Source organism: Marmota monax, unplaced genomic scaffold (assembly GCF_021218885.2).
Source record: "Marmota monax isolate L192 unplaced genomic scaffold, Marmota_monax_Labrador192_F-V1.1 WCK01_AAM20220418_F8-fsc00046, whole genome shotgun sequence".
Classification (NCBI taxonomy): domain Eukaryota; kingdom Metazoa; phylum Chordata; class Mammalia; order Rodentia; family Sciuridae; genus Marmota; species Marmota monax.
The window spans coordinates 9,060,494-9,204,672 of NW_026692486.1; the positions used below are offsets into that span (position 1 = coordinate 9,060,494).

At 34.3% G+C, this 144,179-nt stretch overlaps 1 protein-coding gene across 7 annotated transcripts; it reads left to right on the plus strand.

The window, feature by feature from the left end:
* The first annotated feature begins 29,006 nt into the window (after positions 1-29,006).
* On the plus strand, positions 29,007-92,822 carry Prkacb (protein kinase cAMP-activated catalytic subunit beta). 7 transcript variants are annotated; one of them, XM_058578992.1, is made up of 12 exons: positions 40,451-45,115; positions 54,764-54,787; positions 56,516-56,539; positions 60,933-60,994; positions 62,675-62,803; positions 67,939-68,037; positions 68,972-69,054; positions 71,837-71,963; positions 73,440-73,535; positions 76,742-76,864; positions 85,204-85,368; positions 89,503-92,822. In XM_058578992.1, the coding sequence occupies exons 1-12, from the start codon at positions 45,106-45,108 to the stop codon at positions 89,626-89,628; spliced, it is 1,068 nt and encodes a 355-aa protein (XP_058434975.1). In that variant the 5' UTR covers positions 40,451-45,105; the 3' UTR covers positions 89,629-92,822. The 7 variants fall into 7 exon arrangements, with proteins under 7 accessions (XP_046299184.1, XP_046299186.1, XP_058434975.1 ...); XM_058578993.1 differs by lacking the exon at positions 40,451-45,115 and adding an exon at positions 45,146-45,708; XM_058578994.1 differs by lacking the exon at positions 54,764-54,787.
* The last annotated feature ends 51,357 nt before the right edge of the window (positions 92,823-144,179 follow it).

Below are 144,179 nucleotides of genomic sequence, written 5' to 3' on the forward strand. Positions count from 1 at the left end.
TAACCCTGAGTTCAACCCTGAGTACTTCTCCAAAAATAAATAAATAAAAAGAATGTCTTGGTGAGAAACTAATATTGCAAATGAGTTTTGTGAGTGCGACTCAGAAACACAAGATTAAACAGTGATTATTTTTGCAAAATTGAGAATATAGTGATGTAGCAATTGATATTCATTGGTGATATTGGCATCAGCATTTGAGGCATGTTTTCATCTCACAATGCATGATGATGATCTAAGTGGATTGCTTCTCAACTGTGTCTTGCCTCCTTTGGTTCCTAACCTAATCTGGTTTTCCAGTCTTTGTACTCATTTTGTATATACTCATCTAATAAATTTGTTTTCTGCTTAAACTAACTAGTGTCAGTTTTTGTTTTACTGTTTTGCAACTAACAACTCTAACTGATAAAGAGGTTAAAGAAAATCTTTATTCACATGTTCTCTCAGAAAAGGCATTAGGAGTCTTATTTGTATGCATATCTGGTAGTGTTCCCAGGAAACCAATGGAAAATACTCTTGGATGGATAAATTTTTAGGCAGAGGAATCAAGAAACCTATGACTTTGGTTGATAGTGCAGAGAAATGTTTTTGCATGGAAGAACTCTGAAAGATAGTGTTAATAATTCCTTAAGAAAGGATATTGGCAGGAAATGTTTTCATTGTATAAAATGAACAGAGGGTTAATATCCAGAAAAAAAGAATGTCTTATAAGTCAACAGAGACAAAGGAAAGAAAAAGAGTAAAAGATATAAATAGATAAATCACAAAATTTAGTTGATTAATTGATATATCTAAAGATAATGTAATGAATTTGTAATCAGTGAAATGTGACTTAAAAAGAGGTGCCATTTTTATTCATCAGATGAAAAAAAAATTACACAGAATCATGTATGACAAATATGTTAAGTGGAAATTGGGTTAGCCACTCTTGAGACAAAATGCTTAAATCAGTTAAAATTGAAAAGGGGTATAAAATGTGACCCAACATGCATTTTAGGCATCTTCTGAATATATACATGTACAAAAAGAAATATACATTAAAAGAAAAGGACACGTGCTGGTGAGAATAATAAGAAATTGGAACCTTCGTACATTGCTGGTGGAAATATGAAATGGCACAGCTACTTTGGAAATAAAAGTTTCTCAAAATGTGAAGCATCAAATGATCATATCCAGCAATTTTACTTTTAGGAATATATTCAAGAAAATAAAGACAATGTCCATACAAAACTTATAAATTAATGTTTATAGAAGCATCATTCATAATAGTAATAAAATAGAAACAATTCAACTGGTAAATAGGAAACAACGTGTGATATACCCAACATAATAGAAGACTGTTCAACAATAAAAAGGAGCAAAGTGTTCAAACATACTACAACATGGATAAGCCTCAAAAACGTGCTACATAAAAGAATTTAAGGAATTTAGATACAAAAGACTGTGTGGCTTTACTTACTTGAAAAGGAAAGGCAAATTTGTGCAGACAGAAAGTGCACTAGTGGTTGCTGAGGGAGTTGTTAATGGGGGAGCGCTACACATGGGCATGAGGTTTCTCTTTGGGGTGATGGGCAAAATGTTCTAATGTAGTGGTAACGATTGCACAGTTTTACAATTTACTAAAAATCACTGAATTATATACTTTAAACAGGTGCATTTTATGGTATATAAATTATAGCTTAATAAAACTCTTTGAAATGATAAATAGCTAGGGACTTTAAAAATATTTCTATAGCCTAGGATGATAGGACAACACTTGCATGAAAGACAGCTGGAAGAAATCATGGCTAGAGGTATACCTTGATATTAGGAGAAGTAATGAAAATGGAAACAGTGGGGGCGGGGAGGAGATACATTATCAAATTATATCAAATTATTTGTAATAATGGAAACTGGAAATAGTTAAAAGTTCATCAATAGATAAACAGATAGAATATGCTACCTTTGCAAAAAGTAATTTGAAAAATAGAGTATGATGCTATCCAGGTGTATATATTTATTTATTTTAAAAAATATTTATTTTTTAGTTTTAGGTGGACACAATATCTTTATTTTATTTTTATGTGGTGTTGAGGATCGAACCTGGTGCCCCACGCATGCCAAGCAAGTGTGCTACCGCTTGAGCCACATCCCCAGCCTCCAGGTGTATATTTTTAAAGAAACAGTAATATATGTACATATTTTCTGTGTAAACATGTATGTACAAGTATTTTTAAAAATTGAAGGCTACAAACAAATTCATTTAGAATAGTGGTTGCTTCTTGGGAGCCAATAAGAACAATCAGGATGAGGATAAGGAGGGCCTTTGGTGTTATTTATAATATTCTAATTTCCAAATAGATACTGTATTCAAAATTATATAATTTTTAAATGTATAAACAGATATGAACTGAAGCAAATATTCCAAAATTTCAATAATGGTATTTATGGCTAGGGGGAAATAAGGAGTGAGCAAAAAAACCCCAAAAATGACATTGATAACTTTGTGTGCTCAAAGCAGAGCTTGGAAAACAGCAAGAATGGAGAACAGCTGCCATCATGGTCACTGACTTTTTAAGATAGCATTTGTCACTAGAGTAGGAACACCTATGCTCTGCCTAGAGACAAAGCAGTCTTAGGAATCATTGTATTTCATTTGCAAAGGCTATAATGTTATTAGAAAACCTTATAGAGTATAATAATTTTGAATATTTTATAGCGACATGTGCCATACTTGCCATTCTCTACTTATTTGACAACTTTAATCTGCTTATAAAATTTGACTGTTTTTCAAATCACCTACACTTTTTCAGTCAAGGAAAGTGGAAATCACTTTTTTCATTACTTAGCAGCTCTTAAAAATAAGTTTATGTATAGAAAGTAGTTGATATATCTAAAAAAAAAGACTCTGAAAATTATTTTTGGTTTGGCATATGTGTTTATTGAGTTTCAGTTTCAATGGGCAGAAACCCAATCCAAACTGATCAAAATAGGAAGGTAAATAATTTTCTAAAGTAATTTGAAAATTCAAGTAGTGAAATGGACTTTAGGCATGGCAATATCAGGACCTTAAATCATGTCATTATTTATATCTCTTTCTTTGTCTCTCTGCTTTTGTCATCTCAAATTTTCTGTCATATGGTAGTGATACAATTTGATTGTTGAGAAGCTGGAGCTAGAAGGCGCTGGAATATCGTTTCTGGGAACTCTTATTTCCATGACCATGTTTACCATAACAAATCTATATTACAGATATCATAGGAGAACTTAATTTGCATCTAAAACTTTAGAAACAGGGTGCCCAGGAAACATAGCTTTCTAGCCTCTCCTACTATTGTAAAAAGAGAATGGGAGTAAGGGTTTTGAGTGAACCAATTTGTAGCGTCCAGCATGGTTCACTCTTTTTTTTTTTTTTTAATTTTTTTTTATTGGTTGTTCAAAACATTATAAAGCTCTTGACATATCATATTTCATACATTAGATTCAAGTTGGTTATGAACTCCCAATTTTACCCCAAATACAGCTTGCAGAATCACATCGGTTACACATCCACATTTTTACATAATGCCCTATTAGTAACTGTTGTATTCTGCTACCTTTCCTATCCTCTACCATCCCCCCTCCCTCTCCTCCCATCTTCTCTCTCTACCCCATCCACTGTAATTCATATCTCTCCTTATTTATTTTCCCATTCCCCTCACAACCTCTTATATGTAATTTTGTATAACAATGAGGGTCTCCCTCCATTACCATGCAATTTCCCTTTTCTCTCCCTTTCCATCCCACCTCATGTATCTGTTTAATGTTAATCTTTTCTTCCTGCTCTTCCTCCCTGCTCTGTTCTTAGTTGCTCTCATTATATCAAAGAAGACATTTGGTATTTGTTTTTTAGGGATTGGCTAGCTTCACTAAGCATAATCTGCTCTAGTGCCATCCATTTCCCTGCAAATTCTATGATTTTGTCATTCTTTAGTGCTGCGTAATACTCCATGGTGTATAAATGCCACATTTTTTTTATCCATTCATCTATTGAAGGGCATCTGGGTTGGTTCCACAGTCTAGCAAGTGTGAATTGTCCCATGGTTCACTCTTAAAGTCACTCCTCACCTGTTTATGCCTTTCTTCTGATGGTTCCAAGTGACAATAGTCATAATATGCTATACCTAAGTTAGCGCTATGGTCTTTCATATAAATAAAAACATGTCAAACTTTTAAGCAAAAAGGGAGCCCCCAAATTTCATCATTTCCTGTATCAATCTCTGGAAGAGATTCACTCATAACAGTATCACCTTGAGTTTTTGTAGCCCTGGTGCTAAATAATGTCCACAGTCATACCATCATACCTTATATAAAAATATTGGGAGAAACAGAGCGGAAAATTGATGTATGCATGTGTGTGTGTATAAATAACACATATATTGATGTGTTTATCTATATAGTATATATTGGGAGGCGGCCAGCGCCTCACCAGGGTAATTTTTCCTGTTCAGGAGGAGATAAGCCACCTGAGATAATCAGTCTGAAATAATTAGTAAAGAAATAAGACAAAGTCAGAATTATAGTTTTAAGAAGCATGGAGCACCTTCTAGATTCTTCGAGTCCTGCTAGGAGCTAGAACAAAACAATAAGAAAATGGCTCTGGTGGTTTTATTTAAGGGGATACATCAAAGGCAGGGATAAGGTTTCAGGTATGGAGTCTTGCTTCATGATGTCTTGCAGTCAACAGGTTGATTGGCATTTTGGCAAGCTACACCCATCTATGAGAGGCTGTGTGGCTACAGCAGGTCACCCCATCTCTGGTACTGTGTGGGACCTGGCAGAACTGAATAAATATTCACATGTATCTGGGAGGTCTTTATCAGTAGAATTTCCACTGGAAGTTCCCTAATACCAGATTTTCCTATTCACTGGCTATGATGCTGGTTTGGTCCACACATATCCATGGATGGCTCTCCATAGATATACACGTAAGCACACATATAGCGGAACAAGGTAATATTTATGGGTGGCTGATACAACCATTGTTCTGGAGTTGCTATTATATTTGTAACTTTATTGCTCACTCCATGTTCCCACACCAGCATATAACCTGAAAGGGATGCTTTTTCATGGTAGTAGTTCAGACCTTCATTCTTAAGTCTGTGAGACTTTGGTTAAATTTTCTATACAGATGTTGGTTGATTTATAATGGGGTTACATCCCAACAAAACCATTGTAAATTGAAAATGTTTTAAGTTCAAAATACATTTAACATACCTTATCTACGAAATGTTATAGCTTAGAAGCACAGTATACTGCATTGTTTTGTTTACTCTCATTATTATTATGTGACCAATTGGGACCTGAAGTTTACTGCCACTGCCCAGCATCTCCAAGAGAATGTACTACTGTGTATTGCTAGCCTGGGAATAGACAAAAATTCAAAATTTGAATTTCAGCTTCTGTTGAATGTGTATTGTTTTTACACCATTGTAAAGTTGAAAAATCATTAAGTTGAACTATGGTAAGTCAAGGACCATCTGTATTGAATTGCTGAAGTCATATATTTGTTTTAACCACTCAATATGGAAATTACAAGAAGGTATGTACAAAGTCTCTTGGGTTCCAGACTCATTCCTCCCTGCCTCAGTTTTATGATAGGAAGCTGTGTCTCACTAATACTTAGTATTAATCACACAAACAAAAGTAACTCCCATTTTTTGGCCTGTTATTTCACTGAAATGAGGAAGACCGTTCCAGTTCAAGGGATTTATTGTTACGTTGCCTTGATAGAAGCATCCTTTCCATGGGTATTAAGATTTCTAAACCATTAGAGTCCAAAGCTCTGAAATTTTTTCATTGGGTAATTAAATATGATACTATATTTAATTAATTCTCACATACATATTTTCAACCTCTAGTGTCTGATATGAGGATACTTGCTAAATTTAGAGGTATTTTTAGTTATGGTAAATCAGCCGTTCTTCATACATACTGTCATTGTTGCTTGCCCAAACATAGAAATGGATATCCATAGCTTGGAAGAAAATATAAAAGTATAGTAGAGCATTTCAAGGATACTTGGGTATTGAATGTCGTATTTCTGATATCATAAAAGATAATAATTATATGAACACCAAATAATGACTTTAGTTAAAAAATAATTTGGAAGAATTAGACTCGGAATGAGAAGGAGTTATAAGAGTTTCTTAACCATTTCTTTTTTCTTTTTTTCATTTTGTGTTTGTAAAAGGGTGACAAAAAAGTTATGTCTAAATCTAAAATGGTTGTCTTAAATTAAGAAAAATAAAAATTATAATCAAGAAAGCATATAGTTTAATTTCTGGACATTCCTTATTCTTTCTTGGTGGTGATTAGCTAATGATAATTCTTACAATTGATATTGTGACATTCAGTGAAATAGAGTAGTGAGATCTACCACTCATCATTCCACCCTCTGGTTCCCAGATATATTTTTGTATTTAAAGAAACAACATTATATACTGGTCCCTGGAAAGTTTCTTTCATATATGAAATATAACATTTCAGGGTCTTTCAAGTTTTCTACGCAGTAGCTATTCTTAAATAATGTTTAAATTAACAATATTTGTTAATCCTTTGTTTTTATTGTTCTCCTACTGGCCATTATGAGCTTTCTATATCTTTGTTGTTGTTTATATTATGTGTCAGTCAGCAAAAGGTTGAAAAATCTTCTTTTAGCATGTTTATATTGTCTTCATTAATTAGATTGTGAAACAAAGTGTCTATTATTTTTGAAATTTTTTGTTTTTATAATTTATTGCCTTTGGATGACGTATAAATGTTTTGTTATGATTCAGTTTTCTGTGTAAGATTATTTTCATTGATTCTATGGCTCATCTTTATAATCTGTCTAAATTTTTATTTTGATTTCTTAATGTGTAAATTGAGTGTTCCTAATACACATTGAAATGAGGAATCAGTAATTTTAAACTTTTTTATTGAAAAATTACAAAACTTTTCCCCAAAGACAGCCCAAATGACCTAATCTTATCCCAATTTCTACTTAACAGAATCTCTAAAAATACCTGCAGCCACTCCATTAGCACCTGATAGAGTGGAAAGTCTTGAGTGTGGGAACTTGGGGTGAAGAGTGAGAACAGTCTTAACAAATGCAATTAAAATATTGTACATTTGCAAAATTACAAAGTCTTAGGTCCTTGTGAACACAATATTAGAATCTCTTCCCGGAGTGTTAGAAGATTGCATTGCCACTTGAGGGGTCCTGAATCTTGTTTAGTTTTACAGTAACTCTTCTGTGGACCTCATATTCAGTTTCCTTTATGCGGGAACACCTTTCTTTTGGATGATCACACTTCCTTTTCTACAGTTCTTGAGACACTGATACATTTTCCCTGCTGTTGAAAGTGGAGCTTTCCTTGCCAATACAACTCTTTTTGTTTTGCCACTGGGGTGAGGTGGGGAGGTGGCTTTATCCTCCATTTAGTACCTTGACGTTTGAGTCCCTCCAAACAGCCTCTGTCTCCTAGGAACGCTGGAGGGTAGGGTATGTGTGAAGTCTCTGAGCAGGTGGTTCCCTTGAAGCTCCACAAAGATTGTGAGAGGAGGATGAAGCATCCTCCTCACAACAGTTTCTCTCCAGGACTCTTCAACCTCTCCTTCTGATGTAAATCGACTAATGTTGGCAAATATAATATCCTGGTTTGTCTCTCTAGATGACTTAGTCCTTATCAGTCCCTATCTGAGGGCAATTAAAACCTGTTGTTTTGGGGCAGGGGTTGTGGATCAGCGGTAGAGCATGTGAGGCCTTGGGTTCACCATGTACAAATAAATAAAATAAAGGTATTGTGTCCACCTACAACAACATGTGTGTGTATGTGTGTGTGTGTGTATATATATATATATATATATATATATATTTAAAAAAACCTATTGTTTGTCACTTGAGGGAAAAATAAAGAGAACTATTTTTTATTTTATTTTATTTTTTAATAGTTGTAGATGGACAGCATGCCTTTATTTAATTTATTTTTTTAATTTTTTATGTGGTGATGAGGATCGAACCCAGTGCCTTACACATGCTAAGCAAGTTCTCTGCCACTGGTCTTTAGCCCCAGCCCCAAAGAGAACTATTTTAATAAAGGTTACATTCTTAGGTATTTGCTTAATTGCTTTCAGTCTTCAGTTTTTTCCTTGAATCTTGTATTCATTTAAGAGGATTATTTTAGGGCTTATGCATTTTAGGTCCCATAATAGGTATCAGGACTGCAGAAGTAAACAGATCAATTGTAAATGGATCAAATGAAATGTGAAGAACAATATAATGAATCTGTCAGAAGAAATGTAGCCAAATCCTCTTAAATAATGTAAAAGCAACTTTTAAAAATAGTTTTATAGGATTTTGTGTGTGTGTGTGTGGTGCTAGGGATCCAACCTAGGGATCATGCCTTTTGCCTGAGAGGCAAGCACTCTACCAACTGAGCTATATCTCCAGCCCATAAAATTTTATTTATTTCATAAAATAAGGTTTATGAAACCTTATTAAAAAAATTTGCCCTTGTTGGTGGAATGAGATGGACATCATTACTCTAGGTACATGTATGGCTATACATATGGTGCAACACTACATAGTATACAACCAGATAAATGAAAAATTGTGCTTCAGTTGTGTACAATGAATCAAAATGCATTCTTCTATCATATATACCTAATTAAAATAAATAAATTAATAGAAAATTTACCTTGCTATTATATAGCAACTACTCTGGACCTTACCAAATTAAATACATTAAATTCAACATTTAATAAAATTAAATAAATTAAATGCAACATTTACTAGTAATTCTTCATTAAGTTGTTAGTGAAAATAAATACAATGTAGGAATGATTTGGAGGCCTTTATTTTTTCATAAAATTTTGTGAATTGATTTATGAGAGAGGAGGATGGGGATTAGTCTTCAGATATGATGATCTATGTGAGAATTTTATAGTTTGATTTGTATGCATGAAATAATGTTTTTGAGTATTTCCAGTATACCAAATTATTAGGATAAGCATCTAAAAATGTGTTTTATATACCCCAAACTAAGGTAAGAACAATAAAATATTTTTCTGGATCTGTATGTGAAGCTTGAATGGCCCTATTCTGCCACCTTCTGGCTAAGCCCATATTTTATACTGCTGGGAAGCCAAGTGTCACCTACTTTTTCCTGCTATCTTTGGCACCAGATCATTTATTTAGGAGTCCTAGAGATTTCCAGTGGGATCAGTTTAATCGATATCATAGTTGTAGTGGTATAATGTCATATTTATTTCCCAGGTCTAAAACGTGTTTATTGGAAAGGATATCACATGGTGATATGTGGGGCAGTTTCCCCTAGAGTATGTAGTTATGACTACTAACTTTTGACTTTTTCACAACACTAAAGAGTTTTCAACTATTACTTGATATTAAAATTGTATCAAAGAGGGCACAGTGGCTCATGCCTGTAATCCCAGCTACTCTGGAGGCTGAGACAGGAGGATCACAAGTTTGAGGCCAGCTTTAGGAACTTTTTTGCAAGGCTCTAAGCAATTTTTTTTTTTATTTTTTGTCTCAAAAAATAAAATGGGCTGCCTATTTTCCTCAGTGGTAAAGTGACCCTGGGTTTAGTCTCCAGTACCAAAACAAACAAACAACAACAACAACAACAACAACAAAAAAACTTAAAAAAAAAGACAGCAACAACAACAAAAAACTGCATCAAGTTTGTAAGCTATTTATCACAATTGCAACAGGAAAATTATTTGAAGAATGATATAAAAATGAAAGTTACTGAAATCACTGTCAAATTCTTATGGAGAAACTGTAACAGGGGTCCAATTCATAGTTTGAACCCCCTAGCTGCTCTGTCACTGAGACTTTTTTAAAAACAGACAAATTTTTTCTATTATCCAGCTCCCAGATTAGCTAGTGAATTAAGACAACACCCCACCATTTGCAATGTAATCTTTGAATCACCTCTTTAAAAACCCTTTGTTTCCTCTGGTGGGAAGAATCATTGCCTCTGGGACAGGAGTTCCCTGTTCCTCCTTTGCTAGCAAAGCAGTAAAATTTCTCTTTGCTTTTTCAAAACAGCCTCCTTTTTGTTGGATCAACATGGGGCAAGGACCAAGCTTTCCCTAACAAAACTAATGCTAGGTTCAGTAATCACTTACTGAATTCTAAAATAAAAGGATGACCCATATCATGTTAAACAAAACCTTAGTACTTTATATTTTGTGATGCTTCAATTTATTTCCACATTTTAAAAGTATTTCCAAGTTATTTATAAAATGATTTTGGAAAAGGCTTACAACTTTCAAAATGTAATTTATTTTGAATAAGTTTAATATACTTTATAAGGGAAGGTAGAGAGAAGGTATTAAAATAGAATACTTTGTGGAAATTTCAGTTTTGTGACTTTTTTTTTTTTTTTTTTTTACACTAGGGCATGAATGCAGGGGTGCTTAACCACTGAGCCACAGCCTCTTATTAATACTTTATTTAGAAACAAGGTCTCACTGAGTTGCTTAGGGTCTTGCTAAATTGCTGAGGCTGGCTTTGAACTCTTGTTCCTCCTGCTTCAGCCTCCTGAGCCACTAGGACTGTAGGCATGCACCCAGCTAGTTTTGTGACTTTTTGTAACATATTTAACCTTTGTGTTTCTAGAAAATGGAATAATGATTGTTAAATCACAATGCAAAGACAAGACCACCGACTCCAATTTTAAATCAAATTAAAACAAGGTTGTAATTCCAGCCGGGACTGTCTGTCCCGAAATCCTTGGGTTAGAGAACAGTACCCCAGCTCTCAAGGAGCTTAGTTTTATAGTACAAAAAGTTGCAAAAGGGAGGTGTCTTGAGAACTTACAGATAACAGGATTTTGACAAGCATAATACAAAGGCAAATAGTAGGTTAATGATCTAAATGGTTCAGCATTTCAAGTTAGGAAGTAAATTTAGATCCCAACACCAGAATTTATGAGGTGCCACTAAGGTTTCAGAGAGGCTTGTTATCTATTCAGGTAAAGCCAGGCATCGGTGAGTTCAAGGCACGGGCAGGCATTCCAAGCAAGTTTAGAAATCACAGTAATTTATAGTAAAACAGAAATTAACTTTTCATGACTTTGTGACGAGATGGCTCCCAGTCTTAAGATGGAATTAGGCTGGGTTCATCAGATACCTAAGCTAAAGGTAGGTTGTTATGAGGAATAAATTTGTTAACTACTTTGTGTAAAACACGTAGAATAAAGTCTGACATATAATAAGTTAGGATTATTATCATCCATATTTCAACTTTGAGAATGTATTAAATAGTCTAATATATTTGTGCAAATAGATTCCAGAATTTTTTACACCATGAATTTTATATTTTATTACTGTTGTATATCTCAAACTAAACTGAAATAGAAAATAGGGGAAATATATAGTTTCCTATAGTATAGAAATATATGTCAAATGCCGAGTCCTTTATTTCTGTCTGTGACTTTTTAAAAATTTTTATTGTTTGTAGTTGTAGATGGATAGCATGCCTTTATTTTATTTGCTTATTTTTATATGTGGTGGTGAGGATCGAACCCAGTACCTCACATATGCTAGGCAAGTGCTCTGCCACTGAGCCACAGCCTGAGCCCCTTGCCCCTGTCTGTGACTTAATTTTGATTTGAGATTCCTAAAACTCATATAGACGAGTTATGGTGTCTATGAAATTGATCAGTTCAAAAACTATTGAAGGCTTTGTGATTAGCATTGTATTCTAGGTCCCACAATAGGCACAAGGAATGCAGAGATAAACAAATCCATTGTAATGAAATGAAATGTGAAGAACAATATAATTAATATTATTTATATTCCAGAGGTAGAAAATTATGTGAAAAGTTCACAGAAGAGTTAGAAGTTAAAATGTAATTATTGTGAAGTGTGGTCAGTACTAAAATGTGGGTCTGACTACTGATTTATCTATACTTTCTCACATTTAATATTGGTACTACTACATAGATTTTCATATCCAGAATACTTTCCACATATCACCTGAAGGATGAAGTTTTCAAGTTAAATTTAGGAGGGAAGACCAAATTTTTATCATGCTAATTAAGAGAAAGTAAAATGTGTTTTTCTGGGTGGGCATTTGTAATATTGCTATGTGAGCCTATATATCCCTATCTTCACTGTCTATATTCTATAAGGTCGGACTAGCTGCACTAGTAGTGAAATACCTGAAGTCTGAAACTTACTCTTATGCACACCGTTGAGGGCTCTCCTGTGAGTTAAAGGAGTGGCTGTGTAGTGCCGTGCTTCATTTGTGTGTAGTGGGAATTGAAAGAAGTTTCATCTTTTTCACTTCTGTTTCAGGTGTTTAGAGAGCTCCTCCATGGTGATTTAAGTGGGCTGCCTGGTCATCATCTTGGCTATTATGTCAGTAGATTACTGGAAAAGTTGTCATTAATAGGAAGGACTTTAAGTGTTAGAGGAAGATAGTCCCTGCATCAAATATGATTAGGTATTCCTTATTTCCACATTTAATGTACATAATACTCTGGAAATAGAGTCTCCCTTCTCTACCCCTCGCATTTTATTACATTTAAGTCTTGTATTTGTTTTCTGTTGTTGCCATAAAAGTTACTATAAACTTAGTGGTTTAAAAAAATAATAAACCCGAAGGTTAGAATTTCAGGCACATATCTGGAATTTATGGGAATTAATCTACTTCCAATCATATATTTTTGACTGAATCTAGTTCCTTTTAGTTATAAGACTGAGATGTCTGTTCCTTTGCTGGTTATCATATGGAGAATGCCTTTAGCTTCTTAGAGGCCTTTCATTGATGCTTGTTCATGGACCTGACTAGCTCAGAGCCACCAAGATGCTTTGAATTTTTCTCATGCTTGGAATCTGATGACTTCTTGCCACGTCTTCCTTCTGCTTCCTGCTGGAGAAAGTGTTCCACTTTAAAGAGTGATGTGATTAGGTTGGGTCCACCCTGAGTAATCCAGCAGAATCTGTTTTAAGGCCATTAATTAGTAACCTTAATTACATCTGCAAAAGCCATGAATTAAAACATATTTACAGGTTCCAGGGAATACATAGAAATAATGGAAGAGGGCAGCCTTTGGCTTATCGGAAATGTGTTTAATTCCCAAGTATGGTTTTGAATCATAATGGGAGATTGTATGTGTGGTAGTTTGTACTTAAGCCCAGCGCAGGGATATACACCTATAATCACAGTGACTCAGAAGGCTGAGGCAGGACAATAGCAAGTTTGAGGGCAGCTCAACAACTTTGCAAGATCTTCTCTCAAAAGAAGGAAGAAGGAAGTCTGGGGATACTGGTCAGTGATAAAGAGCCCCTGGGTTCAATCCTCAGTATTCCCCTTCCCATCAAAAGAAGTATAGAGTTAGAGGGGACATGAAATGGCAGTTAGGTGATACTATTGCAAGTTATAAATGAATGAAATGGCACCTAGGTTGGTAAAAGTACTTGATTATTGTGCTAAAGGTTTAGATTTTGTAGACCATGAGACATCATTTGAGTTTGTTTTGCTTTGGAATGACGTAAGACTTAGCAAGATTATAAACTTTATAAGATCATTGAACTTTTGAGATTTATTACTATGTGTTATTTTAGGCATTATGGAGAATCCACAGATAAAAATATAGAGTGTGACTGTGAATATTTGTTTAGGTAATTGAAAAGACATCAGTTTTGCAATCATGAAACAGTCAATTCTATATTAATAACGGCATCTTCTTTGTTATTAGTAGTAATCATTTTATACAAAATTTATTAATAGTAATTATGTTATACAAAATATAGAAATCAATTTATACAAATATTAACTTTTTGTTACAGAAAATTTTGTGACAAAAGGACCGTAACTTGACTGTGATTTATTTAAAGGATTATATGTTAATTTCACATGATCAAGATGGAGCATATTGAATGAAAGTCAAGCTGCATCTTTTAAAATTTTTATTTCTAAATCTATTATTAAATTATTAAAAATCAGACATGATGGGATTGACTTCTAGATTCAATTAAAATGAAGGAAGTACATATTACCCTATCTCTTCCATTGATTATACCTATAATCCTTAAGCAGAATACGTAAAGTACTATAGAAAAACTTTAAAAAGTAAATAATAGGCAGATTGGGAAGTGAGATAAAAATTTTAAAAGAGATATTTATGGAAGTGAACTTCCTGGTTTAATAAAATTCCTCCCACGTCTCCCAGTTTAGACTCAAGGCAATCTGAATCCTAAAACTGCGCAGTGGATTCAGACAGCAAATTTTCCAGGAGAAACTGTCTCTTTTTGATGAGAGAATCTGGAAGGGAAGTCCCTACGGAAAGGAAAAGTAAAGGAAATTCCATTTGCTTAATTTTTTTCCTGATCCTTCCTCAAGGCAAGATATACTACTGCACTACACTCTTGAAATAGTGATGATAGCAGAGTAACTGCACAGGTGCCTAGATCTATGAGAGAGAATGGAGATGACACAGAAAGAAGTCAGTGAATAAGAATATAAGAAATTTTATAACATAAACAATGGAAAAACAATTGCTTCAAAAAAGGAAGTGTATTAAGAACCTGTGATTCAATATAGAAGTGTCTAACAGGCCATTGGTCAAAATAGGAGAAGAAACAACATCATCATCTTAAAGACTCTAATAGCTGAAAATTTCCCAAGTTTGGCAAAAGACATAAATTTTACAGATTTAAGAAGCTCAGTGAATGTAAAGACACATCATGTTCATATTTAAGAAAACCAAAGATAATTTATCACCAGTACTCTTGTTTTAAAAGAAATGCTAAATGAAGGAAGCTCTCAAGCAAGAAAGAAATGATTCTAGAGAGAGATGTGGAATTTCATGAAGGAAAGAAGATCAATAGAAATGATAAGTATTTGGTTAAATATTACTGTTTTTCTTCTCTTTGGTTCATTATGATAGGTTTACTAGTGGAAATAAAAATAACATTGTTTGCTGAGTTTCCAATTTTTTGTGCAGTTCACAGATTTCTCTTGAGGTGGTACAGTTTTGAGTCTAAATAGATTATAAAAGCAAAGTATACATATTAAAATATCTAGAATAACATCCAAAAAGAACAAAAACCAAATCTCTAGAAAACCAAAAAAGAAAATCAACCATGCAATCTGCAGTATTCAAGTAATCTAAAAGAAGAGAGGAATTAAAAATAGAGGGAAGATACTCAGGATTCTGCATTGATATATAAAGATCCCACAAATTATCTTTTCTTATAAGAAGAAAAAGCTAAATGCACTGAGAATTAGTGATTTTTCTGTACTTATCAGAATAATAAGATTGTAGGGCCACTATCAACCTGAATTGTGGAGCTATAGGAAAATCTAAAGGACCACAGATGAGATCTGCTTACCTAGAAGCCACTAGAGCCATAAATGGTGGGGACATTTAAATGATAATTATGACAAATTGTTGGAGGCTAAGTGTGAATTAGCATGAGAGAATGAAACTGTTAGTGCAGAAGTGTTAGGGAGGCCCCTATAATTTGATGGGTTTTGACTCCAGTAATTCCCATCACGCTTTTAAGATGAAGATCCTGGAAAAGGTCCCCTTGTGGATTTTGGAGAAGGAGGGAGTATAATTGTTGAACCCCAACGCAAAGACCACTGGCTCCAATTTTAAATCAAATTAAGGCAAACTTGTATTTTTGTACACCAAGAGAGCTGATCAGAGGCTGTTTCTCCCTAATGTGGCTAGAGACCAGCCCCCTAGCTTTCCAGGAACAAAGTTTTATAGCATAAAAAGTTGCAAAGGTGGTGTCTTGAGAACTTACAGCTAATAGGATTTTGACAAGCATAATACAAAGGCAGATAGTAGGTTAATGATCTGCATGGCATGATATTTCAAGGTAGGGAGTAAATTCAGATCCCACCATCAGAATTTATGAAGTGCCGCTGAGGTTTCAGAAAGGATTGTTATCTGGTCAGGGGGAGCCAGGCATGGGTAAGTTCAAGGCACGGGCAGGAATTCCAAACAAGTTTAGAAATCGCAGTAATTTATAGTAAAACAGAAATTAACTTTTCATGACTTTGTGACAAGATGGCTCCCAATCTTAAGATGGAATTAGGCTGGGTTCATCAATAATAATAATGAAATATGCTCATAGCATTCTCTAGCAATAGTCTACTCTGTAGAGGGAAAAATTTTTACCACATTCCTATCCCAATTTGGGGAGAGCATTCTTCCCATTCCAGCTCTCTCTAGTCTTCCACAATTGAATGGAGGGGAAATGATACATGACTAAAGAGATACCTGTAAATATCATGGCCCAGGAAAGGAGGCAAAGTTAAAAATTGATAATGAATCTGAAAATTGTTATTTTTCATCTCCCATACCTTACCACCATACTAACAGGGATTGAATATAATGATATTTTACAATGGAAAGAGCTGCAAGCATGGACTCTTCTCTAAGAAGGAGTACTGAGGGAAGCCCAAAGTCAGTAGGGGAGACAAAAATCCAGGATATCAATAGCAAACATCAAATGCAGCTTACCTTCTGGCCAGTTTACTAAATCTATATTATAAATTCTCATTTTTTTCTGTTCTTATTACAGCATGGTGAATTTTCAAAGAAAATTAGAAGGCATTCCCAAAGGAAAGAACAAATAATGTAAATAGAAAAAGCAAGCATCAGAATCACACTCAGATATTACTGATATTGTAATCATATCATTACTAATCTATAATGATCATCATGATTAATATGTTAAGAACTCTAATAAAAGGGATACAATGCATGCAAGAAGTCACTAACATAAAAAAAGACACTTTGAAAAAGAGTCGATATGAAAAAAACTATAAGAGAAATGAAGTGTGCTTTTTATAGGGCCATCATTAGAATGGATATGGATGAGGGAAGAATCAATGAAGTTGAATGTAGGTCAGTAGAAACTTCAAAAACTGAAATGCATCGAGGAGAAACCAATGAACAATGAATAAAAAATAGAAAATCCATGAACTGTGGGACAGTTTTTGTTGGTTTGTTTGTTTGTTTTGGGTGGTGCTGGGGATTGAACCCAGGGCCTTGTGCATGCTAGGCAAGCACTCTATCAACTGAACTATATCCCCAGCCCCAGGACAGTTTTAAAAATTATAAAATGAATAATTGGAATACCAAGAGGAGACAGATGAGAAAAGAATCGAGAGAAATGTTTGAAGGAATAAGTGCTGAGAATATAATGGAATCAATGACAGGCTTCAAAAGACATGTCTAGGAACTTCAGAAATCAGCAAGTAAAATGTGTACAAAATTAAGAACTTTAAGCATATTCTTAAATAAGTGGGGGAGAAAAAATTCTCCCCTATAGAGGAACAGAATAAGAATTATATTAGACTCTTTATTACTATGCAAACAAGAAGAGAGTGAAGTAAAATATTTAAGAAACTGAAATTTAAAAAAAATCCCATTTACCTAGAATTCTATATCCCTTAAAATTATCCTTCAGAAGTGAAGAAAAAATAGACTTTTTCAGACAAACAAAAACTAAGATTATTTATTGCCAGCAGATCTGTTCTGACAAATGTGATAAACAGTTTTTCAGAGAGAAGGAAAATGAAATAAGTTAAAAGAAACATTATCAGGAACCAAAGGATGGCAAAATATAATCTTTTATTTTTTTGTTTTTCATTGATCTAAAATATAACTATTTAATGTATTAATACTAACTTTGTATTGACAGTGTAATAATGGCAGACATACAAATTAAATTAGTGACATGAATCTCATAAGGGATAGGAGAAATAATTTGGGAATAATGTGTTTAAAAGTTCGTGCACTATAAGGAAGTAGTATAATGCTATTGGAAGGTGGAATTTTGCAATGTTTTACAGTAAAAAAATTTTCTTAAGAGGTAGAATTGATGTTAAGAGAGGAAACTAATCAGGATCATAAAATGTTCAGTCAAAATAAGAGGAGGTAGAAAAATAGGGGGAAAAGAGAAAAAAAATGTAGTAAGTAGAAATAGTTACAAACATGAGGTGTTCTCTGAAAGTTCATGTGTGAGACAATACAGGAATAATCAAAGGTGAAATGATTAAATCATGAGAGCCATAACCTCATCAGTAGTTTAATCCATTTGATGGATTAATAATTTGAATGGATTACTGGTTGGTAATCCAGCTTTGGGGGATTATATATCTTGTCCCTGGTATCTTGTGTTCTCTCTTTGCTTCCTGGCTACCAAGAGCTGGGCAGCTTTCCTCCACATGCCTTTTAACCATGATGATCTGTCTCACCTCATGCCCAGAACAGTGGAGTCGGCTGACCAAGGATTGAATCTCATATTGTGCGGCCCGAACAAAGTTTTCCTCCTCTAAATTGTTTTTATCAGGTATACTCATCACAGCAACAAAAAGCTGATTAACACAGTAGATTTGAATCTATGTAAATAGTCACTTTTAAGAATGATGTAAACATGCCAATTAAAAGAGATTTTCAGAGTACATAAAAGCAAGACTCATGAAAAAAAAAAACCCAAAACTAATATCCAGCTATGTGTTGTCTGTAAGAAGTCCACATTGAATATAAAGAATCAGATAGATAGAAAGAAAAAGGATGGAGAAAAATATACCATAATATCATTAACTGAAAGGAAACTGGAGTAGCTATATTATATGTATATTCAGAAAGATCAGACCTCAGAACAATGAGGATTATCAGGGAATAAAAAGGGTTATTTTATATGTATTTGGTAGTCAATTTTCAAAAAGACCTAATAATCCTGCACACATACACTCAAAATACATGAAGCAAAAGCTCATAGAATTGAAAGGAGAAATATATAAATCCACTCTTATAGTTGCAAACTACAACACTTTTCTTAATGATTGATTGATCAAGTATGTAGTTGACCTGAACAGTGCTATTAAGATCTAAATGACATTAGCATAATATTACATTAAACCCTAGCAAAATACAAATTTTTCTTTAGCTTATATGGGTCATTCACCAGGTTAAACCATATTTTAGACTGTAAAGTACACTTTAACAAATTTTTAAAAAGAGAAGTCATGGAAAGTATATTCTCATATCACAGTGGAATTAAACTAGAAATCAATGAAAAACAGCTGGATAATCCCTAAATATTTGGAAATTAATTAAAGAACTCATTTCTAAATAACACATGGGTCAAAAAAGAAGTCTTAAGAGGAATTTTAAAATATCTTAAGTGATAATTAAAATACACTTTATCAAAATGTTTGGGATTTAGCAAAAGTACTACTATAGCTATAGAGGGAAATTGATAACCATAAATACATATACTAAAAAGGAAGAAAATCTAAAATGAATATATAAAGTTCCCTTAGAAAATTAGAGAAGGAAAAGCAATTGAAGCCCAGTACAAATAAGAAAGGAAAGAGGAAGGGGAAAAGAAAAGAAGGAAGGAAAGAAAAAATGATAAAAATTAGAGCAGAAATCGTAATATTGTGTGATTTCAGTTATATTATATTCTGGAAAAGGCAAAACTCTGGCAATGGTTAACAAACTGAAAAAAGATCAGTTGTTAGAGTCTGTAAACAAGTCAGGATGGCGCCTGGTATTTTGCCAGGGGGAGTGGTTTGTGAGGTGGCGCCAGCAAGCCATTAAGTGTGAAGATTCCTTATTGGTTGACTGCTGTATCTATTTTATGTTAATTAAGATAAGCTGTGTGGAATGTATAAATACCTCTGTGTCCTACAATAAATGGCTCCCACTCCTGCTGTATCAATCTACACAAGTTGCTCGTCACACCCCCCCCACTCCCCCACCCCCCCACCCACCACCCCCTCACACCCCCTGGTTATTTTACTACAGCTGGACTGCGGCAGATGGTGGCCCCTTACAGGGAGTAAGTGACGGAAAAAAAAAAAAAAAGCTGCACGTCCATAGATAGGAGGGGAGCAAATCTGCTCGTCCCTAGGCAGATAGGGTGAGAGGAAAAATGGCCATTTTGAGAAAATGGAGAATATTGATACAGTATGTTTGTGTCTTGTTTTGTCTTGGTGTATTGTATTTATGATAAAAATATGGAAGGGGTGTTAAGTAAATTACTAAGGGAAGAAGGCACCCCAGTGGAACCAAGAGCAGTTAGGGCATGTGTTGATGGAAGCCCAGGAACTCTAGTCAGAAAGAAGAAAGTTCAGAGGAGGAAGGATTATCAGGAAAAAAGTTGCAGCAAAAGGCTATTACTGAATACTTTTCGTTACCGGAGGGTATATGAATCGGAGCAGCAGCTGCCACGTGCGCAAGCTGGTCATGGTGCAGCAAGGACTTTCCGAGCAATGGCAGCGGGCTCTTCCCCGCCCCCCGCCCGGGGAGTGGGACGCCATTGCCAAGAGCCCAAATCCAGACCTGACCCGGAGGCCCAGTCTTGAAAGCTTTTGCTCTTATACTTTCAATATTTTGATGTAAATTGTGAATCCTAATGGGACAAAATAATCTGTGACAAAATAATTTGTTATTAATATATGAAACAACCTCATTGAAGGGACTAGGGGGTAAAAGATACTGACCTAAGTAACCTGAAACAAGGGGCATCTGTAAGACTAGAAGCAAAATTAAAGCGTACATAGTATTATACTCTAGTTGATAAAGTTGTTTCTCTAATGGATGAAGTTGTTAACTTACCAGGTTAACAATTTTGAGATTGCTATCTGTTTGTATCAAAATTGAATATGTAAGTAAATGGATGATGGATTTTGGAACCCAGGTTTTTTACTATTAGTGCAGGGATTTACAGATAAGAAAGGGGAGGAAGCTAGATGAAATCATGCAGTAATGAATTAGAGTTGAGGATATCAGGATGAACTCATGTTTAGCTTATAAGCAGAGTTACATATAGAAATACTTAGAGGAATCTACATGTTAGTACACATATATATGTCCTTGTTCTCTCACCTTCAGTGGCACCCTTCAGTAATAATGAACAAACCTTGTTCCCAGATCTTGATTTCTAATACCATTCTCCAATAAATGAGAAAAAGGTTCCTTGGAGAAACTGCTGATTCTAGGACTGGGAGAGGAAATATACAACATGAGCACAGGACATCTCGTAGTGCTAGAAAGTAAAGAACTGCTCAAACTCTCATGTGTACATGTACAAACATACAACACACACAAAGATGGGGTATATCAAAGGGACACAGGAAGCAACTGAAAGAGCTTCCAATGTCAAAGCTTGAATAAATAATATAGTATTGGATTTTAGCCCAAAGTATAAAATAAATACTCACAAGTCCATACTGATACTGATATAGATAAATGATTGAATAAATAAACTGGGAAAGCAACACATTGCCCATGCAGAATTCTAGTCTGCCCACAGGAAGTGGATTATAACTCATTAAATGGGTGCTATGTATAGAGACTTCCTTCCAAAAATAGTATAGTATGCAAAGAGGGAAAAGGGTGTCTATAGTGGAGACAGCTGACAAAAGCCACCTCCCTCTGGCAATCAAAGTCACCATCCACAGTAAAATTTATGTTGATAGCATAAACCCTTGATATTAAGTGTCATTTTACCTCTGTGGTCTTTTTCTTAATAACCCATCACCCTAGGCTAAACATGAAAAAAACACTCATATTCCAATTGAAGGATGTTCTACAACATAGCTGACCAATACTCCCTAAATTTTTCAAGATCATCAAAAACAAGGAAAGTCTGAAAAACTATCATAGCTGAAAACTGAAGAAAAGACATGAGTACTAAATGTAATGTGGTATTATGGATGGGATCCTGGAACAGAAAAAGGACACCAGATAAAAATCAGAAAATCTGAATAAACTAATTATAGAATATCAATATAGATTCATGAATTCTAAAAAATATATCATAAAAAGTAAAATATTAATAATTGTAGAAACTGGGTATGAGTTATATGGCAAATGTCTGTACTTAAAATCTTTGCAATTTTTCTATAAATATAAAATTTTATGGTTTATATTGATACATTGTAATTGTACATAATAGTGAGATTCATTGTGATATTCATACATGCACAAAATGTAATTTGATCAATCTCATTCCCCAATAACTCCACTTTCCCTCCTTTCCTCCCTTTCCCTGATCTCTATCTTCTGCTTTACTGGTGTCCTTTCTATATTTTTAAAATAATTAGTTGTAAAATAAAATGTTTATTTTAACAAAAGTTCTATTTAGATAGAACTAGTCTAGAAAATGCAAATTATCTGTATTGTGTGGGGATATGGGATATGGCAGGAGGGAGAAATTACAAAGAAGCATGAGAAAACTTATAGGGATAATGGATATGTTCATTATCTTAATTGTGTTTATGATCTCACAGTTGTATAAACTGTAATGTATTAACTTAAAATATGTACAGTTTATAGTATTTCAGTTATTATTCATTATTTTAAAAACGGGGGGGGGGGTGTACAGACAGAAAAGAGATTGTAGACTTAAGTCCAGTTATACCAGTAGTTACATTAAACATAAGTGATCTGAACAAGACCCAGCTATGTGCTATGCTCTTATACTTTCAATATTTTGATGTAAATTGTTTAAAAACAAAAGAATGGGAGGGAAAGATACACAATACAACACTGTCAAATAAAACCTATGTCATTGACTGATTAATATCATACAAAGTAGAACCTCAGAACAAGAAAACAACAATGATTAAGACAGTCATTTATAATGATAAAAGAAAGTGTCAAGGATTAAGAAGATATAGCAATTCTAAATGTGTATGCATATAATAATTGAGTTTCAAAATACAGGAAGCAAAATTTGACATCTGAAGAGGAAGAAACAGAAAAATTTAATCTTCAAAATTGAAGACTTCTGGAATCATCTCTCAGTAATTTATTAAATAATTAAATAGAAAATGTGAAATACAGAAGACCTAAAAAACAACAATAACCAAATTAACCTAACATCTACAGTTATATTTATACTTAACAGCAGTGAAAAACACTTTTTACATTCACCATAAAAGATTTCTTAGAAAACTGGGAATGAAACCACCATTTGCCCCAGCTATCCCACTCCTCTGTCTATATCCAAAGGACTTAAAATCAGCATGCTATAGTAACACAGCTGCATCAATGTTTATAGCAGCTCAATTCACAGTAGCTAAATTGTAGAACCAACATAGATGTTCTCCAGAAGATGAATGGATAAAGAAATTGTGATATATATACACGTGGAATATTACTCAGCATTAAGAGATAATAAAATTATGGCATTTGCTGATGGAATTGGAGAATATGCTAAGTGAAGTAAACCAGTCCCTAAAAACAAAGGCCAAATGTTCTCTGGGATAAGTGGATGTTGATCCATAATGGGGTGGAGGGGCATGTGAAAAATAGAGGGAACCTTGATTGTGCAAAGGGCAGGTCGGGAGGGGAGCGGGCATGTGGGCAGGAAAGATAGTAGAATGAGATGGACATCATTACCCCAGGTACATGTATGACTGTAAATATGGTGTGATGTTACATCATGTACAGAGAAATGAAAGTTGTGCTGCAATTGTGTACAATGAATCAAAATGCATTCTGCTGTCCTATATACCTAATTAAAATGAATAAATAAACTTAAAATAAAAGACCATATGCTGGGTCATTAAAAAAAACCTTAACAATTTAAAAGAATTAAAAATCATACAAAAATATTTCCTGTGATGGAATTAATTTAAATTTCAGTAACAGAAAGATATTGGGAAGGACTGGGGATATAGCTCAGTTGGTAAAGTACCTGCCTTGCACACACAAGGCTCTGGGTTCAATCCTCAGCACCACCACCAGAAAAAAAAAAAAAGTGGGAAAATCCTCAAATACTTAAAAATCTAGCTGGGCAGGGTAGCATAAGCCTATAATCTGTGTGGCCGGGGAGGCTGAGGCAGGAGGATCTTGAATTCAAAGCCAGCTTCAGCAACAACAGCAAGTTGCTAAGCAACTCAGTGAGACCCTGTCAAAATAGCACTGGGGATGTGGCTCAGTGGTTGATTGCCTCTGAGTTCAATCCCTGGTACCAAAAAGAAAAAAAAGAAATTTAAATAACACACTTGTAAATAATCCATGGTCTTAAGGGAAATTAAAAAATATTTTGAACTAAATGAAAACAAAAGGATAATACATCAAAATTTGTCAGATGCACCCAAAGCATTTTTCGGAGGAATTGTATAGGATTAGAGTTTGTATATTAGAAAAGAAGAAAAGTCTTAATATAGTTATCTAAGCTTCCTTGTTAGGAAACTGGAAGGGGGTGAGGATGAGGGAATAACACTCAAGAAAATAGAGGAAGAAAGAAAGTTAAGAACAATAAAATACTCAAAAGGAGAAAACTGATGGAGAAAAATCAATGAAAACAAAACATAGATCTTTGCAAATATCAATAAAATTGGAATCATCTAGCCAAACTGACCAAGAAAAAAAAAAAGATACGAATTACCAATATCAAGAATGAAAGAGAGGGTATGTCGCGACCCCTTGCCCGCAAGGAAGACGCAACTCAGGAATCTTCTTTCAGCAGTTTATTCAGGCCCTTGATATTTCTTCTTCTTCCTCTCGGATGCCCCTCCCAGCCTTAATAAAGCATCCCAAGCCCCAATGCAAAGCTGCCGCGTGGAGCTTTCTCACAGGGTGGTGAAAAATTATGTGCCAACTTTCCCAGATAAGGAGTTGTTTGTCACAGACCACAGCGGAGCCAGCGTCATCTTGTAATGGCGACCATAGTCTGCAGAAACGGCAGAAGCGGCTCACCACAAGGGTAATCACAACAGATGCCACATACATTAAAGTTGTGATAAGGGGATGTTAGATATGACTCTATTCCCATACATTTGACTACTAAATGGAAATAGAATATTTCTTGAAAGACACAAACTAACATAATTACTCATTCAAGATTACAAATTCATCTCAATTATATTAAGAACTTTTAAAAATATTTGTAGTATTTTGAAAAAGAAAACTCTTGTCCCAAATAGTTTTTCTGGCAAATTATACCAAACATTTAAAGAAAAAATGATTACTATTCTCACAACCTTGTCTAGAAAATAGATGATGAAATAGTTCCCAACTTATTTTCTGATGTAAATCTTAACCTGCCACTAAAATGATGCAATATATGAAATACAATATATGAAATAAAACTATGAGACAATATATCTAGTAAACATAGACAAACAATCCTCAATAAAGTATTTACACATTGAATCCCAAAATATATAAAAATAATAGTATATCAAGAGCAAGAGATGTTTCTTCTGGGAATTCAAGGCAAATTTAGGATTTGGAAATTAATCAATATAATCCATCATATTAGCAAACTGAAAAAGTAAAACCATGTGTTCATATTAAAAGATGCTTAAAAAACATTAGATAAATTAAATATCCCTCCAATGTAAAACTCCCAGCTAACAAAGAATAGACAGAAAATTCATTATCTTAATAAGGAAGACCTACCAAAAAATGCCTAGCACTAAAATTATAGTTAATGAAAAAACAAAATAAAAACAAAAAACAGCAACTGAATGCTTTCTTCTTAAGACATGGAATATGCAGGGTTATTCACTCTTACCTTTTTATTCAACATTGTACTCAAAGTTTTATTTAATGTAATATGGCAACAAAAATAAATAAAGGCATTAGAATTAGTAAAATAACTAACAACAAAACAGTTTATTCAAAGATGACATTATTCTCTATGTTAAAAATCCCAGGAAACCTACAAAAAGAAAAAAGATTCTGAAAACATAAGTGATTTTAGCAAGGTAACAATATACAATATCAATATATAAAACAAGTCATATGTCTATATACTAACAATGAACAACTGTAAAACATATAATTTATATATATGATATGTATATATATAAAATTTAGTTGTAGATGAACACAATACCTTTTATTTGTTTTTTTATGTGGTGCTAAGGATTGAACCCAGTGCCTCACATGTGCTAATAAATAAGCAAGTGCTCTACCAGTGAGCCACAACTCCAGCCCAAAATATTTTTTAAAGTACCATTTACAATCACTCAATTTAAAATTGGGGTACTATACAATATTTCAGTATGTTTATAAATATATGTCATTTTGTGCTTTTATGTGTCAGTTAAAAATAAATTTAAACTAAAAAAAAATAAAATAAACCTAAGATCTGCGAGGTCTGCATGGTGAAAACAAATGAAAGATACTGATGAAAGAGAAACACTGATGAAAGAAATCAAAGACCCAAGTAAATGAAGATAATATAAGGGGATCATGGATTGGAAGACGCAGTACAGTAAAGATGGTACTTATCCCAATGAACAAAATCACTATAAAATCCCAACAAGATTATTTGTGTGAACAGGGCCAAGCTGACTTGGCCCTGGGTTCCATCCCCAGCACCCAAAATAAATAAATAAATAAAAGGAACTCTAGTAGCCAGAACAACTAGATAATGAAGGGGAAAATTTGGAATATTTACACTTTCAAATATTAGACTTAAAAGGTTCAGTAACCAAGACAGTATGGTAACGGTGAAAGAATTGACACATAAGTTAGTGTAACAGAATAGAGTCCAGAAATAGACCCACACAAATATGGTCAGTTGATTTTTTTTGTAAAATAATTTTTAGTTGTACATGGACACAATATCTTTATTTTGTTTATTCATTTTTATGTGGTCCTGAGGATTGAATCCAGTGCCTCACATGTATGAGGCAAGCGTTCTGCCCGTGAGCCACAATCCCAGCCCGATTTTTGTCAGGCTATATAATATAAATTTATTTGTGTGGGCATGCATAATCGTGGTAAATCTGTACAGTGGAATACTTATTCAACTATAAAAATAAGAGAAATGTTAGACTCATGACATGGAGAAATCTTAATTGCTATATTATGCTAAATGAAAGGAACTTAAAAAGATTAACAGTCTTAAAAGATTATATACTGTATGAATTGATTTATATAACATCTCAAAAAGATAAAGCTATTATTCTAAAACCTTTATTTGAATAACAGGGTCAATGTCATGCCAATTGCCCTACACATAAAGGAAATACATTGTTTACATATTAAATATGCTTCCACTTTTTTTTTCTTTAACCTTCAGACTTCTGGAGTACATGTTCTACTTGGCCCCAAAATGATTGTAAACATAAATGTGGGCAATGGAACTGAAAGGCTATAAGGTGACCATCTAAATGAAAACATTTTCACAAGAGATTCTCAGACCCTGGACAATATGCCCAAGAACAGCCCCACTTGCACTCTGTTTTCACCCCCCACTTCTCCTGAATGTTTGAAAAATACTGCACTTGTAAAAAAGGTTTGCTTCTTCATGGGAAATCAGGGTCATGCAGTCCAAGGAGCTCTGATCTGGGAGTTAGAAGGCATAGGTGACTTTGGGGAAAGTCACTTAATATTTGTTTGTTTTCTCATCTTAAAATAGAGATAATAGTATCTGTGCTACCTACTTCATTGGTAAGGACTTCATGAGCTTTACAATAATTTCAGAATGATCTTACAATGCACATTATTTTGTATGTTGAAAATTGCTTGGCAAATTTTTAATTACTATTACTAAATAAAAGAAATGCACTACTATTTTGTGGATTCTTATGACAGTTAAAGCAAGTTCTACTCTAAAAATTGCTCCTTATTCCTAAAAGTATTATAGAAAATGAGAAGAACTTTATAACCTGATATAATTGATTATTAAGTTTTAAATTTTTACATTATTTCATTACAAGTTATGCTGTTATGGCAAGTTTGGGGCATAAGGTTAGATGTTAAAGTACAAATTAAAATTCTGAAAATAACATCAGGAAGAATGACAATATGCTTCTTAAGATTAATTTGAATTACGGAAGGAATTCATCATAGTTTTTAATACTGTAGTTGTTTCTTTCTAGCAGTAGATGCCAGTAGAGTTCTTATTTTTAAAATAAAAATAAAATTGCCCAAGCAGTTCCATAGCAACAGCTCCTTGGTCACATTACCATATATAGAAACTTTGCTCTTAGAACTAAACAGTCTATTTTCTATAAGTGCTGTGTGATAAATGGCAACAGCTTAATTGAATAAAGACAGATTTTTAACTGTAGTTCTTTTCAAGATACTTGGTGAAATTTACTTTTTTCTATGGTGATTTTGTTTTAAAGTTTATGCATTGTTTTAAATAAATTAATCTCCGTGTTGTAGTTTGGAATCTGGGATTTCCATATTTAAGCAATGTTGAATGCAGATAAATATGGCTATACATGTATTAAAAATAAATAGGGTCAGGATGAAATGTTGGGATTATTTTGTGTCTTTGGCAAAGGAATACCATGAGTGTAATATTTTGGGGAGGCTAATATTTCAGAGAGCTGAAAGGTTAGCAGTGGTGACTGGAACAGGGAAAATAAGAGGTTATTATAGAAATTAATATTTGATGATTTTACTCAGACCTTTAAATTGGTAAAAGGAATAAATACTTCATTTGCCATATATTTACTGAATATGTAATAGCATACATTGCATTTCTGAATTCAAGTAACTCAGTTTATGTACACAAATTCATAAACAACCAATTTTTACATAAAATCATAAGTTCAGTGGATATAGGAAAGAGCAGTTTATTTTCCTGTAGGAGACCAAATAGGTAACATTTGTAGTGAGCCTTGAAGATTAATAGAATTTCTGTTAGGAGAACAAGTCAAAGGAATTTTATACACTTTTTATCATACTGAGTCAGTTCATGCTTTGTGGATATTTATTAAACACTACAGAAACTTATTCTATTAAACATTACAGACAGTTATTTAGTGTCTGTATTTTGTAAGGCACTACCAAAGGGTAATACATTTTCTGTTAATTACACACATAATATTAAAGATAAGCAATTTAAGAAGTTAGTCTTACAGATACTGTTGCCCATTTGTTTAGATTAATACTAATTTTATTACACAAAACAGAGTACACAAATGAGCTGTTACATGGCAAAATTCACTAGTCAGTGTTTCCTTAGTGAACTTTCGTGTCTTTGTGTTCATCGCCACAATTTGATAAGATTATTGTTTCTGTTGATTGTATTTGTCAAATGGTTGGCAGGAAATCTGGACTAAAATATTTTTTTTAGAAAGTTTTTAGGATCTTTTTCTTCTCCTTTCCTTCCTTTTTTTTTTCCTTCTCTCTTATTACTTAGAGTTTCCAAAGAGAAACACTGAAATTTTTCATCCTTTAATAAAAGGCAAAATTGGTGATAGAAAATTTTATTGGCATTTAATTGAAGGGGATACTAAATGAGATCACTAAAGCAGTGGGTCAAGTAAGCAGCAATCTTCTGTGTTAAGGTTTTGAAATTAACATGTCAAATTTTGGAGTGTTTTAAAATATAACTACCTGTAGGCAGACACATGTCAGTTGATAAGCTATGTTCTGTGGTTCCTGTATATATTAGACTTAAGTCAATGAGTTAGCAACATTAAATTCTTTTTTTAAATTGCTAGCTCAGATTCTTTTCTCAGTTATAACTTGCATATTATTTTGTAAGAGTCTTGTCATATCCATTCCATACTAATTTTTGATGAAAAATTAATTGCTTGTAAGGATTCATAAAATCTGTAATTGGCCTATTTCCTGAGAAAATACAGTCTGTCTTTTTAATATGTTATATTTGGGGGGTGATTCGTCCCTCAGTTGTTTTTATAGAGTTGTAATACATGTTTAACTAGTTTCCCTTTTTTAAAAAAAAAAATTCAGCTTACTATGTATATTTACATAACTTTTATATAATGCCTTCATTAACCTGAACATTAATATCAAAACATACATAGACCCTTTTAGGCAGATATTGCAAGCTGTTAAAATCCCCTCTGTAGTTGAGATGAAAAGAGTTTTGCTAAGAAAAGCTCAGTAATGTGCTGTTTTATATTAACAGGAAACAGAAGAGCAGTAGTGGTTTGAATACCCTGCAAACAGGAAGTTTGACACATGCATAGCTCTTAGCTTCTGTGTAAGAAGTTGTTGAGCTCCTTCTGGAAATATTTTTAGTTATTTTAAGTAAAGTGTAAATGCACATGAATGGCAGCTTATAGAGATCTATCCTGTAACCAGTGTACAGGTACATCTACTGCTCTTCAGAAACTGGAAGGTTTTGCTAGCCGATTATTTCATAGACACTCCAAAGGTACTGCACATGATCAGAAAACAGCTCTGGAAAATGACAGCTTTCATTTCTCTGAACATACTGCCTTATGGGACAGATCAAGTAAGTTTTTTTTTTTTAATTGATACATTACAACTAGTAGCTAAAGTACTAGAGTTTTAGAATCAAACATAAACAACCATGTTTTGTCTTTTTATGATTTGTACAAGGACATTTTGCAAGACAAAGTTGAAAGAATTCCACAAAAACTTGATTATAAGTTGAGTTGAATCATGTAGTTGTTTTGTTTTATATATAACTTCTTAAGTTAAATATCAATGAGAAAAATTTCTGCAATGTTCTTACATTATTCTATTATGTTACTCTGGTTTTTTTGTTGTTACATAAATATGAAAAACTTTAAAACAATGATCTGTTTTCTTTTTAAAATTTCTTGTATTTTTAAGCTTTAAAATTTGAAAGGCAAAAAGGCTTTTGGATTTATAATTAAATTTCTGTTATGTTTGCCATCTTTTATTTTAAATGTATATGTAAAAATTATTTTAGTTTTTATAAGCAAGACTTTCAAAAAGTAGAGTATAATTTTTTATATAAATTCTTAAACTTATAAAATTATGTATATCAAAAGCTTTTATAATTGTATTTTATATTATTTATAAATAGGGTTAAGGAGGGAAAGTTATTTATGCTTGCAATACATTCTTTCCAGGCATGTTAAAATGTTTGGACTTACTAGTATACTAAACCATTTTTGGTAGCTTGCACTTTAAAGAGTAAGTTTAACATATCAACAATACCAGTGCTTTTATTCCATATCTCACCTTGGACTCTCCCCAAGGTAATTTTTCACTTTGATTAAAAGAACAGTAGAATTACCCTTGGCAATATTGCCCTTTTTGGTGTGTGTGTTTGATCATCAAATAGCACTAGGGTTTACTTCTTTAGATTATAGATTCCCAAGCAGTTAAGTAAGAAAACTAAGTTGAAAAAAAAAAAGTTTACAAAATTTACTATGTGGTTTATATTGCACCTGGATATTTCTGTAGAAGCTTATTCGATTTATTCTTTTACTACATCAGAATTCTTCTAACCCTTTTTGAGCTATTTTTTGAAAAAAGTAAGGAACAACATTATTTGTGCAAATTTTTTTGATTATAGTTGGTCTTTACTACATAGCAGATTGACAGGTGAGAAATCTCATGAACTGTGAAGTAGTAAAATAATAATACATTATTAAAATTTTCTGTGTAATAAAACTTTTAATTCATTCTACTTATCCTTTTCTGTTAAATTACAGTATCAAAAGTCCTTTTCGAAATCATTTTTTATGCATTTAATTTTTTTTTTAATTAGATGAAGAACCAGGGTAGAATTGAATTAATTTCTGTTTCACCAATACTGGTTCCACATGGTGGGTGTTTAGTAAATGTATCTTTGATGAATTTCATGGGATTTTAATAATGTTTGAACTAAATTCTCACTGTTTTTTTTAAATATATGGACCCTATATATTTCTGAAACACATTTTACAGTCTAGAAATGGAAATTAATACCGTGAACCATGATTTCTTTTAGAAAAACAGACTGATAAAATGTTGTTAACATGATTCTTTATTGTGAAGTCAAAAAATAAGACAAATAAAGTTGGGAACAAATCTTGTATCCCTATAAGAATAATAGTGGTGACGTAAGAAATATTTAAAGAGCAACTGAATGTTCATCAACTAGCTATTCCTTCATTCTTTTCTCTTTTTCATATCCCAAAAATATAATGTACAAAATCATTTTATAAGTAAGGAAGAGTATGGTAAGAATGGAGGTCTAGTTTGTTCTTATGAAATGTATTGCAATGGAGGAGAAAACACTGATCCAACAGAAATAGAAATCCTGTCATTTCAAAATTCCAAATTTATTTTTTGTGGTGAAAACAAATTCCCTTGTTCTGTGAGTTAGGGAAGAAGTTTTGGGTATATGAAATTTTCATACAAAACACAATTGTTCAAGGCTACTTGAAGCAATTTACTTGTATGATTTGTTTGACAAGAAAAAAGCATGTAATATTTCCTGATGATACTCTGGATATACTTGTTTCAAAGTGCAATATAAGAAACGATTAAGTTTTTTAAAAAAGACAAAAAAGAAGTAACTAAGTGCAAAAACAGTTTGTAACTTTTAAAAAGTTAGTTTCATGTACTGAGTAAAGCTCAATTACTAATTTAGTCATGTATGAAATGTAACTAACTTTAATCCAAGGTTCTTTTCCAGTAACATTTATGGGAAGAAATACAGAACAAAGGTCACATTGGTTTCTAGGTGTTTCACCTTTTATTATTAAATAACAGAAATTCATATTTGATAACATAAATATGTAATGACTAATCTGATGCACATATAAGTGCATGAAGTTCAAAGGAAAAGCATAGAGAAATTCTGCTTTTCATTCTGACTCTAACGAAAGAATGACATTCTAGAAAATTTGTTATAGTTAGCTTGTGAATCTTCCTTTGATCGTAAGTAGTCTGGTAAGTTATATGATGTTGAAATTAATAGAAGTTTTTTGTGTTTTAAGTCTGATTTTATATACTTAATGAATGTCTAACTGCAACATTTTAAGAAGTAAATAGGTCAATACCACAAAGCACTTTATTTGTCCTTGTATGAGTTGACAGGCTATTTTTCTTATAGATACAAATCCGGATTAGTGACTCTTTGGTGTAAATACTATATTGAACAAATAAGCAACTTCAAATATGAATTTTCAGGTAGAATTAGATAGCTAAAGTGACTATGATAGACTGTCTTATCAATATGAACTTTCTGAAGTTTGTACATTCTTTTACACAATTTACTTTCTAATTGTTAGTCCAGTAAATCTGTATTACTGTAACTTCTAAATTAGAAGACTTTACATATTGTCTTTTTCATCTACTTTTTTCCATATGGAAGTTTATAAGCTTATCAATAGTAATTAATATCTATGCATTTGGTAAACCTTTTTTTGAGTATTTACTACTTCATAGTCTATGAACAAGGTTTGGAAGAAAATAAGATCCAGTTCTTACTCCCCAAAATAAAAGTAGGAAGAACAGACATAAACATAATATTCAAGGCATATTGATATTAATATTTCATGCAACATTCTAATAGAAAAGAGCCAATGCAGTTTTTGAAAGTGAGAAATAATATAATTCAACTTTAACTTGAAAAGTCTGCAGACTACAGGATAAGTTAACTTGCCTATTCTACTTTAGGGAAATGCACATAAGTATCATTTGTTTTCTTATTTATGCCAGGCCCTTATTTTTGACACTATAGTGAACATAGCAATGAATAGTCAGATAAGGAATTCCCTTTATAATAGTGCTTATGCAAGATACTTTTATCTGCAATTTCCTTTTCCTACTTCCACCAATAGTGAGATTTGCTCATAGTTAATGTTCCTCTCAAATATCACTAAGGAGTCCTACTCTTCTGTCCTTCATCCTTATTAGAACTCATGATCTCCTTCCTTTCTATGTTCTTATATCATCTTCAACTTACTTTTTTTAAAATATTTTTTTAGTTCAATGGACCTTTTTATTTATTTATATGTGGTGCTGAGAATTGAACTCAGTGCGTCACACATGCTAGGCAAGTGCTCTACCACTTGAGCCACAACCTCAGCCCTTCTACTTACTTTTAATACGACTTATTTTATAGTGCTAAAATTATTTTTACTATTAGTCTTTATGTTATCTCTCTTTCCTCTGATTTTGAACTCCATGAAGGCCTAGAACTTGTCAGTTTATTTTGGTATTGCCAGCACAGTTCTCAATAAATGTTGAGTTGTTGGTTAGATTAGCATGTAATACACAACAGACTTGTGCAGTTGCCTCTATTTTTTTCTATTATGATCTTTGCAATTTATTTATCTATGTATTTATTTATTTGGTGCCAGGAATTGAACCCAAGGGCCCTTAACCACTGAGCCATATCCTAACCCCTTTTTAAAAAAATTTGAGCAGGGTCAAAGTGCATACAGCCTTGCTAAATTGTTAAGGCTTGGGATCCCTGCCTCCTGAGTCACTGGAGGATCCTGGCCTGCAATTTATTTTAAAGGCCTATAGACATTAACCAAAAATAGCAAAATGCTGACCTGATCCTGGTAAATACCACATTCAATATACAGAAACTTCTGTGTTACCTGTGTACTTTTTACCATTTTTATAATTTATAACTGGAGCAATCAAAAGGCTTTATTGTAAAGGTTAATTGATTGGAATATTAAATGTTTTGAAATTAGAAAATGTTTCCACAGAGTCTGAAGCAATACAAGTAATATGTCAAATAACTAACATAATGAGATCCTCTTACCTCATCGTACTTTGTAAAAACAGCCATAGGACAATGCTAGAAAAGGCAGATTATTATATATGTACTCTAGATAGTGCCTCAAAGTATGGCCTTGACCTAGCATCATTAGTATCAGGGAAGAATTTGTTAAAATGCTTGTTTTTTGTGTATCTCTAATTATCCTGGAATACGGAGTCAGAATCTACATTTCAATAGGATTCCCCAGCTGATTCATATGTATATTAAAGTTTGAAAAGCACTTATTCCCTAATAACACTTAAATCTTATTTGTAAATATATCTGTAGGAAAAAATTAGGAAATAATATAGAAAAACAAAGACAACTAAAAAATCATACACAATCCTGCCAAAAGATAACTACTGTTAGTATTTTTGTGTTTTTAACTTTTTGCTATTATATTAAAAATGTTGTGATAAACAGCCTTATAACTAAATCTTTATGTATATTCCAGATTATGTTTATATTTTATGGGACAAATTTGAAGAATCTATTAATCTGTCAATGGATACTTAGGTTGATTACATATATTGGCTATTATGAATAATGCTGCAGTCAATGTGGGATATTTAATACGACTTATTCAGCATCTGACTTCCTTTCCTTTGACTCTATACCTTGAAGTAGGATTGTTGGATCATATGATAGTTCTATATTTAATTTTTTGAGGCGTCTCCATATCATTTTCCATAATGACTATATTAATTTACATTCTCACCAACAGCATACAAGAATTCCCCTTTTTCCCACATCTTCTCTAATACTTGTAATCTTTTGTCTTTTTGATAGTAGCCATTTTAACAGGTGTGAAGTGAGATCACCTTAGGGGTTTTAATTTGCATTTCCTTGATAATTAGTGATATTAAATCTTTTTTATATATTGGCATATCTTTTTTTGTGAAATTTCTCTTTAGGTCCTTTGCCCATTTTTTCATCAGATTACTTATTTTCTTGCTTGAGTTGTTTGAATTCCTTAAATGTTTTGAATACTAATCTCTTATCAGATGGTGTAGTTTGCAAACGTTTTCTCCCATACCATAGGTTGTTTCTTCACTGTATTGGTTGTTTCCTTTGTTGTATAGAAGCTTCTTACTTTGATGAAGTCCCATTTGTCTATTTTTATTTTCACTGCTTGTACTTTTGGGGTCATATCTAAAATTTATTGCTCAAACCAATACCAAGAAATTTTTTCTTATATTTTCTTCTAGTAGTTTCACAGTTTCTGGTCTTGCATATAAGGCTTTAATCCATTTTGAGTTGATTTTTATAAATAATATGCAGTAAGGTTCTGACTTAATCTTTTGTGTGTGAATATCCAGTTTTCCTAACACTATATTGAAGAGATGGCACTTTTCCTATTTCAATTGTGTTTGGCACCTTTATCAAAGATAATTGACAGTAAATATCTGAGTTTATTTCTGGACTCTCTGCTTTATGCCATTTGTCTACACACTTTTTTAAAAATGTAAGTACCATGCTGCTTTGATTACTCTAAGTTTGTAATATACTTTGAAATGTGGTAGTGTGATGGTTCTAGTTTTGTTCTTCTAGGATAATGTAGAAGAAATACAGAAATTCCTAGAAATATTTACCAATTTACCAAGACTGAATCATGCAGAAATAGAAAATCTGAACAGATCAATACAAGTAAGGAGATTGAATCAGTATTCAAAAAAATTCCTAATTAAAAAAAAAAATCCCAGCACTTCCTGGTTTCATTGGTGAATTCCAAACATTAAATAAGAATTAATGCCAATTCTCAAACTCTCCCGAGAAAACTAAAGAGGATGGAATATTTCCAAACTAATTTTATAAGCCCAGCAGTACTCTGATATTAAAGCCAGACAAGGACACTATGAGAAAAGGAAATCACAGGGTAGTATTTCTAATGAGCATAGATCTAAAAATCTTTAATGAAACACTAGCAACTAAATTCAACAGCATATTTACAGGATTATACATCACAATCAATGCAAGGTTGAAATGCAAGGTTGGTTCAACTTACGCAAATCAATAAATGTGATACAACACAAAATGAAGGATAAAAATTCTACAATCATTTCAGTAGATAGATAAAAAACATTTGAAAAATTTCAACATCATTTCATTAGATATGTATGTCAAACTTTGAAAATAAGATATTCTCTAGAAGGAGATAATAAAATGAACCTGGAAGAACATATGTTCTCTATAGAGTTTGAATATTACTTGCAAGTCCTAAAACAATGTCTGCTTTTAGCTCTGGGGTCCAGGAATGCTACTTAAAAAGTATGGCCCACTTAGGGGTTAGGGTTGTGGCTCAGTGGCAGAGCACTTGCCTGCACATGTGAGGCAAAGGATTTGATCCTCAGTAACACATAAAAAAATGAATTAACAAAGTAAATACATTGTGTCCATGTATAATTAAAAATATTTTTTTAAAAAAGTATGGCCCACTTGGAATACAAATTAGGTGCCATCTTTTAAATATTCAAATTAATCACTGACAAACCCATTTACTCAAACTAGCAGCATTTTAAAGTAGTTCTTTCTTTGGGGCCTTCTTTGAGTCCACTTCAGGTAAACTTCTGGGAGTTTGCTCATTCTGAGGAGACTAAGCTTTCCAGCTGTTAGGTGAAGAAAGAGATGGATAGTTGGATATCATTTGAGCTACTACTGATTTTGTCACTATTGCATGGTTTCATAGTTCAAAACTGGTCCCAACAAATTTGATGTATTCTTGCTCTTGTTGATGTGATGCCACTGACCTTAGTGAATCTGAATGAGAGGATGATGAACTCGTTTTTAGTATTGTGCTCATTCAAGGGCTGTATCACAGGGCTTTATTTCTTTAATTTATGTTCATATACCTAGTCATCCTGGCTTCCGTGCTAGGTTAGATGTGTGAGAAGGTCCTTTTAGCCCATTTCTACACTGTACCACAATCTACCCTCCTTTTTTTGATCTGGAATAGCAAACTAGTGGTCTGTGACCCAAATACAGCTAGCAGATATGTTTTGTTTAATGCTGTATATTATCACTAATTAGGCCATAATTAAGTTGTCCACTAAAGTGATTCTTCACACAGTAATGAAGACCAGCTTCAAGTAGGTTGTCTCTACCCAAGTAGAGAGACACTTTCTTTAAAAAATTGAGATATAATTTACATGTCATAAACACTCTCATTATAAGTGTAGAATTCGGTGTTGATTAGTAAATGTATAGGATTGTACAACCATTGCCACAATTGCTTTAGAAAATTTTCATCACTCCAAAACATTTCTTGGTACCCAGATGTAACCAATCCCCACCTCACCCAACCTCAGATAAACACTGGTCTACTTTTCTGTCTTTAAATTTCCTTTCTAGACTTTTTATAAAATTGGAAACGTATACTCTGTAATCTATTGTTTCTGACTTCTTTAATTTCAAATACTTTTGTGGTTCATCTATGTTGTAGAATTAGTTCCTCATTGAATTAGACCATGTTATATGGCTATAGCACATTTTCTTTATCCATTCTTCTTAAAAACAAGAGAATTGTTTTCCATTTTGTGCTATTGGGATGTTAGTATATACATTTAAAAACAAGTCTCTGTGAACATGTGTTTTTATTTCTCTTGAGTAGTTATCTAGAAGGGAAACTATTGGTTCATATAAGTTTATATTTACATTCTCAAGAAACTGCTAAACTGCTTTCCAAAGTGACTTACCATCTTACATTCCTATGGTAACGTAAGAAGGTTCCAGTTTCTTCATGTATTCATCAGTATTTGGTATCATCAGTCTTTTTTGTTACAGTCATTCTTCAGGTAGGAAATGGTATTTCACAATTATAATGTCAGTTTTTATTTCCTTAACAGCTGATGACATTGAGCGTATTTCATGCTTTTAGAAGCCATTTGTATATAATTTTTGTTTGTTTGTTTTGTTTTTATGGTGCTGGGGATTGAACTCAGAGCCTTGTGCATGTGAGGCAAGCACTCTACCAATTGAGCTATATCCAGCCCTTGTGTATAAATTTTGGAGGAATGTATTTTCAAATATTTTGTCCACTTTCAAAAATTGAGTTGTTTGTCTTCTTTTTATCAAGTCTCAAAACTTTAGACTGAATACAAGTTCAGAATATATAAATATGTGTATTCTGAAAGTATATATTTTCTCAATATATTGAGATATTCCTTTTCATTATTCCTTGTCTTGTTGTTTTATAAAATAATATTTTTGTAAAGTAAGTTAGTAATTTCACTGAAGTTCAGTTTATCTTTTTTCCCTTTGTGGATTGTTAAAGAACTTAAAAAATCTTTCTCTAACACAAAGGAATGAATATTTTTAATCTGTGCTTTCTCCTATAGTCCATTTTTTTGAGTTAAGTTTTGTATATGGTGTTAGATATGAATCAAAATTCTTATATTCATTTTCCAAAGGAATGAATATTTTTAATCTGTGCTTTCTCCTATAGTCCATTTTTTGAGTTAAGTTTTGTATATGGTGTTAGATATGAATCAAAATTCTTTTATATATATAAATTCATTTTCCAACAAATGAAGCAGTAAAAATTATATATATAATATATAATTTTTACTGCTTCATTTGTTGGAAAGACTTTCTTTTCTCCAAATCTTTGTCAAAAATCAATTTGCCATAAGTATATAGGTTCATTTCTGAATTCTCAATTATGTGCCAGCAAACTAAACCTATGTTTATGTTAATTCCACAGTGTCTTGATTACTCTATAAAATATGATTACTCTATAAAAACTTTATAAAAAAGAAGAACAAAGAGGACTTATGCCTTTTATAAAAAAGAATATATTTATATATATATATTCTTTTTTATATTCTTTTTTCCTATTCTAAATCTTGTATTTCTAAATCAATTTTAGGATTAGCTCATTGGTTTCTATGACATACTTCATAGATAGTATGTCAAATCTACAAATTGGTTTGTATGTAGAGAATTGCCATCTTAACAATATTGAGTCTTTCAATCCATGAATGTGAAATGTCTGTCCTTTTATGTTGATGCTATTAAATTATTTTTTAAAAAAATTTTTCAGTTGTAGTTGGACACAATACCTTTATTTTATTTATTTTTATGTGTTGCTGAGGATTGAACCCAGTGCCTCACACGCGCTAGGTGAGTGCTCTACCGCTGAGCCATGACCCCAGCCCTTAAATTATTTTCTAAGCATTTTATTTCTGTTGATATTATTGTGAATGGAGTTGTGCCTTAATTTCATTTTTGGATTGTTTATTATTGCTAGATAATTTTTTAGTTCTAGTAGTTCCTTTGTAGATTCCTTAGATTTTGAAAAGATAAAAATGACATTATCTTTACATAAAAAGTTTTATTTCTTATCAATCTGTATATCTTTAGTGCTTTTTTTTTTCCTTGCTATGTTGAACTAGCTAAAACCTTCAGTGCAAAGTAGCATACAAACGGGAGTGTCTCATACTCAGTCTTAAGAGGAACATATTCCATATTTTACCATTAAATATGTGAGCTACTGTAGTTTTTCACCCTCCTCATTTCTTTTATCTGTCTAGGGGAGTTCTTTCTAGTCTTAGTTTATCATGGCTTAATTTATGGAATGATGCTTCTGTATATATTCTCATGAATTTTTTTCAATTTCATTGACTCACAATTTTTTCTTTTTTGTTTTTTATTTGATTTGCTTGTCTGTGTTTTATTTTTTAAGGTGGCAACTTAAATTACTGACTTGAGAGATATCTTCCTTCTTATCTAAATGTTTAAAGCTATGAATTTCCCTCCAATTTTTCTTTTATCTGCATCCCATAAATGTTGATACATTGTAGGGTTTTCCATTAAGTTCAAAATATTTTCTATTTTCCCTTGAGATATCTTTGTGATTTAATATCCATGTATTTGGGGATTTCCAAATTTTTCTGTTGCTGATTCTTATTTTAATTATGCTTGATCACAGAATGTATTTTTGAAAGATTTAACAATCCTTTCAAATTAATTGCATCTTGTTATATTGTCAAGAATATAATTTTGGTGTGTACTTTAAAAGAATGTGCATTCTGTTGATGTCAGTCTGTATTTTATTATGTCAAAATTTTATGGTATTGTTCAAAATTTTATATATCCTTGTTAATTTTCTGCCTGGTTTCACTATCAGTTATTGAGAAGGAAGTATAAAATCTCCAACTTTTGTCATGTTCTGCATCACAAAGTTCCAGTGAATGATGGACAGCATATATAATGGTGAACCCATAAGATTATAGTGAGCTGAAAAATTCCTATCACCTATTGATATTGTAACCATCATATTTTCATTGTGCAATGCATTTTCACATCTTTGTGATAATGTTAGTGTAAATGAATCTGCTGCACTGCCAGTTATATAAAAATATAGTAAACACAATTATGTACAGTATATTATACTTGATAATAATAATAAACTACTAGGTTACTGGTTTATATATTTTCCTATATTATACTCTTTTTCATTAGTTTAGAATGTATCCCTTCTGCTTATATATTTAAAAAGTTTACTGTAAAACATGCCAGATTATACCAGCAGCAGTATCATACATATCATGTTTTGTGTTTACAGCATCTCTCTCTCTCTCTCTCTTTTTTTTCCCCCTTAGTACTGCGGGTTGAAACTAGGGGTACTATACCTCTAAGAGACTTCCTCACTCACCAACCCCCCCGCCCCAAACACTTTTTTTTTTTTGAGTCAGGGCCTTGTTAGTTTGCCCAGGCTGACCTTAGACTTGTGATCCTCCCACTTCAGCCTCCCAGTAGCTGGGATTACTCATGTACACCATGCACTCCCCTTACTGCATCCGTTGATTGCATAATTTTTTTGTGTGCTTGATTTAATTTCATGTTATTTTGTTCATCATGGCCCCTAAGCATGAAATCCATTGCTAATTTTGCCACTAAGGGACCAAGCCCTGACCTGGAAATGTAAAATTATTAGGGACTATATGTAAGTTGAAAATCAGTGATGGTTATTGCTCACTAGTCCCATCCCACCATAGCTGTGAGCTTGAAGAGCAAGAACAAAGTGCAAAGTGTTAAAGGATCTGCTTCATTGAAGTAAATGAAACTAACAAAAATTTAACAAAAACCTGTATTAATTATGGAGAAACTTCTAAAGCCCTCAATAGCACAGAAGGTATCCCTCTTAGCACCATAATGATCATGACCAAAGCAAAATGATTATATGCAAGCTTGAAAGAAAAGACTGGACTTAACTATGATGTTGAATTTACTGCTAGCTTTGGGTAGTTTAAAGGATTCCTGAATCATTATTCATTACATGTGAAAATGAATGGTGAATCTAAGTTCTGATGTGATGGCAGCTGAAGAATTTTTAGAAACTCTATATAAGCTCATTGTAGAGGAAAATTACTTGCCAGAGCAAATCTGACAAGAGCAATCTGGCAGAGTAATAGGCTAGGCCATATAGCCTAAGTGTATAGTAGTCTACATTATCTAAGTTTGTGTAACTATTCTATGTTTGTACAACAATGAAATTTCCTAATAATAGTAAGAGAAATATTATTAATGAATTATTTGTTTCTGCTTTCAGCATTATCTTAGTTGTTATTTCTCTGTGAGTGTTCTATTCCCATTTTGTTTTAGAGGATAGTTTTCCTGGCTAGAGAATTGCTGGTGGACACTTTTGTTTCTTTTTTCTTTTAGCACTTTGAGCATGTCATTTTGTTGCCTTCCCGTCTCTTTATTTCTAGCAAGAAGTCATCATTAATGATATTACTTTCCCCCTATACATGATTTTGCTTTTGCTGCTTTTCAGACTTTTTCCTTGCCTTGATCTTTCAACAACTTGGATATGATGTGTCTAGATATGTCTAGATATGGATCTCTTTGTATTTGTCCTAGTTGGCATTGGTTAAACAGCTTGGTTCTGTAGGATATTGTTTTCTCTCAAATTGGGACATTTTTAATCATTATATTCTTCAAGTGTTTTTTTTTTTCTTTACCCTTTGTCCCCTCCTCTCCTAATTCCTATTATATGTATGTTGATATCCTTGATATTCCAGAAATTTCTCAGATTCTGTTCCTTTTTCTCCCTTTTTCTTTGTGTCCTTCATATTGGATTATTTCTGTTGATCTATCCTCAAATGCACTGCTTTGATCATTTTGCTTTCTCAAATCTGCTACTGGGGGCTTATAATAAGTTTTAAATTTTTCATTATTGACTTTTCAAGTCATGTTTTTTAATAGTTTCTCTTTATAGATTGTATAATTGCCATTGTATTTTCCTTTAATTCTTTAAACATAATATCCTTTTAATTATTTGGCCCTATTTATAATAGATATTTTGAAATCTTTGCTAAATTCTACATCTGAGTTCATCCAGGAGCATTTTCTCTTGACTGCTTTTTCTCCTTATTAGGGATCACATAGTTTTTGTTAAAAAAAAAAATGTGTTTGTACCATCTTTGAATTCTGATTATTTTTTTCTTCTCTGTGGGTTACTTTTATATATCTTTTATTTCATTTTAATAACATCTTGGTCTTAATCTATGGAATCTGTATGCCCCAGATGTGTGACTGCTGATTTCTCTGTTCTATTTTTAGTCTTTTTTCCTCCACTTTAGAGTTTTATTTTTTTTTAACCTGGCTTCCTAAGGGTTTCTTGTGTCTCCAGAATTTAGTTGTATAATGTTCAATCAGAGGTTGTGTTCAAACACTTTCAGCTAGTCTGTGCTCATGGAACTGTGTATGGATTGGGAGCATATTTAATGTTCAGGCAATTTTTAGGTGTGTATCAGCTTTAGCTTTCCAATGGGCCCTCTTGGGTCTCCCTTGTTCATGTCACAGCTTCTTAATCAGCAAGTGACATGTGAATAGTTCCACCCTCTCTCATTTCCATTTTCCTTGTTAAATTGCTAGTCCACCAGTCTGCTGTTTACTTCTTGCAAGCCCATAACCTTAGAATAGTGAATCTGGGCATTTCTCCCATTAATTCTTTACAGTTTTTTTTTTTAATTGACAGTATTACTAATGTAGAGTTTGAGTCTTAAGTCCAAATCTCATAACTTCTCTGGTAGTGAAAATACTAGTTTTCATGACCAGCTCTACTCTGATAGAAGCATTGTACTGACTGAGCTGTGAAGAAATATGAGTAGCTATGGACAAGAACATCACAAACTCCCAGTATTCTCATGCAAAGTTCAGTATTATTTAATGAAATGCTTTCAGTTTGCTTGATTATCAAAACAATAAAACCATTGTTTTTGAAAATTTTGTCTAGCTTGACAGTTCATTTCTAGGGGGAAATTTTCTAAAGTACTATCTCCAGAATTTCAGAAGTCTTGCCTTACCAGGCAGCATTTTTTTTTAATGAATACATTTTGATCAACATAATAGTTTGGATTCATTGTTACATATTCCTACATACACATAATTCCCATAATTGTGTGTGTGTGTGTATATATATATACACACACACATATATTTTTTCTTCTCTCTAGCTTCCACATATGAGAGAAAACATAAGACCCTTGACTTTCTGAATTTGAATTATTTTGCTCAACATCATGCTCTCCTGTTCCATCCATTTTCCTGCAAATGTCATGATTTTGTTCTTATTTATGGCTGAGTAAAACACTATTGTGCATATATACCATATTTTCTTTATCCATTCATCTGTTGACAGGCATCTAGGCTGTTCCTTAACTGGCTATTGTAAATTCACTGCTATAAACTCGCTATAGTGTACTGACTTTAATTCTTTTGAAAAATGCCATGGAGTAGGATAGCCGGATTATATGGTGGCTCCATTCTTAGTCTTTTGAGGAACCTTCATACCCATTCCAAAGTGGTTGGACTAATTTACAGTCCTAACAACAGCCAATAAGCACAATCATTCCTTTTTCCCTACATCCTTATGAGATTTTATTATTACTGTATTCTTGTATGGATGCCATTGTAACTAGAGTGGGGTGAAATCAGTGTAGTATTGATTTGCTTGTCCCTGATTACTAAAAATGTTGAACATTTTTTCATATATTTATTGGCCAAACAAAGTTTTTCTTTTGAGAAATGTCTATATGGTTCATTTGACCTGGCAACTTTTAAATTTGGTAAATTTGGTTTCTCAAGTTCTACCTGACAAGGCACCATTCTCTAGGTCTTTGTACCATTTTTGTAAAAACTTGGGGTATCTGGGATTAGAACAACCTTTCACGATGCCATCCAGTCTGCCCATCTTGATGTACAACCTGTCATCTTATTCTTGTTTGATGTGAGGTATTTTATACTTAAACAATAACTGCCAGTAACTTTTTTCTATATTGTCTTTTTTTGAGTAGCATATGGATGGCATCTGATTCTGTTTGCAATGCTGAATTTAATGGAAGTTTATAAATAAATTATTCCTCCTTTATAAATGCATGTATATGTGTAAATATATGTATATATTGCATTATATTTTGTCTCTGCCATAATACAGAATGTTTAAATGGTTAACATTTGTGCTGCAGTATAGCTTTCTGGCTCATGAAAAATGAAAGCTATCAGCGATCTGGGCAATAAGATTCATCGCCAATAGTCACTAGCAACAGCACACAGCATTTTAATATCAGTGAGGTCCACAGCTAGCAGTAAGAGCTGGTGTAATTGAAAGACGTTTAGGTGCAATCATTCTGCTGTTTGTTCCTTGCCAGATTCAACATGGGATTGTGTGAGTATTTGAAGAAAACAGCGATTTTTCTATATCTTTGGAAGATGTAAAAAGGGTAGATCAGTGCTTAAATGTAAAGAATATGGTAATTTTAAAATCATGTAGCTCTAAAAGAGAAAGGTATTTTATTTGTTGTGGTTGATTAAAGCTTTAGAAATGCTACTCCTTGGTTACAAGTGAACCGATAATTCTGGTCTAATGTTGCCGTGGTAACAACTCATGCTGATATAATTGAGAACATCTTATACATCCTGGCTCGAACATTTTCTCCCTGCCATTTTGAGTTGTTCTGGAGGTATATGAAGGAGGCTAGGATAACTAGCTTGAAAGAAATTAAATCTAGTTATACACATTGTTGGCATTAATCTGATGTTTACTGGTGTTATCTCATGCTGGGCAGTTATGCTTTGCTTCTAGGGGTTTTTCTTTTTAAAACAAAAGAAAGCTCTTCTCATTTTCTGTGTGCTGCATGTTCCAGTGTATGTGTTTACACCATCGGTTCTTCTACCTCTAGAGATTAGCATAACTCCCTTTGCTGTTGGATTGTTGTTTTGAGCAATATGTTTTGGAAGGGTTGATTTTCATCATGAGTGGTAAGTATGCTCTCTGAGACTCTTCAGTTATATATGTATGTGTATATATATATTTTAAAATTAACTCTAAGAAGAAAAATATTTTTTAAAGAGACAGTTATAAAGTCAGGACTGCAATGAATTATTACATTTTGTGTTGATGCTTTTGCAATTAGGCATTATAGTATACTGCTTTTAAAAGCCACTGAGAACTGTGAAAAATTAATACCACTATTAGTAGTCTATTAATAATCAGTTTCAGTTTTCTTTATGGTTTGCTTTACTGTATTCATTAGGCATATTAATTGTTATACATTGAACAATAGAAGATTACCCATAATGAGAATTTGTTTTTAGTATCTGATCCTCAAGATAGTTTAACTTTCCTTTGATTAGCTTTGTCATCCTAATACTCATTTTTGTTAGCTTATTTTTTGACTATATTTTTTTAAAAAATACTCATCTTGAAAATAAAATGCTGTCAAAATGTTGTTGATTTTTCTTTTTTCTTGGATTGCTTTTAACTACAATTCATGGAGAAATTGGGATTTAATAATGAAATAGATGCATTTTGGTTTTGGAGGCTTTGTTACAATTTTTAAGAAATACTTCATTTGGGAAATAATTTATTGAAATAAGTACATTTGTGATGATTAGTCTTCTTTTCTTATCATAATATGATTTATTTTTTAAAATGTGTCCAAAAGTCTTTTCTTTTTTCTTTTGAAGAAAATATACTACAGTATATACTGCAGCTTATCTTAGGGCAAAAGCTGTTCCTTTCAAGCCAAACCTGCTGCTAAAAATAGATATCCTGTTGTTAGAGTGAGAAATGTTTGCTCAGAGCATAATTCATTAGCATCTTTTCACTTAACTAAAAATGAAGCTGTTTAGAAGTTAACCTCTGATTCAGATATCATTTTTAGAAGTAATATATGATTTCTCTGATAACATAATGGTTCTAAAATTTGTATTGAAAAGATTTGGAATTGGAATTTTGACCTAGGAGATTTGGGTTTTTGTTGTAAAATGATAAAATTCAAAGTCAAGGAACCTTTTCTTGGAGATCACCTCATTATCACCAATGCATTCTTTATCCTGCTGCAATACAACATAAACCACTTCAGTGCTATTATATATTTGTTTACAGAGTGATATCATATGCTAAAAGCACATTTTTTACATGTACAATATTAAGAATTGTCCACGTTATTATTTTTCAGTTTTCAATACAGACCTTCTAATCTAGTGTTTTAAGTCTGGACTAATATTATAAAATCAACATGTGAGCATAATTTCTATAATATGAAAACGAGGATACCTGGTCATGCTACTTGTCTTTGAATCAGTACAATGTGTGTTTTTTCTTTGAAAGTTGGGCATATAACCTAGAATCTTTAGGTAACCACTATGAGTTATGGAGGTTTTATAATATGATGTGTTGTTTTTGGCTGAAGAAAATTGTTGCTGCTTCTCTATTGCTTCATTTTAAAGCTATGGATTAGAGACAGTATTTTCTATCATGGCCTTTCCTTATAGTCTTTTTCTACCACAATAATGGTGATGATAAGAAATTGACATTCAATTTTTTCAAGATTAAATTCAGTTTCAACTAATTTTACTTCTGTTGCAAGTGGTTAAATGCCCTAGCCACTTCAAAATATGGAAAATTACAAGTGAGGTGTGGTTTTATTTGTAGAAATAAGCAAATGCTAGACCTTTTTTTCTAAGTCTACAACTATGCCTCTGGTGTTTATGTGTATGTGGTATTTTTTCTAGTTATAAAGCTATTCTTTTTTTTCTTTTTTCCTGATAATTAAAGGTTAGTTTTCTCTGGGAATCTAGCTTTGGCTTTCTTATAATGCTACGTTCTCTCTGAATGATCTCATCCATGGCTACATCTTCAATCATTACCTGAACATTCAGTTCAAAAGTGAATTTTGTCTCCCATCCCAAAATTTGTTGCTTTATCATTGATTTTAATTTCTGTTAATGATCTCATTGTCCATGAAAGAAGTAAAAACAGAAACCTTGTTTCTTACTCCCAGACACGCACTTAGTTATTAGTTCTATTGATTGTATATCAGAAATCATTCCATTTTTCTCCAGTCTACCTGACAATGAAAATGTTTCTAGATCAGACATTCTATATCTCTTCTCAACCCTATTGCAATAACTGTCTCACTCTTCTTCCAGCTTCCAGTTTATATCCCTCCAGATCATTTTTCACACTACAAATTTTAAATTGCTGATGTGCCATTTCTTAACCCAAATTGAAAATTTTCCAGTTACTTTATTTGCATCTGTTTCATAAATTTTAACCTAGCCATACATTACTATATGTAAATCCTTGCTACTTTTACATGTTTATATTATATTCTTTATCATAAAAATTCTGAGAATCACTATGCTTTGCAGTGCTTCCATTATTGATCATGTAGAATTAGGAGATTTCCCTATACTCTCAAAGTAGCTTTAAACTATAAAAATTATTATATTATATTGAATTATAAATTTACAATTTGGTGTCTGAGCTCTAAATTTTGAACTCCTTAAGTCAAGGCTAGTGCCTTGTTTATGTGTGTTTTCAGTGGCAACCCTGGTATTTCCTACATAATAAGGATCCCATAAATACTGTAGAATAAATGAATGACTAAATAGTAGTCACTTTTTATAAATAAGAATACTTCTCATGTTATCATTGAAAACTATCAGTTGTGTGTTTTGATTCAGAAAATACAGTAATCATAATGTTTACTTATCATTCCAGCATCATCGTTGTAGCATGAAGTCAGATAAAATGATTAATAAATATATAGTACCAATCAGAACTTTTATCTTTCTAGTACTTAAAATATGAGTTGTAAGTCTAAAAAGAGCTAAAAATTATTTTTTTTTTCTCACTAATACTCCTTTTTTGTGAATCTTTTGCTCCTACTAAGGAAACAAGTGTTGCCAAGAAATTTACAAAACCCTTTAAAAATCAGTTTAATTGTCTTAAGGCCATTTTGACTAGAAGAATTTATCAGTTACTCGACTAGACTAAAACAGACAAAAATGCAGATGTTATGAGACTGCAGAGTTATCTCATGCAGCTCAAAGGCATAAAGTAGAGTTGAGCTTTACCAGTTGGGATTTGGAAAGCTGCCTGGAATCAAAGCAGCACCTTTCTCGGTTTTTCTCTCAGAGATCACATGACTTCTTTATTTTCTCCTTGTATCTGCTTTATTATCTTCACAGTGTAGAACAGGTTTCTCTGCTGCTTGTACAAGATTGAGCTTAGTCATCTGACAGATTCAGAGTCCATGTGTGTTCCTGGCTTATCAACATAACTAGCATCACTATATCAAAACCTTAGGTGAGGAATAGCAGGGAGGAAGAGGTAGAGAAAGGGTGGTCAGTACTAAATTCCAGTTAGGAAAAATAAGTGCTGTGTTCTGTTGCACAATAGGGTATCTATAGAAAATGATAATGTATTAAATACTTTTTTAAAAAAGCAAGAGGAAGGAATTTTGAATGTTCTCACTGCAAAAAAAAAATAGTAAAAGTTTGAGGAGATAGATTTGCTTAGCCTGATTTGAACATTCTACAATGTATCCATGTATCAAAACATCACATGGTATCCTATAAAAATATCCTAGGTGAGAACTCTGGCCCAGCTATAATTGAGGTAAATCTCTGAAAAAGGCATTAATCTGCTATGAATCCCAGGAATGTTCCAGACTTGAGCACAAGCAGTTAATTTTGCCGTGTAGATATTGACTGAAAATATAAAATCACAAAACTGGGAAAACCACATCCTGGAATTAAAGTTTGTGGGGCAGGGAGCAGGCGGTGGATTTGCCCAGAAATGTAAGGATCACATGGATGATCAACTACTAAAGTCTAACTAACAGTTTTACTTTGAGTAGTTTGCCCTCATGGAAAAGAAAGAAATAACTGTTTTACTCTCACTAATTCAGAGAGATGAATCTTTAAAAAAAAAAAAAAGACTGTGGAAAAAGTGAGTAAAAGACCCAACACTGCTAATTGCTTTCACTCTTAAACAGTTATATTGGGACAATCAAGAATTTATTAGGTTATTTCAAGTTGAAAACATGATCTCACTTTTTCCAGCTATGACAGGGCTCCACCCTGATATGATGTGTATCACCACCAGCAAAGAAACCCTATAGTTCTGCTACCTTCACAGTGCTGAAGTTCACTGGATTATTCAGCTGACAATATAAATATGTAAAAACTGAAAGATTGGATGAATTGATTCTAAAAGTACCTAAATAGGAAGTGAAAGCATCCAAAGAAAAATAGGTACTTTATTTGGTTGAAGATTTTTTTATAGTACTGGGGATAGAATCCTAGGCCTCATGCATGCTAAGTAAGCACTCTACACTGAGCTACATCCCCAGCCCTCAACTACCTTATTTGGGAACATTTATAAAGGTTTGCAAAACTACTCAAGATTTGCAAAACTTATCATTCTTCATGAAAGAAAAAATGAGAAAAGCAACTATATGGAGCCTAAAAAAGAATTGTAGCCCATTAAAGGATAAAAATCACAGCCTACAAAAGGAAGGGAATAAACTTATTGTTTTAAAAATGTTTGTATGGAAGGGTCTAAACATACAAAATTACAGAGAGCATCTGGATATCAAGCAAACATGGAATCTGTAAATTAACACATGATAGAAAGGATAAAACAAGACCAGGATGAGAAGAGCTGAGAATCAGGCAGGAATGGAAAAGAAGCATAATAATGTGAAAGGCTTACTGTGGTGCCAGTAAACCTGCCATAAATGGAATGTAAATCTGCAGTAAAGACAATAAAGAGCACAATAGTCACTGTAGGAAAGTAAATTAATTATGTAAAGAACTATCCTGATCAGCATTCCAGAATATAGGGGAAATGGACAAAATAAAAATTATGAGTTGAAAAGTGTATTAGATAAACATAGGACATTCTACGAAATGAATAACATTCTCATAAAACAGATGTGAATTATTCTGTTATTCTCAGAATATAAAAAACACAGAAATAAAAAATATGACTTTAGCCAGGTGTGGTGGCACATTGTAATACCAGTGACTTGGAAGGCTAAGGCAGGAGGATCACAAGTTCAGAGCCAACCTCAGCAACTTAGGCCCTAAGCAACCCAGTGAGATCGTGTCTCTAAATAAAATATTTTAGAAAGGGGTGGGGATATGGCTCAGTGGTTGAGAACTCTGATTTCAATCCCAAGTACCAAAAAAGCAACAACAACAACAACAACAAAAAGGACTTTACCTGGAAGCTCAGGAAACTGAGGCAGGGGGATCACACAGTTAGTTGAAGCCAGCCTCAGCAATTCAGTGAGACCCTAAGTAACTGAGTGAGACCCTGCCTCAAAACATTAAAAAAACAAAATGCTGGGGATGTAGCTCAGTGGTAAAGCATCCCTGGATTCAATTCCTAGTACCAAAACAAAAACAAAACAACATAATGACTTCAGAAAACATTTTGTGTGTGTGTGTGTGCTGAGAATGAACCCACAGCCTTGAACTTATCTGTACACCCAAAGCAGGAAAACTTCCTAAAAGAGAAAAAAACTGAAGCTGTAGATTAAAAACACTCATTGTGTTTCAACAAAATTACCAAAGACCCCAGCACTTAAGCATATCCTGGAGAAATTTTTGGTTTTCAAGAATATTAAATGAATTCCACAAACATGTAGTTCTTTGTATCTTACAGCTTAACACGAAACTTGTCCTATAAAGAAAAAAAATACAAGATTGGAGACAAGATCTTTCTAGGGGAAAAAAATTACTGAAATGCAACAGCACCTCAACATGCTGAATAAGCTATAACAAGCATCTCTTTAAATGAATTCCTGAATTTAAAGAAGTCCCAGTGCAAAAAAGGAAGTGGTAAATGAAAACCCACAGCTATAAGAGGAGCATACTTTGCCGTCAGATTTTCATCCCTTGTTGACCAAAGGACTTTCATTTTAAATGATCTCATAAAGATAAAAAACAAGTTCTTTGGATGATGCAATTTGGGATTTCTTTGACTGCTTTATAAAGCCGGTGTCCTGCAAGGATCATAACTTCAGTGAAATTACATATTAGAAAATACAACCTCTGCAAACACAGGGCAAAAGGGAAGCCTGTATTTCTTAGCTTGGGTTCCTGGAGGCAGGAGAGGAATGTGTACATGTAGATGTGGAATGTCTCTCCTGAGTATTCATAATCATCTGCTTCCCCTCAAGTGGGTTTCAGGTTTTAATCTGTATTAATAGTGTGGTCAAGGAAGCACCAATAAAAATACATCATCAAAACAGTTCTAGGTTAGTAATATATACAGAAGCTAGTACAAAATCCTGTACTGGAATAAATCCTCAGTCAAGCCCTTCAGGTTTTTCCACAGATAAAGCTCCACTAAACTTTAAGTTCACAGTCCAGAAATAAAACAAACACACATATACATTGACTACGTATGATATTCATACACAGTATTAGACTCTTAGAAGAATGTAAGATAGTAGAATTGTCACAGGTGGACAGACTACCATTTAAAATTAATAACATAAAAAGAAAAAATGTTGTATACATCTGTAATAAAGCCTCAAAATATATAAAATAAAACAGACCCACTTAAAAGGAGAAATTACAAAATATAAGATTTACAGATATATAGATGTATATAGAAAGAATTTTTACCCAAGCAATTGGAGAGTATTTACAAAGTTGATTATATAACCAAATATTCAACAAATTGCAAAGAATTGAATACAGGTCACAGTCTCTGACCACAAGGCAATTAACTGCACTCAATAATCAAAAACTAATTAAACTAATAAGCATACAATTGCATATGTGAAGACTTAAAAATTCAAATAATTTGAGTCAAATGTTAACTCAATAGAAATTTAAATCCAAAACTATGGAGTATAGAGATGAATTTTTAAATGTATAACTTCATAAAAGAGAGACTTTCATGATGTAAGAATTCAGGTAAACAAGTTAGGAAAAGCACAGGATGGTTAATCAAAGGAAGAAAAACTGATAAAAAGACCTGATAAAAGACTGAGCAAAGATCAGTGGAATAGCAAACAAAGGTACATAAGAGCCAAAGGTTAATTCATGGAAAGTGCTTTTAAAAGAACTGATTAGAACCATGCCTGTTTAAAAAATTGAGTCAGTTAAAGTTTTATTTAAAACATAACAAAATTAGGATCAGACAGTGCTATAGTAAAGTCCTAAGAAATAATAAGGGAACAAAAAATTCAGTATTGTGCATTCTTCCAGAGAATTGAAAAAGAGGTATTCTCTAATTCATTTATTGAGTCTGGTAAAGTATTACAAGCACAGTACAGGTAAAGCAACTTAGTTTAAAAAATTTTCTCTGAAGTGAGAAATAGGAAAAAGAGGCCTACTGTCATTGTTTCTACATCATTTAACTGTTAGTCAGATCCTGCACAGTAAGACAAGAAAAAGATGGAGAGAGCAGAATTGTCATTATCATAGATACTGTGTGATTGTCTACACAGAAAATTCAGGAGAAACTTCCAGTGTGATTTTAGCACTGATAAGAGTCTTGACAAGACTGCCAGGTAAAAGATCAGTGTGTAAACACATTTGTGTTCTCTACGTCAGCAACAAACAGAAAAGGTAATTAAAAAAAAAAGAAAGAAAGAAATTTCCCTTTTACGATAGCAACCAAAACCCTAAAGAACCTAGGAATAAATTAATAAAAAAGTAACAAGTCCTTTACAGAAAAAATTATATATTTTTTCCTGAGATATTTATTTAGTGTTACAAGATTTGTCATTATACCCATTAGATTAGCAAATATTGAAAAGTCTGACATTAACATGTTTTGTTGAGGATATGAAACCTTAAAGATGTGGGAATATAAATTAACCTAACAATTTATTGAGCCATTTGTTACTATGTTGATAATGAGCATTCCCTATCCTCTAGAGGTACAATCCTACTTCTACACTGTTGGGCAACAAAAAAGAATATTTGAATTCAGAACTGTCTGGAAAATCTTCAGCATATAATTGTGGTAGATATATTTCCATGAGAAAAATTTCAGTAAACAAGGAATGAAACTGCATTTCAAAGATTGCCTGGGTCATTAGTTTTATGGCTAAGTATAAACTTTCATGACAAAATCCTACAGGAAGTTCCTTATATATCTTAGATGGCCTAAATGGATGCATCCCCAGGAAGAGAGCAGGTTGGGAGAGAAAGCACATACATATGCTAAGTTGTGAATGACTACACTGCAGATTTAGTGTATTCATCTGTTATTATAAATGTTAACCAAATAAGTTAATATAGTTTTCTAGGATTTATTTATAATCAGATATATTTAATGTGTATTCAAATATATGTCTCATAAAGGTTTTATATTTTTCCATATAAAAACTATAAACAAAGGGCTTCCATGGCTTAGGCTTAGTGAGTCAGTCGGTTATATTGTTCACTTGTAACCAAGGCTTGATAAAGAATCAGCTAATAGGAAAGCAAAAGAGTGAAATAGACATTAGCATAGGAAATACAATTTTTATTTCTTACTAAATTTCCAAATACTCAACTTTTATTTCTTACTAAATTTCCAAATGCTTTACTTTAATCTTTATAGAAAGACTGATATCTTAGAAATCAAAAGTAGGCATGGTGCTATCCAATACACTGCACAAATATAATTACAGCATTAAAATTGCTTTTATACCCACTATGGTTTTTAAGATTTAGTGAATTTGCTTTGAATGATCATGGTTGAATATGGTGAAACAAACAAAGCACCCCTCAGCAAAGTGAATACAATTATCCTTCAGATTTAATGGACATAATGTTATAATTTGTTAACAAGTTTCCAGAGTAGTGTTTTTGTTGGTTAATATACATCTCTCCAAAGAATTTCTTGTAATCCTTATATAAAACATTTTTGATATCTGTGCTCAAGTATTTTTATATTTTATTTCTTCGTGTAATATACCAGCAAACATATGGATGGGTAATGTATTGTGAGTATGTTATTTTATATGTTATTTATTTAATCTTAAATTTATTTATATTCTTTTTGATCAAGCACGCAAATCATCAGATGCATCTGGTAGGAAACCACTTTTTTACAGAATAATCCTATTACTTTGATTTGATAAGTTCCATTTTTATGAAGTACTTTGCGGCCATCAGAATATTTTATATTTAGTTTTTTTATGAGTTCTGTTTGTCAAATGATTTATAGTACACTGTGTACATGTGGGGAGGAGACAGTATTCTCAGAAATATACCAAGTAGAGAACTCTAAAGAGTTTAATATTTGAAGGATGGGTGGCAGAGGACACACTAATATATTCTATTAGATTACACTTTCCAGAGGGTTTGGAAGAGATTGTCCTCTTCTGTTATTTGTTAATAGAATTTGGTATTTTCATAGGTAACTTACTTGAGTTTCCATCCTGTTTTTGCTTTCTGGCATATACTAAATAACTCTTAAATAGAATAGTGCTTTTAATAAGATGAAGCAGGGAGATGATGATTTAATTGCAAAGAGAATAGGGGACACATGTATTATAATCTGTTTAGTAATAAATTTTTAAACACTTACTATAAAAAAAGATACCAGTAAAAACACACAGTAATAGTTTATAGTACTTGCTCTTTTCCTAATAGGAAGTTTTAGAGGAATGGTCCTTTCCCTTACTCCCTGCATTAGCAATAAAAGTTTAAAATATTTAGACCCTAGGCTGGTGTAGCTCATTGGAAGAGGGCTTTCAAGTGTGAGGCCCTGGGTTCAATGCCCAGCACTACAAAAATAAAATATTTAGGCAGAGCTGTTCCCCCATCATTCCTACGTTACTCCATCTGGCTCCTCTTTCCCTTAGCAAGTGTTCATACCTTCTATATCCCAGAAGAAATGAGTCTAGTAACTGTGAACAAACAGGTTACTCCCCTTCCTTCCCACACACTGAAAACCATCACCATGACACACAAGTATGTCCATGATTGGGCACCTGCTGGCACTTCACCTCCCACTGCTGTTGTGCACTCATAACCTATGCCCCATCTGTCACAAGTCAGTTGCCATTTCCTAGTTAAGCCATGCTCTCCTCCATGTGTTTTACACAGATCACCTCATTTAGAATGTCTTCTTTTGTAACTTTATATGCCAGAGGGACCCTTTATTTTTCAAGTTTGCATGTGAATGTTATATACTCTGTTATGCTTATGTTACTATGGAAGAATTTCTTCTTGCAAACAGTCTTGTAATTGCCTTCCATTTTAGTAGTTGCCACATTGCTTTATTATGTCTCCCCACTTTAGTTTCTCATCTCCTTAATGGAAGTTATATTTATTCTTTGGAGTATTCAGAGTCTCCATCAATATCAGACAGTACTAACAGATGCTCGATAAACCAGCACGAAACATGTGGAATACCTTGAAAGATGTGTCTTTCAAAAGGGTATAACAAATTTCTTTCCTGTAGTAGAGTTTGACTGATTAACAGAAGTCCAGAGATGGTTTTACAATAGTTACAGGATATGTATTTTAATATTTGCTTCTTCATATTGTTAGCTCTATTGCAATGAGGAGTTAAATTTGTTTTCAAGGAAAATTGGTATGATATTGACTCTGATACAAAACAATAGTTGTTAGTTTTATTTACCATTTAATTTTTAAATGTCCTACTTGAAAACATGCAATTAACTGAGTTTCTACCTTAACATTTTATTTATGCAAATATTATTTTGGGAAAATGTGTATCACTGACTTAATGCTAATATGTCATTTTTATGAGTGTAATTTAATCATTGTTTAATTTATTTTCTGGACACAGCTTCCTCCTCTTCAGAAATATCTGGTAGGCAACTACTTTTTAATAAAACAAATGTTACCTTTAAAACTTTTAATTTGGTTGTTTGCAAGTTTTTATTCTCTTCTTTTAGTATTTTTATTTAGCATATTGTTAATAAAGTACTTTGGTTGGTGAAGGAAATGCTTTGTTTAATGTTGGATTTTATATATTTATGCAGATATTGTAGTTTTTTTATGTGATGATGTTTTATAAATGATAAGTACAGTACCATGAAGCAGAGGAAGTTGTACCAAGTAGCAGAAGGTAGATTATTACACACCACTTACCTAGTGAGATTATCCAAACTAATGAATGTTTTCTTTTTTTTAAAAAAAAAAAAAGTCCATATACTATTATAAATTTTGAGTGAAATAGCTGACATTTTATTTGGGGTTTGCTTTAAGAAGTTTTTATTATATTTTTTTTTCTATTTTCAGTTTGTTTCCTTTCTATTTTTCTGACATATGTTGAATAAAAGTTGAATAGTGTTGTGCTTTTACTATAAAAAGGCCATAAAGAGGGAAGTAAAATTTATCACATTACTAAGAGACCAGAGTCTTCAACATCTAGAGTAGTTGTCATCTGCATAGTAATACACTTATAAATTCTTCATATATAAAAGATAACCTCTTTTAAAAGTTAAATAATGGCACACTATAACTCACTACATATTCTTGTTTTGATAAGAAGTTATCTAGCATATTTCACACAATGTTGCAAAATGCTAATAAATTTGCTGAGTGTTATTAAACATTCATTGTAGAATTATCTGAATAAAAGATAAAGTTGTACCACACTTGAATTTTTAGTCAATTTTCTTAATGTTTAAAATGAACTTTGTAAGCCAGGCTCAATGACAACTGTAATCCCAAGGCCTCAGGAGCCTGAGGCAGGAGGATTTCAAATTCAGTCAATTTACAATCTCAGCAACTTAGTGAGACCCTATCTCAAAATAGAAATAAAAAGGACTGGGGATGAAGCTTAGTTGTAAAGCACCCCTGGGTCCAATCCCCAGTTTAAAAAAAATAGAATGAATTTTGTAATCTGATTTTTAACTATGACCTGTGTGTAAACATACAAAAATATTGCGAAAAGCAAGGAGAGTAAGAATTAAGTTGTGGATTTTGGACTTGTGGAAATGCATATAAATAGTTGTTTCTTCTTCCTTCACCTCATGAATATGGGTGAATATTCTTACAAGCACAGGAACATTCACCTGGGTGAACATATAGGTTCCTTTGCAAGCTTATCACTTTCAGAATGCAATGATGCAAACTGAAGAGAAAATTAATTTATTTGGAAAACAATTATAATTGTAAATGCAAAATAATGAATTGAGTTAATTTTTGGTGTGTTCGTACTTTTGTAATACCTAGTTTTCCCCATTATTAACCAATACAGAATAAAATATGTTTTCAGAAAAATCTTTGAGGTACTTTTTCCTAAGGAGAAGTATTAATTACTGTAAGATGCTTTTGTTGGTAGGTACCCATGAACACACATAAATATTAGAACCAATATTCTATCTATGTCTCCAAAAACTGTGGCTGTTTCAGGCTATCACAGTGGTTTAAGTGATTAACTATAGATAAGGCTTATATATTAGAACATAAGCAAACTAAAAAATTGAGAACCTCAAAACATATGCTTTTAAAGGAACTCTGGATTAATTGTGATATAGTACAGTGTTTGAGTCTAGCTGTCGCTCTCACCTCTTGTTTTATTAACTGATAACATCTTGTATCCTTGGATTGAAATTTTAAAAATAACCAAAGAAAATCATTTAGAAATTAAATCCACCAATGTCTAAAAATAATAAAATTTACAGTAAATCATGTGGTTCTTGATGTGCTTTTGTTTTAGGATTATTCATAATTCAGTGTATTGTGAAAAATATTACTTTTTATGTTTGTTTTCTTCTGTTTATTAGGTGTATGTTTTTATCTTTATTTTTACAAAGAGTTGATTATATTTATCTTTGCTTCTAAATAGAGTATATATATTAGAGATTTCATATTTGTATATATATTTATAAGACAAAAACATTTCTCAGGAACACTTTTTTTAATGGAATTATTTAATGACTTAATTAATGGCCATCCTTACTCTAAAAAAGGAATTGCCTTATATGTTGAATAAATTCACAAAATTTAATATCTTTGATTAATACACATTTTAAGTAATTTTCTACATGAAACCTTTATGAGATCTATTGTTTTCTTTCTACAGTGCTACTTGACAGTAAAAGTCAGAATATTGATGAGTACCAAGAGTATTCCAAAGAATTTCCCAAATATCATCTTAGTAAATAAAATTAAGAAACCCCAGAAATTTTTCTTATAGCTCATCACCAGACTTGGAAAGGAAAATTTTGTTTTTTCCTACTTACTATCTTTGGTAAAGACTGCCATTCCTTTCTTTGATCAGTTATTTTTTCTTAACTCTAAATCCACTTTGCATAAAATGACAGGAGAAGCTGAAATAAGATGTTAGACATTTTTCTTTGATTCTCTTCCTTGTCTTCAAATTCTCATGCAGGCATCTGGAGAATTTATATTTCAACTTGTTGTGCAAGTTCTATATATAAAACTAAAAATATTTTTCAAAAGAAATTTGAGGTATATTTTTTGAGGTTCACAAGTTGTGATTTCTTAAAAGACCATTACATTTTGTAATTAATTATGTTTTGATTTATTTTATAGCTGCCATTTCCAAATCAAGGCCATGTGCAGATATGTCTGTTCCAGGCAAAAACAAACAAACAAACAAAAAAAAACTCACAAAACCCAAACATACAAACAACCATAAACCCAACTTACTTATAAAACCACTCTTCTTCAATTGTAAATAGTACATTAGCTTTTAGATTTAAGATAACTTGAATCACCCTTTATGTAAGAATTTTCCACCCTGGGAGGAATTAGATCATATTTGGTTAATTATATGCAACTATTTGATTCATTATTTTGGTGCATGAGATTTTTTATACAATGAAAAGATTCTAATTTTAAAAATTAATTTTCTTAAAATAGTTTTGAAAATATTTTATATCAATGCTAGTTTATAGAAAGTAGTAAAATAATGTCTTCAGAAATGCATACCTAGTGTTACTTAAAAACTAATGTCTGCTTCTGATGCCTGTCAACATCATTTAAATTGCAAAATATTTTAGAATGCCAACAGCTTTTTTGGTTAGTTACAGTGATACAGTAAGATCTTTTCCAAAGATATTACATTGAGGATAAAGAAGGCAATAACAATGTGCATCTCAGAATGGCTCAATTTAAAACCGTTTCATAATTAGGGATCTTAAAGAATTTGTGAGTCTTCACTTCCTCTTTTAATGCTGTCTTCACCATCGTGATCATCAATCAGTATTTCTGAAATAAATGCCAATGTGCCCATCCAATTTTACTTTGTCTTCAACTTTTTACTATTTCAACACTACTTAAATCCTGTTTTTATCATTTTCTTCTTTATAGATTGAGATAGAGAAATATTGGGAAATTTCTGAACAACAAATTAAAATAATTATTTCTTGTATAATCAGGTTTTATTCTCATTCCTAACTACAAGAACATGAACACATCTTGACGATGACATTTTATCTATGGGAAGACAGATAAGCAGAGAATACTTTTAAATGATTGGTCATTTAATTAACAAATTTAAAACTTTAAACCACAGCTCTATAAAATATGTGGTTATTATTGATCAATATATAAGCATCTGGTTTTGAATTGCTTTAGTGCAAGTTTTAAAGTAGGCATTCAAATATTTAGAATGAGATTTTAAAGTGGTTTAGATTTTTTTGTTTATGTTTTGTTCTGTTTTGTTTTCAAGCCACTGTGGATATCCTTTACATGTTGTTAGTCTCTGGTTTCTCCTTTTCTCTCCTTTAGTAGTGAGAATGCAAATCTAATAACACAAATTCTCATAACCTGAAAACAGTCCTTTTTTTAAAACCAATTATTCTTGTTACTCCACAGATCAAAAGATTGATGTTCTTCAGATATTTTCAGTTCATGTGTCTTAAGTCTCTATTACTATCACTGCTGGCATATTTATTTAAGCCAGTATTTTTTCCTAGATTGATTTCTAATTTTTACATTACTTTCAGATATGTTTTTAGAAGCATTATTGTTGTTATTAGATTTGAAATTATCAAAGCAATCTCCATATAGAAAAATATTGGAGATTCTTAGAAATCTGAGAAAGTGTTTGCTTCTTGTTTAGAGACACTAACTACTTCTCTAGTGTACCACAATGGTGAATGCACATTTTCTGCTTTTTAAAGGAAGAATATTTATATGTAATTTAAATATATATAATATAAATATTCTTATGTAATGTAAATATTCCTACAAGACAAAAATCTTTTTTTCATATATGTTTTCAGTGAAGGAATTTCTAGCCAAAGCCAAAGAAGACTTTCTGAAAAAATGGGAGAATCCACCCCCGGTAAGAAATATTTAAATTTTTCTACAATTAAAATTTTTGTGTTAAGTAAAATCATGATTCTTGCCTAAGTAATTACCACTCCAGATATTCTAAGTTTCAAGTGGTATTAGTAAGCATAAATTTAAAATGGGAATTATACCACAATGTTATGTTTTAATTAATTAATTAATAACTTTATATACATCTAAATTGAAGAAGGAATAATTTCTCATATAATACTCAAAATAGGTTTTGACACTAGCACGTTTTGGTGTTTTCTAATCTCATATTAATGTTGAATGATGTCCTTGTTGGCACACACCAAAGGTGGACTTTGTGATTATAAAATGGTAAACACTATATAACATGAAACATGAAGGGAGGTGAGGAAGATGGCATATATTTCATCATATAAAGAAAAGCTATGACTAGTGTAAACAGATGTTCTGTTGTGTATTAATGGACTTTGTTTCCATTATTTAATTGGGATTATATTAAACATTTCAGTCCATTTTATCAGTAAAATAAAAAATTAACTACTAACCCATGAAATTAATTCAGTTGAAATTTTAAGGACTATTTTCTGCATTGATAAAGAATCTCATTAAGTATGAAATTAAAATGATAAAAAAGCAAATTTCTTAAGTAAAACATGGTTGATTTCCTGCTCTGTAATAATTCAACATGATGTTGCTTAACAAGCTGAGTTTTGTTTGTAATAAATTCAACAACACTGAACTCTAGTTGCTATCCAGATTCATCACATATACAAGAATAATGTTGCACCATATTTTTCTCAAGCTAAAAGCTCTACAGACTAAGCCTTGGAAATATTTTCCATGATTTTCATGGATATCTTTGTGATTAAAATTATTAAACAATTGGGTCTGCAATTACTACTTGTTGCTATTTAGCACATAATTTGTTCCTAGTAATTTTCATTTTGTTGTGGCAGCAACAAATTCAATAGATTGATGCCTCTAATTCTTTGCTTCTATGCTGTAGTCAAAGCCAAACAAAGATGTTTGCTTGTAACAAAACATCTATTCAAGGAGAAAAAGAGTCTGATTATTGTTCTGAGACTCTAGCTTTTGGTTCTTTGTGGAATGAGGAACTCTTCTTTCCTTATTGTTACTGTTTTAGGTAATACTGGGTTATTATAACATCAGAGAGAGAGAGAGAGCGCGAGAGCGCCTAGTGGCTTTTTCTCATGCTGTTCTTTAGCTCCGTAAGCTTGAATAAAGATCCAAATGAAGTTTGATAGTGTTTCTTCATAGGTAAATCTAATGAAAAGACTGATCTCTCAGGTTATCCATTTTATTACAATATTTACTAGTGCACTAAGATTATATGGCTTACATGACTCCTCTTTGGTATACTTCTGATCAGTTTGTAATTATTAAAATACAGAGATGACTTATTAGAAATCTAGTACTAGAAATTATATTAGAAAATGACCATTACTGATTCAGCTGCTCTATGTTGCAATATAATTCTCTCCTCTGTTATTGGATCCTTTCTTATTCAATAGAGAAAGTAGTACCAATAACTTGAAACCTGAATAGTATTTTTGTATTTTTTTCTACATGAATAGTTGTAACCCATATTATCATTCTGGTTATGTACTACAGTGATTGTAATTATCATAGTTGTATGAAAATTTTAAGTTTTAAATTTGTTTTATTTTTCATGCATTTGTAGAATAATGCTGGACTCGAGGATTTTGAAAGGAAAAAAACCCTTGGAACAGGTTCATTTGGAAGAGTCATGCTGGTGAAACATAAAGCCACTGAACAGTATTATGCCATGAAGATCTTAGATAAGCAGAAGGTTAGTGCTTCTTATTATTTACCTACAGGTTAACCTTCAGTTTTATTAGCATTAGCATTAACATTAGTTGACATCTTAAGATAATTTTATTGTTTCATTCAATTTTTATTCTTAAATTGTGACTATATGATTCAGTTAAAAATTTTAGCATATGAGGATACATTATTATTTCAGTAGTTATACATAATACATATATGTTTAACAATAAAATATATAATGTCAACATGTAAAAACAGAATTTCTACTAGATATTGGCTTATGGAAAAATACAGGAAACAATTACCTAATCCTTAAATTGGCATAACAGAAATTTAGAAATTTAGTTTTTTGATATTTTAATTTATGGTAGAAGCTCTCTTATTTAACATGATTGTATTTGGTAAATTTAAAATGTCAGTCATAGCAGTCAAATTTTAAGATCTACTTACTATAAAAAACAACTTTTAATTATTTATCACCATTTGGTATAGCTAACAAATGAAGATATCTGAAGTATTTATGCTTTAAATATTAAGCTTCCATTTTCCTAATAATTAACAGTTAAGGGAAGGAAAAAGAATAATACGAAATTGTGATATATTACCTTAGAGTTATATTTCCAAGAATGACTTTTTGGCTTATTGGTATATTGGAAGGAAAGGGAAGAAGCAGTAATAGACTAGAAATTCACAGCAGCTCAACTGATGCTATCGAATAGATATGTAATGTGAGCCATGCATATCTTGTAAAATTTTCCAATAACCACATTTAAAAAGTTGAAATTAATTTTAATAATACATTTTATTTAATAGCTCAAATGACTTCTAACATAAGAGGTAACGACTAAAGTCGCTCTAAAATTTATATATATCCATATACACATTTAATTGTACATATTTGTTTACTGCCTTCATTTACATATCTTTTCTAACCATGCTTCTTGAAAAAAATAGTTTAATCACTTTATCCACTAACTCACTTCTTATTATTCTTCAGTGTACACACAACAGCTTACTTGCCTCCTCATTCACGTCCTGCATCTTGCTACTCTACTAAAATAGCCCTGCCAAGTGTCACCGATCCAGTGACTGAGTCAAGTCCAGTGGACTTTTTGCTCATCTTATTTGACATTTTTAGAACATGTGACTGTGCTGAACACTCCCTTGAAACTCTCTTGTTCTGATTTCTAGAATGTCATGCTCTCCCGATCATGCCTTCACCTCTCTGGGTTCTTCCTTTTTTGTCACTTTTCCTGTTCCTGTTTTTTGTTTGTTTCTTTTCCTCTGTCTTAGCTAGGTGCAATGGCTCACGCCTGAAATCCCAGTGACTCAGGAGGCTGTGACAGGAGTATCACAAGTTCAAGACCAGCATAAGCAACTTAATGAGAACCCTGTATCAAAATGAAAAGGGTGGGGTGTAGGTCACTGGTAAATTACTGCTGGTTTCAATCCAAAAAAAAAATCATTTTTCTCTCTATTCTTTTCTTTAAAGGTTGCTAATAAATCCCTAAGTTCTGGACTATTCCCCTTGCCTTCTGCTTATTTTCTACTCTTTTCCTATCTATTCTCCAACAGGCTCAACTCTTATGTTCTCTGATCTTGCTTAGTACAGTCTGAGCCTGGATCTCCCAGAGATCTTTTAGCTCCTGCCCTCCTTTTCTAGATGAGGTTATTGGGTCTCAAAGAGGGTGAGTGACTTGTATACTTTTGTTGGTAGCACAACAAGAAGATGCTTTAGATTTATCTTTCTTTATTAAATACATCAGCAAAATGCTATTATCTGGGTAGCCTCTTGTATATTATTATAATTCTTAAGGAATTTATAAAATGTGCTTTACTAACAAAATATTAAGAGGATAACAAACTATATCATCTATGCTTTTAAGTATTTAGAGAAAACATTTTTAATTCCTCCTTTTGCTAAGGCAGCAACTTATTGGATAAATTACTGAGCCAGTTACCTTATGGATAAATTATGGCCAAGTATTTCCTAGAAGAATAATTGCTATTTTATATCATTTCTATTATTTCCATGTTCTAAGTCCATGCATAATTAGGACAAAAGCCTTTATATTCTGAAATTTGTCCAGTTTATTTAATTTACTAAAGCTGAGTGTTAAAATGACACTCCATGATTAACCCCTTCTTTTGTAAATGAAATCACACAAATATTCCAATTAAACCAGTCTGGCTTCTCTATCTTAGAGTATATGGGAGTGAACGGAAAAAATAAAAAAATCAGGCAGGAATTAAGGAAATCTCATTTCTTCACTCCATGCTATGTGTCAAGCATTGCTAACCACTTTTTGAATGTATTGTATCAATGAAGACACATAGCTTTGTGTGGCATTAATCTCCCTTTTATGCCAATAACCTCGCTACTTAACGAAATAATCTTTTCAAACAGGTAGTAAATTGAAGCAAGAATCTGTTCTACATTTTTCTGATTTCTATACCTTTTTCTCCTTGTTACTTTTTCCTTTAAAATGTATTTGTTATCTCTGAGATCCTTTTTACCAACACCTAGTCTGATCCCTAATTAACTTCAACTGGTATTTTATAATAATATCATAATTTCCACAACCCCAGACTTTTCACCTTTAATTCATCCTCCTCACTGTCAACAAAGTTTTCTTAAACCATATCATATTATTTCCCTCATCCATCAAAAAGTTTCATGATGTTCATTAAAAGAAGTCCAAACTCAGGCTACCTAGCAAGGGGCTACTTTCAAACCCTTAGTAGTCTCTTGTTCTATTCTCTACTCGAACTCTATGCTCTACTTCCCTGACTTGAAACTTGACCTTGTAATGCTGTTCTGGGTGGGGCAGGGGGTGATAGCCTATCTTCCTTATTAATAATTCCTCAAGCACTTGGCTTAAAAAAATCAGCTGGTGACAATCATTTTTTAAATTTATGTTAAATATATAAACTAACAGAAATGTTAAGAAGTAAACATAAACTTTATATTAATTTTGAACATAAAACTACATCTCCAAGGACACTTGTTAATTTTCCTTTGCCATTTAAGAACATTTTGCTGTGAAATTTTGAGAAACACTGTCCTAAGCTATAGCCAAATGGAACTACCATTCAAGACTTACTGTTGTATGTTTTCCCCGCTCAGGTATTGGTTCTGGATACTAACCCTGACTGAACTTTCTTCTGTCTTGCCCTTATCTTTATTATCCATCCATCTTAAAAGACTCAGCTCAACCCCTGCCTTTTAAAATAGATTATAATAAGAAGTGACACGTATTGAGCTTTTACTGTGTGCCAGGTACTATATTAATAACTTGAGATGCATTATGCCACATAGCCACTCTTAAAGTAGGTCTTATTATAGCATTTAATAGGTGAAGAATCTAGGACTCAGAAAGATTATGTACTTGGCCTTAAATAAATGTTTTCTCTTTTGACAACTTATTATAACTCTAATTTGGCAATTATTCATATATTGCTATTAACATATTCATACATCATAGTTTCAAGTGAGTTTTATGCAGTAAGAATGCGATTTCTCCTGCCCCTATCTCTGTAACATCCATTATACTTTATATGTAGTAGATACATACATTTAAAAGTAAAATAAATTAATTATAAATGGTGAATTTTTAAGTAGTTAATTTTCAAACTAGCTAAACATATATACTTTGGCAGTTTATATGCCTGGAATTCATTTGTATTTTAATTGTATTATGTCCCACATATACATAGTTGGCTTAGGGCTCTAATACAGAAAGCCTCTTTTGTACTTTTCATTATTTATTTCACAAGCCCACACATTGTTCATGGCCTAATTTAAAACCTGCTATATCATAAAAACAAAAGTAAACACAAAGCAACAGTCATTCTCCAGCTGGTGTTATATAATTTATTGTGATATTTATGGACTAATTGGTTCTATAACTTGTTAAAATGTAGACAGTAGTGACCCAACCACTTCATGTCACAGATTTTAAAAATTGAGGTTCAAAGACTTGAAATAACATCTCCAATTTATAAAGTGGACTGAATAAAAGGCCTAGGTTAGAACACAGATCTTCTGGCAATCATTCTTTGCTCAGTATTATTTGTGTACTCCTAATTTTACATAGTGTACCAATAACCGGCTGATATCTTTAAGTACCTTTCTTATTCATGTTCAATTGGGTGATTTCTATGAGTATCCCCATATTAATATAAGCCTCTAGCAAGAAAGAATGCCACTTTCTAATGATTTACACAAATATAAGACACTTATTTATGCTTTCCTAAGGTCACCTTTTCCTAAATTCCAAGTAGAATAGAACACAGTCTTCATGAAGTCAGGATAAATTGCTTTCCCTTTCTATTGAGTAGACAATCCAGAGAAAGCTTGATTAATCCTAAGTGACCTCTTTTTCATGAAGACATAGTATTTTCTTGCTAATATTTTCTGTGTCCTCTTCTGTGATTGTGTAAATTGAATTTTTAGAATTTGTACCTGTATTTATTCAGGTATTATAAAATGAACAGATTATTTTTACCTAATATTTTTAAATGTTTCCTTAGTCTTTAATTTTCTTACTGATCTTCTGAAGTATTTAAAATCAGTATCTACTTACTGAAGTGATATGGTGATTTAACTGTAAGTCATTTGGAACCAAGACTTTTTCCAAATTAATTTTTAGTATTTTTTATGGGTCTGTCCTTATTCCCACTTAGTCCTTACTTTTTAATTTCATAGTTTGTTTGTTTATTTATTTATTTATTTGGTACCAGGGATTGAACTCAGGGGCACTTGCCCACTGAGCCACATTCCAAGCCTTATTTGGTATTTTATTTAGAGACAGGGTCTCACTGAATTGCTTAAGGGTCTCACTTTTGCTGAGGCTGGCTTTGAAATTGTGATACTTCTGCCTCAGTCTCCCAAGGTACTGGGATTACAAGGGTGCGCCACCATGCCCAGTCCATAGTCTACCTTCTTAAGACCAAGATTGAAATCCTCTATTAGGTTCTTTTCGTTTGAATCTCATGAGCCCAGTTTGTAATTATTATTGCTTCTTATTAAAGTCCAGCAATTTTGCTTATTCAAGTTTTTTATTGTATGGAAAACACTTTTTTTTTCTTTTAAAATGATAGTATCTTTTAAATTTTGTTTAAGTATACTAAAGTATATTTATTTCTCAATTGCAGGTTGTTAAACTGAAGCAAATCGAGCATACTTTGAATGAGAAAAGAATATTACAGGCAGTGAATTTTCCTTTTCTTGTTCGACTGGAGTATTCTTTCAAGGTAAATTTTAATAACATCTAAATAAGATATTTTCAACCTCATGTATTTTTAAAAATGTAAAGCTATGATAGAATTCTAAACCAGATGATACAACTAGAGAACATGAGTAAACAAAGGAAATATTTTTAGATTTTGTGTAATACAATCCTATTGTGCTTATAAACTTGGGTAATGAAAAAGTTTTAGCTCTCTCAGGGCAACTTTTCAAAGTGACATACATAATTTTTCATTGGAAGGCATTGCAAAATTTAAAATTTTAGTGATCTAGAAACAGTATGCCTCCTGCAAATGAATCCACTTCTCAAACACTTTAGACCATCATCTCACCATTATTTCTTACTTAATAATTTGTATTCTACTCTTTTCACTTGCATAAACCAACACAGTTTTCCTCCCCTGTTCAAGTGTCTGATAAAGTACAAAGGGTTTATTCTTTAAATTGGCAGTTTTCCAGCTCTTTGGAATGATACTTGGCGTTTCTCTACTCTATTGAATCTATTAAACATTGCAACTTTTTTACCCCTTTGTTCTTTAAATAAAACGAAAACCTATGTATTCATGATATTAAAATCATTAATCTCTCAGACATAATATATAAATATTATTCACTTTTTAAAATTGTTTTTTAACTTTGTTATTCCTTTGTCTATGCTGTAGCATTATTATTATTGCCTCCGTGTTAAATGTTGTCTGCAAGAACAGGAAGAGCAAAAAGTTCCAGACTAATTTGTGGCAAGAATGCCAGGAGGAAAAAAGGGAAAAACAAGATGAGTGCCTCAGTATAGGAAAGATACAGGAGTTCCATTTATTCTCATTTTTCTCAGTTTTATTAACCTGTCAGATGATTTTCTTTTTCTAATTGAAAATGATATAATCTTAAAATACTTTTACCTATATTTTCCATTTTAATTTATTTCTTTTTATTTGTTGATAGGATAATTCTAATTTATACATGGTTATGGAATATGTCCCTGGGGGTGAAATGTTTTCACATCTAAGAAGAATTGGAAGGTTCAGGTAACTAATGCCTTTTCCTTCCTTGCATCTTTATCATGCTTGTGTTTATTTTAAATAGATTCTTAAGTTAATACCAATGTCAAGAATTTATTTAATTTAATTAAACAATGGTTTAGCTATATGAAGCATTAGGTGAAAATTCTAACAAGAAACATACCAAACATGATTTTTAAAATTCAAATAAAAGCAATATGAAACCAATTTAATATTCTGTTGGTAGATATTGTGAGATTATTTGAAGAGTTTCCAGAAAATACAAAAGTTAAATTTTAAAATACCAATATTTATCGAACAAATATTTGAGATTATGTAATGACATAGTACATAACATATTGTAATAATAATTAATATTTAATGATGACCATATTTGAAACAGGTTTGCATAAGGATGATGATGAGAAAAGACTAAAGAAATGATAATAGTGATATCATGATAAGATTATAAAAGTGCTGTTCACAAATTTAATTCTTAAAGTTTTTGCTATGTTGAATTTTTGAAATATATACATAGTTTAAGAGAAATTTATAGTTTCTTATGAGGTTATTACTAATATGATCTCAGTTGTGAAAATTGGTTTTAGATACTGATAATTTTATCCGTGTATAATAGCTCATAAGCTACTAGTGATAATTAGCAATCTAAAATAAAATGAGGCTAAAACTGAGAGCAGGTCCAGCTTCTCTCAGGATATAAGAATTAAGTTAAACATTAGTATGAGCTCAAACAGGGCTGATGATGGTAATTTGATTCATAAAGAGATAATGATAGACTTGGACTATCATGAGATGATATCAGATAATAGGCAAGCATTAGTTATTTGCATTAACTGGGGACTAAGTCATATTTTTATTTATTGACCAGTAATATGTAAGTCACATAATGTGTCAGGGACTTTCACTTCCTTTTCACGTCCCTGCCAACCTCTTGTCCAAGCAGGCTTAGAATTGTCACGTTGCCCTATAATTATTCAATGTTTTCACTGAAGTTCCACACCTAAACCTGTTTTCTGCCCATTTTCTATAACTGCTCATTTCTTTGCTCTGTAACTCCTCACACTCAGCTTTTAATATTTGACTTGGTACTACAAGGAAAGCAAGTTGACTGAAATAATTCACTCAGAGATACTATCTTTTCTGAGCTTTCACACATAAGACACATACACTCTAAATAATTCTTATTCTCACCTTAGGAACTTTGAGGCAACAAGAATTTGAGATATGGTTTAGCGTGTCTTTGATCAGAAGCAGTTAAGTCAACTGATTCTCTACTTAAACAGAGGATGTCAAGACTTAAAAGTTGCCACAGCTTTAAACCTTCCTGATATCTTCCTGCAATTCCTTAAATATTTAGTAGAAATATCCAATAACAAATGGCATTTAGAATTTTTTTGCTATCACTTTTGAACAATTCAATTGTTGTCTGTATTCCTTTAGGCAAGCATTAGTGTGTAGTGATAAATAATTACGTGAAATATAGTGTATATTTACAAATACACAGAGAAAATATAAGGGAGACCTCTCAGGTCACATGTTTCCAAGTTTAAGGATACTTGTTGCAATAACTGGGAATGAGTCCTCCAATTTCTTCTTATGATTTTCCCTTCATCCTTCATCCTTTATCATAGGATATAGATTGTTACAATGTTGGGATAGGGCTGAAACTGAAAGAGTATTATGAAATGTTATCCCAAAACTGTTCTTCTTTTCATATTCATTCATTTAACAAAGATTTAAGGGCCATCTGATGTAAATCAGGCTGAATTGGGAATTTCAGTAACAAGCATTTCTGATGCTACCAGATCAAATTCATGCCATCCATCTTTTGGGAAATCCTACTAATAGTTTAAACTGTTTATTAAAGATATATAAAAAAAGAAAGTCATTGGAACGACTTTGGAATTTATCAGGTAATTTGATTCATCAATGAACATACTAGAAAATTAATTATAAATTTAATTTAGAAAATTGGTACATCCTTTTGTAATAATACTCAAGTGGCATCAAAAATATATTGATTTGTTAAAATTACAATGACATATAGATGTAATCTATGCATACAAGAACTGAGCATGTTTACACAAACATACAGATTATATATGTCAGTGTATCGTATACATCCATAGTAAAAAATTAATTTGCTAAGATTGCATATTTTGTTGGATAGGATAGGATTTGATAGGATTACGGTTGTTTATTCTTCGACTATATTTTGTGATTTCTGTAATGAGGATATCTTATTTTTGTAATAGAAACTACTACAAAATGGCTAAAATGGCATTAATCTTCACATTAATGAAGTTAAAGAGCTTGTATACAATGAAATTCTTTAAGCACTTGAAATTTGTGAAAAAAGTAGATAGAACCTAATTAATTGGAGATAGATAGTCCAATTAGCACATTAACTTTTCAATCATTCTCAAGTTCAGACATAATTATAAAGACATTATTGTCTTTATAATATGGGAAATAATAATTCAAAATAATATAATTGTTTTAAGGTTATGCTTTTCTTCAACATAAATAAGATGATGAGTGTGCCTTACATAACAGGTGCATAGAGAAAAACATGTTCCCTAAATGTATCAAAACATTATTTGAAGACAATTTGGAAATTTACTAAATATTTGAAAACACAAAATTCTTTATATACATTTAAAAGAAAAAAATGCATTTATCTCCTTAAATACCTCCATTCTGTGTTATAGTAATTTTTATGTATAATCTATTAATTCATGATTGTTATCCATTTTACAGAAAATCAATGTTTTGGGTTTTTTTGCAGTGAGCCCCATGCGCGGTTCTATGCAGCTCAGATAGTGCTAACATTTGAGTACCTCCATTCATTAGACCTCATCTACAGAGATCTAAAACCTGAAAATCTCTTAATTGACCATCAAGGTTATATCCAGGTATGACTTGAACATATCTTATATAACATATTTGAGAAAATACTAAGTAAGAAATCTATGTCAACTATCAATGTTGGACTTTTTCTTTTTTGAGAGAGAGACAATCACTGTTTCCTGATAGCTCAAATTGAGTTTTTAGTTCTGCTGTTATTACAGAGAAGCAAGAAATCACATCAAGGATGGAACTGTTCTAATCTCCTATAACAATTGTGAACTGAATATAGACTCCTGCATAAGCAAATGATAATAGCTAACTTTGTGAGTACTTATTAGTGCCAGGCATATTCCAAGTGTTTTACATGTACAGGATGGAGTATCCCTAATATGAAACTTTTTGAGTATCAGTGTAAAACCACAAGTAGAAAATAGCACATGTAATTTCCTATGAAGGACACAGGCAAATTACAGATACACTAGAAATATTATATAGTTAGCTTTAGGTTATGACAATAAGGTGCATATGAAACAAATGAATTTCATATTAGACTTGGAACACATCATCAATATCTCACTTGTATATATAGATATTTCAAAATTCAGAAACATCCAAAATCTGAAACACTTTAGGTCCCAAGCACTTTGGATAAGGGATACTTCACTTGTGTTATTTCTTTTAATCCCGACAACTCCATGAAGTGTAAATACGATTCTTATGCTCATTTTAAGTTAACATACATAAGAGATAGCAAGATGACAGAGCCACTAAATAGTAGAGTCAAAATTTGTACGCAGGTAGTCTGATCTTGGAGTCTATGCTTTTTATCATTACAGCAGCCCAATTACCGAAACTGAACTGGTGACAATGTTTCGTTTCCATTTCTTCTATTAACAGAGTGATACATTCCTTTCTACAAATTTGTCTGTACGTTCTCCCAATAATGCTTTCATGCTTTGTTGATGTAATTAATGACTGAGGACACATTGACTATAAAGAATACTTACAGCATTGTTCCATTTTTTAAAAATTATTTTTACCTTTTATTTATTTATTTATATTCCTTGAGTCTAGAATCTTATGATAACAACTACAAAGCATTTATTGTTGTTTTTCATCTGTTTCTTTGTTTTGAGAGGGAGAAGGGGTTTCCAATTTGAGTTGTTTTAATAACCTTTATTCACTAAATAATCACTTCAGGAATTAGTCTCAGTTATATTGACCTAATTCCACGATTTTCATTTTAATCCTGGATTTCTACCCCCGCCAACACACACTGATACTAAGGCTTGAACCCAGAGAGTTTCTACTCTATTACTGAGCTATATCCCCAGCCCTTTTTTATTTTATTTAAGACAGTATCTCCCTAAGTTTCTGAGGCTGGTCTTGAACTCATAATTCTCCTTCCTCCTGAGTCACTGATATTACAGGTGTGCACTGCCACATCTTACCCTGAATTTTTAACTTTCAATTTGGGTACCATAAATAACATTTATCATGAAGTGATAAATTTTAACAAGCATTTTTTTTTTCTTTTATAGGTCACAGACTTTGGGTTTGCCAAAAGAGTTAAAGGCAGAACTTGGACATTATGTGGTACTCCAGAGTATTTGGCTCCAGAAATAATCCTCAGCAAGGTATATTTATAATGTCAGTTTGTAAGAAGTAGCAACATGAGGCATGCATCACTGTGGATTTTTGTGTAAACAATTATGGGTCTAATTTTACATTTTTTATTTGATCTAAGTTATGAATTTAAATCTATTTGTGCATGATTACTCAGGAATAACTATTTAGAGTTAGCATTAATCCCCTAAATTATATCAGTTTTGACTATGGATATTAGAGAAATAGAGTGGAAAAAAATCTAACCTCTAGCTCCATATTTGAAGCCAAATATATAGTCTTTCATAATTATTCCCAGTAACAGGAGAACCAGTAAGCCTTGCCAAGAGGCAAATCTAGTGGTGAAATATACAGTTATCAATTCTTCCTTTGTTTCAAATTTATCAATTTAATGAAAGGAATGTGTGAAAATTATTTTTAATTTTAGCTTAGTAGTGATATTACAGCAATTGAATAATTTGTCTATTGAAAGCAGTCCTACTTTTCAAACAGTGAACTGTGGGAGGAGAAACTACAACCATATTTAAAAGAATGGTTTAACTTTTCTTTTCTTTTCCTCACTGTTCCTTGATGGAGAAAGCTAGAAGAGAGAAATTAACAAAAACTGACCATAAATAGGAGCAAGGAAAGTGAAAGAAACCAGACATGGGTCTTATTGTGTCACAAACTGACTAACTGAAATTTGGTTAACCTATGGAATGTTAAAGTAAAAATTTTCTTATAGCTTTTCTTCTATTATCTTTCATAATTTAAATCACATATAACTTTTTAGTCTTTTATAATCTAAATATCATGCTATTAACACATTTCTTCTTTATAAAATGCACTCAGCAAATAATGTAACCACAAAATAAGCACCAAAACTGTACAAGTGTGTATATGTTATAAAAGTAATAGACGCGTATTGCAGAAAACTTGGAAAATGCAGAAAAATATAAAGAAACAATCCTAAAACCTACAATCCCACCACCCAGAGGCAGCCTTTTGACATTTTTTTTTTATGCATGATATCCTAGTTGAGATCATAGTGAATGTATAGTTTTGTGGCTAGCTTTTTTCACTTGCATGTTAACAAGCATGCAAACCTCATTCTTTTTTTTTTTTTTTTTTGTCTTTGTGGTGTTAATGCTTGTATGCAAATGTACCATAAAGTATTTAGCCATTCTTCTATTGAATATTTAGATTTTTTTTCAATTGTTGTTTTCAGAAGTTTTTGTTGTTGTTCATTTGGGTTTTTTTTTTTTGTTGTTGTTGTTTGTTTTTTGCTATTATATACAATTGTGATAAACATCTTTGTGCATAAAGCTTTTTCTGTATTTCACATTATTTCCTTAGGATAGATTCCCAGAAGTGGAATTACTGGGTCAAAGGGTATGAACATTTTTAAGGCTCTTGATACATATTATCAAATTGCTTTCCAAAAGGTTGTACCAGTTTATACTCCTACCAGTAGTCTTTTGAGAGTACCTATTCTACCACACCCTTTCCAACACTGGTATTCTCATTTTTTTTTAAATTTACTAATTTAATAGGCAATAACTAATGTGTCATTGTTTTAATTCTCATGTCTTTGATTGTCAGATTTCTTTCAAATGCTTAATAACCATTTGGTATTTCTTTGGGTGTGTGTATAAATTATTAGTTCATGTCCTTTGCCTATTATCTATTGCAATTTAGTGAGTTTCTTACTGATTTGTTTTAATTTTCTATGCGGAGGCTGTTCTTGTACCTGGCCTATTTACTTGTAAACAGAAAAAAATGAAAGCATATAAATCAGAGAGTTGAGCAACAGTGATGCCCATTTCCATCAGCAAAATCAAGTGCTGTTCCCATTATGTCACTCCCTCCTTTTAAAAAACACGTAGAATCAGGAAAAAGAAAAAAACTCCGCTGTATTATGACACCATATTTTAGCTAATAATTTGAAAACTAAATTATTTATAAAGCTAATGTTTTGATAAAGGGTGGAGTGTGGCGAGGAATGATAGCAATTAGAGGGTATATTAAAAGGCAGAATAAAAAGTCTGAGAAGAACTCAGCTTATTTCTGTCCATGATCAAGTGGTGGTGGTTTTTTATTCCCATACTATTGTGCCAACTGACACAGATCAAAGTTTATTCAAAAACTTTGATGTAAAAAAAACCTTCATGTAAACATGTTAGTATAAACATGTTATAAATATTTGTTTTCTTATAAATACTTATAGATCTTAATTTTAGTAAGCTTAATATAAAAAAGCCAAACCTAATTAAACAAATTTTTGAATTGTATATTTGGTTTCTAAAGCACTTTTTATTCAAATTATTCCCTTTATTTTGATACATTACTCACAAAACCAGCTGGGCTTGGTGGCATATGCCTGTAATCCCAGTGCCTCGGGTGCAAGGGGGCGGGGGGGCTGAGGCAGGAGAATCATGAGTTCAAAGCCAACTTCAGCAGCTTACCAAGGCCCTAAAGAATTCAGTGAGACCCTGTCTCTAAATAAAATACAAAAAGGGGCTGGGGATGTGGCTCAGTGGTTAAGTGCCCATGGGTGAAATCCCCAGTACCAAACAACAAAAAAACAACCCTCGTGAACTAGTTTAACTAGTTTTCTTCTCTTTATACCTTTTAGAGATGAGAAGCAAAACAATAGACAATTACAAAAGTAAAATATACTTAAAATATTAGTATTAATTGAATTTCACATTAAACTTTTAGCATTCATGAGATACTGTGAAATGGATATGATTATCCATAGAATATTAACCCTCCTAACTCCAAGAATGTATTATACTTTTCAATCAACTTCACTATTTACCACTTTAGTACGCCTATTTTGTTTCAGAAGTTTGGACCTGTCTAGGTCAAAACCCAATTCATACAATTGTGGACCTAGAATGGGCTTTGGAGGTAATTTGGTCTGACTCCCTTTCTACTATTGAGCAACTAAATTATCCCAGTGAAACAGGGGACATTTCATTGTCAATAATATTCTTAATGATTCTAGGAAGATGATTTACTAATCCTTCCTAAATCTTATTCCAATATCTGGAAATTCTCCCCTTTGTTTAACTTAAATTTGACCTGATACATTTTGTTCCTTTTTCCAGAATAGCTGTTTAGCAACTGCTTACAAAATGTTTCATAGCTTCCAGGTCATTTTGAATTTACCTATGATTTCATTTTCCTCTGAGCAAATTAAGTGATCATTGACATTGGTGTTGGTTTACCTCAGGGATACAATAAGGCAGTGGATTGGTGGGCATTGGGAGTGCTAATCTATGAAATGGCTGCTGGCTACCCACCATTCTTTGCTGATCAACCAATTCAGATTTATGAAAAGATTGTTTCTGGGAAAGTAAGTAAAAAATTTTCTTATTTTTATTCATTATTTCTAAATATGAATTTTAAGGTTTAAAAATAGAACCATATTATGTTTTCATCCTAACTTGGGATGTATTTTACTACATTTTATGTTATGTCAGTATTTATAAATAAGGGAACTACTGAAGAACTTATACCCTAACTGTGTATAGAACTTATACCCTAACTTATACCCTAACTGTGCAAATAGAAAAATGCCTCTTACAGATGAATAAACTGAGTTAGGTATTGAAAGATTTACAGTGATAAAGGCAATACAGCAAGACAGAATGGAGAAATTACATTAAATAATTATCACTGCTGTTCTTGTCACATTTGTAGATTTCTAAGCTTCAGATCTCTTATCTTTGTATATAATTGTTTTTCTCTTGTAGGATATAAGTCATAATAAAAGAAATTTTGATATTAACAAAATAAAAATGCTGAGAAAAAGTAACAGGGAAGTTAATGATTTATTTATTTAAGAATTTGAGCAGTAAATTTTTAAATTTAAGGGAGAATAAGGGCCAATGGTCATATGAGAGAACTAAAATATATTAAAATACAAATGAGAGAAGAGAATTTTATTAATACAAAGTCTAAGAATATAGAAAATATACTAATATTTTCAAATTATTGAATCTTAATCATTTAATTGAATCCTTACTATATTCCTTTTTTTTACTTGACTTCATAAAGATATCAGATTCTTTGAAAAGGAACTTATACCTCAAAGTAGAACAGTTGTCAAACTGAGGCCATTTCACATTTATAAAAATACACTTATTTTATTGAAAGCAATTTTTCTAAGTAAATGTCATTTTAGTTATAAGTTTTTTAGCTATTTATGAAAAGGTTTTTATTTCATATCAAACTTTCAATATTTTGTATCCAATCTTCTGCATATGTTCTAAAATAATAATAGTTAAAGCAGGTGCCGTGGCAACTTGTGAGGCTGAGGCAGAAGGATTGGAAATTTGAAGCCAGCCTCAGCAACTTAGCCAAACCCTATCTCAAAATAAATTACAAAGGGCTGGAGTTGTAGTTCAGTGCTAGAGTACTCCTGAGTTCAATCCCCAGGACCACAAAAAAAGGATAAATAAAATTAAAACTAATTAAATAAATAAATTATAACAGTTTAAATTCTAGTCTTTTAGAAGACTAACAGTATAAAACTTTACCATATCATGATATGAATATTTTCCCTTTATTTATTTAGAAATATGACAGGGTGTTTGGTGTACTTTTATTTTTAACTAAAGGTTCCAGATTATCTCCCTATATTGTGTATGTTTGATTCTATCCTTTGCTCCCTTTATTCATGGAGGTAGAATAGTGCCATTAAGTGATCTCTGGTATCTGTATTATGTGAAACACAGACCATATTCACCTTTTCCCAGTAAAACTGTTCTAATACCCAAACTACACTGTACCCACCTTGCAAAGCTATTGTTACCTCTCGAGATACTAACTAAAAGCCAAATTGGAAACTAGTTTTTAAATTTTTTAATGTTCAAATCATTAAAAAAACCAATTTTCATCTCATTTGTGGAGTCTCTATTTGCATTTACATTTTTAATGGTTTTAATGATGTGCAGTATCATGTAAGAATATTTTTTATTCAGAACTGCTTTTTCTGATTTTAAAAGAATATTATTTAGTGCATCATATTATTGATTATATTTTCCACTCTGAAACCATGCTAAAAAAATTATAAGTATACATGACTTATCAAAGGTAAAATAAAATGATTAATTGAATCGATAAAACACTTATATTTGAATGTTAGATTATTAAGTTCTTTCTCTGTTACAATATTTTAACTCAAGCTGGTATTTTCAAATGCACAGAAAGATGATCAATCAGCTTGTTAGGTTCTCTCCTACACATATTTTGTGTTTAAAAAAACAGAGGAGGTGGTATTTAAATGTCAAATTAGTCATGCAATATTAAGGTTCAGGTTTAGAAATGCATAGTTAACAGAAAAGATTTATAATTCTTTTCTCACTATGCCTTGTCCTAGAGATATATGCTGAGTTTCTGTATAATCCTTAAATTTCATGCCTCAGTGCCATCCACCCTATGACAAGAATCAGTTGTGGTTTCCACAACAACTCTATCTGGCTGCATTACCCATGGAAATACAAAAGTTAATATCTTGTTCAAAAATGATACTTGCAAATAAAGTAATCAAGTGACAGCTGTTATGGAAACCATAATTGTAGAATCTGTGACCTTTACAATTAAAAAAATTTCTTAGCTTCATTATATATAATGTAAATATTAATATAAATATTGTTCCTTGTAATGAGCACCATGAATGCACAAGGAGACACTATACACAATATAAACATTAATATATACTGAATGATCAAGAGTTGGTTTAGTTTAATATATACTAAAAGGTAATTGATTAGTAGCCATATGGTAATTTTCCTCTGTGTCAGAGTTTCCAAAGTCCAGGTTTGGTGATTAACTGGGAGGACTCACAGAACTCAGCCTATGTTGGTAGTCACAGTTAAGACTTATTACAGTGGTAGAATACAAAGCAAAATCAGCAAAGCATTTTAAAGATAGTCCAGATAAAGTCCAGAGAAAGTAGTCACAAGCTTTCAAAAGTCCTCCCCAGGTGAGCCACAAGAGATGCACGTGACTCTTCTAGCAACAAATTGTGAAACACATGAAATGTTAGGTACCAGCAAAGCTCATGAGACTCAAGTGTCATGTTTTTTTGGAGAGCTAGTCTTATATGCATTCTCTACCTAACATACACCAAACTTTCAGAATCCCAGAATGAAATAGATGTTTAGCATAGACCATATTCTTTATACAAATAGACTAGACACAGTGAGCTACTCTTGTCATTAAGAGATATTTTCTTTTTTTTTTTTTTATTGGTTGTTCAAAACATTACACAGCTCATGACATATCATCTTCCATACATTTGATTCAAGTGGGTTATGAACTCCCATTTTTTACCCCAAATACAAGTTGCAGAATCACATCGGTTACACATCCACATTTTTACATAATACCATATTAGTGACTGTTGTATTCTGCTACCTTTCCTATCCCCTACTATCCCCCCTCCCCTTCCCTCTCATCTTCCCTCTCTACCCCATCTGCTGTTGTTTAATTCTCTCCCTTGTTTTTTTTTTCCCCTTTCCCCTCACAAACTCTTATATGTAATTTTGTGTAACAATGAGGGTCTCCTTCCATTTCCATAGTTTCCCTTCTCTCTCCCTTTCTCTCCCCCCACTCGTCTCTGTTTAATGTTAATCTTTTCCTCATGCTCTTCTTCCCTGTTCTGATCTTAGTTGCTCTCTTTATATCAAAGAAGACATTTGGCATTTGTTTTTTAAGGATTGGCTAGCTTCACTTAGCATAATCTGCTCTAATGCCATCCATTTCCCTGCAAAATCCATGATTTTGTCATTTTTTAGTGCTGTGTAATACTCCATTGTGTATAAATGCCACAGTTTTTTAATCCATTCATCTATTGAAGGGCATCTGGGTTGATTCCAAAGTCTAGCTATTGTGAATTGTGCTGCCATGATCATTGATGTGGCAGTATCGCTATAGTATGCTCTTTTAAGGTCCTCAGGGAATAGACCGAGAAGGGCGATAGCTGGGTCAAATGGTGGTTCCATTCCCAGCTTTCCTAGGAATCTCCATACTGCTTTCCATATTGGCCGCACCAGTTTGCAGTTCCACCAGCAATGTACAAGTGTACCCTTTTCCCCACATCCTCGCCAGCACTTATTGTTGCTTGACTTCATAATGGCTGCCAATCTTACTGGAGTGAGATGGTATCTTAGGGTGGTTTTGATTTGCATTTCTCTGACTGCTAGAGATGGTGAGCATTTTTTCATGTACTTATTGATAGATTGTATGTCCTCCTCTGAGAAGTGTCTGTTCAGGTCCTTCGCCCATTTGTTGATAGGGTTGTTTGTTATCTTGTTGTTTAATTTTTTGAGTTCTTTGTATATTCTGGATATTAGGGCTCTATCTGAAGTGTGAGGAGTAAAGATTTGTTCCCAGGATGTAGGTTCCCTATTTACCTCTCTTATTGTTTCTCTTGCTGAGAAAAAACTTTTTAGTTTGAGTAAGTCCCATTTGTTGATTCTAGTTATTAACTTTTGTGCTATGGGCGTCCTATTAAGGAATTTGGAGCCCGACCCCACAATGTGTAGACTGAAGCCAACTTTTTATTCTATCAGGTGCAGAGTCTCTGATTTGATATCTAGGTCCTTGATCCATTTTGAATTTACTTTTGTGCATGGCGAGAGAAAGGGGTTCAGCTTCATTTTGTTGCATATGGATTTCCAGTTTTCCCAGCACCATTTGTTGAAGATGCTATCCTTTCTCCATTGCATGCTTTTAGTGCCTTTATCAAATATAAGAAAGTTGTAATTTTGTGGATTGGTCTCTGTGTCCTCTATTCTGTACCATTGATCCACCTGCCTGTTTTGGTACCAGTACCATGCTGTTTTTGTTACTATTGCTCTGTAGTACAGTTTGAAATCTGGTATCGCTATACCTCCCGATTCACACTTCCTGCTTAGAATTGCTTTTGCTATTCTGGGTCTTTTGTTTTTCCATATGAAGTTCATGATAGCTTTATCTATTTCTACCAGAAATGCCGTTGGGATTTTGATTGGCATTGCGTTGAACCTGTAGAGAACTTTGGGTAATATCGCCATTTTGATGATGTTGGTTCTGCCTATCCATGAACAGGGTACATTTTTCCATCTTCTAAGATCTTCTTCTATCTCTCTATTAAGAGATATTTTCATCCAGTCTAAGGAACGAGTGCTATTCAAGTTCCCAAATACCTGCCAACTGTCAAACTTGCAAGCAGTCCTCTCTAAGGATGGCAAATCAGTCCTCTACATTAACTTGTCTGTGCACGTTCTATTTTCTAAATAGCATACACATGCACATATACAACTACACTTTCTAAGATGCCATCATTAATACTTTTTTGGGAAATTTAGATGCCATTTTCTGTTTGGCTATGGCTATAGTTAGAGACATAAAAGTACTCAGAAGTCATCTTCATAAAATGCAAAAGCAGTTCTAATATTTGCATAAAGGACTATTTTTTTTAACAATTTGCTGTGATCATTTAAAATTCTCCTTAATACTTTGAGACAGCCCTTTATTCTGGTAGTCCAAGGGGCAAATGATTGCAACACTGATTCACTGGGAGTGAGGATCGGGTGGGTAGTAGCTCTCTGCAGCCATCTAGATTTGTTATATCTTCTGTTGTTCATGCATAGGTAAGGGAACAAATTAGAGAGCATACAGGCACAGTACCAATATTATAAATATTTTCAGTGTCTTGGTGCGTTTTATTTATAGAATCCTTGCTGATTAAAGTTGCTGTGGGTTCTATTAGGCAGTGTGATGCTTAGCAACATGTCTATAGAAAGCCTTCTATGTGAAAAGCTGTTCTGTCTTTAGAAAAATTGACTGATATATATGATCATTTTTGTTTAATAAATCCTTTACAGGGATTGCTGATGGTTTAGAACTTACTGTACCTAGTTTAGGGAAGTAATTTCTTAAAATTTTTTCCAACATGCTTGTGAACAGAAGCTAATAGGTTATTGGTTATTGCTTGTTAGCCGTGTGCAAATCCTTTTGAGGCATTTAAGCCAATTTTATCCCAATCATTAAAGATAACATTACTAAACAGTCCTTTCCCCTGCCAATAATTGCAGAATGTCAGGAAGATCTTTCCCTTCTATCAGCCAAAGATCAACTTTATAATTTATGTAATTAAACATAGACAAATATGATTTGATTTGATTCTAAAGAAAAAAAAAGTCAGTAAAACCAGTTAGTGAATTTAAGTCATGAATACCATAATGACATGAACTGATTTGTTTTTTGGAAGTAACTTCCTCTTATATTTGTAGAAAATAATAGTCATTCCTAACACTGAAATGTACATGACTCTATAATTGGTGCTGAAAGCAGAACAAATATTGAATTTGCTCAATTCAGAATGAGATTCATAGTTTAACATATTGTGTAATGTAATTTGATAAAGTAGTTTAAGATATCAGCTATGTTCACAATCTTATAAAACAAGGTTATAGTCATCCATTTTCTCCTTACTCTGTCAAATTTAAGACTTTAAGAAAAGGTGGAAGTGTTCATTCAATAAATAAACAGGTGGAAGATGAGCCAGAAAGATGAGAGAAACTTCCTACATATTCCAGATAACTTTCCTAACAAAACCGTCCTTGTGTAACCTGGAAACATAAACATCGATTATAGACTTGTTGTTTCCATGTTCAAAAATTCAACTTCAGATCATTAAAACAGTTCTAATGGGAAGGTTGAAAACCTAAAAAAAAAATGTATTGAATAACTGCCTATAAGATGTTAGTGATTATAATGCAAGACAGTTTCATAATTTATTTTTATACCAACCAGATGAAAGTATAATCTCATCATTTTATAGATGAGGAAATTGAAACTCAAAAGGTTAAAGGGTTTGTCCCGCATGTATGTAACTAGAGTTGAGATTGGCACCCAGGAATTCTTTCTAATAAAGAAATAGCTTGGCTGCATGGAGTGGTGCACACCTGTAATTCCAGCTGCTAGAGACCTGAGGCAGGAGAATCACCTAGGAGTCTGAGGCTAGCCTGGACAACATAGCAAGACCTGTCTCCTAGGGCTGGGGGAGGGAATCTAAAAAAGAAACAGCTTGGTAGAATTTTTTTGGTGGTGAAGATAATTGAATTTATTTTTTGAAATGTTCCCAAGTGAAGCTGATATCAGCCATCACAAGCCACCACCATTCCCCATTTGAGAATCCTTGTTCTGAAGATGAAGCAAACACATACACACACACACACACACACACACTTTTCAGACCATGATTTTATCTGCATTACAAAATAAAGAAGAACTTAATAAAGATACTTATATTCTTAATGCATTGCATTGCACATGACCTGAATTTAGAACATAATTTATGTATAGTACATTACTTTCTACAATTCTGAACATCATGAAGGGGCTAACTGGCACATTATGATTGAATAATTCATGTAAATTCTATTCTAAGCAAAGACAGATCTACTTCAAATATGTTTTTTTCTTTGGAATTGCAATAAAGTTTAGATATACCACAAGAAAAGCCTAAGCTAATATAACCACTGGAAAAATATGTTATTTTTACAGTAAATAGTGTGCCTTTTACTATTGCTTATTCTCTACTTATTACTCCAACTAGGATAAATGAGGAGAAATGCAGAAAAATATATTAAGATGAAAAATTCAGTATTTTAGAAGGTTTCTGATAGTGACTATTTTCAGTTTTTTGAATCATGGAAGCAATACAGAATAACTAGAAGTCTATACTCTGGAGTCATAGTACCTGTTTGGAATTACAGCTCTACCACTTATTAGCTCTATAATCCTGGGCAAATTATTTAATCATTGTAGTTCTCAGTAGCTTCACTCACTCTATAATGTAGGCACAATAATCACACCTCAGCCCCAGAAATCTTCATTTTTTACCATGTTTGTCTCTGAGTTTATTCCATTCACTTTAAAAAAAAATTTTTTTAGTTGTAGATGGACAATATACCTTTATTTTATTTATTTATTTTTATGTGGTGCTGAGGATAGAACCCAGTGCCTCACACCTGCTAAGTAAGCACTCTACCACTGAGCCACAACCCCAGCTCTTCCATTCACTTTTGTACTGTAGCATAATAGCAGAACTATGCCTAAAAATCAACTACTAATAAATGAAAAATAGTTTTCTGTGTTGTGAAAGGCAGTGTGGGTTTATTTACTTATTCTAATTTGTTATACATGACAGCAGAATGTGTTTTGATTCATAGCACACAAATGGAGCACAATTTTTTATTTCTCTGGTTGTACACATAGACTTACTTTTTTTTATAGATCTTTGAAAATGTACATACTGATTTTTTTCCATATGCAGTTTGTTCTGTTTATATTGTACATCTCTGAGACAGAGGTTTGTAATGTAAAATACAAGAGGATCTCTTGAAGATGGATGATGTTTCTGATATTGTTGGAAAAGTTTGTATGTATGCACATTTAGTTTCTGGAGACTGGTCTACACTCAGCCCATAACTAAAATAAGACCAGAAGAGAACAGTGTTTTAGTTTATTAACCTAAATCATTCTTCAAGACTACTACAGGGACTGTAATGTGGAGTTAAAAGGTCTTTGAAGATCATCGCTAAATTTTTTTGTATACCTGTCACCTTAACAAAAAATTTATGAAATCAAAACATGAATATTGGAATGTGTGTTTTCCCACATACTGTATTTGTGCAGGTTCGATTCCCATCCCACTTCAGTTCTGATCTCAAGGACCTTCTAAGGAACCTGCTCCAGGTGGATCTGACAAAGCGATTTGGAAATTTAAAAAACGGTGTGAGTGATATAAAAACTCACAAGTGGTTTGCCACAACAGATTGGATTGCTATTTACCAGAGGAAGGTAAGATTCTACTTTCTTTTTAATATAATAAATTGAGAAATTCAAGAAAAGATTTTGCTATGATGAATTACCTTTATCTCCCCCTTTCCTTCTTAAGTGCCAAGTTAAAAATAATTTCATGAATAGTATTTTCATCCTGCTGAATTTTTTTCATCGTATTTTTCATAAAACCAAAATTTGTCATGGTTTAGAGATTTGCCATCTTCTATAATATTGTGCAGCCACATGAATGGATTTCCTTAGGGGAAAATATTTAATGCTCTAATTAAATATTAAAAGCACAGTTTTTCTAATTCATGAATTTTTGAAAAGATTATAAAATCAGAGGAACAAAAGAATTTAAATGCAACAAATAGAAAATACACAAAGCAAAAAAAGCATTAGGGCAACAAAGCCTCCATATCTCAGGAAAGAGGGCCCAAAACCATCTAGTTCATGAAACATAGCTGTTAATATCATTGTCTCCAATAGGTGTGTTATGTAGTCAAGAATAAACTCTATAGTGATTAAAAACATTTTAGATCTCAAAAAAAAAAATCGTATTTTCATAGTTTTAAGCAACTCTCTGTAACTTCTCATTTTAGTCTTTGAAATAATCCTGTGAAACAGGCAGTGGTATTTTCCCCGTTTTACTAGTAAGGAAATCAGCTCAGATAGGTTAACTTAAATGTAATCTTACAGCTGCTAAATAATGCCTGTATTTGATTCCAAGTTCTTTAGATTCCCAATTCCAGTATCACATTACCCCTTTTTAAAGTCCTTTTAACATGAATTAAGGTGAAGCTCCAAAGTACTGAACAATGAATTGTTTTATAAAATCTTCATAGATATTTCATATCTTCATGAACTTTTATGTAACTTTTATGCTTTGAGAGGGGAGGCAAACTGTCTCAAAAGGCAGCAAAGAGGGGCTGGGACTGTAGCTCAGTGGTAGAGCGCTTGCCTAGCATGTGTGAGGCACTGGGTTCAATCCTTAGCACCACATAAAAATAAATAAAGTCAAGTCATCATGTCCATATACAACTAAAAAATGTTTTTAAAAAAAGAAAGGCAGCAAAGAAAGAACTTGAATTCTGGGGTTAGATAGATATCTAAATGCCAAATCAACCACCCATTTTAATGATCTTGAATGAATTATAAAGCATCAGTTTTATCATTCTTAAAATTTTGGATTAAGGTAGAGAATACAGAATAAGAAGTTATACTCCATTTATGTATGATGTATCAAAATTCATTCTACTATCATGTATAACTAGTTAGAAAAAAATTAAAAAAAATTTTTAAAGTCAGAGACTACAAAGGGAAGAGTTTCATAGAGGGAAAGATGAGATACATTAGTCCAGGCTCCATGTTTGTTTCATATATTTACAATCAGGAAATTTATTAAGTAAATGAATTTTAAATCATCAAAACCCCACTATCCAGATAGGACCTCTTAACATTTTTCATATGTTTTTCACATTTTTTTCCCTATTCTCCATCACGGCAGTCCATTCCATGACTTCAGTGACCACCTCAGATCTACTTCCTCCCTGAGCTTTCCTTCCAACCCTGAACTTTCCCCTCTACTCCAGTCCTTTATATCAAAATTGCTACTTACTACACAGTTCCATTCAGGATTATCCAATCATTCTTAAATAGTCTGTTCCACTCTTAGTGTGTTATTTAACCTGTATGTTCTCCTAATGCTTTTTGAAATCTAACTTTTTATTGTTGTATAATCAATTATCCAAACTGTCCCCTCAGTATTCGAGTTCTTTTTTGTCGATTCTTGTATTCTACACCATTTTATGTAACTTTAATAATGTGCTTTAATATTAAAAGATCTAGTTTTTCTATTCCTCTTCCAAATTTCCCATTCTCTTAATGTATTAGTAAATATTTATAAATATAAAGAAATATAATATTATATTTCCTAGAAAATCATACTTACCTCATATATTTCCCTTTCTTTTTTTAAAAATTAGATTTGCCAGTTAATTGTCTGTTTTATTGGTCTTTGTAAAGATTTATGTTTTATTTAGGGATTTCAATTAGTGTTAAAGTTGCATATTAATAAGAAAAAACCTTAACCTTGAGAATTTACCATAATAAACATACTATACTTCTGCAGTTACTGTTATTTTTCTGATATTCTCCTCCCTCAAACAGTTCGTATTTATTTATGTCTTAAAATTATTCCCAAAATTTATATTTTTGTTGGTATTGTGAAAGTTTGCTTTCCCATTATAGTAGCATATGAGGGAAGCATATGGTTTCTATGTTTATATACTATCATTAATCACCTTACTAAATCTGTTATGGATTCACATAGGCTTTTCCATAATTCCTTTGAATTTTTGTTAATATTCATGGAGGAGCAGGGGTATCATTTTGCCTTTTCTTTTTCAATATTTATATCTCTTATTTCCATTTTGTTTTATTATATATGCTAAAATATCTAGAACAATATGTTAAAACAATAGACTATTGTGCTTTCTTGTGTTATTCCTACTTTGAATGGAAATTCCTTTCATCTTTTACTAACAAATCTGAAACCAACTATTTTGCTAAGACTGATATTCTATATCAGATTAAGGAAATAACCTTTATTCTTCAAATATTTTCTTTGATATATTAGTGTGATGAATTATCATTGTTCTATCTTCACATCCTTGAATACCATTTAATCATGGGGTATTTTTATTATTTTAATATTCTTCTGCAAACAGTTTGTAAAACTGTTTGATTTAGGATTTTTATTTCCATAATCATAGGTTTTATTGATCTGTATTTTTTGCTTTTTTGAAGTTGAGATTAGGCAGGAGTCATAAAATGAGTTTGGTTATTTTCCATGTTTTTTAATTCAGACAATTCAGGAACACAGAATTATCTTATTCCTTATAAATTTTAACAAAAAATATCCTGAGTCTTCTTACATAAGATTTAGAAATTTATATTTTCCTCTAAAATAACTACATTCATTTATACTTATTACTGTTTCTTATCTTTATTGTTAAACTTATTGTTAATTAATGCTATATTTAGGTATATTTTTAGATGTTTGTGGTTTATGTATATATAATTTTTCTGATATATATATATATACATATATATATATATCAGAAATCTGATTCTTGATATATATATGTATATATGATGAAATTTTTATATATATATATCAGAAAGAAAAACAGAAGTGGCTTAGACAACTCAAATTGTATATTCATTCTCTAGAGATGGTTGGTTGCCCACAGGTTTGATTCTAATTGCTGTCTGGCTAAAAATGAGGCAACTGTCTGCTTAACTCATTCTTCTCTAGTGTATGACAGCAGTCCCAAAGCAAGGCATGCAAGACAACCATGTGGCAAGTGAAGAGATAATATTAGGATTTCCATTCCAACTTATTTTTACCTCATTCTTTTAAAATGTCTGTGTATATATCTTATATTAGTATAGTCATGCATGTAAATGTGAATTGCAATATTATTTTTCAGCTCTTAGAATCTTTTCCTCACGCATATTCAATACCCTATGTAATCTTCATAAAATACCATATCTAAAACTGGGTCAAAGAAGAAAAATGTATAAAAATTTGACAATTCTATAATTCTAAAAATGCTATATTTCTTTCCAACTTCCCAGAAAGTTTTGATGGCTAGATATTTTACACAAAATTAATTTGGGAACTAAAAAAGAAAGGAGATTAAAAGTAGGTCCAAGATTTATTTGTTAACCTCAGGAGAAAGGAGTTTTTAAAATAGAGGAAAGAAAAAAATAAAGATTTTGGAACTAAGAAACTGATTTAAAAAAAAAAAAGTAGAGTTCTGTAATCTTAATCTTAGCATTAAGATTAATCTTAATCTTAGCATTGGATGCCAGCAGTTAATTATCCTAGAAATTTCTTAAGTATTCTGTTGACCTGCACTATTCCTTGGGTGAAAATGTTGAGATTATTGGCTCACCTACTATTTGTTTTTTCCTCTAATGGTATTTTATTTGAGGGACTTAAGGATGCCAGCATGTAGTAATAATGGGAATTTATTTTCCTTAGTGTTTGAAAATTCTCAGGAATTTGTTTTTCCATGTTTGTTCTCGTTCTCTCTCTCTCTCTCTCTCTCTCTCTCTCTCTCTCTTTCTATTTCTCATTTATAGGTTGAAGCTCCATTCATACCAAAGTTTAGAGGCTCTGGAGATACCAGCAACTTTGACGACTATGAAGAAGAAGATATCCGTGTCTCTATAACAGAAAAATGTGCAAAGGAATTTAGTGAATTTTAGAGAGGAACAAGAAACCGCCAGAGCTTACACTCAGTCTTTGCGCTCTGTTGAGATATAAGGTGGAGCTGAGACCGTCCTTGTTGAAGCAGTTACCTATTCCTTCATTCCAGCGACTGAGTGAGGTCTTTATTGCCATCACCCCTGTGTGCTCTCTGCATCCACCTCTGTAATAAGGCACCGCTAAGCAAGCATTGTCTGTGCCATGACACAGTAGAGACCACTTCCCTACTCTTTGGGTTGTCTTTCTCTCCCTCCTACATCCATTTCTTCCTTTTCCTTAGTTTTTCTGTAAACAGTGCTCCATTTTATTTTGGTGGTATCTTAGATGGGCAGTGTTATGGTCATGTGATATTTGGAAGAAAGGATAAGTGTTGCTTTTAGTGGATTTTGCCAATATTTTATTGGTCAGTGGCTTCAAGACAAACTTTTTAATAATTATTTTTACTTTTAGTAACTTAGACTCAGTTTTGCCAAAACTCCTAACTTTTTTGAGGATTGAATGCGTTATCACCAAAGGAAATAGCACAAATTGAGACAAAAGATTCTTGGAATTCAAAAATGAATTTAGAATAGCTTGACATAGCAATTTAGATTCCTGGATTCCTATAGAACTTCCTATAACCTGAGGTTCTTTTTCCCTTCACTTTCTCTCCTTAAGAAATTAAATAACAGTCTGTATAGCATGAAAGATGTGTCTCATTCCACAAGAAAAAAATAAAAGAGATGGATCATGGCCCAGACTTTCTTACTTGGTACCAACATTTCTGTAGGTATTAGAGAAGAGTTCTAAGGTTTCTAAACCTTAACTTTCCCATAAGGGTTAAAGCCAGTATTTTAACAGAATGTGATTAATATAGGTGGCAAATTTAAATTTTCAGTCTTCACTATAAACCTTTTAAAGGAAAAGAAGCAAACTAAAAAAGTATTGGTTTGGATGAATACTTTGCTAAGTCAAACAAATGGCTTAATTCTTGAAAACAATATATATTCCTATTTAAGTGAGTTTTTTTTTCTTTGTTTTGCTTTATATTAAGAACAAAAGAAATTGTTATCTGCTTATTGTTCTGGTGTACTGTATTTTTAAGCCTAAGGTAGGGGCACTGTTGCAACTTCTGCTTTCATCCCATGCCTCAGCAATGAGGAAAGGGGACAAAATTCATAAAATTGCCACATTTGTATTTTAATTTTGGGGTGTGATATTTTTAGATGTTGTAATTTCTAACCTTTTCTCTTGGTAAAGAGATTATATGACCATGCAGATACAATTTAAGTATTTGAGTTTAGTTATTTTTTATACTTTTTTGCCAACTGACTTAATGTTGCTGTCATATGGAAATTTCAAGCACTTTTGCACATTTAGTTCAGTGTTTGTTGAGAATCCATGGCTTAACTCAATTTTTTTTTTTACTATATTTCTTCTTTCCTTTTAATTTTCCCTATCTGGTTTTTATCTCTGTGTCTCAGTGACCTATCTTAAAACAACACACCAAAATAGCTTAAACTGTGTTCATTTTTTTAATGATCAATTTATGTGCATAAAGATGAACTGTTTATAGTGCAACTGATCTTCTTGTATATTACTGTTCTATTTGCTTCCTTATTGGTGCAAGTAGGTCACTGACACCACATCTCATCTATACTGCCCTTTACAAAACCTTTGAAGACAGTGAATAATACTGTCTGAAATGTTCTGTCCACCAATCTGTATGTCCTTTCAGTGTCAAGTGTTTCTGCATGGTAATGTCACATAAGGCTGATGCTGATTTCAGTTGGTTCACCTATATTTAAATGTGCAAGTAAAATTTGAAACACTTTGCCATAGCAAGTTTTATGTAACAAAGATATATCATCATGTTAATAGATTTAAAACATCATTTGTATAAAATATTTTAATTAATTTTTTTTGTATTTCATTTAGAACCAAGAACATGCTGATCATTGCATTCTATATATATGCTACAAATTCTATGGTAGCTTTATTGTATATTATTGTAAAATTATTTCAATAAATCATGGGGATGATGCTTTGATTATTACAATTTAGTTTTCAGTAATCGAAAAATTTCTATAAATTCAAAAAATATTTTTTTCTATGAAATTACTAGTGTCCAACTATAGAATCTACCCAAGTAGACGACCCCTAGGTGTACATTGGTTTCTGAGGGCTATTCTGCCATTCCATTTTACTATTTGAAAAATATGAGCAAACTGTCAAATGTCATGGGAGTCTATTTCTGACCAATCAAGTACACTAAATTAAAATATTTTTAAAGTATATGAAGTTCTCAGTTTCAGCCACAGTATAGCCAAGAACAAGATTAAAAACTTGAATTTTAAAAAGTGGCAAAAAATAGTAATAATCTCAAATTACATTATGTGAAACAGTTATATTTTTGCCCAGTAAATAATTGAGATAGCATTGTATGGGAAGGAGTCCTATACTGAAGGTCAAGACATCTGAGTTTAAGGCCAGAAAACTATCAGAATGACCCTGGCTTCCATTCTCCTACCTGTAGAATAGAAGGATTAGATTAGGCACTTTCTGAGGTCCCTTCTAACTTTCCTGTGTTATGACAAGATTTTCCCTCTTCTCTTCTCTTCTCTTCTCTTCTCTTCTCTTCTCTCTTCTCTCTATATCTCTTATTTTGTGATATTTTGAAGGGATATCATGCTTTCAAATAAGTCTCAGTCATGTGATGTACTTTTGGGCATCTTTCTTCTTATCTCTGACAGTGTTCTTACAATTATTTGAATATCATGAGAACCTTGTGTATGTCCTGATTCCTTACTCATTCACTGATGCTAAATACACAGTTGCTATCAAACTGTCAACCTACCAAAAAAAAAAAAATACTGTGGCTTTTGGGTATCGCTGTCTTGTTCTTGGTATGTTCTTGTACTGACTGCCCACTGGCCTGGAAATATTCATTTTAGGCCTGGAAAAAAAATCATTTTTCTTTCCCACTAATTGTTTTTTCTGCTTGTGTAAGAATCAAATGAAATAATGTGTGTGAAAGCACCTTGTAAACTGTAAGCTATCAATGTAAAATGTAAAAGTGTATTGTTACTTCATTAATTACTTCTTTGTTTAGAATGGAATTTCCTGTCACTACCATAGCTAGGAAATGCTGAAAACAACCGTGTTTTTTAATTAATCAATAACTGCAAAATTAAAGTATCTTCAAAGGATAAAACTGTTGAGTCTTGTATTCTATTTGATACCCTTATCTTCTGATTTATGTTCTGCTGCTATTACAAATGCCCAAAAATTCCTATATCATCTCATATTGGGATTGATACTTTGTAGTGAGAGCAGAGCATTAGGAGGAGGAATATCCACCAATCTATTCAAACTAGATATTTGCTAGAAATTGCTAGACTCTGGGCTGGGTGGTGGCTCACTGGTAGAGAGCTTACCTAGCATGTGGGAGACGCTGGGTACGATCCTCAGCAGCACATAAAAATAAATAAAATAATGGTATTGTCCAATCACAACAAAAAAAAAAGAAAGAAAGAAAGAAAGAAAAGAAAAAAGAACTTGCTAGACTCATTCCACAGTTTCTAAAAAGTGTTTCTATTTCTTCCTCCTTTTCTCATGTTGGTCCAAATTACTCCTAACACAATGTTGGAAATGTTCATATTTCTATGATTGATACTGCATGAGCCCTCATCCTCGTATTTAAACAATGAACCATAAATGCATACTTTTTTTTTTTAGGAGTGCTTTAGAGCTTCACACTACCTCCTCCCAGTTTACTCAGGTTTATTAGTATGCATTTCTCCAGTTGTTCTCTATTGCAAGAAATAATTATTTTTAGATAATTATTTTAATGGTTTATCATTTGTTGGATTATTATTGCAAACATTTATAGACATTGACCTTTTGTAGCATGGTACTTACTATTTTTATACTATTATCAGGGCTTAATATAAATTCCAGTTTTCTCATTTCCTTATAAAACTAATTATAAAAATCTAAGGATGTCTTTACTCCAGAACTATCATCCTTTGAAATCCATTTAGTTTTATCTTTATGCACAAATATTGGATGTGAAGTTAATTATTTTTGTGTTAGTTTTTCTGACAAATTTTTTTATGTTTATTCAATAGCCTTTGAGCCCACTATTAGGGACTGAAATGTAACTTTTGTAGTGAACGAAATTCAAATGTTGCAGTGTGGTCACAAGTACCTGCCATCTTGTTCCTATTCTGTCCTAGAATACAAGCAGAAAACACTATATATTAGCTACTGAGATACTGAGAGTAGGAGAAAGCTTGGGTAACTCAAACTGCTACTAACTCCTGGACAGATTGACCCTCATCACCAAGTTGTCCTCTCGAAGTAGTGCTAATGCAACATAAAACTGAACACCAAGTTCATTGAGTTTAGAGTCTCTACCATCTGTTAATGGTGATACTAACAATGAAATAACCAAAGAGAAGTGGGAATAGGAATAAAAGGTCAACAAGGAAACCCTAGTTAGATCACCATCTCCTGATTTTTTGGTGGTTAGTAATGCTCACAGTAAATGATTACCTTTTCTATTGCTGCTCTAACAAATCTCCACAAACTAAATGGCTTAAGCCAATAAATTTATTATCACAACTCTGGGGTCTATAACAAGTCTCACTGGATTAAGATCTCAAGGGCTGCATTCCCTTCTGGAGGCTCAGAGCAGAATCTGGTTCATTGCTTTTCCCAGCTTTCAGGGTCACCAACTTCAAAGCCAGTAATGTTGGGCCAGGTCCTCATGCTGCATCAATCTTAGCTCCTCTTCTGCTTCTCTGTCTCACTTAAAGACCCTTGTGATTACATTAGGCACACCTAGATAATCCAGGCAAATGTCCCTATTTTAAAATCTGCTGATGAGCAATTTTAATTCTATCTGCTACTTGAATTCTCCTTTCCAATATATCCTAACATATTCATGGGTTCTACATTAGGACATGGACATCTTAGGAGAAGGAAGGAGGCATTATTCTACTACCACACTTAATATCATTTTAGGTAGAAAATGCAATTATTTGAAAGATGGAAATAGAGACAGTCTTTCACAATTCAAAGAAAAAAAAAAGGCTTAAACTGAGATTTTCCTGAAGTGTAATGCTTAGCATACTGTGAATATTCAAGAATATTTTATAGAACTTAATGAGTAACAATGTCAGTTCCTAGTGCCATGAAAATGTTCGACATCACTATTCATCAGTGCAGGAAGTGTTTCCAGGTGGCATTGGACTGACCCATTTCTCCCTACCCCTTCCCTTTTCCTGCATTCAGATCTCAGAATAAATACAGAATAACCTGAGAATGCAAAAATCTTGATTTAAGTTTGAACCATATGAAATACTCAGACCTTATTCCTGTTCCTTTTAGGAAATGTAACATCTCAAGTTAAGGAGATATTGCCAGGACATCCCAGGCCTTGGTCCTCCCAGCAGTGGAAGCAGGATGTCCTTCAGAGCTTTGGCAGTGAGTCATGTTGCCCCTGAGGTATATAACCCAGGGTGCGATACTTTTCAGGGTCTCTCAGCTACCGCACAAGTGTGGTATGCTCAGTGGAGACTTCACCTGTCCTAAGCAACTTTCTCTAGCCATGGGGGACTGGCTTACAATGGATCCAAGACTTCCATCGGCTGCCTATTTATAGATAATCAACCTGCTTCATGTAACTGGCACATATGAGCGTGTTCAGTCTCACTGTTTTCAGGCAATTGGTAAAACTGTAGCCTAAGATGCAGTGGGCAGTGTTTAGATGCCTGATCCTGCCGACTGGCATAGTAATGCTGTTTGCTATCCTCAGTGCAGCAGGAATCCTCCCTTGGGATTGGTTATTAGCAAACCTTTTCTACAGTCACTAAAATGCAAATTCAAACCATAATTAAATGCCACTGTAGACCCAATGGAAAGGCTAAAACTAAAGACTGTCAATACCACGCGTTGGTGAGGATGTAGACCAAGTAGAATGCCATGCATTTCTAAAGGGAATGCACTTTGGAATAGTTTGGTGGTTTGTCATAAAGTTAAACATTTACTTACCATATGTCCAGCCATTCTACTTTTAGTTATTTACCCAAGGTAATGAAACCATACATCTACACAAATATATGAATGTTCATAGCAGCTTTAAAACAACCCCACTCTGAAAAAAATCCAAGTGACTAGCAATCAGTGAATAGATCAACAAATGGAAGCACATCAGCAATGGGATACTGCTCACCAAGGAAAAAGAACAAAGCACTGAAACAAGTCACAAGATGAAGACATCTGAAAAGCATCTTTAGTTGTCTATATTTGTCAGAATTCATTGTACACTTAAAATTAGTACATCCTACCTCAGGAGGAATGATTAAAAGAAACAATTATGAAAAGGAAATAAATTTTAGAATAGATATGCATATACTAGAAGGTTAGTAATCTAGAGGGTATAGACTACAAAATCTCTCAGAATGAGTATCCAAAAGATAGAAAAATATGAGAGAAAAGTTAAAAAACATGGGAGTTTCACTTTGAGAGACAAAAAAAAAAAAAACTGTCCAATAGTTCTAAGAGGAGGAATTAGACAAAATGAAGAGGAAGTACAGAATATCCCTGGGATGAAGAAAGACTCAAGTCTTCTAATCACATGGCCCATATATTGCCAAGCAGGATTAAAAAACATACATTCTCATATAAACACATCTACATGTATCCCTCTTAAAATTTCTGCAACAAAGTCATAATTAGCTTTCAGGGGAAGGGGAAGCATTATTTTCAAAAGAATCATTTCTTATTTATAGGAAACATCAGAAGTTAAAAACAAACAAAAAAACTAATGTATTCAAAGTTCTGGATGTTACTTAGCATCATTTTCTTAGACAGCTTTTGTTCCATTGCCAAGTTAAAAGTTAAAAGAGAATTCTGGACAGGTTGATACATCAGAGAAACACAAGCCCACCTTCTCTTTTTCCACTCTCTCTAAACACATAGCATGATAAAGTGTGTTTTTATATATCTTTAACTACTTACATTGCACTGAAAACAAGATAAACATCTCCCCAGACCAGATACAGAATGGAAATACAAAGTGATAAATGAAGGCTGAAGCCACAGACTTACTGACATAGAAGATTTTTATTACAGTGAGAACATTACAATGCAGAAGAAAAAATGAGGTTAAAGAAAATTTTAGAGATGTTAATGGATATTGAGAACAAAGATGATCGACATTCCTGAATTAAGAAACTAATGAATGAAATAGAGGAAGACTTCAAACGTGTCATACAGAAACATTCCCCTAAACTGAAGGAAGAACTGAATTTACATGTTGAAAGAACACTGTTTCACAGGAGAAATTGACATAGAGCTTTCAACACTAAGCCATATCCTGAAGGTTTTGAATTCCAACAACTAAATTTTTGTGCAAAAAAAGTCAAGTCTCCCCTAAGTAAGGAGGAGGGAGGAGGAAATCTGGCAGAGACCCTCCACAACAATATTCAATGCCAGAAGATGATTAGAAAATGACTCTAGAAAGGTCTAGGGAAAAGAAAGCATGGGCCAAAAGTATTACACCCAGACAAGTTGCATTGAATTTAAAGGCACAAGACAGATCCCTTTTAATAACTAAAGAACAGAACAGAAAATGTATGAGCTCTTCACATTCAGCTGGACCTGAATCAAAATAAATAACTTAGTAATGGAGAAACAGTGACACAAAGCCCGTGGTAAACACTGAATCTGTCTAAATGAAGCACTAATTATAAACAACTGTGGTAATTACAATTATAGAAGCAAATGCAAATGTTTTAAACCTTGGCAACTTAGAGTAATATAACTAACAAAATTAGAAGGTAGGGAAAGAAGGAAGTGAGAGAAGATAGAAGTCTTCTAATTTCCTTACTTACTATGGCAGGAAGTCAACTAATAAAGTCTAAAATTAGCGCATGTGGTTAAGATAATGACTCTAACCTCTCTTTTTTATTTTTTTTGGTAACTCTCTGTGGGGAAGGAAACCTTATCAGCAATTTTCATTTTCACTTCCACTTTTTTTTCTTGTGTTAAATTCAATTACATTTATTTTCATTTCAGTTTCTTCTGGTAAATTGGAATTTATAGTATCATTAAATTAAATACATTCTGCTAAAACATACAATATCATTTTTGGAAAATTAGTGCTATCTTGTTGTGTCCCTTTCTATCTGTCCCTACCCTCCTATCTCTATCTGTACACAGTGGAGACTGCCATAATGTTACTGATGGTATGGGATTTGAGGCTATTTCATAATTTCTCCTCCATACTTTGCTGAATCCTTCATGTTCTTTATAATTGTTGCCATACGAAGGGAATCTGGCTTTTGTACTTTTGGAATTGATAGAATTCAAGAGGGTCTTTCTAGCCAGGGATGACCATATACCTGGTCTCGGCAAGAAAAGGAAAGGAAAGCAGTCAACTCACATTACCAGGAAGAGTGAGGGAAGGCTTCTGTCAAAATGAGATATAAAAGATCAAACTACTTCATGAGCACCTTGTCTCTCCTATGCCCAGGACAGGCAGGGGACTCCATTGCAACTGAATCTGTCTTCCATGGACATTCTCCCTGGGCAGAAAGTAAAACCACCAGCGACTCCAGGCTCACACTTTCAAAAGAGTTAAGGGTTCCAGACAAAGGAGAAGGAGGTGTCTATACTCTATCACCCACAAAGGAGCTCAAATTGCCCAGCCTGGGTCAGGGTCCCCTTCTATGCATGGGCAAGGAAATATGTGTTTGATGGCCTCAAAAGAACTATGTGGGTTGAGAGAAAAGTATTCTCCAGAAAAAGATGTGCCAGCCAGACAGGAAGATAGCTGCTGTTCACTAAAATCTCTACTGTGTCGTTAAAAACAAAAACCCTATAATTTTGTGTAGAAGAATACAATAAAAATTACTTTCCATTATTCCATAAAAGATGTATGGATTTACCTGAATGATAGATGTCAAACTTCACTAATACTCTACTATTTCGAAATTAGCCTAATAAACAACATCATGGACAAGAGGGGCAAATGATTGCCCAATCCTCCAAAATTCTTTGTTCAAGATTTGAGGTTTTCCCTCTCTCACAATGTAATTGTTCTTCTGCTCAAGGAAAATAATCAGACTCAGAGATTCATTTCTCCCAATAGATAATTTATAATTAATATTCTCAAAATAATCCACTTCATTACAAAGGATTTAAAAATTATGAGGTAAAGTATTTACTTTGTCATTTTCATCACTACTTTTTATTATTCAGTCAATTTCTTGGAGACATTTTTAAAAACAAAATGTGAAATTTAACAAAAATATGTAACTAATGTAAACTATCATTCAAAACAAATCACTCAGTTAACGGAATATTACGTTAAGGAAAATGAACAAATAGCCCTTGTGGGATGTTATGGCAGTCCTAAACCTGTGTACAAACTCTTTTGACATTCCTCCCATTGAGAAATAAGGTCTCCCTTTCCTTAAACATGTGCTTACTATAGTGATTTGCTTCTAACTGACAGAGTACAGGATAAATGTCAGTGTGTAACTCCAACCTTAGATCATAAAAGAACAACACAGATTCTACTTTGTTTACTGAGACTTTCTAACTTAGAAACCCGGGGAACCATATAAGTTCAAGTAACTAACCTGCAGTGCCACACTGCAGGTAGATGTGTGCATTAGCAATCTTTGGTCTGAGCCAATCGCCAACATCATTCACCAGATATGAAAAGAATCCCCTGGATGATATCAGTCCCCTTCATTTACTCCCAGACATTTAGTGTTCCTAGGTGAGACCTCAGACATTAGGAGTAGAGATAAAACATTTCTGCTCTTACCTATTTGAATTCAAGATCCACGAAGCTCAGAATAAACTTATTGTTTTCAAAGGACAAATTTTGGGGTAATTTTTTATGCAGCATTAGATAAATAAAACAGGTGTGCCCAACTGTTAAAAATATAATGAATAAAATCAAAATAAGGTTATTTTGCTTATACATCAACTGGGCAAAACTCAACAGCCTAATGATATAATTATGGCAAAGATGTGGAGCAGTTGAAGTTCTTGAACACTAGCATTGGACATGTAAATTGGTCAACCATTTTAGAAGACAAATCTGGGAAAATCTAGTAAAATATCAATGTACATGAACTGTGACCATCAGTTTCACTTGGAGGAATATAACCTAGAGACATTTGTTTTTCCATTGGGAGACATTGTATAAAAATAAAGTTTGTTGGGGCTGGGGCTGTAACTCAGTGGTAGAGCACTTGCCTTGCACGTGTGAGGCACTGGGTTCAATCCTCAGCATCACATAAAAATACATAAATAAAATAAAATAATGTTTGTTGCAAAATTACTTGTTATAAGAAAAATCTGGAACCCATCTAAGTATCCATCTGCTCTGGTTTGGATGTAGCTTATCCTTCAAATATTCATGTATGGGAAGCTTTATCCCCTGTTTGGCAGTGTTGATGGGAAGAACAGGTGGGGCCTAGTGGAAGGTAATTAAGTCATAGAGTATTCATGCTCTCACCATGTAGATGGTGGCTCTGAAGAGTGAGTCTCTGTAATGAGTTATTATAAAGCAAAGTATTATAAAGTTATTATAAAGCAAGGCTATCCCACATATTAGCCCTAGCCTGGAACTCACATGTATATAGGATCAAATGTGTCATATGAGACATCAAACAGAGAAAATGACATAAAATCTTGTCTGAGACTAAACTCCTATGTTAGCTGTTACTGTAAAAAATATGATGGCAACACTTCCACAACTCAGTAATTTTCCCCGATAAAACTTCTAAAAGTAATATGAAAAAATTATTATCAGGGGGAAGAGGTGTGGGGATAGTAAGGATAGTTGAATGAATCAGACATTATTACCCTAGGTACATACATATACATAACTACACAACTGGTGGGATTCTACATCATGTATAACCAGAAGAATAAGAAATTACACTCCATCTATATATGATGTATCAAATGCATAACTAATTAGGACAAATACAAAATAAATTTAAAAAATTATAATCATATAAATAAATTGACTGCTCTGAGGGAGTTTTAGCAAATCAAATAAAATAGAAAAATCAGCACTCCTAGAATTTGGGTAATCAAACAAAATGCAGTAAAAATGTCCTCAAATTTTAAGAGGATAGGAAGATCAGGAAAAGAACTAAATGGAACTTTAAAAAAAAAATATGTAGCCATTGGGAGGTTAAACAGAAGACCGTTGCAAATTAAGCTATAAACAGGCAAAATGAGAAACTGGAAATTGGAAAGGAGAACTGAATAGACAACTTGAAATGCAGCAAAGAGAAATGAAAAATGTGGAAAATAGTTTGAGACTTATAGGGTAAAATGCTTTCTGAGCCAGCTGCTGTTTCCACTTGGGATTTGTTCCCACCATTTCTTCCCACACCATTCATATATATTTGTGTGTGTGTGTGTGTGTATAAATATATATATATATATATCTCCCCCCAATCACCAAAGCAAAAAATTAGTACTTTTACAGTGTTTCATCCTTTTGTATTCACATACATTTCCTTGTGTCTGATTCCTAATTGATTGAACTTTTTTTAAAATTTGCAATTTAGATTTTTCTTTTTTTTTAGTTGTAGATGTATGTACACACACCTTCATTTTATTTATTTATTTATTTTTATGTGGTGCTGGGGATTGAACCCAGTGCCTCACATGTGGGAGGCAAGCTCTCTGCCACTGAATCACAACCCCAGCTAGATTTTTTTTCTATGAAATGTAGAGGTTATTTTATCTAATTTGTATTTGGGTTGTTTTTTGCTAGAGTTATTATTATGTATAGTGAAAATTAATCTAGTATACATAAAATTGTATACCTATTCTAATATATATTACAATAATTGTGATACTAATTATTATGCTAATTGTGATATTTATTACAAGACTTTCTTCCAGAATATTATTCATTTTAAATTTTTATTGATGAAACGATTTGATTCATAAATTTTAAGGTTATGTTTAAGGCAGGTTAAATGGTGATAAAATCCCTCAGCTTTTGTTTATCCAGAGAAATCTTATTCTGAACAGTTTTGCTAGGTAAAGTATTTGGGGGTGACAGTTTTTTTCCTTTAGCACTTTGACTATATCATTCAACCCTCTTCTGGCCTGCCAGGTTTTTGCTAAGAATTCTGCTGATCACTGTGTTTGAGCTCTCCTGTATGTGATATGATTTTTTCTTGTTGCTTGCTTTTGCTTTTCTTCTTCTTTCTTTCTTTTTTTGTATTTGCTTTTTGATAGTTTGGTTATAATTTGCCTTGATGAACTGTTCTTTGATTTGAGTTGATAATGTATAAGAAGGAGAATCCTTCTGTCTTTCTCAGTACTAGGAACATTTTATTTTCTCTGGGAGGCAGAATAATGGCTCCTCAAAGATGCCCATGCCCTAATCCTTGAACCTGAGAATTAATATAGTATCTTACACTGCAAAATAGAATATGCAAATGTGATTAAAGTTATAAAATTTGAGATGAACATTTCCTGGATTTTCCAAGTAGCCTAATTGAGTCACATGAGTCCTTAATAACAGAATCTTTCCAATCTATGGCCAGAGAAAGATATGATGGGAGAAGAGTCAGAGAAATGCAATGCTTTTTGTTTTGAGGATGGAAGAAGGGGATCATGAGACAAGAAATTCAGGTGAGTTTTAGTAGCTGAAAAAGGCAAGCAAACAAATTCTCTCTTAGAGACACCAGAAGGAATTAGACCTGCTAACTCCTTGTGTTTCAGTCAGCTTTTTCACTGCTGTCACTAAAATATCTAACCAGAACAAAATATGGAAGAAAAAGTTTATTTGGGGGCTCATGGTTTCAAAGGTCTCAGTCCATGGACACAAGGCTCCATTCCTCAGGGCTTGAGTTAAGGCTGAACATCATGGTGGAGTGTGTGGCAGAGGGAAGCAGCTCATATGATGATCAGAGAGCAGAGAGAGAGATTCCACTCCCCGGATATAAAATATATACTCCATAGCCACACCCTCAATGAACCACTTTCTCCAGCCACACTCCACCTGCCTCCAGTTACCACTCAAGTTAATCCCATTAGGGATTAAGCTACTGATTAAGTCAAGGCTCTTATAACCCAATCATTTCTCCTCTGAACCTTTTTGCATTGTCTCACATGTAAGCTTTTGGGGGACACTTCACATTCAAGCCATAATACTTTGATTTTAGCCCAATGAACCCCATAGCAGAATAATGACTCCCAGAACTAAAGCAGAGTTGTGCAATTTGAAGGCACTAAGTCTGTAGTCATTTGTTACAGCAGCAGCTGTAAACCAAGAGAAGCAGGAGTCATGTTATTGACATGTGGCTCTGCCATGAAAAACATTTCCACACTATTAAATAGCATGAATTTATTTTGGGTTCTCAACTTTTTAGAGTCAACCTACATATAATGTAAAATAAAACTAAATATTATTATAGAACAGAAGATAAACATTAACACAGAAGGAGTAGCAGATGGAAGAGTGTCCTTATCTTGCAAAACAAGAGCTCAGAGTCATTGTTGAAAGTTGAAAGCTGGTGGAACAAGAAAGAGACATTTAATAAATATAGTTTAAAGTTACACAGAGGTATTGGCAGAAGAACTAACAATAAAATTAATAAACATCAAAAATTATGATAAAGAGAAAGGGAATTGAAATTATAAAATAATATCTAAAGTTTAAAAATCAGCAAATAGCACAAAAAATGTAACTTAGTTAAAAATTATCTCTTACTTCACTCACAGGAGAGAAAATAGCTATGCTATTATTACACAGCCCCTGTGTTATTCCTCTTATTGATCTGTTTTTTCTTATCTCTTATTGATCTGGTTTCCCCCCCAGAAAACCTCCAACTGTTTGGTCAAGGGAAGAAATAATTTGTTCTTATGCTATTTATTTTCAAGCATAATCAAGTCTGCTAAATCAAGTAGTCACTTTAGATGATAGTGTCTCAGAGAGTTCCCCTTTCATGTGACTCTACACCTGAGATAACATGTCTACAGGTAGGGCGAGGAGGAGGGCTTTCCTGTGTGTCATTATTACATTGAAGAAAGAAGCTCTTTCCTTGAGTTGGACTCTGGGTATGAGTGGTCAGCATCTGCTACTCTTTGGCAGAAAGCCCATGTATGCCTTACATTTTTTTTTTCTGTTCAATTCCTTTGTTAAACTCCTCCACATGTCAGGCCCTGCACATATTACCCTAAGCCATCACTCCTTCCCATGAGACGTGCAGGTCTACTCCAGCCTCCTCAAGCTCCACCTCCTCCCAGATCACAACAGCTTTTGTCCACATTAGACATTAGGCTGCCCCATGCAGTGATTCCCAGGCACAATGGTTCTGACCACATGGATGCACTATCATCTGTTATAGCAGCTGCTATTTAGTCTCTAATAACTAAAATATCAAAGCTTCTTATTGATTTATCTTGATTTAATATTAGAGCAGATTTGAGTTCTGCTTTTTATAACAGTCTCCCAAATACTTGTATTCTAGTACACTTTCATGAGAGGGCAAAAGAAGAGTGACAGCTATGTTCTTACAAATGCCCAGGGGAATGTGTCACACACAAGATCATCAGCATCATATGTGTCATGGTAGACATGGGCAGAATTTCTGATATGCTTACTCAAGACAGCTATGCTATTATTACATAGCTCCTGAGTTATTCCTTATTGGCTTCATCTCACCAGATAGAATGTAGTCCCAGCAGTCAGGGGCAGGATCTGCAGCCTCTCTGGAACAACCTGCCAGCCCCTTCCCATAATATGTATCAATTGATTGCCCAAATGCTGGGCTAAGAACACATTGGATGCATTGACCCTATAAACCATAAATAGATGGACTAACTAACATAAGCTATTAATTCTGATAAATAAGCACAAAGATTATTATTTTACACATTTTTCTATATGAGAAGCAGCATAAATAAAATGAGCATAGACCTCAAAATAACATTTCCCCAGTATAATCTAGGCCCTATTATCTGCTGGTTTCATAGAACTGAGTAAGTGACTTAGACTTGCTGACTCCCAGCTTGTACAAAACAGCTTAAAAATACATAGAAATGGGCTGGGGTTGTGGCTCAGTGGTAAAGCACTTGCCTAGCAAGTGTGAGGCACTGGGTTTGATCCTCAGCACCACATAAAAATAAACAAATAAAATAAAGATATTGTGTCCATCTACAATTAAAAACATATATGTTAAAAATAAATAAATAAAAATACATAGAAAGTTAGAGCAAGTTTAAAAAGAAAAAGCATCTAAAGCTCGGAACACATGTTCTAGTTCAAGCTAGATATGCAGTGGATGCTCATTCCTTCCCTTACTCTTTTTGCCTCAAGGAAGATGGACAGACAGTCTGCCTAGGGACATGGAGAGACAACATCACATATTTCAAAAGTGATGCCTGGTAACTGGATCCAGGAATTATTTTTTTCTTTGCACCTGGTGTCTGCCCTAAAGCTGGACGGATTGTAAGCGACTGTGGGATTGCTCTTGAGGTGATCTTCAGCCCAACTCTTCCAGTAGGTCTAGAGGCTCTGCTGGCCTGGCTCCCTGTGAAGACAAGAGCCCCTTTGTATCTGTTACCCCATTTTTAGAAAGATGACTAATCTGCTTTCCATCTGAGAGAGCAATGCTTTGTAAATTGTGGTCCTTGCCCAGACCTATGACTGTGTTGCAGAGGCCCGTGGAGTTTCACAGGGTGCTGGCGCTTCCTGAGGTGGCGTCCCTATGAAACTAAAAGCCTAACCTGGACTGGCCTACCCCTGTGCACTCTAAACAGGGGTGGTCGCACCTGCATAGGAGCACCTGGGGGAATACCTAGGGAACACTGAGAAAACAAGCAAGACTGAATTCTATTCCTGTTAACTCTTCTATGCCCCTTAGAAAAGCCCCTTTTTATGAAACTTCAGCTAAGGGTTATTGTTTCATCTGGGTCATGAGGAAAATCACGTTATTCTAGAAAGGAAATGAAGTGGCATTTCTTGGCAGCCAGTTTTGAATTCTGCATTTTAAACCATTCAAAGAGCTTCTGCAGCTGGCGGAAGATAGCAACTTATTTGAGGAGAGGAATGAGAAACTCATCAAAGAATTACACCTCCCTGGGGTAATTTCGATCATAAATAGGACAGATGCCATCTGTCTAGTGTGACTCCTTCATTCATTCATTTATTCACTCAGAAACATTACATGTGTATTTTGCAAGGTCCCTGTGCTTGTGATACAAATATGTTATGAAAGAAAGACAGAAAACATGTTTGTGAACAAAATGAGCAATGGGGGTAGGCGCAATTAAAAAATGCATAAGTGAAGCACAGTGAGAGCTGGGAGGGATGTGGAGGGCCAAAGGGGAAGGAATTGGAGAATATTTTGCAGTGTAAAACCTGGACTTTGGTTTAAGGGTCAGAAAGATTTCCATGTACGCCAATGGGGAAGGGCATTCCAATCAGAGGGAACAAGTATTAAACACCATTGTGTACACAGAACTACAATTAACGTTCTTAAAACTGGAAAACTGGATAGCAGTGAGAAAGTGGTAGGAAATGAGGCTGGGACTTAATTCAGATTCCTATCTTGAGGAGTATGGAATGTCATACTAAAGACTTTGGACTTCATCCTGCAGTTTGTTGCAAACATTGAAGTCTGTTGTGTAGAAGAGAGACATGAAAGGATCTACTTTGCATTTTAGAGATTAGTTTCTGTATCACTGAATTGCTCGTGTTTCCCAGAAATTGGTCTTTTCAAATTTGATGATACCTAGAAGTCGGGGTTCTTGGGAGTAATTTGGGAGTAGATTGTAAAGGCAGAGCTCTCGTTAATGAGATTAGTTCTCTCGTATCAGAAACGTCCCAAGATCCAGCTGGCTCTCTCTTCTGCCACATGAGAATACTCATGTCAGCAAGTCCACAACCAGGAAGGGGGTCCTCACCAGAACCCAACCATGCAGGCACCCTGATTTCAGACTTCCAGCTTCCACAACTATGAGAAATAGATTTTAATTGCTTATAAGCCACCCAGTAGGGTATCTTGTGATAGCACCTGCACTTACTAAGACAAACTGAAATAGGGAGGAAGAACGGATCCTCAGGATGAGTTATGAGTGTTATATTAATTCAGCAAAGACATGATTAATGCTTGAAATTAAGTACATATGAATGGACAGATTGCAGGGCTGAATGACTACTGGATTAGAAAGTGAAGGACTCCTACCTTTCAGCCTTAAGAACCATATCTGTGTGACAAGACCATGAGGTGGTATAGCTGTCCAGAATGCAGTTGGGGATGTTGTTCTCAGCTCATCTGAGAAGTGGACAGATATGTTCTCAAGTCATCATGCACAGGTAATAGTGGACTCCTCAGACATAATGAGATCACCTCCAAGGGGAATATACAGAGCAGAGGTTAAAAATGAACAGCCCAGGTCAAATACAGCAGCAGATATGTTTGGTTTGGCTTGCATAATGCTTTGAAATATTCACATTCGTTGCCAACATTTAAAAGTTGGAGGATGTTACAAAGAAAATCTGAAGTTCTGGCTTTTCTGAAAAAAAATCAGGAGATCTGGCAATGCTGGGCCCATAGCTTTGCATAGCAACACCTGGTCAGGATTGATCAGTCACTGTACCTTTAAAAGGCAGCATCTAGTTCTAGAATTTTGTCTTCCTGTCCAGCTTCACTATCTTACACTGTCTAGTTGGCCTCTGACAGCCTGAGATTGCAAAGATAAGATTAGAGAGCAACAACAATAAAGGGGACTGCAGTAACAGAATAGCCAACAAAGATGTCCAAATCCCTGGAAACTGTGAATAGCTGATGATAAATGGCATACGGAAATGAAGGTAGCAGATGGAATTGGGATTGCTCCTCAGCTGAGCTTAAAGTGGATGCTACCCGGGTGGACCTCATACCATCATAAAAGTCTGTAAAGGTGGATCAGGGAGACTGGAGAGGTGAGAGTGGTGCAGCCTAAGAAGGATGGCTCCAGGGCTGCTGGCTTTTAACATGGAGGAATGGCACAGTGTTCAAATGGAAGAGGGAGGCAGGAGGGGAAAGAGAGATGTGACTAAGAAAGGTAGTCAGAGCAGTGCCGTGTGAGAAACACTCAGCCAGCCATTACAGGCTATGAGGATGGGGCAGGATGAGCCAGAGAATAGGCAGCATCCAGATGCAGGAAAAGGCCAGAGGCCGCCCAGAAGGAATGCAGCCCTGACAACACCTTGACCTTAACCTGTGAGTCCCTCCAAATTATAATTATTACTTCAAGTAAATGTGAGATACTTTGTTAGAGCACCCACAGAAAACTAATACCTGGCTGGAAGAAAAGGAGTAGCCGGGGGAAGAGACTGACAAAAACCAGAAAGAGGAGAGAACCAGGTGGAACACCATTAAAGAATCAAGGCGTGGCCCATTTTTAAGAAGGAGATGCCGTCCGTTGTCATCAGTGAGATGTAGAATGCATTGGGAAAGCAAAGGATGGACTATATCAATGACCAAACTTAGGATCTCGTCAGAATCACCAAAGGACACTGTCAGAAAGCCCAGTTCCCAGGGTTCACCCCAAACTACTGCTCTAGATTCTGCCTTGTGCCAGGTTTGGCCATGTGTCTTATTAATTAACGTACACTTCATACTTGTTGACTTAACTCTTACTTTTAAGGCCCCATACAGCTATTTAGCTGAAGAAATTCCATTTAGAATTTAATGACCACATTATATTAAAGTTATTTATCTGCATGATTTTTGTGCTTACGTAGATAATAAACTCCTTGCAGGTTGTAGATGCTTGCTAAATATTTGCTGAATACAAAAATAAAATTAATATAGCTATTTGAAAACTCTGTTGTTTTCCAAAGCTAGCAGAATGAGCAGAGATCATTTCTCTAAAGCCTCTGCAAATTAAGTAATTCTGATTACTTATTCACATCCATTTGTTATGCAGGTGGGGTCCTAATTTTCTGCTTAGATGCCTAGAATCTTCTGTTACTTGTCAGCTTATCAAAACCAGCCAGGATTAACCCCCAGAGGGGCTCTAGGATCAGTGTGACAAGACACTTCCTTTTGCAGTTCCATTCCTGAAGTTGCCTTTGGTAGTAATACATTAGCCTAGATAAAATGAAATCCACCTCTCCTAATCCTGAACGCTGCAAAGAATATTGCCAGTTCTGAGCTAACCTCAGACACTGGCCTGTGACACCTGTGGAGCTGAGTGCACAAGTCTGGGGGATACCAAGCCACAGTAGCCATCCTCAATTTTAGCATGTGCCAAACTTGATGTTTGTAGGGCCACAGACATGGTAGATGATGGATTCCTGATTGTCTCAGTCAGCTTTTTCTGTGACTAAAAGATCTGACCAGAACAATTTTAGGGGAGGAAAAGTATATTTGAGGGCTCACAGTTTCAGAGGTCTTAGTCCACTGAAGGCCGGCTCCATTCCTCATGTCTCCAGGTGAAGGCTGAATGAACATCATGGTGGAAGAGTATGGCAGAGAGAAGCAGTTTACATCATGATCAGAAAGTAGAGAGAGATGCCACTCACCAAATACAAATATATACCCCAAAGCCATACCCCAATTCCCACTTCCTCCAGCCACACCCTACCACTTCAGTTACCACTCAGTTAATCCCTATCGGGATTAATTCACTGATTGGATTAAGGCTATACCGCAATCATTTCTCTTCCAAACCTTCTTGCATCATCTCACACATGAGCTTTTGGGGGACACCTCACATCCAAACAATAAAACTGATCTACTTTGCCATTGGACAAACTACCAAAGCCAAAGAGAGAGGGTGTAACACTGATGCAGTTCCAATGCAAGCAAAAAATCCCCATGTTAATGGAAGGCTAGAATTCTCAGCTGAACTTTCATTTAAAAGAAAGAACCAGGGGCTGGTGCCATGGTACACACCTGTAATTCCAACAGCTAGAGAAGCTGAGGCAGGAGGATCATGAGTTCAAGGCCAGCCTGGAAAACGTAGAGACCCTATTTCATAATAAAAAAAATAAAAAGGATGAGAAATGTATCTCAGTGGCAGAGCATCCTGGGTTCAATTCCTAGTACCGCGATGGGAGACAGAGACTGGAGAATTCTGAAGGACATCCTGCCTCCTGTGAGAAAGAGGGTCAATTGTACAGATAGTAAGAAGAGTGGCTGTCAGAGAGTGCTGTGTGCTTTCATCAGCCATGTGGGGAACAACTGTGACAATGTTGAAAGAGTTGGAATAAAAGCCAGTGGCAGTGGGTTAAGAATATGCTTCTGAAAAATCTCAGACAAGATGGGAAAGTAGGTCAGGGTGCTGGAAAGAATAGCCATAACGACAGAAAATTTTTGTTTTGTTGTCATTTGCCTGATTCTGTTTTTAGGGACTTGAGAAATGATATGGCCTGAGAAAGGGAGAGACTTAAAACATAGGAAATGAGCTGATAAAGAAACAAAGAGACAGGACCAACACAGTCACAGGTGGGTTTCGTCAATAAATATTTATCAAGCATCTATGATGTGGCAGGCACTGTCCTAAGTGCCAGCCATGCAAAGCACAGACAGATAACAATCCTCACCTAGTGCGACGGACAGCCCAAAAGACAGTGTATTTTCAGTCCTCTTATTTGCAGATAACAGAAACCCAGCCAGCTCAAGAGAAAAAAATAACTGAAAAAACCCAGGCTTCCCTGCCACCAGAGACTCAGCAAAATATTGTCAGGATTCTCCCTCTTTTTCTCTCCCTCTCTCTCCCTGAACCTACCCCCTTTCTTCCCTGCTACCTGTCTCTCTCTCTCTCTCTCTCTCTCTCCTCTTCCTCCTCCTCCTCCTCCTCCTCCTCCATCTTCTTCTCTCTTTTAGATTTCCTGTTAGTTTCATTTTCAGGCAATCACATTCATGTGGTAGCAAAGACGGTGCTCACTCCTCCATGTTATGTGTTTCCACAGGTAGAAAAATAAACAGCCTCCCTTTCCATGGTCCCTGGAATCTCAGAGAAGAGGAATGTTCAGGCTGCACCTTTAGCTTTGGCTGGCATTTGGGAAAACTTTCACAGCCCTGACCTTTGAACTTTTCTCTATCCGTTTGCTGTCAAAGAGCTGACCATCCCTAAGCTCCTATTACCCTGATTTTTAAAAATTGTTTTTAGTTGTAGATGGACACAATATCTTTGTTTTATTTATTTATTTATTTATTTTGTGTGGTGCTGAGGATTGAACCCAGTTCCTCACACATGCAAGGCAAGCGCTCAACCCCTGAGCTACAACCCCAGCCTCCTATTACCCTAATTTTACAGAAGCTAAATATGCTCATAAACTTGCCCAAGGTGACAGTCAGCCAGGAGAAGGGCTGGAGTGTAGAAAGGCCATTGCTTTGTCTGCCAAATAGCCTCCAGATTCCCATGATAGAATATCCAGAAAAGTGTTCTAGAATGAACACCATTCCCTAAACTAGGATGCAAAGATTCCTGAAAGCCCTCCCAATGTATCCTTAAGGTCTGTAAAAATGTTCTCCTTTAAAGAGCCTGTACTTGATTTTCTAAGCCTCTGGCCTGGAGAACAGGACTCACATGTGGGGAGACACCCACATTTACCATGAACAGGTGCATAAAGGAACTTTGGGAGCAAGAACTAAGCTTGCTGTAATGTGGAGCACAAGGGACAGGGGCCACCTTGGCTAACCACAGTAGTGCCTTTACCAGGGGTGGGTTGAGGCAACAGGAGGAGGTACACAAGCTGCCCAGAGGAGGATGTCAAGGGCAATGGTTATAGCAGGGGGAAAAGCTTCATTAGTCTTCAAAGAGCAAGATCAGGGCAGGGCTCAGAGTTTCAGTATGACACTCACACTCAGACCAAATTCCACTACAAATGTCACCTACTCCCATGCTTGCCCCAAGACTAGGGGGACCTATAAAAAGGAGGGTTAACCAATGCTGCAGAGAGCATTACATTTAAAATCAGTTCCACTGTTGGAAAAAAGAAATATCTTTCCTACTCTTGCCATAACGCCTACCAGGGAAATATTATTAAACCTATTTTATAGGGGATAAAACTAAGCTCAAGGCAGTAATTTTGCACAGCAATATAGTAGCAGGGGCAGAAAATCAACCTTAGGCCCTTCTGATCAGGATGCTTCCACTGAGCCTGCTTGAAGCCCATTTTGCAACTGGAAGGGATCAGTGTAGAGGTCAGTTGCTGTCTCTTTGAATGATCTAGTTAATAAACTTTATATCAGTGTGCTGTTTTCTCTTCCTGTATATAGAGCGAGTCAATGGACGTCTTGCAAAGGAATATTCCTTGGTGAAAAGTGGCACAGTGGGGGCAAAGGGCTCAATATCTCTCCTTCAACTGATACAAGTTTTCTCTGAGGCCCTGTTACCGGGAAACACCCTCCCTTCAATAGAGCCAAATATGTTATTTGCTTCCATTGCTAAAGCAAGCACAGTTTAGGTATTTGGATTTCAGTTTTAATATTAAAGGGGAAGAAAATATGACATGAGAAAGTGACACATGTGTTAAACAAGGAAGACCACAGTGCCAATACCCATCATTTGGTCTGTTCCATCATGCTTGCTTTTCTGGACAACTCCCCTCCTTAGTACCTAAGAAAGGTAGGAGGTGAACTGGCAGCACTCAGGCCAGAGCCACCCAGGTATTGTGCTTCGTTTGACTTCCCCAGTATTTCTCCACCACTGTATTTTTTAAAATGTTTAATTGGGGGCACCCCTGAGAAGCGACCAGCAAGCAGGAAGAAACATTGCTGCAGATTCTGTGGAATCTTGCCGGCTGAGCACCCACTGAGTCCCGGGCTGAGTTCGGGATTTCAGACGGGGAAGGAAGCGGTACAGTTCTATCCCCCACAACGGAAACTCCACCAAGGAAACCAGCGGCCACCATCTTGGAGAGCTGAAGTAACCACCGCCACTCTCCGACAGATTGCAACAATAAAACAGGTGTGTGTTACTCAGCTCAGCTCCCATACAGCGGGGAATTCGCATAAAATCTCTCCTAGGCTTTCCGGGCGAGGGATTATCAGAGCGAGCCTGCATAAAGACGGGGGAAAACTAGAGACACCTGACCTTCAACTCCCCCTCCCATCAGCGGCGAAAACGAAACCTGTCTAGCCAGCGCTGGGGGAGGGGCAAGCGGAAAAAATCAAAACAATAGAGTGCTGGGGTTCCCAATAGACACCCTCCACACCCAACAAACGGCAGGCCCAGAGTACAGTTTGAACTGCTGAGAGGCATCACTCAGGGGAAATCTGGTCTAGCAGGAGAAACCAGGACTAGCAGGAGAAAACAGGCCCTCGCAACTGGGCGGCTGGAGACCGCCCGCCCGCCAGCGACCGGGAGCTGAAACCAACCAGAGACAGTCCAGTCCCACCCCCCCCATTTGGACACCCCGGCAAGGAGCCTGGGGCCCGCCATAGCAGAGAGGTGACGTCACTGGAGCTCGGCCTTCGGAATTCCTTCCCAGCGGATTCCACTTTAGCAGGCATAGTCTACCAACACAAAGGAGAGACAACAAAGATATACAAAACCAAAACAAATCTATAGAAGAGAGCAGAAACACAGCAATCAAATAGAGCTGGAAAGTAACGTGAACATCATGAAAAAACAAGGGAAAAAAGGAGTACAAACAATGCAGGACAACTTAATTCTACAGGAGGACCTAGAAGCATCAGAAACAGGGATAGGGAAAGAACTCAAGGCATACCTAAATCAGATGGAATGGAATATTAGAGAAGACATGAGACAGCAAGTCCAAGCAATGAAAGTATATTTTGAAAATGAATTAAACAAACAAATTCAAATGGCAAAGAACGAGCTTTACCAGGAGATAGAGATCTTTAAAAAAAATCAAACAGTAATCCTAGAAATGCAGGAAACTATAAACCAAATTAAAAACTCAAACGAGAATATTACAAATAGACTAGATCAAGTAGAAGTCAGAACATCAGATAATGAAGACAAAGTATATCAACTTGAAAAGAATATAGTCAACACAGAAAAGATGCTTAAATCCCACGAGCAATCTATTCAAGAGATATGGGATGTCATAAAAAAACCAAATTTGAGAGTCATCGGGATAGAAGAAGGCATAGAGATTCAAACCAAAGGAATGGACATCATATTAAATGAAATAATTCTAGAAAACTTCCCAGAGATGAAAGATGGAATGGATTGCCAAATCCTGGAAGCCTACAGGACCCCAAACATTCAAAACCATAATAGACCAACTCCAAGACATATAATTATGAAGATAGCCAACATACAGAACAAGGAGAGAATATTAAAAGCTACGAGAGAAAGGAGGCAGATCACATTCAGGGGTAAACCAATTAGGTTAACGACTGATTTTTCATCACAGACTTTGAAAGCAAGAAGATCCTGGAACAATGTATTTCAAATGCTGAAAAATAATGGATTCCAACAAAGAATACTGTATCCAGCAAAATTAAGCTTCAGATTTGACAATGAAATTAAAATCTTTCACGATAAACAAAAGCTAAAAGAATTCGCAGCCAGAAAACCAGCACTGCAAGGCATTTTGAGCAAAATACTACAAGAAGAGGAGTTGAAACACAGTGCCCAAAACTAATAGTGGGAGGTATCGCAGTAAAGGAGGAGGAAAATAACCAAAAAGTAAAAACTAGCCAAACTAAAATAAATAAATAAATAAACATGACTGGAAGTACAAATCATATTTCAATTGTAACCTTAAATGTTAATGGCCTAAACTCACCAATCAAGAGACATAGGCTAGTAACCTGGATCAAAAAAACAAATCCAACAATATGCTGCCTTCAGGAGACTCATATGATAGGAAAAGACATACACAGGCTGAAGGTAAAAGGTTGGGAAAAATCATACCACTCGCATGGCCCTCAGAAGCAAGCAGGAGTGGCCATACTCATATCGAATAAAATCAACTTCAAACCTAAGTTAATCAAAAAGGATAAAGAAGGACACTATATACTGTTAAAAGGAACCATCCACCAACAAGACATAACAATTATCAATTTATATGCACCAAACAATGGAGCTGCAACGTTCATTAAAACAAACTCTCCTCAAGTTCAAGAGTCAAATAGACTACAACACAATAATTATGGGTGACTTCAACACACCGCTCTCACCATTAGACAGATCCTCTAGACAAAAACTGAATAAAGAAACTATAGAACTCAACTGCACAATCAATAACCTAGACTTAACCGACATATATAGAATATATCAACCATCATCAAATGGATACATGTTCTTCTCAGCAGCACATGGATCCTACTCAAAGATAGACCATATATTATGCCATAGGGCAACTCTTAGTAAATATAAAGGCGTGGAGATAATACCATGCACCATATCTGATCATAATGGAATGAAACTGGAAATCAATGATAAAAGAAGGAAGGAAAAATCCTACATCACATGGAAAATGAACAATATGCTACTGAATGATCAATGGATTACAGAAGACATAAAGGAGGAGATAAAAAAATTCTTAGAGACAAATGACAATACAGACACAACATACCGGAATCTATGGGACACAATGAAAGCAGTTTTAAGAGGGAAATTCATTTCTTGGAGTTCTTTCCTCAAAAAAAGAAAAAACCAACAAATAAATGAAATTACACTACACCTCAAAAACCTAGAAAAGGAAGAGCAAAACAACAGCAAATGTAGTAGAAGACAAGACATAATTAAAATTAGAGCAGAAATCAACGAAATTGAAACAAAAAAAAACCATTGAAAAAATTGATAAAACTAAAAGTTGGTTCTTTGAAAAAATAAATAAGATCGACAGGCCCTTAGCCATGCTAACGAAGAGAAGAAGAGAGAGAACTCAAATTACTAACATACGGGATGAAAAAGGCAATATCACAACAGACACTACAGAAATACAGAAGATAATTAGAAAGTATTTTGAAACCCTATATTCCAATAAAATAGAAGATAGTGAAGATATCGATAAATTTCTTAAGTCATATGATCTGCCCAGATTGAGTCAAGAAGACACACACAATTTAAACAGACCAATAACAAAGGAAGAAATAGAAGAAGCCATCAAAAGACAACCAACCAAAAAAAGCCCTGGACCGGATGGGTATACAGCGGAGTTCTACAAAACCTTCAAAGAAGAATTAATACCAATACTTTTCAAGCTATTTCAAGAAATAGAAAAAAGAAGGAGCTCTTCCAAATTCATTCTATGAGGCCAACATCACCCTGATCCCGAAACCAGACAAAGACACTTCAAAGAAAGAAAACTACAGACCAATATCTCTAATGAACTTGGATGCAAAAATTCTCAATAAAATCCTGGCGAATCAATACAAAAGCATATCAAAAAAATTGTGCACCATGATCAAGTAGGATTCATCCCTGGGATGCAAGGCTGGTTCAATATACGGAAATCAATAAATGCTATTCACCACATCAATAGACTTAAAGACAAGAACCATATGATCATCTCGATAGATGCAGAAAAAGCATTCGACAAAGTACAGCATCCCTTTATGTTCAAAACACTAGAAAAATTAGGGATAACAGGAACCTTACCTCAACATTGTAAAAGCTATATATGCTAAGCCTCAGGCTAGCATCATCCTAAATGGAGAAAAACTGAAGGCATTCCCTCTAAAATCTGGAACAAGACAGGGATGCCCTCTATCACCACTTCTATTCAATTTAGTTCTTGAAATACTAGCCAGAGCAATTAGACAGACAAAAGAAATTAAAGGCATAAAAATAGGAAAAGAAGAACTTAAATTATCGCTATTTGCGGAAGACATGATAATATATTTAACAGACTCAAAAGGGTATACAAAGAAACTGCTAGAGTTAATAAATGAATTCAGCAAAGTGGCAGGATATAAAATCAACATGCATAAATCAAAGGCATTCCTGTATATCAGCAACAAAACTTCTGAAATGGAAATGAGGAAAACCACTCCATTCACAATATCCTCAAAGAAAATAAGATATTGGGAATCAACCTAACAAAAGAGGTGAAAGAGTTATATAATGAAAACTACAGAACCCTAAAGAGAGAGATAGAAGAAGATCTTAGAAGATGGAAAAATGTACCCTGTTCATAGATAGGCAGAACTAACATCATCAAAATGGCGATATTACCCAAAGTTCTCTACGGGTTTAATGCGATGCCAATCAAAATCCCAATGGCATTTCTTGTAGAAATAGATAAAGCAATCATGAAATTCATATGGAAAAACAAAAGACCCAGAATAGCAAAAGCAATTCTAAGCAGGAAGTGTGAATCTGGAGGTATAGTGATACCAGAGTTCAAACTGTGCTACAAAGCAATAGTAACAAAAACAGCATGGTACTGGTACCAAAACAGGCAGGTGGACCAATGGTACAGAATAGAGGACACAGAAACCAATCCACAAAATTACAACTTTCTTATATTTGATAAAGGGGCCAAAAACATGCAATGGAGGAAGGATAGCATCTTCAACAAATGGTGCTGGGAAAATTGGAAATCCATATGCAACAAAATGAAACTGAATCCCTTTCTCTCGCCATGCACAAAAGTTAACTCAAAATGGATCAAAGAGCTAGATATCTGATCAGAGACACTGCGTCTGATAGAAGAAAAGTTGGCTACGATCTACATACTGTGGGGTCAGGCTCCAAATTCCTTAATAGGACGCCCATAGCCCAAGAGTTAATAACAAGAATAAACAAATGGGACTTACTTAAACTAAAAAGTTTTTTCTCAGCAAGAGAAACAATAAGAGAGGTAAATAGAGAGCCTACATCCTGGGAACAAATTTTTACCCCTCACACTTCAGATAGAGCCCTAATATACAGAATATACAAAGAACTCAAAAAATTAAACAATAAGATAACAAATAACCCAATCAACAAATGGGCCAAGGACCTGAACAGACACTTCACAGAGGAGGACATACAATCAATCAACAAGTACATGAAAAAATGCTCACCATCTCTAGCAGTCAGAGAAATGCAAATCAAAACCACCCTAAGATACCATCTCACTCCAGTAAGATTGGCACCCATTATGAAGTCAAACAACAATAAGTGTTGGCGAGGATGTGGGGAAAAGGGTACACTTGTACATTGCTGGTGGGACTGCAAATTGGTGCAGCCAATTTGGAAAGCAGTATGGAGATTCCTGGGAAAGCTGGGAATGGATCCACCATTTGACCCAGCTATCGCCCTTCTCGGACTATTCCCTGAGGATCTTAAAAGAGCTCACTATAGGGATACTGCCACATCAATGATCATAGCGGCACAATTCACAATAGCTAGACTGTGGAACCAACCTAGATGCCCTTCAATAGATGAATGGATAAAAAAAATGTGGCATCTATACACAATGGAGTATTACGCAGCACTAAAAAATGACAAAATCATAGAATTTGCAGGGAAATGGATGGCATTAGAGCAGATTATGCTAAGCGAAGCTAGCCAATCCTTAAAAAACAAATGCCAAATGTCTTCTTTGATATAAAGAGAGCAACTAAGAACAGAACAGGGAGGAAGAGCATGAGGAAAAGATGAACATTAAACAAAGACGAGTGGGGGGAGAGAAAGGGAGAGAGAAGGGAAAGCATATGGAAATGGTAGGAGACCCTCAATGTTACACAAAATTACATATAAGAGGTTGTGAGGGGAAAGCGGAGGGAAACAAGGGAGAGAATTGAACAACAGCAGATGAGGTAGAGAGCGAAGATGGGAGGGGAGGGTAGGGTAGATAGTAGCGGATAGGAAAAGTAGCAGAATACAACAGTCACTAATATGCCATTATGTAAAAATGTGAGTGTGTAACCAATGTGATTCTGCAATTTGTATTTGGGGTAAAAATGGGAGTTCATAACCCAATTGAGTCAAATGTATGAAAGATGATATATCATGAGCTTTGTAATGTTTTGAACAACCAATAAAAAAAATAAATAAATATTAAAAAAATAAATAAAATTTTTAATTAGTAATCAATATTTAACATTTGGGAAAGACCATGATCAAAAATCAGATTTCTGAACCAATTAAACAATGAAAGACAACCCAATTTAAAAATGAGCAGAGATTATCTAAATAGAACAAATAAAAAAATAAAATAATGTAAAAAAAATGAGCAGAGACATATCCAAAATAGATACATAAATGGCCAATAAGCACATGAAAAAATGTCCAACATTACTAATCATTAGGGGGGAAACAGAAAATAAAAACAAAAGCAAAAAATAGAAAATAACAAGTGTTTGTGAAGATATGAAGATATTGGAACACTGATTTATTGATGGGAATGTAAAATGCCACTGGGAGTTACAAATAGAATTAACAAAGCTGGCCTCCACTATTTATTGAGGCCCTAAGCAATTAGCAAGATCCTATCTCAAAATGAAAAGAAATAAATTAAAAGGACTGGGATGTGGTTCAGTGCTTAAGCACCCCTGGGTTCAATCCCTGGAACCCTCTCCCCTCCAAAAAAATTAAAATGTGCAATTATTAGAAATTTATTTCACCTGTCAGCATATACACAAAAGAATTGAGAGCAGGGACTCAGAGATTTGTATACCGGTGTTCATAGTGTCATTATACACAAGTGCCAAAATGTATAAGCAACTCATGTCCATCAACAGATAAATGGATAAACAAAATGTGGTATATGCAGGGCTGGGGACACAGCTCAGTTGGTAGAATACTTTCCTCGCATGCACAAAGTTCAGTCCCCAGCATCACACACACACACACACACACACACACACACACACACACACACACTGGTATATACATACAACAGAATATTATTTAGTTTTAAAAAAGAAAATTCTGACACAAGTGATAACCTTGAACTGTGATCCTTGAACACATGCTAAGTGGGGGAAAAAAACAAAAAACAGCCATTAAAGAGATGGATATTCCATGATTTCACTTATCTGAGGTTCTTAGTCAAATTCATAGAAACAGAAAGTAGGTTGATGGTTGCCACAGGCCGAAGGAGGAAGAATGAGAAGTCATTGTTTAATGTGTAAAGAATATCAGTTTGGAAAGATGAAAAAGTTCTGGAGGTAGATGTTGGTGAGGGTTGCACAACAGTGTCAATGTACTTAATGCCAATAATTTGTACACTTAAAATTGTTAAAATGGAACATTTTATGTTATATATATTTTTAAGTGGAAAAAAGGCTTAATATTGGGGATTTAAAGAAGCAATGGACCAAATAGCCAAGCCTCAGGAAACAATTCAAATAGGAAGTAGAAACACATCAGGGAATCATGATATTCTTATTTATGGTCCCCAACCTTTATTTACATTATTAATCTTGTTCTGTAACCTGTTTGTTTTCCCCAAAATTTTGCCCATGTATATTGTAGGCAAACTGTGCTATGTGCCCAAGTTTTTAAATCCCCTTTAAGTGAGGCCAACACATACTAAGTTACAGTCTCTTAGAAGCCAATCACCCAATGACAAGTTCAAATCCTGGGGAATGGAGTATGATATGGAATATGTGTATTTTATTACAATAATAAATAACTAAATTTCTATGTTTTCTCAGAAAAAAATTGGATTATGGAGTGATACAGGGCTTGTATTTTATCAAAAAAGCATGTCCATGATAACACAGGAGGCACCTGAACAGGGGCTGCTAAGGTTTTGATACTGTTTGAGTGTGTCACCCAAAGGTTCATATGCTGGAAGCATGATCCTGGAACAGCAATATGGAGGTGGTGAACCTTTAAGAGGCGGGGCCTAGTGGAAAGTGGTAGGGTCATTTGGGGTATGCCTTCTGAAGGATAGATGTAATTATCTATAGGACTCATTTCCCATGAGAGTGAACTGTTATGAAAAGAGTGAGCCTACACTCCAATTTGTGATCTCTTTTGCTGTACTTTCACCATTTTGATGCCATCCATCAAGAGGCTCTCATCAGGGGCTGAAGAGATCATGGGGCTGTGTATGATCTTGGACTTTTAAGTCTGCAAAACTGCAAGCTGAACTATTCTCTTTTATGAAGTATTCGGCCTCAGCCATTTCGTTATAGCAACCAAAAAGAAACTAACACAAGGGTTTAAAGAGCCCCATCCAAGCAGTAGATTACTATGTTACCCAAGAAGCCCACAGCTATGGAATCCAAAGAAAACTAAAAGAATCAATGCAGTAAAGGAGAAAAAAGTTGAAAAAGGTTGGGGATTCTGGTATTATTTCTGGGAATGTGAGATCCCTACCCAAGTTCACAAGACTGAGGACTGGCCAGGTGAACACCTATTGTCTGGACTACACTGTATGTCTCATATTCATGTGGTACACTAGGTCTCATCTCGGGTGAGCTCCCATCATATTTTTGGAGCAGAGAATAGCTTTTTGCATAGGAGTGTTTTACCTGTATTTGTGAGTCATGTGGAACTACACTTACCACACATGCTATGTCTCACCTGGGATGCAGGTAACCTGGAGAGTCAGAAATCCTCAAATCAGAAAAAGGAGCTGGTTGAAGACTCCCCAAACCCCTAGATAGGCCTCATTGAGGCAGCAGGGATACTGGTTGGAGAGATCCTGGGTTGAATAGGAGAGTTCAGTTACCAAGACTAGTATTATAAACACGTTTCAGATTAATGAATCAGATGCAAAACAGACAGGGAATATAGAAGGAAGAACTTATCACCTGCAACAGAGTTGCTAAATTGGAGGAACTAATAAACTGACGAATTTGAGAAAGTACAGTCAATGTGATTGCTAGAGCTTCTATATAGTTGGTTCCATTTGGACCTAAGAATGACAGAGCACAAGCCTGGGTATTCCTGCCATGCCTGGGGTGGGGAATTTGCTCTTCCAGGCTAGAGGTATCCCTGAGAAGGGGAAAGATACCAAACACCAGATTCTGCACTTAAATATATTTAGGGAATTTCTGTTCTCTGAAAACTTTTCAGACAAATTCTATTTTACCAACACCATCAAGTGATTTTTTCAACAGAAAAAGTTAATAACAGTAGCATTACAAAGACAATGATGCAAACCTTGGACAAGTTAGGCAAGTAGAAAATTTTCACTAAGATCTTGCTAAGCCAACATTTGCTAATGTCCTAACCCTAATGTCCAATAGGGCTTGACTCATTCAGAGCCTGAAAGATTCCTTTCATTATGGCAGGTGGCAGAGTTTCAAACTAAAAGCTGAATTTGTCTGCAGATTGACTTCTTTTTGGCCCTGAGCTGATTTCCCATGGCGGACTTAGTAATAGAATTTGTGGTAATAATGTGCTAGTATGTCATATAAATCTTCATGTATTTAGCATTTGACTTTATTATTGTAGGCCTTCTGGGATGAGGGTTCATTTTCGGTTCGGCAGTCTTTCCATGGTTGTTTCTATACTTATCTCATTTGTACGAAGTCCAGTGTTTTTACCTTAATGCATACTGATGGGCAATATAAGCACCTTACCAATTATAAACCCAGATGAGAAGTTCCAAAATTTTCTTTCTTTCACCATCAAATGATTTTTTCAACAGAAAAAGTTAATAACAGTAGCATTACAAAGACAATGATACAAACCTTGGACAAGTTAGGCAAGTAGAAAATTTTCACTAAGATAATAATGAAAATGTTGTTACCCTAATCACAAAATAGTGCAAATAGGTATATCTTTTGACACATAAAATAGAAGAATATGTGTTGACTGTGGTTGATATATTGCTCACTTATTCTCATTCAGCAGAAAATGGGTGTTAATGATCATTTTGTCTAATAAATACTTTTACTCACTTTGAAAAAATATAAAAAGCATCATTTTAAAATTAGTGAGAAAGAAAACAGTTTGTGAGTTTTAATTGCTAATTTTAATCAAGTGATAATGTTTTGAAACCCAAAACAAGAACCAAAAATGCTCGTGGCCTATACACAACAGGGAGAGTAGCGAGAGTTGTATTCAAAAGTTGAATAACTTAACCCAAAGTTAGGACTCCCTGAAACACTGAGCTGCTCCTTTAATCTAACCAATGTACCCCTCTCCTGTATGATATGCTATACCAACTCAAGACTCTGCAGAGAGTCCCCACCAACAAGAAGACCCTCACCAGAGGTGACCCCCTCAACCTTGGGTCTCCCAGACTTCAGAACAATGAACTGAAAAGCTTTTATTCTTTATAAATTACTCAGTCTGTGGTTTCTGTTATAGCCACAGAAGACAGAGGCAGACAAGTAAGAGTATGCTCATGTATCAGTGAAGGTGAGGAAATGATTGGATAGCTAATATGAGCTGGAGATTTCACAAGGTTCTGAGGATAGTGGGGTAGAGGTGAGGAGAAAGGCTGGTGCATGGAGGAAATGCGGTCAGGGAAATGGAGCTGTCTTTCACACCAAGGGCAGGGACAGAGCAAGCAGTGCCCCTGTGTTCCAACTGTCTGGTGTTCAATGGCTAAACCTACGGGGCTCGTCACTCACTTCTCTTGTTTCAAGAAGCTCCGTTGCTTGGAAACTCACATAAAATGTGAAGTGGGAGCATTGCAAACCAACCTATCACAACACACTATGCCTTGCTTTTATTACCTTCATGGCTTTTCAAGGTGAAAGTCTGCATTTAGACTTGTCTTTTTGTTCCTCAGGAAAATTCCAGACAACTGCAGAGAAGCTATGGAGTTTCTCCTGCTTCTGTAGGAGAAACTGCACTCTCCCACTGGGCTCTATGGGAAGTTGGATTCTGGAGGTCAGTTCTTCTCTGGGACAGTGAATATAGTACGAGTCCTTGATGATGCAACACACGATAACTATTCCCTTTATCTCTTAAATTCCTCAGTATAATCTTAGATATGAGAACTTTTTTTCTTAAATTTCATAGTGGAGTAGTAACTGTTTCCAGATTAATCTATCTGCTATTGTGGAAACCTTCCCTAAGAAAAAGACATATCAATTTGACACCCTTCCTCTACCCACTCCTTCTACTAATGAAAAATGCCACTGTGGTAAAACTCCCTTTTCAATAATTGTAGGCCTGGAAAGCCATCTGGCTAGTGCGGGATGTTTTCCTTTGACAAGAAAATGAACAATTTGTTATTTTCTGAAGGGAATGAAAGCAATTCCTCACATTCTTTTTTCCGAAATAGAAAAAAACAGGAAGAGAGTTCTAGAAAAAAGTTTGCCAACATTGCTAATATATGGATGTCTATATATTTAACAGGAAGAAGGGCAAATGACCCTTTCTTCACACCACTGCAGATGAGGATTTATGACCTTGTCTCTGTTTTATTTATTTGCAGTTTCTCACATAGCAGATTACAAACCATCACTCCACCCCAACCCTGCTGGAAACTACCTCCGATTCTTTCAAGCATGCCAGAAGTGGCTGTCCAACAAAGGGCACAGGGTTTGGAGTAAGATCCACACCTGAAAGCTGTATTCATCAGTTACTCTCTGTATAACCTTCACCAGTGTTCCTGACATAGCTATCCCTGTTTCCTTATCTGAGGAATGGGTATAGTAGAGTACCTTCTTCTGTCTCTCTACCACAAAAAGGAAATAAGAATACTACATGCCTTAATGGATTAGTGAGATTATGAGATGAAATTAATGCATGCAAAGTGTGAAACAGAGCGTGGTAGACAGCAGGCACTCAATAGATAGAAGTTTCAAGGGTGGTGATAATATGAAGATGGTGTAAAAAATATCATCAGCTCTCCTCTGCCAGAGTATACAGTCCTTTCTGACAAATGCTTAAAAAACCCTGCCATAGTTAGTCTAAACTAAATTTCTACAACTCCACTCTCTATGCAGAAATCCCATAGGCACAATATACTAAAATTAGGCATCTTAGCTCTTGTTCACCCTTATGTTAACTCTGCTCTTCTCTCTGTATTTATTTAATGCTATCTATCTCTCCTGCAACCCATCCTCTGCCCACCCCACAATTCCACCTACTGAAAATGTTCTGAGCCTAATGTCCTCACCACTCCTTCACCACCCTTGCCTTATACCAAGACTTTTCTTTTCCTCCTGCATAGTTTCAATAGCCCTTTAATCATGTTTTTCCCTCTTAGCCCTTTGCTCCACCTTCCACATGCCCATGCCACAGTAATCATTCTGAAAAGCAATTTAGTCTTCTCACTCCTATGACTAAGTCCCTACAACACCCCCCTATCCATAAAAGGATTATCTCCAGTCTCCATGGTCAGGTGTACAGACTGCATGTGTTTTTGACATTCCTGCCCAATTCCAGCTTCACTCCTGGCAATCTCTCATGGTTTTCCCTACATGCCAGCCATAAGGAACACTTGTAATCTCAAGAATGTTGTGGTAGTCAGGTTCTAAGATGGCGCCCAGTGATCCCTGCCTCCTAGTATTTACCACTGGGCATGGTTCCCTCCACATTATACAAGAGTTGGTTTTTATGACCAATAAAATGGCAGAAGAGAGAGTATGATATTTCTGAAATCAGGTTATAAATGACTAGGTCTTGTGTCTTGTATGTTGGGCTCTCTCTCTCTTAGATGATGGCCAGCTGCTATGCCATGTGAGTGCCTCCATGGTGAGGCCCATGTGGTGAGAAATAGACATTTCTTCCAACAGTCACTGAGTGAATTTAGACACTGCTTCTCTGGGCCCTTGAGATGAGTGGTAGCTCTGGCCAACAATTTGACTGCAACTTCACCAGAGAGTATATAAGTCAGGGTCATCCAGTTGAGACTCTCTTAGACTCATGACTCCAGAAACTGTGCGAGATCCTAGACATTTATTAATTTTAATCTGCTAAATTAGGAGGTAATTTATGACACTGAAGTAGATAACTAATGCAAATGTCATCTTCACTTCCACCTTTTTTTTTTCAAGGACAATCCTGTATACATGGTGCCTACCTATCTTCCATTGGCACCATGTAGCCTCAGCTACAAAGTCACTTGCTCTGTAAAACTGCCCCAATCCTCCTCCACACTCTGTCTGGTAGGTCATCTGTGTTTGCATAGTATTTGGCACTCATGTCCAACGTAGCCCTTGTCACATTGTCCTGTGTGTTAAGCTGAATAAAAGCCCTGCAAGATGTCCACATCCTAATCTCCAAACATGTGACTATTTCTTTATATGGCAAAAGGGACTTTGCCATATAAAGTAATTAAGTTAAGGATCTTAAGTTAAGGATCTTAAGGTAGGGAGATGATCCTGAATTATCTAGGTAGGTCCAATATCATCACAGAGATCTTCAGAAGGAGGCAGTGAGAAGAGAAGGCTATGTGATGACAAAAACAGAGATTTGAATTATGAGCTTTGAAGATGAAGGAAGGTGCTACAAATCAATAATACAGGTACCCACTAGAAGTTAAAAACCAACAAGAAAATGGATATTCTCCTAGAGCAAACAGTAGGACACAGCCTCCTGGCACTTTGATTTCATCAAATAAGATGCATTTTGGATTTCTAATTTCCAGAACTATAAGAGAATAAATTTATAGTGTGTTGTTTTAAATCACTAAATTCATTATAATTTGTTATAGCAACAATAGAAAACTCATACATCCTGTCTTTGTTTACCTACCCTCCCCCGTACATATCTACTAAAGTATTAGCTTCTTGAAAACCATGTCTCATTCCTATATTACCAGCACCTAAAACAATATCTGGTATACATCAGTGCTTAGTAAAAATGTGTCAGTCAAATAAATGAAATACTTTAAATTCTCCTGGCTCCAGTTTAAATTAAGTCATGTATCATTTAACAATAAGGATATTTTCTGAGGCACTGTTAGGTGTGTATTTATACAGACTAAAATAGCTATGATGTCACAAGACAATATAATCTTCTGGGACAACCATCACATACATCATTGATAAAAATATCTTTGTGTAGCACATGAGTATATTTCATCATATAATCAGAGTTAATAGCCTCATTCAAGAATGTTTTTTCCCCTGTTGAAATATCATTAGTTCTCTTAGGTCTGAACAGATCCAGAATTCCTGTGTAGGGACAGAATTCTCAAGGCTTATACCTGGAGTAAGAATGTTGGCAGTCACCTCCGTGTGGCTAAGGAGTAGATCTTTCTTTCCTGAAGTGCAAAGCTTAAAAGAGGCATGAAAATGTGAGCAGAGTCCAATAAAGAAATACAAATACACGTAAAGTAGTGGGATCATGTAAGTGGCATCTCAACATGTGGTCAGTAGCATCTGATCACACTGAGGGTGTGTCCACTTCACTCCTACCTCACTGGGAGACCCTGAAAAAGCCACACTCCTCAGTTTCCTCACCTGCAGACTCAAGTGGTTGATGAAGATTCGTTCCAGTATTACATTCAACAAATATTTACTGAGTATCTACTACATTATAAGTTAAGTTGTAGATGGTGGGAGCACAGCTTTAAACAAAACTTGCCCTTATGGCTTCTAGAGGGGAAGTTTTATTATAAACAAAATAAATTAGAAAAATAAACAGCATGTATGGTGACAAGTTCTACAAAGAAAAACAAAATTGAGAGAGGAATCAGTGAATACATAAATTGAAGTGAGTGAGGAATTTGGTCTTTAGTGGAGTTTCCAGAAAGTCTTCATTGAGTAGATGAAGTCAGAATAAAATCTGGGAAGATGAAGGAGCACTCAATAATTGGGAGGAATTTTTCAAGACTGAAAACAGCAGGTATAAAACCCCTGAGTCAAGAGAACACACGGTATATTTGTATGCTTGAGGAATAGCAAGAAAGCAAAGACAGAAGTGAACGGCTGGGGTATAGCTCAATGGTGGAATGCTTGCCTAGCATGTGTGTGTGTGTGTGTGTGTGTGTGTGTCCCCAGCAAAGAGAGAGACAAGAGAGGAGAAAAGAGGAGAAGTGAAGAGAGGAGAGGAGAGGGGAGGAAAGGAGAGGAGAAAAGAGAAAAGAATAGAAGCAAGAAGGAAACAAGAGAGACGGTCAGAAGAGGTTTTAGGAAGGGACTAGATATTATAGACCAGCTCTGACCAATAGGAATATAATTCATGCTACAAATATGAATGACATATGTAATTTAAAATTTTCTAGTTTTCAGAAAAGCAAAAAGAAACAGGTGGCATAGATTTAATAGCATTTCATTTATCCAAAATATTATAATTTCAATATACAATTGATACAAAACAGTTAACAAGCTATTTAACATTCTTATTTTCAAACTACGCCTTTAAAATCCAGTGTGTATTTTACATCTCAATTCTGGTTTACTACATTTCAAATGATCTATTCCACATGGCCAGTGATTACCACTTGGATAGTATAAGGGTAGAGCTGTATGGACTTTTGTAAGACCTTTGGCTTTTATTGTGGAGGAAACAGAGTGTTAGGGGGTTTTGAGCAAAGGAGTGACATAACCTATAACCTATACGAAAGAACCACTCTGGTACTGTGTTGAGATAGACTACAGGGTGAGGGAAGAAGTAGAGCAAGTGGGGAGCTATGGAGATGCAGCTAAAAGGTGGCAGAGGCCCCAACCCCAGAGTAGCAGTGGAGATGGGAGAGGTGGCTGAATTGAGAGCATATTTGGAAGGTGGAGCCAACAATGTTTCCAGAGAGGAAGAAGGGACATCCAGAATGAAGCAAATGGAAAAACATGGGTGGTTTCTCAGGTTTTAATCACTTGGTTACAGCACTTAACACAATTAAATTTAAGGAAGAGAAACCTCAAGTACAGAAACCCTAAGGCAAGAACGAGCCAGATCTGTTGAGGACAAACACGGAGACCAGTGTAGCCATACCAGTGGCAGGAGATGAGTGAGGTTAGAGTTGGAAGATGGGTTAAAGGAACCAGACTGCTCTTTGTACAACTGCAGGGAACATTGAGGATGATGAATACCCTCACCAACAAAGCTATGTTATTGATTGTGGTTAAAAAATAAGCTTCAGACTCTTCTAGGCAAGATACCGGTTAAAACAAAGCCAGATACTGTTTAAAACACCAAAACAGATTTTATTCAGTAACTACGGAAGGTGAGGGAGAGGCCTTTAATTGATCCCGATTTGCACAGAGGTGACTGGGTGTTTAAAAGGGAGATTGGAGTAACAGGGAGGGGCTGGGTGAGTGCTCAGTAGGATCCAGGAAGAGAAAAATTATAGTGTCCCTCAATGTAAATATGATTAAGACAACTGTGCCTGCCATTTGGCAATTACTGAAGTTAGAATTCTCTCCTCCCACAGGTGGAGGGACAGGTCCTTCCTGGTGATTAAATTTCAAAGGAATGGCTTTCAGTTCCTTGAGACACACAATCCTGAGCTGTAGGAGATACATGTCTATCTTGAAGAAACAGGAAGAATAGGCAATTGCTGACCCTTTACAGCAAATGCTCTAAGGAAGCAAGATTAGGGCTGAGCATTTTCAGACAAGAACTCAAAAGGGGTCTGGGATCTTTCCAGGGATGAGGCTCAGGCTGCTTGCTGGAAGCCATGCTAAAGTACGGTCCAGTCTCTAACACAGGGGCTTGAATGACATGTTCTTGCTGAGTGTTTGCGTTTCTCAACAAAACAAACTATTTCTGTGTGGGTTTTTGTTTTTACTTCCACAAATTCCATTTATCTAATAAATAGAAGGTGTAGACAATTTGAGAAACAGAGTTAGTCTGAATTGTTCTAACATAAGAAAGTTGTACTGACGCACATAATCTGCCACAAAAATAAGGAAAAAGCTTTAGGATTCTTTATTTGCAAGGGTTTCTTTCCTTAGTTTTGAATTAATACTTGATTTTATTTTCCTTTAAGAAGGAATTCCCCAAATTGTAAAAGATTCAGGAGTAATAAAACCTAGAAGTCCCTTTATGTAGGAAGAACACATTTTAAACCTATCCTAAGAATAAAATTGACTGACGTAAATAAAAATATGGGAGAGGCTTTGCCACACCTTTGTGTTAAGCACCTGACTGGAGCTAGTCATCTCTGCAGCAGGAAAAGGAACCAACACCCCCCCAGCTGCTGCTCTTTAGAAAGGTGAAGTTCAACAAAGAGGATTGTACCAGTAGATTTATATGTTTGTCCTTCGCAACCTGGCTGCTCATAAAATCAGGTGTTGACTTTTTTTTTAATTGACTTTATTTTTTAGAGCAAATTTTAGATTTATAGTAAAATTGAGTTAAAACAGAGATTTCCTGTAAATTCTCTGCCCTCAAATATGCATGTTCAATATCCCCCACCAGAATGGTATGACTGTTACAGCTGATTAAAAGCACATTAACAAAAGTTAGAGTTTACATTAGGGTCACACTTGGTGTTGTAATTTCTATGGGTTTGGACAAATTCATAATGACATGGATCCATTACTATGGTATCATACTAAGTAGTTTGTATGATACTGCCTTGAAATCCTCTGTACTCCATCTATTCATTCCTCTCTGCCTCCTAAACCCTGGCAACCCCTGATCTTTTAAGATTTTTCTGTAGTTTTCCTTTCCCAGAGTGTCACATAGTTGGGTGATTCAGTGTGCAGCCTTTTCAGATTGGCCTCTTTCACTTAGTAATATGCATGGAAATTTCCTCCATGTCTTTTTGTGGCTTGATAACTCATTTATTTTTAGCACTGAATGGTATCCTATTGTCTGGCTGTATCACAGTTTATTTATCTGCTCACCTTCTGAAGAATATCCTGGTTGTTTCAAAGTCTGGGCGATTTTGAATAAAGCTGCTAGAAACATCCATGTACATATTTTTGTGATGACATAAGTTTTCAACTCCTTTGGGTAAATGCCAAGGAAGTGTGATTGCAGAATTGTATTATGTTTACCAAGCTGTCTTCCAAGTGGCAGTACTGTTTTGCATTCCCACCAGCAATGAATGAGAGTTCATGTTGCTCCACATTTTTGTTACCATTTGTTGCTAGTGTTCCAGATTTTGGCCATTCTAATATATGTAATAAAGGTACCTTATTGTTGTTTTAATTCACATTTCTCTGATAATAAATTCTATTTTAATCTTTGATCTATTTATATGTTATTATTATTTTTTTTTACCAATAGTACCCTGTCTTGCTTGCTGTAGTTTTAGAGTAAGTCTCTTCATATGTTTATTTGTCATCTCTGTACCTTACTAAGTGAATGTTTGTTGGGTCTTGGGCCAACATTTTAATTGGGTTGTTTGTTTCCTTGTTGAATTTTAAGAATTCTTTGGATAATAGTACATTATAAGATGTATCTTTTGTAAATAGTTTCTCAGTCTCTGAGATACCTTTTCATTCTAATTGTCTTTTGCAGAAAAAAAAAGTTTTAATTTTAACAAAGTCCGCATTATCAATTATTTATTTCATGCTTATGAAGTTGAACCTAAAAAAAAAACATAACCATACACAAAGTCATCTGGATTTTCTCCTACATTATCCTCTAGGAGTTTTGTGGTTTTATGTTTTAGATTGAGTTCTGTGATTCATGGCAAGTTCATTTTTTAGAAAGGAATAGGTCTCTATCTAGATGTTTTTTTTCATGTGGATGTCCAGTTTTTCCAGGATCATTTGTTGAAAAGATTATCTTCACTCATTGTTCTGCCTTTGCTCCTTTGTCAAAGATCAGTTGACTATATTTATGTAGACCTGATCCTGGGCATTCTATTTTAATCCTTTGATCTATTTATATGTTGTTTTTTTTTTAACCAATACCACCCTGTCTTGCTTGCTGTAGTTTTAGAGTAAGTCTTGAAGCCAAGCAGTGTCATTCTTTCAAATTTGTTGTTATCCCTAAATATTATGTTGGCCATTGTAGGTCTTTGGCTTGTGGATTTAAACTTTACAATCAGTTTGTTGATATCCTCAAATAGTGTAATAGCATGTTGAAATTTGTATTTGTATTAGGAACAGAACCAACAGGAGCATATATGTGTATATATGACATAAATAGAGATATAGAGTCATATATACACATATATGCTATATGCTATATCTATATCTATGTCATATATATATATGAATGATTATAAAAAGGGGATTTATGCCAGGCGCGGTGGCACATGCCTGTAATCCCAGCTGCTTGGGAGGTCGAGGCAGGAGAAGCACGAGTTCAAAACCAACCTCAGCAAAAGCGAGGCACTGAGCAACTCAGTGAGACCCTGTCTCTAACTAAAATACAAAAGAGTGCTGGGGATGTGGCTCAATCATTGAGTGCCCCTGAGTTTAATCCCTGGTACCTTCCAGCAAAATAAAAAGAGGATTTATGAAGTTGGCTTACATAACCAGAAGTTGGATAGGTCCACAAAGGCTGTCTGCAGGCTGGATAATAGGGGAACCAGCAGCTGCTCAGTCCCAGAAGCTGGAGCTGCAGAGCAAGAGGGATCAATGATGCAGCCCCGGTCCCAGACAAAAGGCCTGAAAACTCCCTGGAGAGTCACTGGGCATAATTCACTTTGGAAGAGTGAAGGAGTTGTATCTCATGTCCTCAAGTGATTGCAGCAGCAATCAAAAACCTGTTCAAGAAGAGTAATGCTTGTCACTGTTGCTGATTCCTTATTCTTCCAATTTTTTGTTCCATCCAAGCCTCAACCTATTGAATGGTGCTGCCCACACTTAGACTGAGTCTCTGTTTCAGTTTACTGTCCCACATGACAATCATTCTAGAAACACCTTCCTTGAGACACCCAGAAGCCTCTTAATCTTAGGTACCTCATCATCCAATCAATTTAACAGTTCAGATTAACCATCACAGAATTTTATTTGGAATTGCACTGAATATACAGATCAAGCTCTGAAGAGCTGACATTATGACAATATTGATTCTTCCTATCCATGAACTTGGAATATATATTTATTTAGTTAGTTCTTTGATTTCTTTTATAATATTCTTATAGTTTTTCTCATAGATCTTATGCTTATTTTGTTGCATTTAAACTTAAGTATCCATTTTTCTGAGTGCTAATAAATATGGCATTGTATTTTTAATTTCAAATTCCACTTCTTAATTGATGGCATATAGGAAAGCAATTGAATTTGTATGTTAACCTTGTATCCTGAAACTTTGCTACAACTGCTTATTAGTTACATTTTTTGACAATTCATTCAAAATTGTTGCATAAGTAATCATGTCATCTGAAAACATATAAAATTTTTATTATTTCCTTCCCAGTCTGTATGTCTTTTTATTTCCTTTTTTGTCTTATGGCATTATCTAGGACTTTTCACACAGTTGAAAAACCATAGAAAGGGAAAATCTTGCCTCATTCCTGATCTTTGGGAAACCTCTGAGTTTATCACCATTAAATATAATGTTAGTTGTAAGTTTTGTAGATATCCTTTATTAAAGTTGAAGAAGCTTCCTTATATTTCTAGCTTATTAAGAATTTTTATCATGAATGGGTGATAAATTTTGTCAAATTCTTTTAGATCCACGTCTATTGATAAAATCGTGTGATTTTTCTTCTTTAGTCAGTTGATATAATGGATTACATTAATTAATCATTGAATTAACCTTTCATTCCTGGAATAAATCTCACTTAGTCATGGTATATAATTCTTTTTATACAATGTTGGCCTAATTTTGCTAATATTTTGTTGAGAATTTTCCTCCTATAGGAGATATTTGTGTGTGATTTTTCTTGTCCTGCAATGTCTTTTTCTGGTTTTAGTACTAGAGTAATACTGGCCAGATTAAATTAGGTTTGGAAATATTCTCTGTGCTTTATCCTCTTAGAAGAAATTAGTAGAGAAATGGGTCCAATTTCTTTCATAACTATTTAGCAGAATATGACAGTAAACTCATCTTGGCCTTGTGCTTTCTATTTTGGTAGATTTTTCATTATTGAATTAGGTAGAAGGGAGTGAAGGGAGGGGAAGTGTATGAGGTAGAAAGGATAGTAGAATGAATCTGGCATTATTACACTATGTACATATATGACTATATGACCTGTGTGGTTTTACATAATGTACTATCAGAAGAATGAGAAATTATACTCCATTATGTATGATGTGTCAAAATGCATCCTACTGTCATGTATAACTAATTAGAACAAATTAAAAAATGTAAAAAAAAATCTTAAATGAGCCAGGCATGGTGGTGCATGTCCATTATCCCAGCAGCTCAGGAGGCTGAGGCAGGAGGATTGTGAGTTCAATGCCAGTATTAGCAACAGTGAGGATCTAAGCAACTCAGTGAGACCCTGTCTCTAGATAAAATACAAAATTGGGCTGGGGATATGGCTCAGTGGTCAAGTTCCCCTGAGTTCAACCCCCAGAGACTCCCCCCCCCGAAACAATTCATAAATAGATATAGACCTACTCAGATTTTTTTTCTTGAGTGAGTTTTAACACATTGTGTCTTTCAAGGAATTGATCAGTTTCATCTAGGTTATCAAATTTATTGGATAGGTATAGGTTTGTTAATAGTAATTATTTGTTAACCTTTTGATTATTAAGGATTTGCAGTGATGTGTCTCTCATTTCTGAAAGTAATGATTTGTGTCCTCTTTATCATTATTATTATTTTTTTGTAATTAGCTTGATCAGAAATTTATTGATTTAACAATCTTTTAAAAGAATCAGCATTTAGTTTGGCTGATTTTCTCTATTAACTTCTGTTTTTAATTTCATTGATTTCTTCTCTAACTTGTTATTTTTTTCTTTATCTTATTTTGGGCTTAAAGTGTTCTTTTTTCTAATTTTATAACTGGAAGCTTATACAGGATTGACTTTTAATTTTTCTTCTCTTTAAACATATGTTATGCAAGCACAATGTTCTTCTCAAAAGAGTTTTGATTTTATAGCCTTGAGCCTTTGATGATTCTTGAGATGCCTTACATCTTCACTATTTTCTCTGCACAAAGTACTTAGCTTCTCTTTAGTGGCAGTAATCTCTTCAACTTCTTTGGGCCCAATTTACACGTGCTTCTTCTCTGGCCAAACTACAGTTTTTTTCAAATCTTACCACTTTGCTTTCTGGGCTTCTGGTAAACTTGGCTAAAAACTGCCAACAAAACCCATGTCACCACTTGAATATTGTGCTCCTTTCAAATTTCCTCTGCTAGATTAATTAGTACATCACCTTTAAATTTGACTTCACATAAAGTCCTAGTACATGGGCAAATTGTAGATAAATTATTTGCAAGAATGTAACAGAAATGGCCTCTATTCCAATTCCCAAACCAGTCTGAGTTCCTTTCTGAAACCTCATGAACACATGAGAGAAGGGCTGTGTCTTCTATCCCTACCATGACATCCACTAAAGACGGGATCCAAATTGGAGATTGCTCCCTAAGACTGTAGGCTAACTAAATCTCCACATGTACATTTCTTGCCCTTTGTAATTTCCCTGCCTCTTCTCCTTTAAAATTTCTGCCATTTTTTTTTTTTAGGGATTCCAGAGACAGAAATTTTGAAACAATTGAATTTCTTCTATCTTCTTCAAATCTGAAGAAAAAAAAACCTATTTTCCTACAAAGAAACAAACAATAACCACAAAAACAAAACCTCATAAGCACAATCTTTTCTATCCACATTGCTATAGGCATTCTGGTTCTCTGAGATTTCCATCAGAATCACCCATTAAGCTCTGCTTACAACATTCTCAGGCTTCCCTAGACTACCTGTCCAAATTTTTCAAAACTTCTTAACACAACCTAATTCCAAAGGCTTCTGAACCACATGGTCAGGTTAGTCACAGCAGTAACCTCACTTCTCAGTACAAATCTGTGTGTTAGTCAGCTTTTCCCTGCTGTGATCAAAATACTTGACTTAGAGGGGGAAAACTTATTTGGGCTCATATTTCAGAGGTTCAGTCCATGTCTGGCCAGCCCCATTGTTCTGGGGCTGAGGTGAGGCAGAATATCATGGCAGAAGGGCATGATGAAGGAAAGAGGATCAACTCGTGACAGATAGGAAGCAGAAAGAGAATAGAAGGAGCCAGGTAAAAATATATAAACCCCAAAGTGTGTTGCCTGTAGCTTATTTCCTAGAGCTGTGCCATACCTGCCTATAGTGGCCACCCAATAATCCATTCAAATTATCAATCTACGAAATGAATTGATTCACTACTTAGGTTATAGATCTTATAATAATTTCACCTCTCTTATTAATACATGAGCTTTTTAGAGGGACCCCTATATTCAAACCATTACACCCTCTAAACACTGCTTTCACTACATCTTACAGAAATTGACATTGTGTTTTCATTCTCAGCCAGTTCAGAATATAGTGTTTAAAATTATTCTTGAGATGACCTGTTTATTATCAATAATACTCATGTGTTATTCATAACTTTTTTCTGCTACATTTTTAATGATTGAGTTCTAATTTAATTTCCTTGTGGTTGAGAACAGAAATTTATGATTTCCTTTAAATTTGTTAAGGTGTGTTTGGTGGCTCAGGATATGATCTATCTTGGTGAATGTCTCATGTAAGCTTGAGAAAAATGTACATTCTGCTGTGATTGGATGAAGTGGTCTATAAATGTCCATTATAACCAGTTGACGGGAGGTGGTATTGAGTTCAACTATGTCCTTACTGGCTTTTTTTTTTCCTGCTGATTCTGCCTATTTCTGACAGGGGATATTGAAATTTCCAGCTATAGTATTAGGTTCATCCGTTTCTCCTTGCAGCTCCATTGGTTTTTGCCTCATGTATTATGATGATCTGTGGTTAGGGTTGTTATGTCTTCATTATATTATGTCCCTTTTTGTCCCTATTATTTTCTCTTGCTGTGAATTCTGCTTTGCCTAAAATTAACATAGCTGCTTCCAATTTTTTTGGATAAATATTAGCATGGTATATCTTTATATGTCCATTTATTTAATTTTTATTTATACAATGTACATGTGTCTTCATATTTAATGTTGGATTCATGTAAACAACATATAATTAGGTTTTGTTTTTGATTCACTCTGGAAACCTTTGCCTTTTAATTGGTACACTTAAATCACTGATGTTCAAAATACTTATTGAAGGAGTTGGATTAATATTTACCATAGTTATTATTATTTTCCGTTTATTTCCTTTGTTCTTTTTCCCTATTTTTGTCTCCCACTCTTTTTCTGTCATTGTTGTTTAAATGGAATATTTTATAGGATGTAATTTTCTATACTTTCTTAGAATATTAGTTGAGTTGCTTTCTTTTTTAACCTGGTAACTACACTACAGTTTACAATATACATTTATAATTAATTCAAGTTCACTTTCAAATAATACTATGCCACTTCAATGGAAGTGCAAGAGCCTTAAAAAAATAATCTTAATTCATTTTTCTTATGTTTATATCATTGCTTTTATTCATTCCATTTATACATAAGAATACATAAGTATGTGCCCATATGTTCAAATCAATTGTTGCTGTTATTATTTTGAACAAACGTTATCTGCTAGTTCAATAAAGAACAGAAAAAATAAATTTTATTTTCTTTATTTATTCCTTTTCTGATATTCTTATTTTCTTTACATATATTCAGGTGTTTTGCTTTTCCATGACTGCAACCAAAAGGCCCAACAAGAACAATTTTAGAGGAAAACTTTATTTTGGGGAAATCACAGTTTCAGAGGTCTCAGTCTATAGATGGTCATCTCTGTTGCTCTGGCCTGGAGAGGAGACAGAACATCACAGCAGAAGAGTGGGGTAGAAGAAAGAGGCTCAGGACATAGTGTCAGGAAGCAGAGAGAGAATGAGCTCTGTTCAACCAGGACAAAACATGAACCCCAAAGACACACCCTCAGAGACCCACCTCCTCCAGCCACACCCTACCTGTCTGCAGTTATCACACAGTTAATCCCTATCAGTGGCTTAACCCACTGATTAGATTAAACTCTCATAACCTAATCATCTCACCTCTAAACTTTATTTCATTATCTCACACATGAGCTTTTGAGGGACACCTAATATCTAAATCATAGTACCAGGTTTATGACCTATGTTATTTTATTTCTTTCTAAAGAAGTTTTTAAAAATATTTCTTTCAAGGAATGGCTACTGGCAACAATTTTCCTCCATTTTTGCTTCTCTGGGAAAGTCTCTATTTCTATTTCACTTTTGAAAGATAATTTCACAGGATACAAAATTTTAGGTGGATTTTTTTCTCTTAACTTTTCAAATATGTCATTCCACTCTCATCCAGCTTGCATGCTTTTTGTAGAGAAATTGGATATAATTCTTATATCTCTGTATAGTTAAATTCCTCTGTTTTTTTCAGGATTTTTTTTCATTTAACTTTGATTTTCTGTGATTTGATAATATTTCTAGGTATGTTTTTCTGGCATTTATCAGCCTAGTATTTTCTTAAATCCCCAAGGCCAGGCGTAGGCAAGAGGAGATGGATCTTGAGATGCTGTCCTCAAGGTGGCCTTTGACATGTTACATGCTCTCTCCTTCTCTCTCTCTCTCTCTCTCTCCCTCCCTCCCTCCCTCCCTCCCTCTCTCTCCCTCCCTCCCTCTCTCTCCCTCCCTCCCTCTCTCTCCCTTTCTGTATCTCTCTCTGTCTCTCTTTTAGAAATAACTGCCTTTTGTACCTATACAAAAGTAATTAAAGTAATTGGCAATTTTGTTTCCTGGACTTCTGATTTCCACACCTGGCATGATTCTGGTTGGATAAAAGGAAGAAACCTGGTAAAGTAAGCCTCAAACACTTACTAGTATGACTAGTATGATAGAGTTGCAGAAGAGACTGGTGAAGAAATTAGTTTAGGGTTATACAACCAGTATACTGTTAAGTCTGGAATCATGTAAGAGAAGATATCAGTAGGAGTGACCTTTCATGTCCCTATCACATGGAATAAGTTTGCTTTCTTCTAGAAAAGGAGACTAATCATATCAGTGCTGGGAAATTGAAAGAGAAAACATTCCCCACAGTACCACTGGATACCTGGACCCAGTTCTTTCCAAGGACAGTCCCACTTCTTTTCTCCCTAGTCTTCTGAACCAGTAAGTTCTGTTTTTAGCCTGAGATATTGTGAGTTGAGTTGTGTTAACTTGCACCAGAACGTTGTAAGTAATAATAGTATTCTGTATTAAAAAAAAAACAATATACAGCCATAGAAAATGTTCACAATGATTATTAAATGAAAAAAGGTCAGTTGCAGAATAGACCATTAGTAGTAATATATGATACATATGATTTATATTGCATACATACTATATGTGTATGCAATATATATCACATATATTATATGCATACTTTATATGTATACAAAATATACTATATGTAGTATATTTTGTGTGATTTTTATTTTACGTCATTTCATTTCCTCTGACTTCACTTTTAATAAATGCCTAGAGAATAACTGAAAGAATATCACCACACTGTTAGAAGGAGATGGGGCTGGGAAATTATCCCAGTTCTGGACTATTTACTGATGAGGAGGAAGTAGTATTTTCATAATAAAAAACAGTAACTATAAAAAAAGGAAGAAAAGAAAGTTAGTCACTGTATGTGTCAGATACCTGCCTACTCCCACCTCCCTGATTTTCTTGTCAGAGAGTAAAGGGAGTCAGAGGCAGAATAGGATCCATTGTTGAGCCAACCAGCACTATATTGACTGAGATGGTAAGTCAGTGAAAAACAGACCGATGTACTTATGTACAAATGAAAGAATTTGTATCATGGTAAACTAAATGCCCAAAGCCTAAACATTTAGTAAAATTCTGAAAACAGCTTAAAAGCAATAGTGTTTGAACATCATGGTTTGGGAGTGGTGGGATGAGAGGTGCAGAATCCTACTCAGGGCTTCTCTGCAGAGGAGAATGGAGGTGTGGTACTCAGAACAACTTGCAGCATTACCACTTTCAGTTCAATGGGTTGCAGAAAACCTCCATTAAACTGTCACTTAAAAGGAAGCTATTAAAGGAAAGAGGCTCCTAGAGAGGGGAAAAGTGGTCACCAAGTCATGGCAAGTTAAAAAGACTAACACAGAGGCAGACCATCACTCTCTAACTGCCAATTTCTGGGAGTTAATTAAAAAAATTAAATTTCTTGGTGATAACTTGCAAATTTAAATTTTTGCAAAATATTGGCATGTAGCAAGCAATCCAAGATGGGCTTATTGTTAAAATGGACTGAGTCAGAGACAATATGAGGTTCAGGTTCAGACATGAACTAAAAGGCAGGCAGTATGCACACATTGGCCCCAAGACCAAACCCCCACATCAATCTCTTTGGTCATAGCTGCACACAGAGATAACAAATCACTATCATCCCATCTGAGGAACTAAGATAAAAATTGCATGACAACCATAGTTCTTCTACCAAGAAAATTTGTACCAACAAGCATCTGGCCCTTTCTGTCCTCTCTGTTGATCCAAAGCTTCTAGTGACAAAATCTTCCTCCTCTCAGAAAACCCACCTGCCATAATAATCACCTCTGGAAATGTGTAGCTCTCCTACACTTCACAGCTGTTGGAGGATAGGCAAAACTCAAGGATAAGTCTACTTGTTATGACTTCAAATTTGGCCTTTTTCCCTTTTCTTTAAAACTAGGATTTATTTCAACTCAAGTCATCCATCCATCCCTGTCTGTCTGACCAGGAGAGTATCATTCACTGTTTCAGGCTGGGGAGACAGAGTCAAAGACATAATAGAGCCAGATGTGAATGTGATACTGCCATTATGATGATATGACCATGGATACATTATTTCACTCTCTGAGTCTCAACTTCAAAATGCAGCTCAAAATAACTATCTTTTGGAGCTGTGTTGGAAATCAGAAGTAATATAAAGTAAACTGCCAAAAAATTGCTCAATACATATCATTTATTGCTATTATTAAAAACTACCAGAGGAGAAGACAGTTGAGAACACTGAAGTTTATAGTGTAGTGTAGTTAGTGCCTTAAAAGAAGAAAGCATGCAGTACTGTAGAAGAAGACAAGGTTTTTAAATCAATACTGAAGGAAGGTATAAAATAAAGATTCAGAATTTTGAAGGATGCATAGGAGTTACCTAAATGAAGAAAGTAGGCAGGACATTTCTGAGTAACAGAAAACAATGTCTACTAAGGAGTGGAGGTGTGAAGTCATTATGCTTGGTTTTGGAAGAAGGTCCATAAAGATGGTAGTAAAGAAGGAGTCTTGGGGTCTGGATGGACGTGACACTAAAGGCATGATTAGAGACCAGAATATGAAGAGACTTGTCGCAGTCTGGCTGGGCACAAATCACGAGCCACTAAAGCAGGAACAAACTTTATTTCTGAACTCCACACACACACTCCCCGGGAATTCTCCCGAAGGCCACGCGGCTCATCCAGGAACCAGCAACCAGAAATATCCCCACTCTGGCACTTCCCCAACCTATGGGAACTCTCCGGGAATCCCCGCGAGAGCTCAACTGGTACTCAACGGGAACTCTGAAAGAACTCGCTGGCGTCACCTCTCAACCACTACTTCTGGCAAAAATGCCATGCGTCATCCCAACTCGGCTGTGGCCCTCAACAGAGACGGAATCTGAAGAAGACTGGATCTGAATCTTAATGTTTAGGAAAAGCATAGAAATTTTTTTTTTTAAAAAGGAGGGGTATGATCAGATTTGCAGGAGGGATAAATTGAATTAATGGCAAATACTTAAATGTCTGCTGACATTGTGAATTCCACACCTCATTTGAAGACGGAGTTTCTAGCAACTATGTCAAAAGAATCTGCATTTTAAACCAGGGCCTCAGTATAAATCTTATTTATAGTACAGTTGGACAGCAATTGAGTTTCCGTGTAGGGTGACACACAAGAGCTTAAGCTCTGGACTCAGACTCTATTCGGAGCAAAGACTGCTCCTTCCTAGCTATTTCCTACCTGTATGATCTTAGGCAGGATTTTTAATCACTGAAGACGAATTCCATTTGACCATCTGTAAAATAACAACAGTAATAGTAGCACCTGTATCAACAAGTTGTTATGAGGACTGTATGTGGTTAGAAGAGATCCTGGACAGAGCAAGCACTCATTACTGTTGACCAGTCTGGAGTAGGGGAGTTGGTGCCAGAAAGGCTGTTGGACCTGAAACACTGTCCAGATGACCATTTTCATTGACTTCTTGGCTTTGACTCTATGAGCAGGAATCAGCTATCAGTTAAACCACATGGGCTCATAGGAATTCCCAGTTACCAAAATTAACAAAAAATTTCATTTTTAGTACCTGCATGAATATTAAAAGGCCTCAGTTCTGTTAATTATTTAAAACACCATGACAAAGCTATATTCTGGTCACACCTAGTTTTCTTCTTCTTTTTTATTTTTCTCTCTTGAAAAAAATATGAAATATTTGTTACCTTCAAAATGATGTACACTATACACATGCATGTTACATAACATAACGAAATGCACCCAGTGAAGTCACTGTTCCAGAGCACTACCAATGTCTTGGAGATCCCTGTGTTCCACTCCCCAATCTGCCATCCCTGTCTTCTCCACCAGAGGCAACTATCAGGTGAACTGTGTTTTCATTCTTTCTTTTGTTTCATTCACATGATATCATTATGTATCTTTAAGCAAAACATTTTACTTTTAATTTTTGAACTCCGTATAAATGATATTCCAACATATTTGTCACTTGCTTTTGCATTCAATAGCATGTTGATGTATATGCCTGTGGAGTCTTGCCTGTGTCTCCTATTGCCATCATGCAAGAGTTTCACTAGAACACTATATTAATTTCCTATTTCTTTCATACAAATTCCTACAAACTTGGTAAGTCAGTGGTTTAAAACAACACAAATGTACTATCTTATAGTTCTGCAGGTGTAGCAGTCTGAGGTGGGTCTCACTGCACTAAATTCAAAGAGTCTGTAGGGTTATGTTCCTTTCTAGAAACTCTAAGGGAGGATCTATTTTCTGGACCTTTCTACATTTTACAGAGGGCATGCATTCCTTGGCTCATGGTCCCCTTCCATTTTCAAGGCTAGTAATGGCTGATCTAGCCTGTCTCATAAAGTCATCTCTGGTTCTGGGTTTTCTGCCTTCTTCTTCAACTTTGAGATCCTTGGGATTACTTGGCCCACTTGTATAATCTAGGATAATCACTTTATCTTTAAAAATCAACTCATTAACAACCTCAACTCCACCTGCAAACTTCATTCTCCTTTGCTACACAACCCAACGTATTCTGAAGATCAACATGCGGTCATCTTTTGGAGGAGAGAATTATTTTGTCTATCACAGATTTAAACCTATGAGGGAATTGCTGAATAATAGAGTATGAAAATCTTTAACTTTACTTGATAATGACAAATTATTTTCCAAAGTAATCACAACAATTCACATTCACTCCAGCAAAATAAACTCTGCATTAAAATCATGAATTCTACAGTAGAAGGAAGAGCAATTGGAGACAGACTCAGTGACAGGAGACAGACATACTAACCAAACGGCACAGGGTGCCAAATGGGTTTACTTAAAGTCCAGGGTGTTTTACTGTGGACCAGAATCCGTCATCTAGGGATTAGTACAGAATGTCTGCCCTCATGTTTTCTCCAGTAATAGCACATACATAAAGATTTTCTTTTAGTTCTTTCCATGCGGAGATTTTTATTCCCAGAGGCAAGTTCCTTATATCCTAAAGTATAAACAATTTGAAATAATAATACAATTAAGAATATTGAACGACTGAAAAAAAGAATATTGAGAGATGACTTCTCCTATTCACACATTTAACATAATTAAATATATAAAAATATATTGCCAAGCACAGTGTTGTATGCCTGTAATCCCAGCAGCTTGGGAGGCTAAAGCAGGAGGATTGTGAGTTCAAAGCAAACCTCAGCAATGGTGAGGCACTAGCAACTCAGTGAGACCCTGTCTCTAAATAAAACACAAAATAGGGCTGGGAATGTGACTCAGTGGTTGAGTGCCCCTTAGTTCAATCCCCAGTACCAAACAACACCAACAATATATATATATATATATATATATATATATATATATATATATACACACATACACACACATACACACACACACACACTTATACAGAAATCATGCTTTAAATGCATGAATAAATCTAAAACTAAAATGTATATGATTGCGAAATTAAAAAGGAAATGAAAATTTCAGGGAAGAGAAAGGGGCTATAAAAATGTCTATCTACTGCAAAATTCATGATTTTAACTCAGAGAGTTTATAATTATTTCTAACTCTGAGACCCACCCCCTCCTTTCCCTATCTCTAGACTGCTGCTGTGTTTTGGAGAATGTCCAGAAGTTTGACCTTTGGATTGGGGGATGAGACTGTACACACTTTTGTTTTTTAATACCATCTGTCTGGGAATAAAAATCTCTGGAAAGAAAGAAAGGAAGGAAGGAAGGAAGGAAGGAAGGAAGGAAGGAAGGAAGGGAGGAAGATAGTTTTTGGAAAATCTGTATGTATGTACCATCATGATAGAGAACATGAAGGGAGGTATTATGTACCACAATGGTGTGGTTTTCAATGATTGGAGGTAGTTTCAACAGAGAATTCAATCTAGATTTCCTCACTACCATAATTCTGGATTATCAAGTATCCTAAAATTCTTCTGCCTTTCTAATTGCCTTGTGGCTGATAATCATATATCATTCCAATTCTTACAGAAAAGTATAGGAATCGCTAATTTGTAAAGGTTATAGACCATATCATTTCAGCAATGTTTATTTATTTCATGTGATAAAACAGATCCTGCACTGTTACAACAACAACAACTCTGGATTTATTTTAAAATATAC

Bases quoted from the DNA above. Each gene is read 5' to 3' on its own strand.
- Prkacb (XM_046443228.2), top strand. From the start codon at position 30,012: ATGGCAGCTTATAGAGATCTATCCTGTAACCAGTGTACAGGTACATCT. The intron at 60,995-62,674 runs GTAAGAAATATT...ATGCATTTGTAG, and splicing joins AATGGGAGAATCCACCCCCG to AATAATGCTGGACTCGAGGA. The intron at 73,536-76,741 runs GTATATTTATAA...GGTTTACCTCAG, and splicing joins CAGAAATAATCCTCAGCAAG to GGATACAATAAGGCAGTGGA.